Here is a 144,179-nt window from a genome sequence, read left to right on the forward strand (position 1 = left end):
ATATGCATGGGGGCTACTTTGAGCTGCATGATGTCTGCGTGATGTCTGTCTCCGCCATGTGGATAGCTTAGTATTAAGCATGTGAATGCATCAGCTCTCTCTTCCTCTTTCCCAGCAGGAAGTGCCAGCAAAACCCCAAGCAGCCGCTGCCTGTGGATATAATCTCTTATTTGTTAATAGGTGATTTCCTCCAAACAATAAAACATAACAAGGGGATAAAATTACACAAAATGAGTGTATTAAATGAAATTGTTTATAAAAATATAAAATGACATCAATTAACAAACAGGAATTAATCAATGCTGCTAGAAGATTTGCACCACACTCTCATCGTGACTTCTTCCCAGCTGGTCTTCTGCCAACGTGAAGTTTTTGAAGCTCCACCCAGGACTGCCATAGTAAGAGAGCGGGAACCACCACCCATATGCCATTGAAGAAGACTAAATAAACCCACATATACAGAAAGTTGGAGGTGTTAAGGTTCGGGCTTCCAATTAACCAGTCTGGACAAAATGTCATCCACCCTCCGTATAACTCACATACACAGAGTGTGATCTGGATGAAATGTCTGGAAGACAAGAATAAGGTAAGTAGTTAAAATCTATGTCCCTCCTATAAAAGAAACACTACATATTGTAATTTTTGGGTAGAAATGGATTGTCCATCATCAGCATATGCCATCAATGTCTAAGCACCATGACTTCTTCTTCCGTAAACATTAAGCAAAAAACATTTGTGAAGTGATCAATGGAATAAGAGCTGAACCAGTTCTCTTTATGTATCGTGCCTGATGTAGAGATTGAACGTAGAAGGAGAGGTACTCACCTTATAGATGTCACCGCCAAAGAAGCCCCCATGCCTCCCGACCAGCAGTGAAAATATGACCTTGTGGTTTGTTTGCTGCTATTGGCAGCAATGAAGAAGGCAGAGGTGCTTGGTTCTGAGCTTCAATACATGACAACAGAGCTGTAAGCCAAACCACTGACTCCCACTTCTCAATTTACCTAACTCCGATTCCAACTCCACTAAAATGGTCACTGACTCAGACTCTCATGGTCACTCCAACAGTTCCTCTGATCTGTAACAAATGAGCTTCACTACTGAGCATGTACATAAAGTGCAGCAATATTCATCTTAACTAAAAGCCTGAAAGAGGATGCACAACTTCCGCTGTCAGGCAACATGCAGTGCTTGGAGGAAAGAAGAAGCTGCAGTGTGGTGCAGAGAGGAGAAGAGGAGCCAGAAGGGTAATTTTCTGGTCTGCTTTCGGTGTCTCCAGTATGAGTCTGTTTTGGAGGTCTTCATTATTATTATTGTCTACTCTGGTGTCTCCACTATTATCAGTTCTGAGTTGTTCACTATTATTGTCTGCTCTGAATTCAGTATTTGGTTTCTGGGTGATATTTATTGGTGTACTGTGCTATTTATAACTTCTGGGGTGGCATTTTGTGCTGCACTCTGGTTGTTGGTGCATTCAGGGTATTGGATACCGATGTGGCCCCTTTAAGTCGAGCAGTATGACAATGTGGCACTCATATCAATTAAGGCTGTTCACCCCTGGCCTAAATTCTTAGATCAGTAAATAGAACAGACATGTCATAATGTTCCCCAAATTCCTACTTAAAAATATTGTGCCCATAATGCATTGATCAAACTGTACCAATGTATTATATGTGTCAGTCCATTTTATCATGACTCTTACTCCACAGCCCCGGACAACAAAAATAAAAATCCAATTTCTATCTCCTGCATTGCTCTAATTTTACAGTCTCCAAATTGTACAGTACTTTTGAGTCCATGTCTTTTATCCGAAGTAGAAACTTTTGGGCAGTGATCAGATCCAAATGAACAGTGATTGTTCTTTTCTGCCATGAGAATCTACAGATCCCTGGAGATCACCGGGTTCTATTCCATGGTTGTTGCTGAATTCCTGGTTAATGGGGCACTCGCTGGCTCTAGCAGTATGGTGGTAAAAAATTGCCTTTTATTTAAAAAAACCTAGCTCATTATTTTGATATTCCCCTAATTTAGGACTGCACCGGTGGCGGGTTCTTACCTGTAGTACTTGTCCTTTATGATGGCATATGCCAACACCACAGCCAGGAGCCCATCTACAACAACCGTCAGGATCTCCAGTGATACAATGGTGGGGTCTGAATGGAGCCAGCGTTCATCTGCTTTTCCATATTCCTTCCCTGTCACACAAGAAAAGCATTACACGATAAAAGAATAATAAGATGTGCACTGTTCTGTCCGGACCTGTCAATGTTTGTCACATTCAGATGACTGTCATCTTGTCACTTAAGCTATCCATACATATACATTGGCTACAGCTAAAAGGATGCCAATATGGCTGCGTTCACACTACAGAATGGATTTCTACTGTGGGTGTATGATCAGCACAATTAAAGGGGTTTTTCCATTAAGCAAAGATATGATTGGGTCTAACTTGCTGATCAGTGGGGGTCTCAGTGCTGAGACCCCCGCAGATCGTGAGAACGAGGGGTCCATCAGATTAATAGAGCAGATGGCCGCACATGACCATTCTGCTCCATTAATGTCTATGGAGCTGACAAATTGCCGAGCGCTGCGCTCACCGATCTCCGTCAGCTCCATAGAGATTAATGAGGGAGAACGGTCATGCACGGTCATCTGCTCCATTACTCTGAGGAGCAGTGAGGGGTCTGACAGACCCCTCGTTCTCGCGATCTGCGGAGGTCTCAGTACTTAGACCCCCACTGATCAGCAGGTTAGGCCATATTCTGTGTATAGGGTCTTACTTTGCTTTGTGGAAAACCCCTTTAAGGTCATCACAAGGAAAAGCCCCACTATCATTCAAATGTATTATATAGTATTCCCCCAGTTCCACGCCAGATATATACTATGCATGGTAATGGGGCTGTGGAATTCTAACTCACATACAAGGGATGTGGATTTCACCGAGAATCAGGTGGATTTGTTTGTAACTTTTATTTGGAAGCAAAATAAAGAGTGAATTTGCCTGAAACCCCCTGCATCGAGATGCGTTACATATGGATTTTGTGGCAAATTTTCTCTATAGCGTAAATTTTTTTTCTGCATATGTTGGAGACTCTCCTATGTAAATGGATTGTCTAAAGCAGATTCAGATAAGACAGAAAAGTCTATAGATAAATAATAATCTTTATTTATATAGCGCCGACATATTCTGTAGCGCTTTACAAATCATGGGGGACATATATTAATAAAATAAGACAATACAGAGTAATAACATTGTCATATGGAACAATAGGAGTGAGGATCTTGCTCGCAAGTGCTTACAGTCTAGGAGGAGATATTAATCTTTGAACGTTCTGCAGTCTTAGAACCCTGATTTCTGTCTACCATCGGACTAGAAAGGATCATGTCCTATGGGTTGTCACATGCCCACTTTAGTCAGATCACTGCAGGTCATAGTGACTGGGATTATGGATATGTAATAATGACATGAATGAGGAATACTTACAGAGGGAAGCCAAAGCACCTTCAGACGTGGCAACTGTCCCGACTAGAGAAAGGTAGACAAAGGGCCCCTCCTGGAAGACAAGGGATATGCTCATTATGGATGAACATGTACAGCACTAGCAAAGCTTTGCCATGGGATATTAGTGGTAATAGAGAATTGTAACCTGTAGCTACTGACCAATGTAATATGTGTACCAGGTCCCTTCATTAAACAGTACCATGTCTATAGTACCGGGGTTTTTCTACGGTAAAGAGAGACCTACGGTAATTGTTAAACTAAGTCTCCAGGACCTGGGTGAGGCTGCACCCTCTCAATGTACAAGCTTATCAGGGGTGATATCAGCCGATATGTAGGTCAGGGCAAAGTTCATACTATCCAACAAATTAATAGTAACCAGCTGCTGGTCGCCTGGCCAAAGATCGCGGTGTAGTAATGGCTACGGAATATATAAAAAAAAGATTATTATGACCGCACCACGATGGATGCAAAATATCCAAACACTTTATTTTATTAAATCCTTGCAACTATGTGTCTCACACCACCCAACGTGTCATGACCCTAGTCCAGTGATGGCTAACCTATGGCACTGGTGCCAGAGGTGGCACTCAGAGCCCTTTCTGCGGGCACTCAGGCCATCACCAGAGATGACTCCAGGTACCTTCCAGCAGTCCCAGACAGACCAGGACTTGCTGTGCAAAGAGGTATTTTAAAGTGACAACTCTACCTGTGACTATTTTCTGCTTTATTGGTGTCCTCAGGTGCTGGTATCAATGAAAACTGTGACAGAGAAGGGAGTATAAATCACAAATTAAATTTTTGTGTTGGCACTTTGCGATAAATAAGGGGGTCTTTGTTGTAGTTTGGGCACTCGGTCTCTAAAAGATTTGCCATCACTGCCCTAGTCCAATGATAAGAGAACATTCACACTACAGAATGGTGCTTCCATGGCACAAGGACTAACGTCACTGTCATTCAGACATTAATCTTCCAAATTTTGTCCAAAATAAATGACATTTTATGGTGGAAAAAGGGAACATTTTAGTGTGGACTTGGCACCACAATCAATGGTAAGTTCCATAAGAGTTTACATTGCAGAAACCTGAAGCTATTTAATCGTTTGGGGTATTATGTCTGAATACAGATTTTCTTCATGATATAAAAATTCACCAAATTGTATGTTTGTTTTTTTTATTTGAGGATTCCCTTCAGAAAAAGCAGCAGATTTTTCCTTAGCAAAATATATGTAATGTATGTATAGATGGCTCCTGTACTCACCAGCGTGAAGTGCACGATGGCATCATAGAAGAGCCAGACCAGCAGCCACCTGTCAGTGCCCGAGCACCTCTTCCCCAGGCGCTGTGCCAGCACATAGCCCAGTGCCAGCTGCGCGGCGCAGGCTGCCAGGGAGTAGACAGTGACAGCGCTCACCAGGGGCGCCACATCCTCCTGCTGGGCAGCGGCCATGTCTGCGGCTCCCAGGGATTCCCTCCTCCTCCTCCTCCTCTGTAGTGGGTGCTGGGAGGGCTCCCTCCTCCTCTGTAGTGGGTGCTGCTCCGGCACCCGGCTCACAGCTCACTGGCTACACGCAGGATCTCCCCATGTCCTGGCCACTCCCCGCCTGATAGATAGGGGGCAAAGACCAGAGCCTGCGGAGGATGGGAGTAGTCATCCATGTATAGGAGGAGATAGTACAACTACTACAGGAGACCATGAAGACCTGGGCATAGGATTTATATTCATCACTGCACGTTATAATGCTGAATGCAGTGCAGTCAGGGTGCCCACACGACACAACAGTGCCCACATAACACAGCAGTGCCCACATAACACAGAAGTGCCCACATAACACAGAAGTGCCCACATAACACAGACAAACAGTGCCCACATAACACAGCAGTGCCCATATAACACAGTGCCTACATGACAGAGACCAACAGTGCCCACATAACACAGCAGTGCCCACATAACACAGAAGTGCCCACATAACACAGAAGTGCCCACATAACACAGACCAACAGTGCCCACATAACACAGCAGTGCCCACATAACACAGTGCCTACATGACAGAGACCAACAGTGCCCACATAACACAGCAGTGCCCACATAACACAGAAGTGCCCACATAACACAGAAGTGCCCACATAACACAGACCAACAGTGCCCACATAACACAGCAGTGCCCACATAACACAGTGCCTACATGACAGAGACCAACAGTGCCCACATAACACAGCAGTGCCCACATAACACAGTGCCTACATGACAGACCAACAGTGCCCACATAACACAGCAGTGCCCACATAACACAGTGCCTACATGACAGAGACCAACAGTGCCCACATAACACAGCAGTGCCCACATAACACAGTGCCTACATGACAGAGACCAACAGTGCCCACATAACACAGCAGTGCCCACATAACACAGTGCCTACATGACAGAGACCAACAGTTCCCACATAACACAGCAGTGCCCACATAACACAGCAGTGCCCACATAACACAGTGCCTACATGACAGAGACCAACAGTTCCCACATAACACAGCAGTGCCCACATAACACAGAAGTGCCCACATAACACAGTGCCTACATGACAGAGACCAACAGTGCCCACATAACACAGCAGTGCCCACATAACACAGCAGTGCCCACATAACACAGAAGTGCCCACATAACACAGTGCCTACATGACAGAGACCAATAGTGCCCACATAACACAGCAGTGCCCACAGAACACAGTGCCTACATGACAGAGACCAACAGTTCCCACATAACACAGCAGTGCCCACATAACACAGTGCCTACATGACAGAGACCAACAGTTCCCATAAAACACAGCAGTGCCCACATAACACAGAAGTGCCCACATAACACAGTGCCTACATGACAGAGACCAACAGTGCCCACATAACACAGCAGTGCCCACATAACACAGCAGTGCCCACATAACACAGTGCCTACATGACAGAGACCAACAGTTCCCACATAACACAGCAGTGCCCACATAACACAGTGCCTACATGACAGAGACCAATAGTGCCCACATAACACAGCAGTGCCCACATAACACAGTGCCTACATGACAGAGACCAACAGTGCCCACATAACACAGCAGTGTCTACATGACAGAGACCAATAGTGCCCACATAACACAGCAGTGCCCACATAACACAGTGCCTACATGACAGAGACCAACAGTTCCCACATAACACAGCAGTGCCCACATAACACAGAAGTGCCCACATAACACAGTGCCTACATGACAGAGACCAACAGTGCCCACATAACACAGCAGTGCCCACATAACACAGTGCCTACATGACAGAGACCAACAGTTCCCACATAACACAGCAGTGCCCACATAACACAGAAGTGCCCACATAACACAGTGCCTACATGACAGAGACCAACAGTGCCCACATAACACAGCAGTGCCCACATAACACAGTGCCTACATGACAGAGACCAACAGTTCCCACATAACACAGTAGTGCCCACATAACACAGTGCCTACATGACAGAGACCAACAGTGCCCACATAACACAGCAGTGTCTACATGACAGAGACCAATAGTGCCCACATAACATAGCAGTGCCCACATAACACAGCAGTGCCCACATAACACAGTGCCTACATGACAGAGACCAATAGTGTCCACATAACACAACAGTGCCCACATAACACAGCGCCCACATAACACAGCAGTGCCCACATGACAGACCAACAGTGCCCACATAACACAGCGCCCACATAACACAGCAGTGCCCACATGACAGACCAACAGTGCCCACATAACACAGCAGTGCCCATATAACCCAGTGCCTACATGACAGAGACCAATAGTGTCCACATAACACATCAGTGCCCACATAACACAGAAGTGCCCACATAACACAGCAGTGCCCACAGAACACAGCAATGCCCACATAACACAGCAATGCCCACATGACAGAGACCAATAGTGCCCACATAACACAGCAGTGCCCACATAACACAGTGCCTACATGACAGAGACCAACAGTTCCCACATAACACAGCAGCGCCCACATAACACAGCAGCGCCCACATAACACAGCAGTGCCCACATAACACAGTGCCTACATGACAGAGACCAACAGTTCCCACATAACACAGTGCCTACATGACAGAGACCAATAGTGCCCACATAACACAGCAGTGCCCACATAACACAGTGCCTACATGACAGAGACCAATAGTGCCCACATAACACAGCAGTGCCCACATAACACAGTGCCTACATGACAGACCAACAGTGCCCACATAACACAGCAGTGCCCACATAACACAGTGCCTACATGACAGACCAACAGTGCCCACATAACACAGCAGTGCCCATATAACCCAGTGCCTACATGACAGAGACCAATAGTGTCCACATAACACAGCAGTGCCCACATAACACATTGCCCACATAACAGTGCCCACATAACACAGCAATGCCCACATGACAGAGACCGATAGTGTCCACATAACACAACAGTGCCCACATAACACAGCAGTGCCCACATAACCCATTGCCTACATGACAGAGACCAATAGTGTCCACATAACACAGCAGTGCCCACATAACCCTGTGCCTACATGACAGAAACCAACAGTGCCCACATAACACAGCAGTGCCCACATAACACAGTGCCTACATGACAGAGACCAACAGTTCCCACATAACACAGCAGTGCCCACATAACACAGAAGTGCCCACATAACACAGTGCCTACATGACAGAGACCAACAGTGCCCACATAACACAGCAGTGCCCACATAACACAGTGCCTACATGACAGAGACCAACAGTTCCCACATAACACAGCAGTGCCCACATAACACAGTGCCTACATGACAGAGACCAACAGTGCCCACATAACACAGCAGTGTCTACATGACAGAGACCAATAGTGCCCACATAACATAGCAGTGCCCACATAACACAGCAGTGCCCACATAACACAGTGCCTACATGACAGAGACCAATAGTGTCCACATAACACAACAGTGCCCACATAACACAGCGCCCACATAACACAGCAGTGCCCACATGACAGACCAACAGTGCCCACATAACACAGCGCCCACATAACACAGCAGTGCCCACATAACACAGTGCCTACATGACAGACCAACAGTGCCCACATAACACAGCAGTGCCCATATAACCCAGTGCCTACATGACAGAGACCAATAGTGTCCACATAACACAGAAGTGCCCACATAACACAGAAGTGCCCACATAACACAGAAGTGCCCACATAACACAGCAGTGCCCACAGAACACAGCAATGCCCACATAACACAGCAATGCCCACATGACAGAGACCAATAGTGCCCACATAACACAGCAGTGCCCACATAACACAGTGCCTACATGACAGAGACCAACAGTTCCCACATAACACAGCAGCGCCCACATAACACAGCAGCGCCCACATAACACAGCAGTGCCCACATAACACAGTGCCTACATGACAGAGACCAACAGTTCCCACATAACACAGTGCCTACATGACAGAGACCAATAGTGCCCACATAACACAGCAGTGCCCACATAACACAGTGCCTACATGACAGAGACCAATAGTGCCCACATAACACAGCAGTGCCCACATAACACAGTGCCTACATGACAGACCAACAGTGCCCACATAACACAGCAGTGCCCACATAACACAGTGCCTACATGACAGACCAACAGTGCCCACATAACACAGCAGTGCCCATATAACCCAGTGCCTACATGACAGAGACCAATAGTGTCCACATAACACAGCAGTGCCCACATAACACATTGCCCACATAACAGTGCCCACATAACACAGCAATGCCCACATGACAGAGACCGATAGTGTCCACATAACACAACAGTGCCCACATAACACAGCAGTGCCCACATAACCCAGTGCCTACATGACAGAGACCAATAGTGTCCACATAACACAGCAGTGCCCACATAACCCTGTGCCTACATGACAGAGACCAACAGTGCCCACATAACACAGCAGTGCCCACATAACACAGTGCCTACATGACAGAGACCAACAGTGCCCACATAACACAGCAGTGCCCACATAACACAGTGCTTACATGAGAGACCAATAGTGCCCACATAACACAATAGTGCCCACATAACACAGTAGTGCCCACATGACAGAGAGCAATAGTGTCTGCATAACTGAGACCACTACAGTGCCCACATGACACAGTAGTGCCCACATTAGGCTACAGTCACACGTGGCCGTGGCGTTTACATTGCTTTTTGAAACACAACACAACAGCGGAGGAGAGGAAATTTTGCCTAATGACATTGCTGTTGACATTTGCATTTACAAAACACAATGTTTAACACATGTCAAATCTCCGCTCCTCAGCTTTTGTGTTGCGTTTCATAAAGCAATGTAAACACCACGTGTGAACAAGGCCTTACATAGACTGGCAGAGTATACATAACTGGGACACTACAGTGCCCACTTTATACAGTAGTGCCCACATATCATGGACCACAGCCAGGCCCAAATAACTGATAAAGGCAGTTCCCACAAAATAGAAGCAAGGGTTCTCTCACACCAGCGTTGTTTTTCTCATCAGTGATTTTCACGGATACCTCACCGCCCCATTGTTTTCACATTTCAGTTACTTTCCACTGATCTGTTGTCCATTTAAAAAAAAAAAAATTCAAAGCTTTCCTACCTTTATCACGGAAGGCAATGGAAGCCTCTGGGTTTTCTAACCAATGTTAAACCTTCAGTTTATATGCAATGGATGCAAGGCTATTAGGCAAATCTTCTCTCCTCCCCTGTTGTGATGTGTTTGAACCCCAAGTGTGAATGGACTTTCATAGTTCCCATTTCTTTTACACTGGGAGTTTTATGAATCAAAAAGGTCATTATTGTTGGTGTGATACACATCTTAGGGTGATGTCACACATAGCGTTTTTAGTTTTGAAAAAGCATGCCTTATTTTTGAACGGTCTCATCAATTATCTTAATTAAAACGGGTCAAAAACGGATGCTTTTTCACAAAACGCATGCGTTTGTCAAAAACACATGCATTTTTTAACGGACTGCTTAAAAACGTCCCAAAAACAAGTTCAAAACGCCACGTGTGTCGCCGGCCTAAGAATGAGTTGACTGGGTATACTGTAGTGTCTGTTTGGCGTCCTGTGGTCACATAGCTGCCACTCCACCAGTCTCCACATGCCTTTTCTAGGCTATATAATACGGCACAGGCAAAGGAGAAATTTTAAGACTTAATTTAAAGATGCAGCCCCATGCTTTTATAATAAGCATATGGAAAAAAAGACCAGCCTACTCTGTATTTCAAGGTAACCACCATAAAGGGGTTTACAGGGGTAGCAGCCATAGTAGCTGATATGGGGCCCACAGTGTCAGGGGGCCCCGGCATCCAACTTGCCACAGTAACGAATGGAGGATGTACACCATTATATACATATTATACTGCACATGTCCAGCATAATATGTATATAACTGTGCACATCTTCCATATTACACACATGAGCCGGGTGCTCAGATGAGAAACGCCAGGGGAGGGGACATCAGGGACGCCCCTGACGCTATCCACGAATGCGGGGCCACAAGTTTTAGCCTTCTCTAAAATCTAGTCCTCAGGATTGGAAGGGAGTGTCCGAAGAAGGAAAAAAACACATCAATAAGTCATAAGAAAGTAAGAAAATTCTTTCTATGAAAAAGCTTTTGTGTGGATCAATAATTGACTAGAACGGATCCAGAGGTCATGGACTATGAAGCAGATTTGCACTTTGTCGAGTTTAGCGTCAAAAGCGTGAAGAAAACCTTCAAATGTCATGTCTCCAAGAAAAATAACATGACACATTGGACTGGATTATACCTGAAGACAAAATCAATGTAGAAATCCTGACCCAATAGTCACCAAAATGTTGTTAGATAGTAATTTATAGACTTCAGATGTTTTATAACACTAGATGGCAGTGGTGTACATCAATGATGTTCAGGGGCTGGGAATAAAATATAGGCAGTCCCTGAGTTACCTACAAGGTTTGTACTTAAGTTGAACTGCATGTTGAAACAGGTATACGTAAGAACTAACTCCAAAATTATTTTTTGTCCCAGTGACAATTGTATTTTCAAAGTTTTTTTGCTGTAATGGGACCAAGGATTATCCATAAAGCTTCATTACAGACACTTTACAGCTGATTATTGCAGCCTAGGAATAGAGTAAAGAAGTGCTTCACCAGAGGTCAGAGAGGTCAGTCTCTAACTAGGGGTCGTCTGTAAGGGTGAAGACACGTGGCGTTTTTAGTTTTTGACAGGTTTGACCAATTATCTTAATTCAAACTGGTCAAAAGCGCATGCGTTTTTTTCCGATCTGAAAACACTCTACTAAAAACGGCCTAAAACGCCACATGTGTCTTCACCCTTAGGGTGATGCCACACATGGCATTTGAAACCGTTTTTAAGCAGTCCGATAAAAAACACATCTGTTTTTGACAGGTTTTCCGAATTTGCGCAATAGAAAACAGTAAAAAAACTGACTGCTTAAAAACAGACCAAAAACTGTTTCAAAACGCCATGTGTGGCATCACCCTAAGGCTGCATTCACACACATGTAAGGGGGAAATATATACGGGCGATATACGTCCCCCATACACTTCTATGGGCTCACGGCGCCCTACGTGAGCGGTACGGTGTCCTATCTTTGGTGCCGTGCGCCATTTATCCCTATGGAGAGGGGTGGAGACGAGCAGCGCTCTCTCCCCGTGCTGCCGAGTGCCCTATTTTCCATTGTAGTGAACGTGGCCTTGTGCTACCTGTATGATAACACTACGGTACGGGGTTAGGGGTAGCACATGGCCGTTTTAGTACGTCTCTGTGAAAGCGGCCACTGTCTGGCTCCATCTTTTGGTTCTGGTCCTGTATCTATGTACCAGTATGAAACACAGCAAGCCCACTGCATGCACCACTATGTCAATCCTGTCTTACATCCTTAGGCCTACAAGTGATTTTGTTCCCGTGTTCTTGCGGGATTTAATCGGACTGAACATAGAACTGCCGAAATCAAATCAGAACGTCAGTTCAGCAGTTCTGGATTTGGTCCAGTAAACACCACATGGTCAAAACAAACTCACGGTCAAAGTACCTAAAAAAAAAAAAAAAAATCGCACATCATATTGTGCTTTATCAGGGTCAGCTCCAGGTCTCAGTAGGCCCCTGGATGACAGACCCTTAATAGGCCCCTTTGCAGTAAACTCATGTGAACTCCTTATGCACAGCCTTGTGGACCTACCAGCAGCACTGGACCTGCCTGGATATGCCCTCAGTGCTGGCCCCGGCCCTATATATGGAAGATCTAAGGATGCTGGTTAGGAAATAAAAAGCACACACAAAGTAATACGATATAGTATTTGATAGCAGCTTTTTATTGGTTACAAAACCTAAGCCCATATACAAAATTAGGAACACATTTTGATGCCTCTTTTGAAAGAACATTTTAGTCTAAACAGTTAATAAAAAAAAAGGAAAAAAAAAAAGAAAAAATATGCATTTTTCCAAACACTGTTCTGAAAACAAACAAAAAAAAAGTGCAGCAATATTCTTTATTTCTGTAACTATCACATTATGCAATCCCTATCAAAACTTAATAAGGTCACAAATAAAGCTACCCAAGGTTTGCTAGGGCTTAAAAGGGAACTTGTCATCTAGGACCTTCTGACCTACATGGGGTCATGGATGAGACCTTAAATGACAACCCCACTTTTTTTAAATTTATATATATACACACACCAAAAGTTTTTCCCTCCTGACGGAGGCCTAGAAATCATTTCCGCCAATTAAAGTACAAAGTAAAACCCGTGGCAACCCTAGGAAGAAACAATGCGGCCAAATGCAGCTCATATATATATACTTATGTACACGTATATTTATGTCATGTAACATTTGTACAAATTAATAAGAGAAAAAAAAAGTTAAAAAAAAAAATTGTCAAAAAAACCCCAAAAACAGATGGAGGATTTCTTTTTTTGGGGGGGAATATTGTGACCATATCAAGTTCTGCTATAAGTCGGTCTACCTTAAGTAAAACACCACACGTTATAGACTACTACTGTGTGAATGGGATGCAGCTATGATATGAAGCCAGCTCTCGGGATGATAGGGCAGGGGGGGAAGGGAGGAAGAAAAAAAGGCACAATGAACTTCAACTCAGTTTTTTTTTTTCCTTTTTATGTGCACAAGAGTTGAAAAAAAAAAAAAAAAGTTTTGAGCCACCTTAAAGAGAAATTGAATCTAAAATTTATAAAACCTATAAATAATCAGAGGCCAGACTGCTATATTAAAACAGATTTCTTTAGCAAGTAAAAATCTTGCAGTTTAAACATACAACTTGTATCCACCTCGCGATACAAGACAAACCCCACCCCCCCCCCCTCTTTAAAGTGGCTCCACCTTGGCAGATATATATATATATATCTCTATATATTTATTGTAATGAATGCACACCTGCTGTGTTATAGTCATAGATCTGACTAGTTAAAAGGAAAGCGGATCCACAAAAAACTTTTGGATGGCATTTCATTGCGTTATCACAGTAAACACAACCCAAGTCTGCTACCTAATGAAAAAAAAACAAAAAAAAACAGTATTCATTTAACTTATCCCTTCACATCAGATCACAAGGAAACCGGCCGCGCTATAAACCGCGCCTCCTGTCTTCCCGTTACAAAATGTCCCTAGTTTCTCAGGCTTTAGTAGCTCCCACCGAACTAGAAAAAAAAAAATTTGAATTCAATTTTTTTTTCACATATATTTGTAGCACAAATTCTAACAGGATCCCGGATTGTTGGAGGCCCAGATTCGGAACATTACTATTGGCATGAACCGGGTTTATCAAATATTATTTTCACTTGCCCGTTTTGTAGGGTTACTAAAAGAAGACTTTAGAGGGTAGGTATAGAAGGGGGTGCCAGTACCCCACGGAAACCTAGAACAATACTTCTAAACAATGCAGTCTTCTCCTACAGGAGCCTATGCAGATTTTTACCAACCTATTGTATTATGAAAAGAAAAGAGTCCTATAGATTTTCCTATGGGCCACGTGTCCTCCGTTTTATGTAGCCTATATTATGGGGAAGACCTTCCCAAAAGACATCCCAGTGAACTTGACTATTGATTTCTGAAACGTCCAACAAACAGAGAATAGACGCACAACATATGGCACCCACTGACTTCAATGGGTGCCATATTAAAAGCTCCATACATGTGGGTGGGTGAGAGGTCTTAAAGGGGTCACTCTGCACCAGACTTCTTCACCTGATGGAATGTAGGTGTCAACATCTCACCTCACTCCACAACCATAGTGAGGGAAGAGAGCGAGTAGAGTCATGGTCAAGCTTAGGCCACTCCATTTAGGGATTCAGAAGATAGCTGTGACCCCATAGTCATTTAATGGTGTGCAAAGATTGACATCTGCTCCATTTCTTCACAATGTGGTCATGCGATAAGGAGCACTGGTAATCCCATAAGGCAGACATTTAGGACCTATTCTGGGAATAGCTGATTAACAATAACATTGGGAAACCCCTTTAGGGCAGACGTCTCTGCAAGTGTATTTGTGGGCAGATTCCAGCCATGAATCTGCTGTGAACTTACACACTAAAAGCTGTTTCACTGACTAAAGAGAATTTTTCTTCCAGACGAAAAATCTGCATTGGGTCCGCAACAGAAAACAGACATGACACAAATTGTTAAATCCACAATTTGTGGTGCCAGCGCACATCACGTTACCGAATGACACAACAGATTTTCAGCTGGTAATCCGGAACCATATGCTAGTCTCTTCCATTACATCGAAGTGTCAACGTATCTTCTAATAAACTAAGGCAAGTCAGACGCACCCTCGTCCACTCCTTCACCTATAGAATACAATTTCCTAAATAAGCCAAACCAAAACCTTTTCTCTAGGCTCTCCTCTAAAGAATATTTGACCAGTTGATGAACTACAACTCCCAGCCAGTCTGTAATTCGAGTGAAATCTCTCCTAGCTCCACTTTCCAGATATTCACCATTCTCAACCACATCGTGTAAAGCACTGGATACGACGTCGAAAAATCGATTTCAGACAATTTACAGTAAACATGAAAAGCCCCGATTATTTAAAAACCAACCACCTTGACAAAATGTAACACACCATGTCTACTGAAGTTGAAAGCAAGGTTACTATTCCCCGCCCACAATTTAGAGATCTGTTACCGCAATTATTATTTTTTGTTTGGGACGCTTGCTTTCAGCTTCGGATCAAGTCTGACATGTTCTATAGCTTGGGGGGGACTCCATGCACCGCTTTTGGTTACTTGAAAACAGCAGGAAAAAAAACAGGTTGAAGTGGTTGGCAGGGCTGGGATGTTCGGTAAAATACAACGCGGTTCCCGTTGCGGTCAGTTCCGTTTTTTTTTTTTCTTTTCTGATCCTGACTTGGGAGGCAGTTTGGGGAAATACTAATAAGAGACATAATTACAGTTCTCTCTTAAAACTTATTATTTTTTTTCCTTAATAATTCAACCAAGTTATATTTTTATTCAGTTTCGTGAATGAAATTCTTTTGGCTTGCAATGTTTTGTATCCATTAAATTCATAGTTCCTCAATATATATGAAAATGTCTATGGAGGAAGATGGAGGCTCAGAGTAGACTGTACTCCTGCAGAGTCTTCCACAATGTATGCATTATAGCAAAGTCTTGATGTACAGTGCACCAGATTCAAGAAAAGCTACTTTTGTTTTTCCACAGGAAGCCGATATGCCATCACTATGAAATCATCTTAAACAACAACAACAAAAAAATTATAATAAAAAGGCTGAATGTTGTGGCAGTCAGCACACAGTGCCAAATGGAGAAGGTAAAAAATACAGCTGGGTCTGGTAGAATCTCAAAGTAAACCGAGCTCATGCATATGCAATTACAGTCCGTGTGAGTGACATTTGGCAACTGCAAGTGAAAGATACATGGTTCGCTTTAGAAGCATCAAAATGAAGAGGCGTTTGAGTCTTGAAGCTTTTTTTTTTTTTATATAGGGGTCGTCGTCAATCGGTGGACGTCTGGTGGTGCTAGAAGTCGAGGGACAGAGAAAAGCTGCACTGCAACACACTTAGAAGTTAAATTCCTTTGTCTGAATGTTGGATGACGGCTCAAAGTTGTAGGTACCTCCCTGGGTCGCTTCAGGAATGAGGCTTTGATCTTCATCAATCTGTCCCCAACACAAAAAAAAAATGTAATTAAAATCTATTAAGACTTTGCTAAAGATTACAGAACGTGCCCAAAGTTTGATGTGGAATGATAAAATCAGGCCGAGTGTAATGATACTTGTCATTCTGCTTAGGCTGAATTATTGATTGACTCTTTATTTTATTATTATATTTATTGTATACATCTAAGTCCTCATGCACACGGATGTATGCTTACTTGGGCGAGAATACAGCCAGGTGCAGGAGAGAGGAGGGGTGATCGCTCCTCATTCAAAGCAGAGTGGCCACCTCCATAAGACGGCATAATATCGAACAGCTCACCAAACCATGCCATAGTCCTCTATGGGAGCCCTGATCTGGCTGCAAACATCTGGCTGGATCACGTGTCCCATACACTTGTGTGAATGAAGCATTACATTGTACTAGGGTCCAGTCTCTCGGTCGGTGCTTATGGGGGGCTGTGCCTTGTATAATTTTATTGAACCATATCATAAGAACAGATTATACATTTTTATTAATCCTAGTTAACTAGCGTCTACCCTATTTTTCTTTTGGTTGTATTTGTCCTTAAAGGGTAACTAGATATTGTCCTGATTGCCCCTTTTTTCTATCTTGCGACCTTATTATGATATTGGATTGTTCTATAATGGGCCAGACAGTAACATACAGGATGTAATGGTTTGTAGAGAAGAGATTCTGATACACAAGACAGGTCAGGTCTGTCAGATCTAGGTTTTGGCTCTATTGGGAAGATGTAATATGAGTTTTTGCCAGGTGATACTTACACCCTTCAGATCAGCTCTCTATTCTGTGACATAGAGGGTGTATATGTGTTTTTGTTATATCTCCAGCCAATTTTATTGCAGATTTGCATAAAAGATTTCGTAGCAGAAATACCAAACTGGTTGGTACCCACCACCTGTGAGCTGTATTTAGGGCACTGATGTACATCATAGCTATGATTTTAGTTTTTGGTCAAGGTATACACATTTTTGCAAGATTATTAAAACCAGTTACTAAAAGGGACTTACGTCATCACCAGAGAAATACTGATCTATGATTTCAAAGGCAAGTTTATAAATTTCTTCATTCTCGTGCTGCTGCAGCGCTTCTATTTTCTCCAGGCCTGAAAGAGAAGAAAACTGTCAATAAGACTGACATGGGGATGGTGAAATGTTCTAAAAACTTTATGTAACATGTTGTGCGAGGTCTGGAAGGAAATTCAAATGATAATTACGTATTACTCTTGTGCTCTAATAATTGTGATGCTACTAGTAAAGGGTGTGCATCCACTGCAGGTGATATTATGCAAAATAAGGTGTGGCTCCCAAAGGGCAACAACCTATTAAAGGTATAAATTCTCCCGGATTAAGCTCTGTTCTGAGGATGTTCTGCACGACGATCTATAAAAGTCCCGATCCCCTACTACTGCTAGTATTCAGTAATATTGCACCAAGGTGCTGGCATGGCTATGACCCCAAAACACAACTTTCACAAGTCAATTCCTCACCTCCACACTCTTCGATGATCTCAGCAATTGTGCTCGCTTCTTCTCCCGCCATGATAAGAATGTTTTTCAAGCCGTCCAAAACCACCTGGACAACTTGCGAGTCCTTCACAGCCAGTAAGTTGCAAAAAGGTTGGATGACGTTCTGCTGTACCAAGTACTCCACCTGTACAGAACAAGCAGACATTTTATTATCACAATCTTGCATTGCAATGCTGCTTTTTGGATGGGTTTTTACCAAGTATGTGATAAAGGGAGAACTCATAGCATGAAGAGGAACATGTCCATATCATAACTATATGCAAGTCAGGCCATTTCCAATATAGACTGACATAACTTAAAATATTTTAAAAGTTTTGTGTCTCAATTCTACCTCATAGACTAGCATCTCTCCATGGCGACAGACTACAAACCAAAAGCTGTAGTCTGATCATATATTAATACTGCTTTCACCTTCTATCTAGGCATCTGTAGGTTACATTATTTGCCATGCATCTTTATGAAATATTCCAGGACTACAAGAAAGAAATTATTCTGTCACACCTGACTTACCTGGTCTTTCCTGCCACTTATTGTTAAGTTGCTGATTGCCCATGCAGCTTCTTTTTGAGTTCCAAAGTCTCCCTGAAGGAAATGGTAAAAAAAAAATATGTTAGATACTGATTTTAACTGGAGATTAAACTCTCTACAAACATCATGACAGCAGCTGAGACAACAAATCCACCAAAAATATATGATGCATTGACCCAGATCTAGTGGTTACATATGGCTTTTACATATCCACTTCCAGTACATAGGGGAAACTGCTCCTTTAAGGCATAATATTTACATGTCCTCTAGGTTACAAGATTTGGACTCACCTTGGCTAGCTGGTGTATTATCATAGGGATTAGTCCAGCATCAATAACAGCTTGAACCTGTTGCTGATTTCCAGCTGTGATATTGGAAAGGAACCAAACTGCTTCCTAAAACAAAGAACATTCAGAATGTAAAATGGCAAAGGTAACGCTGTGCAAATAACCGCTCCTACCTCTGCAATAATGAAAGTATGTTAAGATCCTACAACAAAGCTCCGTCCACATAACCTGGTCTGTAAGTTGCTTGTATTTTCCAGACCAATCACTGTGCAGAATGTACAGGGAAGTAGCCCCACAGGAAGACTGACCCACGGCACCATAAATACACAGTGCTCAGTCCAGAAACTGCGGCCAGTACACGGTGTTCAGCCTGCAGGATTATAATATAAGATGTTTGGGTGGTAGCTCATGGCCACCCAAAGCACCCACCAAATTTTATTTTTTCACTTGGAAGTTCCGTCACCTTTAAATACTAGTACATCTGTTCCTCAATACAAGAGCTGTTTAGGGACTTTTGTAGGTCCTCAAACCGCAGATTGAAAGCAGGCAGAAAGGAAACTTCCTCCATTCCCCAAGAGGATTGATTATAGGGCCGTATGTAGGAAAAAAAACTTCAAAATTGTATATTCATACAGCCCAGGACTCATGGTAGTCTTTATCCGCCCCTGTCTAAGGCCACACATTTCCATAGCAAATACAGGCGGTCCCCTACTTAAGGACACCCGACTTACAGACAACCCATAGTTACAGACGGACCCCTCTGCCCATTGTGACCTCTGGTGAAGCTCTCTGGATGCTTTACTATAGTCCCAGACTGCAATGATCAGCTGTAAGATGTCTGTAATGAAGCTTTATTGATAATTCTTGGTCCAATTACACCAAAAATTTTGAAACTCCAATTGTCACTGGGGCAAAAGAAAAAAAAATTGTCTAGAACTTCCATTATAAAATATACAGTTTCGACTTACATACAAATTCAACTTAAGAACAAACCTCCAGACCCTATCTTGTATGTAACCCGGGGACTGCCTGTAGCAGCGCATGGCTGTACACAGGGAGGATAGAGATATCTTTCCCCCCGTGTATGATGCTGTACAGTGCCCCACGTGTGGCACCGTACAGCCGCCGGAAGCCTACGGCCGTCTATGGGGACGTATATATGGCTGCAAACTTGCGACTGTATATATGTACAAACAACGGCAGTGTGAATGAGGCCCAAGATTGCCTTCACATGGTCCCCTGTGGTGCAATTGAGCCAAAGTTAGCTCACCACTGAACCCAAACATGAGGCCCGGGGGTTATACCTTTAATGTGGAGGGTAAATTGTAGTTGACATAATAGTAACACCTCACTTCACTATTAAGAAAAGGCTAATTTAGTAATTTGCTTCCCAAATAACCTATCAGATCATCAGGTTACAAACTGTACTTTGCATTGAGTCTTTGGTAATCATCAATATATTGAAAAGATGAGCTAGCACATACCTTATTAATTTTCTCTTTAGGATGGGATAGTAGATTTTGAAAGTGAGAGAGAACGTCGCAGTTTAACACCACTTGAGTCTGTTCATCTGTGCCAGTCACTATATTACCCACAGCTCTTAACGCTGCCGTCTACAGGAGGGTATGAAAAAGAAAAAGCTCAGAAAAATGAGGATTTGTCACTTCAGTCATTAAACATAACTTCACTAAACAAGAAGCCAATAACAAGGAACAAAGTGGATTTTTATAAAATTTGCCAAAGCAAGGCAGAAAGAACAGTAGAGTTTTCCCGCAGTCAGAGAGATGCAGCTCTCACAGCTGGCCCCGGGGTATGAGCATTAAGGCCACATTCACACAATGCTTTGGGAATGCTTTAAAGGAAACCTACCACCACAAATCTACCTATAAAGGTAGATTGGGTGGTAGGTGCATCAATGGGACGTGAGGATAGCCCTTTTAAGGGCTAATCCTCACGTCCCCTCACTTTTTTGGTAACTTTTATTCCACATATATTTAAATTTACTTATGCGGCTACTGGGGCGTGGAGTAGCCGCATCTGAGGTTACACGAGGCGGCTACTCCACGCCCCGGTAGCCACTTTACCCCTCCTACTCACCCATCTTCTACCCACCCTCGTCCGGCGATCCTGCCGTCTGCGCATGCGCAGAAGAGCGGGCCCGCGCCTGCGCGGTCACTGCTCCGAAACAGGCGCGGGCCTGCTCTTCTGCGCATGCGCAGACGGCAGGGTCGCCGGACGAGGGCGCGCAGCTACGCGGAGCTGCGCGCCGAAGATGGGTGAGTAGGAGGGGTAAAGTGGCTACCGGGGCGTGGAGTAGCCGCCTCGTGTAACCTCAGATGCGGCTACTCCACGCCCCAGTAGCCGCATAAGTAAATTTAAATATATGTGGAATAAAAGTTACCAAAAAAGTGAGGGGACGTGAGGATTAGCCCTTAAAAGGGCTATCCTCACGTCCCATTGATGCACCTACCACCCAATCTACCTTTATAGGTAGATTTGTGGTGGTAGGTGCCCTTTAAGTAACCCCCAGCCCAAGGCTATTCTCATGCAACGCTTATCAATGGCATGCTAACCAAAACCACAATGGTAGTCCCGATCATTTCCCAGTGTGGGCACAGCAATAGTCATCAGCACATTGCTCTTGGATGATGTGCATTTACCTGCAATGTAAGTGTATAGGAAGGGTTTTGAAATAATTATTGTTTCACCAACAGTGCAAAACTATTCTCCAGATAGAAACTGGATGGGAGCCACAGTATGCAGCCCTGTAAGCTCTGGAAGACAACTAGCGGGATCTTCAAAATTTAATTCTTTATATAGGTGAATTAACCCCTTCATTGATGCCTGCATGTCAAGGTCAATTTTTTGACGTTCTGGTATGCGTTTCTCTAAATGACAATATCTATGGAAACGCTTTACAGATCAAAATAATTTGGAGTAGCTGTTTGAAGTTGGCTACTGTCATGGCCTTTATAAATGGGGCACGTGCAAATAGGACGTATATGAAGATTCTGAATGGGTCCAGATAGATGGCACTAAATCTCTTCTGTGGTCCCCTGTATTCTCATGATTGTTCCAAGTGATAGGCTGTCATTATATGAGATATAAATCAACCTGCACTGGAGTATAAAAAACAAACCAAAAAAAAAAACCACACAATTCTCACCTGCACTTTTACTTCCTGATGACTCAAAAGCGGCACCAGGTATGGCACAACTCCAGAATCTATCACCATCTGTATTTGTTCATTACCACCGTCAGTTAGGTAAGACAAGGCCCATACTGTATCCACTAGGATCTAACAAAGGGGGTAAAGGAACAAAGTTAGATAAACCATCTGTAAAGCCTGAAATCCTTTATAACATGTTGTCGGAAAAGCCAATTACATAGTACAGGCAGTCCCCGGGTTACCTACCTTACCTACCATAGATTCTTTGGGGGATTTATCATCAATTTTCTGAGGTGAAACTATTGTAGCCCATGGAAACCAATAAGAGCTCAACTGTAATTTTATAAACTGCTGTGGGAAAATGAAAGCTGAGCTCTGATTGGTTGCTAAGAGCAACTAGAACAGTTCTGCTCTGAGAGACTTATGATAAATCTCTCCCTTTGGGTTTGTTTTTAAGTTAAATTTGTATGCAATTTGGAACAAGTGTATTTTATAATCAACTCCAAAAAAACAAAAAACTGATATACAGTCATTACAGACATCTTACAGCGGATCGTTGCAGTCTGGGGCTATAGTAATAGCATCCAGAGAGCTTCACCAGAGGTCACAGTGGGCAGAGAGGTCCGTCTGTCACTTGGGGATTTGTCTGTCAATCGGGTGCCCTTAAGTCAGGGACCACCTGTATATGTAATATGAGCCGCCTAAACAGAAGCTAAATGGGTTTGACAATATACTTACATTAATATCTGTATGGTATATTAGGACGCAAAGTGCAGGCAAAATCTAGAAGTGGAAATGGGAAACACCTAGATTAGGTACAGACCATGGAATTGGATATACAGTCATGTACATCAAAGGACATTACAAAATAATAAAAAGACAACATACACCCCTCACCAATCCCCTGCCAAGCTTTGTATACCCTGGGCCGACAGTGTCAACCTATAATGGCCAAGTGACCACAGCGCTGACCACAGTCACTGGCTTTGTTGGTCACACATAAGGACTTCCAACACAAGTTCAGGAAGTACAGAGCACAACAGCAACACAGGACAGAGGTCCTTGTGCCATCCCCTTTCATTTTCTTGATTTTGCAAATAAACATCTGGGCGAAGTGCGATGTTTTTTTAAACTAGCCATTTCCAGGTCAGTTCATTTTTATATTGCAAAACACTTATGTCTTTTTTTTTTTTTAGCAATGTACGACAATTTTATAGTATTCCTGCCAATACTGCGCGGAAACCAAACTGCAGAAACCCATCAACAAGTGCGAGGGCGTACACTTTTTAAATCATTCATAGGTAGTTTATGGACAGATCTATGTGAATGTACTAGTGTTGATCCACATCCATCAACAGTGAGGCTTAAAAGAATGAAAGTCATGTTCTCTATTCATTCCTTGAAGACTCACAACAAGGGTGTTCTAGGAATTAATAGGAAAACTTATTTATCCACTAGACGATGGGTCAGTTTCACAAAGAGGGCAGAGGATCAGAAAATAGGGGAGGAAAATTACATATGCTACTGAGGGGCTACTAAGGGGATTGCACTGGAGAGCAAAGCATCCACGTTTCCCTTTGAGGTAGCGTTGTGTACAGCATAGTCGTGCCTAAAACCACAGCTCAGTCCCATTAACTGGAACAGACAATACTTGAACAAAATGTAGGGGGTAAATCTGGTAAATCGTATAAGAATCCAGACTTTGTCGCTGTCCTCTGACTGGGAAGAATGTCCTTAATCAAATCTCCCCTGGTCTGATCTACATAATATGATGTGTATGATACCAAACCTTAGACGTACAATAAGAAAACAATCAGCGCTGGACATTCTCATTACCTCCTGCACAGTCTCCATTGGTGGTGGAGGATCCTTATTCCTGCACAGATTGACAATGACCCATGTGACGTTCCGGAGGAAGGTGATGGGGATGGAAGGGTTGATGAAGGACAAGAGCGGTTTGACAACTCCGAGTGAGATGACATAATCTCTACACTGAGGACCATCACCTACGGAAATGAGAAGGGGGTCAAAAAAATATTGCGTTAAAAATGTTATTGGAGAAAAATTAAAAAGGCGTGATCGTGAGGAGCATTTCCAATTCACACGTTTCTCCGAGTGCAAGGAGTGTGGGGGAGTATGTGGAAATTTATAAATGATACAAATATATTTTCTGTTAACTAGTCCATGCACATCACCACAATAAGAGATTCCTACCAATGATATTTCCAAGTGCCCAAACTGCTTGTTCACAGACATTTTGATGCACGGAATGAAGTAGCCTCAAAAACAGGGGGACAGCATCTGTGGAGGGGAAAGAAAAGCAATGTAAGTGAATTGCATCCACAGGAGTGAAAAAAAACGTTGCTTGAATATTTATCCCAACAATTAGCAAAAAGTTCTACATAGGAGTCAGTTCTACCCCCCTCCCCGAACAGCAGCTCTGCAATCGTGTTGTCAGTATGGTGCTGCTGTTTTGTGGGCTAAGCAGGGGACTTCTTGTATCAGGAGTCCAATCCTCTGCATTGTGAAACCAGGCCCCGGCAGGTCAGTAAACCAAGCACACTGACATACTGGTGGGTGCCCAGTCTGGCAGGATCTGCTCTTCTTTAAGCTTCCTATCGCCTTGTTTTTAAGGAAAAAAAAGGCTTTAAAAATGATGCAATTAAGCCAGAGGGGCCTCCAGGCTTTACTAACACCTCTAGAGCCAAGAGCCCCTCCTCAGGATCATTTGCATAATTCTAATAGCATTTTTTAAAGGAAAAATAAACAGGACATGAGAGGCTAAAGGAAAAGCAGATCCTGACATAGGGGGCACACACAAATATGTAGGTGTGATTCGTTTACAATCCTTGATCCTAGTGGTAGATTTCATTTAAAGTATCCAGTGACATGTATTTTCCTGAAAGTACTTACTAGATTGGACTACTGCTTGAGTTTGCGCAGATGTTCCCGATGCAATATTGGTTAATGCCCAGGCAGCCTCAAACTGTAACGAAGGGCTGAAAGAAAATAATCTCTTTATAAAATACAGAATTTGTAATTTAATGTTTAATACCTTTATACTTGTATGGATGACTGGTTACCCAGGATCACCTGACCACGACAGGTCTAGTACTGGCACCCATGGTAAACAACTGAATTTGGAGGATTCTGCCTGACTAGAAAATTCTTCTCTAGAGCTCCAAAATTGGGAATTGACAATGGTGGCCCCAATAATTAGAGACCCCTCTATGGAGTCAATATGCCTGAATAAGGATAGTTGCAGAATTTGGAAAAAAAATGTACACACAGGGATAAAAATACTTACTTATCATCTGCCTCTAAACATTTCACCAATATTGGTAATATTCCAGATTTTATGAGGTCATCAATAGGGGGGTTTCTGTCACTTGAAAGCAACTTTCTGAAAATAAAAGGAGGACATGATTTTCTGTTACTTTATCATTTTCATCAAAAATAGTCAGTCCTGGATACACACAAAACCTCCAAGGTCACATTTCATGACTTTACCTCGCAGCCTGTACAGCACTTAATTGAGTTGTTGGGTTATCACTGGTAGCATTCTGCAATCAATCGAGAGAGAAAAGGGTTAAAACAGCGGAGCAATACACAAAGGTTACATCTGGAGTAACAGGGAGTCTATCACAGGCTGCCAGAAATTACCAGCGGTTACACAAAAATAAAAGAATGCTGCTGCGGATCACAAATCTGCAGCAGAAATCCCATACACTACTCTGATACTGTATTACACTGCAGACTTTATGCATAGGGCAGATTGGTGCAGTATTTGCAAAAATCTGTAGTCTGTCCATCTGATAAACAGACCAATTCCCCCCATGTATGAATGTACCCTTAAAGAGATTGTCCAATAGTTTTTAAGCCCTTTTTAGTTTTTACTGGGTAGCAGGAAAAAAAATTCCAAATGCAGTGAAATTGGTGGAAAAACGCATTTGCGCCATTTTCTTGTGGGCTTGGATTTTACGGCTTTCACTGAGTGCCCCAAATGACATGTCTACTTTATTCATTAGATTGGTGCAATCATGGGGATACCAAATTTATATAGGTTTTATAAGGTTTTCATACATTTACAAAAATGAAAACCTCCTCTACAAAAAATAAAATTCTTTATTTTGCCATCTTCTGGCGCTAATAACTTTTTCATACTTCAGTGTACGGAGCTGTGGGAGGTGTCTTTTTTTTGCGAGATGAGATGACGTTTTCAATGCTACCCATTTTGAGGACTGTACTGCCTTTTGATCACTTTTCACAGCTTTTTTGCAAAAAAAAAAAAAAAAAAGGTGCCATTCACGACTTTGGGCACTATTTTCTCTTACGGAGTTAAGCAGTGGGAAAAATCATTATTATATTTTGAAAGACAGTACAAATTGTGAACAAATTAGTTATCGCTGCGTCCCAAAATGTCCAGTTTATTTATATCAGTTCTAGGGAAAAGGGGGTGATTTGAATTAGTTTTTTTTTTTAATACTATTTTTTCAGACCCCCTAGGGCAGCGATGGCAAACCTTTTAGATGCAGGGTGCCCAAACTACATCCTAAACCCACATATTTTTCACAAAGTGCCGATGGGACAATTTAAACAGTAACTTATTACTCCCTGCTCTGTCACATGTTTACATTGTATAGGCACCTGAGGACACCAATACAGTAGAAAGAAAGAGAAGAATTTTTGATTATCATTGTAGCTTCCTACTAAGGTCCTGGGCTGCCTGGGACTGCAAGAGGCCTTGAGTCCTGTCTGGCGAACTCTGCGCTGGGATGATGGCGTGGGTGCCCATAGAGATAGCTCTGAGTGCCACCTCTGGCACCCGTGCCATAGGTTCGCCACCACTGCCCTAGGGTACTATAACCCTAGGTTGTCTGATTGATCCTACCATATACTGCCATACTAGAGTATGGCAGTATATAGGGATTTTACACACATCATCTATTACAATGTGCAAATCGCACATTGCAATACATTGGTTAAATTGAAAAAGTCTTGGCTCTTCGCATGACCCGAGGCTGTCATAGCAACAAACACAGCTTTACGGGGGCACGATAGCTGCGCTGAGGTAGGTTTCCAGCCGGCCACACCCACCCAGGCTTCAGTGCAGCCCAGCGAGACGGCGGTGTGGGACACCAAGAGCGACGGAGGTGGAGAGCACAGGTTTTTTTTTTTTAAATCCCTCTCAAGCCACGATTCAGAATTGTAAACACAAAATTGGACAACCCCTTTAAACACGTGTAAGCAAGCTGATGGATGGGCACAGAAAACCCAAGGCTGTAACACACACAAAATAACATTGGGATACATACCTGTAGTATTGCTTCTAGTGTTACATTTTGCTGCAATAGAAAAAGTTACATTAGCATTCCGACATTCTAGTACATAGTTCCATACTATTATAGAGAAATACATACACCACTTACAAGCTACCAGGTTTATGGAAACAAGTATATGTACCTGAAGGTAGTCATTGCAATGAGGAATCATTAGAGCTATGCTTCACCGTACTAACGACAGCAAATACATATAGGATGAGATACCTATGGCATCTCTTAGCTTTAGATTGATAGAGTTCCCACCTATTATTGGAATTTACCCCCTGACGGCCACCGTCCATTTAATTCAGTTAGAGACTAAATGGAGATATGGATGAATACGTCCAGCAACAAATCAATGGGAGTTCCAGAAAACAGAAAAGGCTTCTGTATTACACGGTTTGTATTGTGGCTGTAGTTCTAATGATCTGGACAAGCAGCATCACAGGGACCTAGATGTGGCTGTAAAGGATACCGCACATAATGGAGAACACTCACAGATTTGAAGTCTCCATCTACATCAGAATCTTCTAAACTTTCTTCTTGGGGAACGTTTCTCTTTTTCAGAAGGTGCTCGTCTCTTTTGTTCTGGAAGTAAAAAGTTAATCAGAAAATTCAGCGGTGATCATGCAGAACCAGGTGAGATGGACACAAGACAACGTATATCAGACCCACAAAAAAGGACTAAAATAGTGCAGCAGGGAAAGTCAACACTTGTTGCTACTTTGTTATACATAATTTCAACTGGCTGCAAGGGTTCAGCTTATTTTAGGACATTTCCAACATTAAAAGGAAACCTGTCACCACATGTGCACATATTCAGCCAGTGACAGGTTCCTATAGAGCAGTGATGGCGAACCTTTTAGCAACTGAGTGCCCAAACTGAAACCAAAACCCCGCTTATTTATCGTGAGGTGCCAACCAAAAATTAAAGCAGTAAGTTATTGCTTCCTGTTCTTCAACAACTTTCAATCAGATTGCCCTCTTGAGGACAGCAACACAGTAGAAAGATGGAAAATTTTCATCATTTTAACTTCTTTCCAGTGTCTATCTGTAAACCAAGAATCATGGGGCCAGCAGGAGGTCCTCCATAGATAATTCGGCCCTGTCTACTCATTCTCCCTCTTCCTACAGTTCTAAATAGTGAAACAAGTATCAAAATATGACTGAAAGCAGCATCTTTTAAGTGGCTTGCAACTGCAGGAAGAATATTTGAGTTCTGTTGGTGTGCTGGGGTCATGGCCCAAGTGCCCACAGAAAGGGCTTGGAGTGCCGCCTCTGGCACCCGTGCCATAGGTTTGCCACCACTGCTATAGAGCTACAATAACTGACCCCCTTTTAACTAAAAATTGTTTCACGAACATGCACATAAATCACCTCTTATCTATTATTACGTGGCATCAGAGGGGGACGTGGCATGTCTTATGCCTCATTACTGGTCACAGTTCATATCATGTGATCAGACTGACATCATCTAAGATCTTTTAACCTCTTAACAATAGATACATGCATGGGGCACAGTTTGCTGACTACATGGAATCACAGCAGCCTCCAAGGACTTCTACTCCTCTCCATCCTCCATGGAGGCTGCTGTGATTTCATGTAATCACACACGTGGTGTACAGTTTGCTATTCTTAGAAGGCTGAGAGACCTGCGATGGCCTTACTGCTCATATGTCATGAATGTAACACAAGGCACCTTGTAAAACAATTGACACAATATTTCCCATCAGTACATAGAGCTTTATATGTATGTAGTCGAATATTAGCAGACAGTCCATAAGTACAAGGCGGCAGGGCAGTGATTTGAAGAGACACAGAGCTGTCAGTCAGAATAATGGGGCGTGAATACCATTACTGAATACCCATAGGTGAGTGGGAGATGACCACTACTGTATCCCTCTACAGTACTAACTGATCATAGTTTTGGAATTCCTACAGAAGTTAGTGGAGCAGTGGCCTAGCATTTGCAGCACTTTGACTACTGGGGAGCCCCATCAAATAGACCTCCAGCTACAGACATTAGCCACCCTCCATCCTGTGTAGTGGGGTGTTATTATAGGGAATAGCATATACAATACCTTTCTTAGCTCTATAGTGACTTCATTTCTGTGTCTTCTCATAGTCTGAAGAGGAGAAAAAAAAAATATTACATTAGCTTAACCGGAAAAAATGCAGCACCCACTAGTAACCAACACATTTTGTAAAATAAAAAGCACAAACAGGATGTAACTCGCATTAACAACTCCTATGCTTTATAACATTGTCTTCCAAAAGTAAGGACCACTTTGTACAGAATTAGAAAAGTATCTAAATTTAGCATGGCGCCAGATCAGTCCATGGTGGTGGCTTGTATAGCAGCTCATATTAATGCATGTGAATGGAGCTGAGCTGCAATGCCAGGCACAACTCATCAGCAGATGTGGTATTGTATCTGAAGAATCACAACCATCATCATCCACAGAAATGATTGAGCCCTTTTACATTGATATATTCAATAGTTAAGAGCAATCACACAGAGAACATAAATCTGCTGTAGGCGTAATGCCCGTCACAAGCAGAAGGTGCCAGGGCCAAACCCTGGGAGCACACAACTCAGGATTCTGACTCATTCACTATGTGACTCATGGATCCAATCAAAAAAATGTTACAAAAGCCAAAATATTCCACAATTCAGTGTCACACGTCACTGCTGGCAGCGGAGCCTCTTTAAGGTGACTGTGCATACCAGGAGGATTTCCTCGCAGATACGCCTGACATTTAAAGGGACAAGAATAGCAGCGCTTCACAAGACGATCATATGCCGGGTCATATACGTGCTCCTGAAACAAAATGACACGGCCATGTGACCCAGGATTTAAAATGGATATTAACACCTTATTGACCTCCTATGTACTTAATATTGAGAGGTATTTACTATGGTCAGAAGACAGAAAGTTTAGGAGAGTTGACAATAAACATAACTAGGACTTGACTTAAAGGGGCGGTTTAAATTGCTCACACTTTCTGAACACGGATTTCAGAGTTGGTCGCAGTTTAATTAAAAAGGTCAAAGAGTAAGGACTTCGCAACTTCACCCCTAAGACTAGTAACACCACCTTAAAAGCTGCTGATTTATGTAACCACCTCTGCATTACAGGCATACAGGAACTCTAAGGTCCCTGTGAGAAGCCAGAAGTATGGTTGGAATGTATGAAGCATTTGTTCATTCTGGAGGCTGACAGACTGACATTCATGCTCCTGCACCGTCACAGAATAATCCAAGATGTTTGTGAAAGGAACATTCCAGTGTGGATTGTGGATGGTGACGCATTGGGAGATGGAAGCCGCCTGCCCAAGATACCCTCAGGGTTTGCAGATTTGATTCTTCAAGGTGGAATATATTGGAATACTATCAAAGCAACACCTCAAATACAGACCTCCATGTAAATATCAGGAGGGTGCCACTATGAGTGAAAAATTCCATCTTAAACGCCCCTTAAACGCACGAGAGAGACACCAATTTCTATGAGAAGCGCTGATTCTTGCCTACTCTGATCACACACACACACACACCACATGGTTGTTTCAGTTTAATTTCCCTTTGTCGTATTTGCGATTATTCCCATGATGTCTCAGCACAGCATCTCACAGTACACTACAGAAACCACCATCTCTGCCTACTGGAAGGACAGTGAATGTATCTTTCTAATTTCAACTAAAAATAGGTGGCAATCTACAGTAACCTCCTACATTATACCTGTATGATAGCAATACTTTCTGTCCTTCTCTTGAGAAACTTGTGTGTAGTACAGTCAATATCAGGCTGGAGGGATTCCTTGGGCCTAGACTCCAGAATTTTTTTTCTAGGTTTCCAAAGTGAACAACTACTGTCATTAGATTGAAGTTTGATCCCTAAACCAACCAAAAAAAAATGGTTCGAAATACACAGTACACCAAAAAAAATCCAAATAAACTTCTCTCCAGAGAACACATATGGACGAGAAGTACAGCTGAAGAGAGGAAGCATTTGGTCATGTTCACACTTTGCAATAATAGTAGGCATTCCAAAATTAGGGAGGCACGGCTCACCGTCTAGTCTCAAAATAGATATCCATATCAATTTCCCTCTGTAAACCAACATCATAAATGTGAGAAGCCACTAATGACTTGCACAGACATTGGCCGGGTGCAGTGAGATCAGGGCTAAATAATAATTTCCTCTACGGTGCAATACACACAGCTCCGATTTTGTCCCTACTGATAAACCGGAAGCACGTCAATGCCCGAACTAGAGCACATGGACTGAAATGTGGCTCCATCCATATGTACTTGTTTTATGTGTATAAAATATATGTATAAAATATAAATATATTATATATAATTAGTGAAATCTAAGTGGAACGTCCAATTGTGCACACAAGAAAAAAGATGCAATTTGTATCACAAAAATGCAATTTATAAGGGTTGTCTGCTCATATGTGGCAGATTTCATAAAGAAATAAATTTGGAGAATTTAGGGATCTTCTCAAAGGGGAGGTCTTCTGGAGAGGTTTCAATGCATATAAAACTAAAGCCAGGAGGAATCATATATGGAGTGCTACCGCCTACTCAACAAAAGCCTGAGCTCAAGGGGAAGTAATGGGATTGAAACTTTACTACTGTCCTGCTGAGACCTTACAATTTACCTTTAGCATGCAGTGTTAGAGGTATTCTGATATAACGTATGTGCATAGACAGGTGCCCACATTACCTTTTATATTCTCCACTCCTGTATAGGATCCATCACATCCAATTCCTATTTGTATTTAGGGCAGGTAGGTTGTTAAAAATCAGAGTTGAATGAAAGTTCACTCGCGTTCACATGGTTAAATGATTTCTAATACTAAAAATAAGGTTGACCACTTACTGAAAACGTGAAGTAACTTCACAGTGACTCATATGTGATGCCAGGGGTGCAGTCATGATGACTCTGTCCTGACCTTAGTATACCATTTTTTTAATATGCTGGTATCAAATTAATCTTCGTGAAACATACTGACTCGATTCACATTAGCAAATGGAAACTCTTAGCGAACAGAGGATAATTAGATTTCCCTCTTCAAGGAAAGCATTGTAATCCATGACATAAGATAATTGCCTATGTAAATGTGAAATTTGCTTGTGTCAGCAGAGTCCGGTGGTGGAAGTGGAGTAGATTCCTGTAGTGTTGTCATGTTCAATATTGTCACTAACAGGTTAAAAAAGTACCTTTAAAAGGGAATCTACCACATGGATGCAGGATTTTACAGCAAACACATGCTGCTGTGTGGCACTTGAAACAGGATCCATACTTTATCTTCTAATTATCTTTCAAAATTATGTGAATGAGCCTAAGGGGCTCTTTTCTATGTCAAAGAAGTCCCTTCTGGTTCCTTCTGCTATTTAAGCAAGCCACAGCCCCTCCACCCACCCCATAAATAGACCGAAGCCCCCGAGGCTCGTTAGCATAATATTAAAAGACAGGTTTGAAAATTATTTTAGTAAATAAAGGAAGAATTGATTCGGTCTCAGGGGAGACACACTAGTGTGTATGTGTGCTTAGTGTACAATAATGCATCCATGTGGTAGCTTTACTTTAAATATTGAAAACCGTAATTAGAAATTGTGATGACCCAATGTCATCCTTGTCAATATTCTAGACAACGTATGGATGAGTTCAGTTCTGCGAGCCTGACAAAAAAAAAAAAAAAAAAAAAAAAAAAAAGAGACCTACGTCCTATAAACTCCATGTCTAATTTTGCCTATATATGCACCCTATAATTTGTATTATGTTGGCCCTATATTCCCATTATTTTTATGCCAATGAGGCAAATGGAAAGACTTGTAGACAACCACTTTAAGGCCTTAATGGACCTAGAGATCAATCAACAAAAGGCGTCTTGAAGGACCACGACACCAGGAAGGGAACATATTGGACTAGATTTCCCTCAAGCTGAAATCAGGATGTTATTGTGAGTATTCACAAAGAACAAACCTGCAGAAATGACTGTAGTAGCCTGAAATAAACTATGACTAACTTGGAATGAATACATAGCCACAGGACAAACACCCGGTGACAGAACATGTCCATCTAACCATTGATCCCAGACAGAAAGCTGTTCTACATGTCGATATCATCTATTTATGGTCGCCATCTGTAAACTCATGGGTTCTTCTGCTTGGTGGGCTTCACCTCATACTCTTCACGGAAGACATTATTTCCCGATTTATATAGAGTAATGCTGAACACAATTAATATAGTTCTCACCACAAGGGAGACAGACCGGGAAACAAGGGGTTTACAGAAAGACCCTCATTATCAATTTCTAGATAGTCAGGACCCCCTCAATGGCCTCAGGCTTCGCAGAGATAGATAATCACATATGTGAATTGCCTCAACACCAGACAAATAGGAAGCATTTCCTGTCAGTGCAGAAGTACTATAAAAAACAAAAAAAACAATGTAATCCCCCTTTCACACGACCGCATGACTTTTATAGTCCTGTATTTCTGTGCTCTATTAATTCGTATATACACCCCGTTTTTCATTCGTATGTGCACCTATGTCACCGTATCCGTATAAAATACAGTGGGCTGGTAAATGATGACTGGGCGAGAGAGCGCACCTCCTATTGGTTCTGGCACGTGTATACGCCGCAACTGTATGCAGCACGTACGCAACATGTATTTTAAATGTTCCCATAGACTTCTGTGGGCCATAGGGAATGGAAATACCAGGGAAAATACGACAGTCAGAATATATTTGTTTACATCTCCCTCATGGTACGTTAGACAATATGGCCGTTTAAATGGATGACGGAAGTGCCCATTGATATGAATGTGGTCGTATGCTACCTGTATGAAAATGGTACAGACTGCTAGCATACGCCAGTTTCATGCATTTGTGTGAAAGAGGCAAATATTTACACATCTATGTGTACAGAGAAATATGTACCCACATACATAATAACGTACACTGTCATACACCAGCTAAGGTCTTGTGCACATGAATGTGCACACTTTGCAGGCCGCAGACATGACATTGTGATGCATTTTTTGTCCCTGTCTGTCACTAGCAGGTGAACACTGCTTAGGCCACCCATGACAATAGAAAATGACTGCCCGGGCAAGAATAGGATAATGCTCTATAATTTGCAGCACAGGCAGTTGTCCTGTCCACGGCGTGGCACAGACAATGACCGTGGACATTAGCTAATAGGGGACTGCAGGATATGCTCAGTCATTCACATAGCGTTTTATTAAAAACAGCCGTAGTGTACACATACATACACAAATCTATACATCTACTACCCTGTTTCCCCGAAAATAAGACAGTGTCTTATATTAATTTTTGCTCCTGAAGAGGCACTAGGTCTTATTTTCAGGGGATGTCTTATTTTTCCATGAACAAGAATTTACATTTATCATTGAACAAAAAATTTCTCTAACATCCTTATGACTCTCCAAACTCTGAATTTCATGCTGTATTTCTTGTGACTCCATTTCTATTAGAATCATTGGCCACAATCTCTCATGTTTAGTAAAAGAACTTTCCATAAATGACCCCTCCTTATCCTGGTAACTGCTGGTATCACATTTGCAGCACAACAATCAGTGATTTACTTCCATGAATTCTTCCCCATGTCACAACCTCCTGCAGCATCTAAAAGATTTCCTAGTACTAATGTATGGTGTGGGAGAAGCTGCTGCAGTGACTGCCGCTAGGTCTTATTTTCAGGGAAGGCCTTATATTTCTTAACCTGAACAAAATTGTACTAGGTCTTATTTTCGGGGGATGTCTTATTTTAGGGGAAACAGGGTAAATCTATACAGTAATAATACTTACAAGGGTAGGTTCATATATATATATTATTCATACACCTACTCATAACCATACACACACATTCATACACCTACCGTTAGGAATGACCTATTGTTGTATACTCTATAATGTCTTGTTTTTATTTGTGCATGTACCCCATGTTCTGTACAGCGCTGGGGATATGATGGCGCTATAAAAATAAAGCTTTATTATGAAAGAGGCCAAAAGCTAATGTAAAAATCCTACAGCGCTACAGTGTACATGAAACGACTCAGACTTTTAAGGTATGACAGAGCTAATGTTCTCTGTGATCGTCATCAGATATCAATGTGATACTACGCTAGTGAACGCTCAGCAACAAACATTGTAATTTGCTTCTCTGAGGTAAAATCTGAGGTAAATTTAAAACAGACAAATATGGAATAAACGTGCACTCATCATCCAAAACATAGCGTTTGGCACACCTCAATACAGGTCTGATAAGACGGCACGTGGTAAATGCAAACAATAAAGTGTATATGGCCCAGTTGTGGTGAGGTGTATGCCACACGTTATTACCCAACATAAAACCTCAAGTGTGAATTTTGTGGGCCGCAAGCAGCAGGCAATGTGGCTCTGCATGTGACCATGTGACATTGGCAGCCAGCGCAGATCAGACCTGCTGGTGTCCATAGAAAATGACTGCCTGAGCTGAAAAAAATGGAGCAGGAATAGGACTTGCCCCATCTTTTGCGGTGCGGTCTTCAGTGAGCTTGTCATATAGAAGGCAATGAAGTCGTGAGTTAGACGCAGTCTGCGTGGCTAGTTCATGACTAAAGCAAAAGGTCAGGTGCATGAGGCCTAAATGAGGCTTTCTACATGAATCCATTCCTTTTAGGGGGGTGATTGGAGTTTCTAATCAGTGAAAAAAATATAAAGGATTAAATTGATTTAATTGCTCTCCAAGTTAACATGGCCATGAATTGCGGGAATATTAGATTGCCTCAGCACGATCCCACTTAAAATGACCATGAGCGTGCCCTAACAGTGCACATGTACATTAGAGAAAAATAACGTACATTGATTATAGGTGATCAGTATAAGATTGTGGGGTCTGACCAATGGTAGCGCCACTTACTAGTTGTGTAAAGCTTACACTACATATTCAGTGACATCGTGCATGACCTGTGTATTACTATTACTATGTGAATGGGGCAGAGCAGTGTGACAAGGCCCAGGTGCTATATATGGTGAATAGAGCACAACATTCATCTGAATACAGATGTCTTTTCAAGGAGGTGATCCTGGTCAAACGTTTTTTTTTTTCTCTCATACAGAGCTCCAAACGCTTTGCACCTCTGGCTCCGATATACTATATACCCCGACAGGTTGTTGGTTGCCACAAACATCAAGGCCATGTATCCTCAGAGTTATTTTGGATGGATACATGAAGCAGTATGTGTAACAAGATTCTCAGGCCTCCTATGTATGTGGCCCTGTAAACTAAGGGAAAGATGGATCACCCAGGCTAATCCAGACCCTGAACGTGGGATAGAGGATAAGCTGCTAGAGACTCATCTCCCAGAGAAATTCATTATCTGGCATATTCAATAGTCCTCCTTCCACCACCAAACAAAAGAGGGTCTTTGAGTGACAAAAAGATTTTCCTAATGTTAATGTTCATATTAAAAGTTTGACATTCTCTGAACCAGTACACGGGGTGAAAGTATTTGTGTATTTTTAGAGGTATGCAACAAAAAAAAAAAAAAAAAAAGGTTCTATTCTACAAATTTACAAAAATTAGAACAGCGTTCTCCAATAGAACTTATTAGAACATGTAAAATAACATTTTAACACTACACTGTGGACCTCCTCAGCATTTAAAAGGTTTTTCCAGCATTTAAGGGTTGATGTCCTAGTCTCCTTGATTGGTTACTTATGTTGGTTTTTGAGTCACTCAGGACACAGCGATCAAGCAGAATCCATTGATCAGACTCTGAGGTCTAAATCATAGAAAAGTGATCCAGAAGCACAGCTCCATATTCCGTATAGATGCCATCTGCGTTACCAAAGCTGAGCTTCAGTGCCCTTCAATGGGTGATCATCTCCCAAAGTCTCTTTACAGAGATAGGGGCTTTCCAGATGGGTCGTGTCGGTCCGGTGACATGGTTCTGCATGAGGCCTCCTGCGCATGCACAATTCTGGTTAAGCAAAAGGCAGTACTACTTGCTTGCCTTCGCATGTTCCAGATAATGGAAACTGCACAGTGAAGACAAATTGTACTGCCCTTGGGTTTAGTAACTGTACTACGCATGCACAATAGGTTCATGAAGAAACATTTTGCTTGATGGTAACCCATTTTTCTCTGTGACACAGCAATAGACAGGGTTGAGCTTTATATGTTTGGGACCCTAAACTGCAGCTGTATTAAGTCATGGTGGCATGCTGCTGGAAAAAAATCCATTAAAAGTAGGCTTCTGAGGGGCATCAATTTGGCTGATTGGCTGTTAAGTTGCCAATTTGTTACTATGTCCTGGTCGCCTGCTGAACCCTGAATGCGAACATGATGTCTGCTGACACTGCCCAATCCAGCACTATGTTGTTTAATAGTCATTTTACTATAGGTCCCAGGGGGTCTGAGAGTATCGAACCATGTATACTCACCTTACTATGGTACCCTGTCACTGCCAGTAACTGTACACAGAGGCTCAGTGGTGGTATCAGCATTGCATGCCCACCAGAGCCTCTGGCTGCAGCCTGTAAGCTATAACGAGCAAGCACCATGTCAACGACCTGTCAACGATGAGCCTCTGTATACAGAAAGAGGCTGGATGTGACAGGTGGAACTGCAAAGTGAGGAGAGTTTACATTTTTTGTAGTTTATAAAAAAAAAAAAAAAAAAAACCTGGACAGCCCATCAAGTATTTACAGATGTGCTCTTTGTTCTGGCTTCCTGCTGCCGCCACTAGATGGAGCACAACTGCACAGTGTTTTATCATAGAACACAATAATAACAGTATGCAGTAACTGTAGGCAGCAAAGAAAGAACCATAACCTGATAGTAAAGATTACTTTCAACAGTACAACATGAATACAACACAATAAGGAAAAATTGTAGATTGTTAGGGGGATTTGAATATACCGGAATACAGCGGTTTCTGCTACTAGTCAAGATATGGTCCGGCATCAGCGCACCCTGAGCTATTGCAAGGTATTTGTGGGTTATAAGTCTAATTTTAAAGTGGTAGGTTTCCCTATAACTTTTATATGCAAACACACAAACTCAATAGAAGCCATTATTAGGTCCTGACCACTGCTGTCCCACAATGTTTGTCACAGGGGCCCACAAATAATATCTGCCAGCAGATACATCTGTGTACAAATAAGTATATGTGAGGTTTACAAGATTTTAGGGATTTTCTATATAGATGGATATTCCTGCGACAATATGCCACTTGCATGTCCGTATTGGGACATGTGGTTCATTGATATTCTGTGCCAACGGCCACATGACTTAGGTCACATTTCCAAAGATACCCTCTCCGTGATGTCACATCATCATGTGTCCACAATGTCGCCTGGCTCCTCTCGGACAGGTTGTGTGCCCATCATGTTGGGCAGTGAATTACAAGGCCTATTTCTATCACAGAGATTGAGCGTATAGTCACCTGACTGGAGGAATGGCGCATCTGGTGACTGGAGAATCCATGGATATCTCACATCTTCTATATTACATCTACAGGTTCACCAGACTTAGCCACAATAATTGGACTATGACAGTGTAGTGAGAGTGCCCCCAACTGGTACCAACAGAGAGTCACAAGAACAAATGATGCTGAGTAGATACATCATGGGGAGTATCTAATCCATCCCCTGTCACAAGAGGCATTGGATAGATTTTTTTGTAGAGCTCTGTCTGCCATGCATGATTGTGGCCACTTGTATGCACCCAGCTCATGTACACTGGCACACTGTAGCAGAACCTCAGCAGTACAGGTGCTGGTGTGGTGGCACTGATGATGAGCCGGGTGACAGAGAGAACCGCTGCCATGTAAGGGAAGATGGATTCCTGGCCACTTCCGGATCCATCCCCTGTGCGGGGCCTGCAATGCAGAGCGGAGGACACGGCACTGGGCGCACGGAGCCGGTACCGCGCTGCAGCCGGACACACCCCGGGCCCGAGACATGTCCGGTACCGCACAGCAGCGATCCCCGCCCGCGGCCTGCTCCGCACTAATCCGCCGCTGCACATAATCCCTGCTCCCAGCTAATCCGCCTGCTGGGCCGGTGGTGGCCGGTGTCACACACCGATCACCGCTCTCCCTCCCTCCCAAGCCTGAGCCCCGCACATCACTCCTCACACCGGGGCCGGCCTCTACGTCCATCCCCCGGCAGATCACTGGGATCCCCCGGTAAAGGCAGTCGGATGGCGGAGACCACCATGTTGGAGCCTGGCACCGCTCTGCCACTGACCTCTACATCTCTGCCCTTGTTCTTGAAGCTTTTGATCCGGTGATTCTCCAGGCCGGCGCTCTCCGCCATGGCGGCTCTTTCTGTTTCTTTCCCGTTACCGGCTGCGACACCACAACGACCGCGCAAGCCGCACTCCCCCGCCCTGCGCGCACTCGCTTCGAGGAGGAGGAGGAGGGGATGGGGGGGGGGGGGGGGTGGAGCGCGCACGTCATGACGGGGGGAGGTGGAGGGCGGGGATCTGACTGCTATGGAAGGTGAGAGGCGGGGCGACAGTTACTAGTCTTCTTCTTCATGCATTCTCAATAAAGCTTCACTTAATAATTCCATTCCTTCCTATACGGTCTATTATGTGCTGTGTAATGCTCACTGTAACATTTTAATAAAGCTTTTCGGAAAGAGATTTAAAAAAACCGGGTTGGTTCTGGAAGCCGGTGGCGTTTCTTTGTGACGTAGTCTGTCACGTGGTGCTAGAGAGCGCGCCAGAGCCCGGCTAGTGGGCGTGGTAATAGAGCACGCCCCGTTCTCAAGATATTGGTTGGGCTCCGCCCACTTGGGTAACCCCATTTTTTTTTCCCCTTTAAGCAGAGGCGGCGGAGTGTGACTGCAGGTGAGGAGAGAGGGGGCGCTGTAGCTCCGGGAAAACTGAGAGAATAGCGGCACACGCCAGCACAGGTTGCCATTGGGGTGTATTGTACTATGGATCTGGATGCATAAGAATTAAAGGGGTGTTCTAGTTATCTGCAGATCTGACTGCTGGAAAGTGAGGTCTGTGGACCACCATATGAATGGAGCTGGCTGCTGCATGTGCCTAGGTCCACCATTGATTTTAAAAGGGCTAATGGAGATCCTGCCGTTCCCATACAGAATAAATGGAGTAGCTCTGCAATGGAGGACAGACCCTGAGCAATCAGTACATATCCTCTGCCATGTACAGAGGGTACAGAAAGTCTTCAAACCCTTTTTAGATTTTTTTAACTCTGTTTCATTGCAGCCAATTGGTAAGATCAAAAAAGGTTTTTTTTTCTGCCCATTAATGTACATTTGTTAATTTTTCGCTCCCCACCTTCTAAATTCTATAACTTTTGAGGGCCCATGCAGCTCACTGAGGCGGACGCAGGTGACTAAGCCTATCTCAGCGCTGCTTACAGCTCCACAGCACTGAACCAGCTACCATGACTTGGAGGAAGATGCCGCCAAAGGCCGTCCCTGTCGCAAACAATCCTGAAGATATTTCATACCATGCAGCAATCTAACATGGATTCAGTTCCCACGTCGACAGAACCTCGGTCTCCATCTGCAGAGAACTTTGCAGCATCACCCCCGCTCACCTCTCAGCTTACTCTGGATCACTTTTTCCACTCGCCCAGCCGCTATCTGATGTTGCCAAACAGGTACATGAGCTGGGACAGCAAGTGGTGGAGCTATTGTCTAAGACTGATGAGCTTGCAGAAAGGAGAGGCATAGTCCACCATGCTTTTTAAAGTCATTGCTCTTTCAGGCACCGCTGCCCACTACAGACAGTGAGAGGTTCTGCATGGACCGCATCTATAGGGCCCTGGTGAGACCAAGAAATGCAGACATGCCAAGGGATGTCATCTTGAGGTTGCACTACCCTGAGGTGCGCGACTCGCTCTTGCTGGCAGCCTGTAACATACACCTTGCCAGATTCCCCCCCCCCCCCCCCCATCGGTCCACCAGTTTGCGGACTTAGCCCTCACCACCACAGAAAGGAGAAGAGCCAGGAGACCAATGACCCTGGCCCTGCAACGGGAACAGATCAAATACAAGTGGGGCTTTCCATTCAGCCTTCTCTTTAAGGTTAAGACCACCACCTACATGGTACGCTCTTTGTCCAAGGCAGAGGAAGTGCTACACCATGAAAATATACAGTGGGATCAGCAGGGTCCTCTACCTCAACGACGGTGAGTCCACCTCCAGCCAAGGGGATGCCGGCGACTCATTGTGAAGAACAATCCACTGCATTGGCCTAAACTTTTTTAGCTAGTGATCAGCATTGAGGGAAGCTACTGAATGTTTCTGTGGGACTTAACCCTGGATGTGGTACAGTTATCATTGGGCCTAGGCCCCTAATGTTTAACACATGACTGTTTCTTTTCACAGCTAGGCATGCCATGTGCTGGACTACCATGACCCCACTACATCCAATAAAGCTTGCTTGGTGGGTGTCTGTGATATGAGACGCCATCTTTCTGAATATGTTTTAAATTATGGTCTGACAGGTTGGGCCATTTTGTTTTGTTTAATTCCACTGCTGCTATGTTTTATTGGGAGTATTCCCTATCCACTCAAGGTTCTTGCAAGTCGCTGTATATAACTTTCCACCATGTGTGAGTGATTTCTCCTAGCTGAAATGTAAAAAGCATTCCTTCATCACACTAAATTATGTCCTGATATATTATGTCTTCAGGAATCCCATTTTACTCCGAATTCATACCCGAAATTCCTTCATAGTAAATATCCTGTGACATATATATGCCTTCTTTTATATCAAAATCTGGGGGAGTTGTGACATTAAGTTCTGTCTCTTTAATTAAACTAGGGTAATAAAGACTATGAGGGTCCCAAACCAAACAAGGGCCCGCTGTAGCCTTCCAATTACCATCCCATTTCTCTTATTAATTTGGACACAAAATTGACCTGTTAGCCCTTCACCAAGATGTTTTTTGGTTTATATGGGAGGCAAGGGGCGGAGAATAGCTAAAAATATAATGTATGTCCACAAGTCTCGTGGGTGGCTGTCGGTGCCTAACTTCATTAAATATTATAGGGCATCTAGGATTGCACAGCTGTTGTCCATACATGTATCTACCGACCAACCATTATGTGTTGCGCTAGAGTCGACCCAGGTAGCACATTACTCTTTGAAATTGTTGATGTGGGCTACTACCCCCGTTATTGCCTTACTCCCCAAATCGGCATTATTTACTCTATATGTAATACAACTATGGCGGACTTTACATTTCAAGTACAAATTTCAATCTATCTCTCCAGCCCTACATATATGGGCCAACCCTATGTTCGCCCAGGACTTTTGGAAACATCTTTGAAATGGTGGATAGACAACAAGCTCTTGTGGTTACATGACTTTGTGGTAGAAAGAAGTTTCCATACTAAACTTCAACCTCCACCGGCCAAGTTATTAAAAATTCGGCTGGTGTTTAACTTTTTAAAGTCATTTATCCCCACGGGTACAGAATTATCATACACGACTGTCAATAGCAATTTACTCTTCCTGTAGATTGGCATCTCTTTCTCAACAATATGGACTGATAAATGAACCCCAAAGGATATGAAGTTACCTTTTATGTTAGGCAGCAAACCCCACTTTTGTATGATGAGAACTCACCCCGTGAGCCCGCAGAGCATTAAGAGGTTAAACAAGAAAAACTGAAATATCACATGGTCATAAGTATTCAGAACCTTTGCTCAGTGTTGAGTAGAAGCAGCTTTGGAGCTAGTACAGCCAGGAGTCTTCTTGGGAATGATGCTTCAAGTTTCTCACACCTGGATTTGGGGATCATCTGCCTCTTCCTTGTAGATCCCCCTCCAGTTCCCTCAGTTTCGATGGTGAATGTTGGTAGAAGCCATTTTCAAGTCTCCAGAGATACTCATGGTCAGGGCTCTGGCTGGGTCAGTCAAGAATGGTCACAGAGTTGTTCTGAAGCCTCTGCTTTGTTATTTTAGCTGTGTGCTTAGGGTCATTGTCCTGTTGGAGGGTGAACCTTCAGCCCAGTTTGAGGTCCAGAGCTCTAGAAGAGGTTTTCATCCAGGATATCTCTGTATTTGGCCACACTCATCTTTCCTTCAATTATAACCAGACGTCCTGTCCCCCATAGCATGATTCTGCCACCACCATGTGTCACTGTTGGGATTGTATTTGGCAGGTGATGAGACACGCCTGGTTTTCTCCACACATAGCACTTAGAATTAACACCAAAATCTTCAATCTTTGTCTCATCAGACCAGAGAATCTAATTTCTCATAGTCTGGGTCCTTCATGTGCTTTTTGCACACTGTATGCGGCTCTCATATGTGTTGCATTGAGGAGAAGCTTCAATCAGCACACTCTGCCATAAAGCCCCAACTGGTGGTGGGCTGCAGTGATAGGTGACTTTGTGGAACTTTCTCCCTTCTCCTTAAGCGTGCGCTCACATGTTCAGTTTTTCAGATTACGTTTTCCATGTCCAAACCAGGAGTGGAGTGAAAAAAAAGAGGCGTAGCAACTCTCAGTGGTGTGTTATCACCAATTATTATTCACACCTGTTTTTGGTTTCATAAACTGCATCTGAAAAACGTAACATTTGAACACACCCTCATGCATATCTCGAGCTCAGCCACAGTGATCTAGGGGTTCTTGTTTTTTACCTCTCTCACCAAGGCTCTTCTCCCACGATTGCTTAGTTTGGCTGGACGGCCAGGTCAACCCAAATGTCTTCCATTTAAGGATTACAGAGGTCACTGTGTTCTTAGGAACCTTAACGCTGCAGAAATTCTTTTGTAACCTTGGCCAGATCTGTGCCTTGCCACAATCCTGTCTTTGAGCTCCTTGGGCAGTCACTTAGACCTCATGATTCTCATGTGCTCTGACATGCACTGTGAGCTGTAAGGGCTTATATAGACTGGTGTGTGTCTTTCCTAATCAAGTCCAATCAGTTTAATTAAACACAGCTGGACTCCATTGAAGGAGTGGAGCATCTCAAGGAGGATCAGAAGGAATGGGTAGTATGTGAGTTTTAGTTTTTCTTGTTTTGTTTTAGCAAAAATATCTTTTTTATTCATAGGGGTACAAGACCTGCCAATCTTCTGCTTGACACTACAGACAAATCAGGCAGAGATGCAGACATCTCAGATCTCTGACGGTCTGCGATTCCATTAAAGTGAGCCCAGAAGAACACTAATATAGGGATGGAGGATTCTGCCAGTGTCACACAGCTCATCCACAGGGGTGCTTGTTGTCATACAATAATCAATCAATATTCATGACATCCAATGGATAGCTTATTTATTAGATGTAGAAGGAAAACCCCTTTAACATATAAGACCAGGTTAGGGCCAGCATCCTGCTGCCTGGCAAACCAATGAGCACTTCCACCGCTGATGGCTCCTCTCCTGCCACTCTGTGTCCTGACACTGATCGTATGCACCAGTGTCAGAACCCAGAGCAGAGTGGTGCATACTGAAGTTGGCGCACATGGTAACGATGTGGCTGCCACCATCTTGCCTGATAGACCCAATTGACAAGGACCTAATATATTGATATCATGAAGAGACTGAGAGCCCTACAAGTTCCCCCTATGCTCTATACCAGGGGTAGGAAACCTATTGCTCGGGAGCCACATGTGGCTCTTTTGTTGGCTGCATCTGGCTCTCAGACAGATCTTTAATAAATAGTGATGGCTGCTGTGTGTGTGTCATAGACTGATCACTGGACACAGGCAGTGATGTTACCGCTGCCTACGTCCTTTGTGCGACCCAGCCGCCATTGTCTAAGCCAGGGCCAAAGAGAAGAGTGTGGGAGCGATGGGGAGCGCAGGTGAATATTCATTTTTATTTTTTTTTTGCTGTAACTACCTATCTTCTGGGAAGCATGTGCTGTGGCTACCTATACACTGGGGGTATGTGCTGTGGCTACCTATATACTGGGGTGCATGTGCTGTGGCTAGCTATCTACTTGGGGGCATGCGCTGTGGCTACCTATCTACTGGGGGTATGTACTGGAGCTACCTATCTACTGGGAGGCACCTGCTGTGGTTACCTATCTACTGGAGGTATGTGGTGGGGATACCTATCTACTGGGAAACATGTGCTGGGGCTACCTATCTACTGGGAGGCATGTGCATATTGTAGGGCTCTTATGGAACAATTTAAAATATGTGGCGCTCATGGCTCTCTCAGCCAAAAAGGTTCCTGACCCCTGCTCTATACAGTACGCTTGAGGGTGGTCGCATTTGACCTCCCATGCATTTGATGCTCCAACGGATGCGATGAGAACAGACTAAGACACCCCGCTCCTGAATAGGATTCTACTGCCACCTGCTGGCCGGCTTGGTTATCACCACCATTGTGATTAAGAATGGAGTCCATGCTGTGCTAACATGCTGTTAAGATGTGCGATTGCTACGGGCCTAGTTGAATGCCTGAGGACTTCTGTATTTGGGAGATGGGACTAATTGCTGATGTGTCATCTGACGATTCTGTAAGAACACAAATTTATGACTTGCTTCTCTGTTTTTGGGAAATTGCCACCTCATTCCCTTTTACAGGGGGAAATAAGGGGCTTTATAAGTTCCGTATAACATGTACAGTTTTTGGCTATTGGCTAATGTTATTAACGTGCTTTTCTGCTATGTGAGGAGCTTGGGAGACGCCATGCTTTCCGCACTGCAACCTGACATTTTATGCTTAGCTGAGACCCATTTAGTGAAGAACAATGGGGCTCATTCACTTACCCGGTCCTGTCGCGTTTCCGCGGCGCATTGTCCAACGTGGATTCGGGTTCTGCCGGGATTCACTAAGGTCGTGCGCCTGATATCCATTAGGTGTCGCTGCTGCGCCAAGGTCCGCCGGAGTTCACCTGCTTCTTCCTGGTGCATGTGAGTGCTTTATTCTTGCAACCCATTTAGTTTTTTAAATTCCGCGTTTTTTCCGAATCCGTCGGGTTGTCCGACAGCCACGCCCCCGGTTTCTGTCGCATGAAAGCCACCAAAATCAGATTGCGTGCGCCAAACGGAAAAATTCGGGAAACCTGATGAAAGTGTGGCCGCGGAGCCCTTAGTAAATGAGCCCCAATGTGTCTGTTATCATGTCCCATGAATTTCATTCTACTTACTCTTCTCACCCTCAGGGGGTCAGTGTGTTGATTCATTGGTCTATTCCATTAACCTGTAATGAAAATTTGATTGACCCTGATGGCATGTTTGTGTGCCTCTAATATAACATATATGAAACAGTCTTCCTATTACTAGCAGTATATGTCCCCCCTCCATTCTCCAGTGCTATCCTTAAAAAGGTGTTGTGGCTGCGACTCCTGATCACCCAGAGCTAACGATGGGGGAACTTTATCAATTATTTGATTCCCCATTTGGATAAATATCATACAGGCTCGATACCCACAGATGCTTCCCCGCGGTCTTAGCTGGGTTGCTGCAAGAGTGCGAATTCTGTGAAATTTGTTGGGTCCACAATCCTTCAACTAAGCAGCACTCCTGTTATTATAGGTCTCTGTCCCGCATTGATCTAGCCATAGGCTCTGAGCACCTGTTTAATTTCTTGGGGACTGTTGAATATCTCCCACAAAGTGTGTCTGGAGTTATAGAGGAATTTCTCAGTTTTAATATGCATACGGCGTCCTGGGGAGCAGTGTGGGAGTGCTTGAAGGGGACCCTGCATGATGATTATTTTTATAACATTTACGCACATAAAGCGGACAACTATGCGTTAACTAGATCCTTATCACAGGCGGTAAATGTAGCAGAATCCTCCTATATAGCCGGTCCCTCTGATGAATGAAAACAGTTCCGCTTATACATTCCTAACGAACGGGTCCCTCTTATATTGCGGGTATAGCAGATATACCAGTCACCATTCTCACGTCAGACCATTTTTAGATAGATTTTACACTTATTATTATAAAGAACTCTACTAGTCTCAGTTGACTCAACAGAAGCGGCGACAGAATATGTTTCTAATATCTCTTTACCGATACTCCGGAGGTTAGTAACCAATTAGAGGGACAGGTCACTAATTGGACGATGCACTGGTGGAACTTGTCAATGACATAGCACCAGGATGCGATGGTTTGCTGGTGGAACTCTATAAACTACACAGGGATCTCCTGCTGCTGATAGTGTTACAGGGTGTTTGCCTAGATTGAGGAGGGAGGCCATAATGGTGGTGTTATTAAACCCAGGCTCCTACAGGCCTATATCCTTATTGCCAGTAGATGTTACTGGTGAAGGTGCTAGCTAGACACCTATATTGCCAGTGATTTCAGCCCAGTCCAGCTTCAAGTCAGAGAGATCTACCACAATTGATATTAGGCGCCTGCATCTGAACAAAGAACTGGCCAGGGTATCCCGCCTGTCGTCTTGCTCGACGCTGCCAAGGCATTTGATAGTGTCGAGTACGAGTTTTTGTGAGCGCTGGTGCAGGGGATTGGTTTTGGCCACAATTTATGACATGGGTGCGACTTTTGTACTCACAACCATTTGCAAATAATGCTGAGATAAGAAATGTCGGGGAGAGGAAGGGGACAGCAGAACGGCAGGACTAGGGATCTCTCCTCTCTAATTCCTGCCATGTACTTCCCCCATGTGGTCAGCAGCTACTGGAACAGATCTGTATAAGTGTATAAATGTATATATCACTGCATAAATGTGTGTGCATGAGTGTATACATATGTGAGTATACAAATATATATTTGCAGCTGGGGGGGTAAGAATTAGGTGTGTGTGGGGGGATGAGGGGGGGGGGGCATTAAGTCTATGGGGCCGTGCCTCTTCAGTTACCCTACAATACATACTTGCATAAAACTGATCTACAAAGAGTGTATATGGACACATCATACATAGGAGATATGTGTATACTATATCCTTTACCATTATACCTCCAATATATGTCTATTATTTGTAATTCTAAATATTAAATAGGAATAACAAGACTTCAATCTGTCGAAAGTTTATTTAAACAATCTTACAAATACAGTTTCAGACAGGAAAACACCTTGAAACAATGGAAAACGGATCAGTGACAAAAAGGACAACAAGCAAACAAAGAGCCAACAAGACATTATCTGCTTATATCACATGTGCGTGGACAGTATGTATAGGAGGCAGTGATTCCATGTAACCTGCTGCAACGGATGAGAATAAAACGCCATGAAAACAAAGGAGGATATGTGCATTATTTATATCAGGTTTTTTCTTCAATGCACCAATACATCTGATAAAACCTATAATAATTTTTATTAGAAGAAATGGTGTTTGTAGCTCTTACACCGTCCTTGCCAAAAACAAACCTGATCCGGGTCATTATATTACCCTTCTATCCACCCCCTGCTTCCGTCTGCGAAACTCGCTCCGAGCACTTGTGGGATTTCCCAGACCGAACCTCAAATCACTCAACGGAACAGCTCAGCGATTTCAGGTTCGGTCTGGGGATTCACGCAAGTGAACGGATTGAGTTTCTTGTACCGAACTTGGGAGTGGGATTTAAACAGTAGGTAACATGACAGTGTTCAGTACTAAAAAGTGGTGGATGCATTTCCTGGATGGACCACAGCCTTAACGGAGAATATGTACTGGTCTGGCCATACAGGGATGCACTGCCTTCTATCTCACTATGATGCTAATAGTTATAGTCACCTGGCCATAATCACTCACATTGCACTGGATGGACCAAGGTTGTGTTACATGTTATACACTTGTCGCTCAGATGCATTGCTGTACTGAAAAAAAATATATAGCTGCTGTACTGGACATTGCATCCAAGGGCTGGATTATGTTTTTAGACTCCTCTTTAATTATTTTTAGAAAACTGGTGTACAAGTCCGGATAAATCTCCTCCTTTTTTTGTCTCGACTTGACAGATGGGACAACAAATAGTAGTACAAGAAACCAGTGATATACCCCCAGTACGTTCAAACAATCTGTAAAGAGTCATAGGGACGGAGCCGCTCTACTTTAAGTGTGACACTGACCGGTCTCAACTCCAAGCATTAATGCCCCACATGGATTTTATCACAATCCCACCCCCCCCTTTCCTGGGAGACAGGAGGAGTATCCCTCACTTTACTACAAATTGTGATCCAGCGTAAAGGTAAAGCAGTCAGGTACGCCATAAACCTATGAGTCGCTATCAATCATTAGAATATGGCACATTTTTTTTAAAATGTACTCTTCCTATGTAATGCTGCATTGTGCAGAACATAAAAGGACATCATTATCAACCCAATTCCAACAATAAATATATATGTGTGTATATCTGTCAAAAGGAAAAAAAAAACCTGTTTGATACAATTTTTATAACATTTCCATCTGCTCCCTATTATTGGTGCACACAAAAAGTGGATGTATTAGGCTGCATTTACACAAATGTATGCCTGCACGGAAATGCATTGTGTATGGGCCGTGACACTGGGAAAGAAAGGACATGTTCTATCTTTTCCCCATGTACGGAGCGGTGGCACTGTATGACTCCATGCTGCTATTGCCGTCTATGGGGGATGTATGTACATGTAGTGTGAATGCAGCCTTACCCTAAGCAACCAATCTTTCTTACCTATTGCACAAAATATTGGAGCTGGATTCTGATTGGTCACCACTGGGTTGCAGCTCCACTATGTCAGAACTTTTGGGCCTCCTCTACAAAGCCAACGTTCATACATGAGCTTATTTGTCTCTTCAGACAAGGATTCAGAATAATTTAGAATCATTTTAAAACTTTATATCCTATTTTCATAAAACCTGACAACATCCAGTTGAGCTTCCAATGGATTGATTCTTTGGTAGTATTTCTTTCTTTTTAAATTAACCTATGAAGTACAATATCCACAAATATACAGTATCCAGAATATATTCACAGTGCATTTAGTCACAACATCAAAAGGTGCAAGCAAACCTCAGAAATAAAACTTAGAAAAATAAATATATTCAATTGAACGTTTATCGAAATCACTTGTAGTTTCACTATTAACCCTTTCCACAAGGTTAAAGGGTCTTACTGATCCAAAAGTTACTTGTATGTACATATCACACTTGTAATACTTCACGTGAACACTCCAGCTTCATACCGCACCTGCAGACGGGTGTACTATGTGCTTAACATTTTTCATCAACTATTCGAATAAGATCCAAGTCAAACCACCTTATGGTTTGGGGTATAAAGTTATGCCGCTAGCAATGCATCTGCGTGGTTAAAGTAGCCTGATCCTGCATTTATTTGAATATGCGAAGCGATCCGACTACAAACAGGGCTTGCTTGTAGTCTGTTACCGCTGACTGCATAAAATTGTTTGTGAAGGTAGGCATAGCATAGCAACCTTCTAGTCATGTGCTGTGTGATTCTACAGCTCAGGTCATCTTTAAAGGGGTTTTCCCATGAAATAATGTTTTCAAATTTTAATCCCCTAGTCATGTTTACATAATAAATATAATTTTTGACCCCTTGATTTGCAATTTCACTATTTTTTTTTTGCTGTTTTAGCTCCTATCACTCAGTGATGCTCAATGTGAAATTCTAACGTGTGGGTGGGGACTCTCTAAGCAGACACATTATGATCCCTATAGGGCTTTGAGATGATGTGTGCTGACATTGTGCTTAGATTATCAGGGTACAGGGTTTATCTACATTTTTATTTAGCTTCTGAACAGTCTACTAGTACTGACAAATAGTATCTTGCACTGCAAGATAAGTTAGAGGGAATTGTCTGACCATAGCCAGAAGATTTATGGAATTATATCATTGAAATGCTGTATTTTTGTTAATAACATTGAATTGGAGAATGTGTTATTTTGTTATCCTGAGTATATTTAAGAATCTTGTCTTCAATGGAATAATTGGTGGGTGTCCAATAATCTAGTCGCAAGAGCCAGATTAAACTAAGAAAACCGAGAATACAGTAGTTGAGCCAAAATACAGCAGCTTAGCTTCTATAAGCTTGAATGAGAAATGAGATCACCACTCAGCAAAGAAAAGATTTGTGTTTCTGGCTGCTGCAGACTAATTGAATATTGGTGAGGTATCCTGAGACTAGGTCATCAAAATAAAATGGAAAATGCCTTTAAGGTTTATGGGACCACATGCTGGCGGATAAGAGGTGTATGCTTCATCTGTAGGGCTGAACATATAGGCAAAACTTTGCCTTGATTGGGTCGTCTCCTGACTTAGGCTGAGAGCAGAGGGCTTGTATAAGAATGCATGTAGCTGGTTTTGGGGAGCTTTGGGCTCAGCTGGGTGTCTACTTACATCATCCCAATATTTGTTTTTTTTTGTTTTTTTTCCTCCAGTCAGCTCTGTACATGTGATCAGTAGGTATAACGGGCTTTGGATCCCATCCAATTATTAAAAAAAAAAAAACCCTTTGAGAATTTCCTGAATTAGGCTATATTCACACTGCCGTTGCCCGCCCGTACCGTACCGTACCGTAGCGGGCAACGGCAGTGTACGGGGAGAGGAGGAGGAGGTGAGCGCAGCTCACCCCCGCCCCTCTCCATAGCAACCTATGGCGCACGGCCCCGTATTACGGGAAAAGATAGAACAGGTCCTATCTTTTTCCCGGGTACGGAACGGTACGGTGCCGCACGTGTGCTGCACCGTACCGCTCCCGTAGGGTGCCGTGCGCCCATAGGAGTGTATGGGGGACGTATATCGGCCGTATATACGTCAGCCGTATATACGTCCCCCATACGTTCGTGTGAATATAGCCTTAGTCTTCCCTCTTAGCCAGACATCTCAATATGCCATATAAACTTTATTAGTGTCTAAATAAACCAGTAAAAGAAATCTGCAAACGGTGTCAATCCCAGGGTGCCTCATGTTATAATACCCGGTGGCCAATATTGCGGCAGAACATAGACAAACAAATCGCTAATCTGGTTGAAAACTGTGTGCGCTTCAGTATCTATGATGCAGGCACATGTGATGTGAAAGTTATGAATCATAAGGTGGCTGGATATAGGTTAGCTACTTTATGCAATGGGCGGAGAGCTTCTGAGACACAAGCACAAAGTCATAAGGCACTCTGGGACTGAAGATGTAGAAAGCAGCAAATAGTGTCCCCAAGTATAACTCCAGTTCTATTAGAGCTGCCACAAAAAAACTAAAATTATTCTGAGAAGAACAGTGCATGGTAGAGAATGCCCTACATAATACTGGACCAGTGTAAAGAGTTCCACTAAGTTACTGGCGAACAGGATCAATGTACAATGACATCACAAACATATCAGGTCAGGATCTGAAGAGCGTGGTCCTTGTGGGTGGGCGACAAGTTAGAAAATACTTACATACACACACACACAAGATCCAAAAGAGGTCTGCACCCAGTGATAGAAATACAAAGCACATTTTCGGTAGGCCTCGTGCAGCTCTGAATAGGAGACAGATGCTTTGGAGAAGCTGTGGGGAGACAGTCTTTAGAAAATCTGCTGCTCAAATAAGATCTTCTCAAACCCGGGAGGAGGAGTGTGGTAGAACTCGCTGAACTGACAATCCAGGATCGCGCTGTCATCCACTAGAGGAGAAAACACAGGGGCGCTCAGCCAGAGGTTTCATTTATTTTATGGCAAATATCAATGTGCCCTCATGACATTATCTGAGATATGATAGAGAGGAGATGCTGTGGTCTGTGTATGACTTGCCCAAAGCCTCATGCACAAGACACTGTGCGTCAGCCGTGACCTGGCAGCACAAACAGCGGCTTTAGTTTCTATTAGGAACGTGCACCACCGCGCTGTGAGCGCAGCAACTGCGCACACCGCAAAGAAAGGACATGTCCTATTCCTGCCCATGTTTGCGGCACCAGAAACCATTTCCTATGGACAATGCTGGCGAGTGGTACTCACTGGGAGATATACGTTGCCGGAAATGTACAGCGAACATCACTACTGGAGGCCCGCAAAATGCACACCTTTGGGTGCACAAGGCCTGAAACGGCAACTCCTGACAGGATCCCAACTTGTTCACAGTAGATTTTAGCACAGATTTTTCCATCAAGAAAATCTGAGCTAAAAAGTAATACGTTGCACATTCTGAGCAAAATCCACCCAGATTTCACAAATATAGCACGTGTTGATCAAAATCCACAAGCCCAATGATTTTGTAAAATTTGCTGTGTAAACATCCCCTTAATCCACACAGATTGACCGATACATCCCTCAGTGATATCCAACAAACAGTAATCAAAGATCAAAAATGTATTTTTTGGAAATTTCCCTTCACAGAAGAAACATGACCTACCATACACAACAGGAAACACGGTCCCTCGGATACCAGATGCAGGACAATGCATATTCTTCCCATTTAGGTAAACGTTTAATTCTACGTGATCATAGGTAATACCCTAAGGAAACACACACAAGTAATATATTTTAAACTCACTCGATACAAATGACAAATTCTGTATATCGTATTTTTACCATATCATCGACATAAGAAGACACAGGTGTGCACCGAAGGTTCATTTGAATATGTAGTTAAATCGATTTTTTTAGCTAAACTAAAGGTGGATGTCCCTAACTAAAGTATATGCCAGCATCAGTATTAAATAGCCTACAGGGTGGTGTTCTTGCATGATTTCATCATGCGAGCAGTGGTAGGTTTCCTTAAAGGAGGCTTCAGTCTCTCCTAGGATAGTAAGAGTTCTTCAGATCTCCACAGGGGGGAGCAACTACCTTATTTTTACTTTCACTGCAAGCGAAAGTACGGTAAACTTTCAAACTCTTATCTAAGGTTAATAGAAAGGGACAGAAATTCATAGAATATTAAAGACAGGATCGTGCGTGTTATTTTCTAGCTCAGCCATCTCATATACTAAAAATGGCTAAAAATCAAATATTTTTTGATACTCCACTATCTTGTATTGGTTTATACAGCCTATTACATACAATTCCCCTCTTTTTCTTCTTGAATTACATAAAAATCAAAGATCACTCCTTTTTTAATTTTCTTTTTAAACATACAAACCCTCACAATAATAATGGAACAGCTAAAGGAAACATACATCATTCCATCAGTAGGATACCCCATCTGGCTTACCACTACATCTCCCTCCTGTGGAAGGCTATTTGCTGGCAGCCTGTTCTTCTCTTCATTGTTGTAATAGATGGCGCCATCATTTCTGATCACGAGGCTGTGCCCATCTCGGCCCAATGGGATCAGATTTAAATTTGCTTTTTGAGTGGCAACTCCGATGCCCCATATACCTGTAAGAGAACGAATAAACAAGCTGAAATCTAGTCTCTCCATTCTTAGTATAAACTTAAAGAGAACCTGTCAGCCCCAAAAAGCCCCATCCAAACATGCCCCCCATTATCCTCTCCACTGATTGCCCACCGATGAGGTAACTTTCTGCCACTATTTTATGGCCACCAATGAAGTAAAATTTTCATGTCTACATATGGGATATAAATTACCCACATGACTTAGTGCAATTACTAGTATTATATAGATTTGTGTATATATAAAAATATACTATAGTATATATACACACACTACCACAGTCACATGATCTGTAGTGACATGTGACATCACAGCTGATGGGATTTGGAATGAGATTTGGAGAAGAGGAGGAGGTGGTTTCCAGAGTCTAGGGGATGGATTATTGGCTGCATAACAATCACATCCTGCATTTGAATATTACTACAGGAAAATGATATGCAAGTTATACAATGATGGCACAACCCAGGAAAATATAAATTAGCAGATAGGAACCCTGATTAATAGCACGTGGTGTGCTCTGAAGGATGGGAAATTCTGGGGTGACAGGTCCTCTTTAATGTATGATTGTACTGCATCAACTAGAAGAGACATGGAAATCATGTGAATCATCAAAAGTGAAACAAACCAACATCCAATGCTTACACACAAGCGTGTTATTTTACAAGTGTGACACATATAGCAAGACTCTGAAGTAGAAAACATTCTCCCAAACATAGGTCCAACCCATTACAGAAAACTGGCGTAGAAGCAGCGATAAATCTCCCTCATAGTATTTTACGTTTCTTTATTATCAGAACTCAATTTTTTTTAAGACTGAAAAGTCCCATAATCCCCTTCCTTCCTTAGTAGCAAGGGATGGAATGGGAATCATGTGCACCTAACAAGTATTCCTAATTTATAATATTATGGCGTATCATTATAAAATTATGAATGAGGAGTTCAAACTAATGCATTTAAAAGGGTTGGCTCAAGTTGAAAAATTATCCCAATCTAAAGGATAGGGAACAATTTGCTGAGAACTGGGCCCCACCACAATTCACTAGTATAGGGGAAACGTTTCTCCAAATGAATGGAACAGTAAGTTGAGCATAAATCCTGTGGAACAGCCAAAGATGGTACAGCACCCATCTCTTAAATTAAATCTTCCATGAAAATTAAGTTTGATAAACCAGGGACACTCATAGATCCAGGCTGTGGTAATATTCTTATATTTGTGATCCAAGGTCTCCTTTCTTTTAAAGTCAACTTGTAAAATTATGCTAATAAAGAAGACGTACTCTGGGGGGGGGGTATTATCAAAACCCCTCTGTACTGCAGTTTCATGTACTGTTACACTGTCTCTCCAACACCCCTGCATGGAAGATCTCTGGTAATGCTCCCTCAGAGCCGTTGTTCTCATTAGCAGAATTCTAAATTCTTGATTTTAGAAGGAAGGAGGCCATGAATAACAAATATAAGATGATTACTAAAGTCACAGTGCCAGGATCTTTGAGTAGGTGCCCCTGGTTTATCATGCTGGATTATGATGGTAGACTTCCTTGAAGTGAAATTGGGCTGTGTTGTAGTCCCTTGCACAGAACGTGGCAAATAATAATTGGCTAACTGCTTGGTGGCAAGTAAAGGTTGTCCTGCCGACATTTACCTGTAGATTGCACTTTAAATTCGAAGTAGCTCTTGTTTTGATGCAGAGGTGCATTGGCGAGACAAGCCCCAGTGCCACAGATTCTTCTGCCATTCTTAACAATTACAACATCGGTTCCTGCAAAGAGAATGAGAAACACATTAAGATACAAAGCTAAAGCTGATCCAGATTTCCTTTCAGTTTCCTACTTCACCGGTTGACCACACTGCTGAGGACCAAACTCTGTGCATCACAGTGATCCCCCATGTCATCTCCAGTGCTTCCCCATGGAACAGCAACAAACGGCAATTTCATATGTAATGACATATTAATCACTATGATGCAAGGAGTCCCGTCCCCTGCATTGTATCCGGTTTGTGAATCAGAACACTGCATGGTAGTAGTCTGTCTGAGCTGTTGAAATCCCGACTGACTTTTTCATGGGATGCGGACTGAACAAAGATTTCATAAAAGCACATGCTCCAAATTATATTAGCAGCTTTGTATCGTGGGAACAGATCCATTCCTAATCAAATGCATCCGTATCATCTATTTTAATTCTAAGCACAGCAAAGTATGCTGATCTAAGCCAACCCAGAATGCACTTCCACAGGAAACTTCCAACAGTTTGTCACCAATCGCCAGCCTTAAAGAGCATCTACCACCAGGATGAAGGACTGTATGCTATAGGTTCTATAGGTATAAATGGAGCCTGAAGCCCCTCAAACTCATTAGCATACAACCCTTCACCCTGGTGGTAGATGTCCTTTAAAGGGGATATATCAACTATTTAAGCAAGATATGCGATAACAAGCTGATTAGTAGGGTCCAACTGCTGAGACCCCCAAATTGCATTCTGCTGCTCCATTCAATACTTAAATTATAGGGCACATTAATTAATTAAAATTGGACCGTTGATCTCCAGATCATGATCAGCTTGTTATCCCCTGTCCTATAAATAGGGGATAACTTAACCCTTTAACGCTCCATGATGTACCTTTACGAATGGGGCAGTTAGGGATGTGTGAAGAGGGCCCATGGCCTGGAGTCAGGACTACTGGGCGTTTACTGCATTATGCAACACGGTACTGGCACTGATCACAAGTGTTAACCATTTAAATGCTGCTGGTAAAGCCATGATCCATCGCCGTTACAGTCTATACAAGACCCAAATGACATTGGTCATTTCAGTAGATCTGTTACAATTTGCAGGCGGCACATTGTAACAGATTGTAAACAAATCCACCATATACTACAATAAAGCGGTAGGATTTCGTAGGAACAATCAGACCTCCTATGGTTAACGTACCCTAAGGGGTCTGCAAATACAGTAAAATAAAAGTTCTAATCTGCCCCCCGTTGGTATTAAAAGTGATGGAAAGATCATACAGTCCAAAAATTGTAGCAATGAAAAAGTAATCTGGCCCTGCAAAAAAAAAAAAAAAAAAAAATGACACCTTACACGGGTCTGTACACTGAAGTATGAAAAAGTGTCGGAAAATTGTGACTATTTTTGTAATAAAACCTATATAACTTTGGCATCCATGTGATCGCACCGACTAAAAGAATAAAGAGTGGAAGTGTCATTTGGAGCGCACAGTAAAAGTTGTGAAAAAGAAAAAAGAAAATCGCAAAAACAAATGCATATTTTCATCGCATTTGAATTTTTTTCCCCAGCTTACACAGCATGGAGTATTAAATACTGTCACTTATTTGTTGCGCAGAAAACGAGCTCTTTACAAAGAAAAAAAAACCCCAAAAGTTATGGATTTTAAAGGAGGAGAATGAGAAAATAGAAACTGAAAAAAAAAAAGTCTGCGCTCTTCAAGGGGTTCTCCAGCGACCTACAAGTTAGCCCCAATCCACTGGATACAAGGGACTCCTGTTTTCGTCATCCCTGGCGTTCCCAACACAGGGACCCCCCGCCGATCAGCAAGCTATTTAAGGATAAGGTTAAATAGTACAATCCCATCTATTTGCCCGTCTATGAATGGGAGCCCCTGGCTCTCCACTGAGAGGGTATTTGAGTAGAAGATAGGATATTTTTGTAATCAGCCCAATTCTTTCCCCCCCCTCAGTTGATTAGATGTCTCCAGAGGTGTGTGGCAGTGTCCCCCCCCCCTCTCTGTAAACATATACAGTCCTGTCCTGTAACACTAGAGCCGGGTGAGTCAGGCCATAATTATCTCATGTATAGGAGGCTATGGCCTATGCTGGAGACATATCTATCAGCCATAGAACATATGTGCAGCAGACGTGAGGAAGTACACGTAGTGCAGGACTGGGTGTCCATAGAGGCGATATTAACCCTGCAGTCTCTGGTCAGTGTCCCCTCCAGCCGGAGCCGCCTGATACATGAGCCATGGATACAGGAAGTGCTGAGGACACTGGATATGTGGAGGAGGGGGCGCTGCCTATACACATACACACGGGGCCCCGCACTCACCCATGTGATGAGTGTCCAGCTGCACGGCCGGCATCTCCTTCAGCGGAATATGTCCGGAGCCGCCATCCCCGCAACACCTAAAGCAGCAGGAGAGGAGCGACATAGCGACCACAGTGAGGAGCGCAAGCAACTGCCGGCTATCTGCTGCTACTACTGTGTACAGGGCGGCTCTGAGCGACGCCTGGAGAAGACACAGCGACACCTTCTGGACTGGAGCATCATGTCATGAACCGTAATCTCTTTTTGCCCACGTTGACCAATCACCGATTAGCTTTCATTTCTTCTCCCGTTACTGAAGAACTTAAGCGGCGCTGTGATTGGTTATTTAAGGTTGTTAAATGTTGTTTGCCTAATGTATAATGTAATCTGCTCTCAGTATTGGCTTCATTTATCAGCCTTTAAGGGGTGTCCAGTCAGTCACAACAGCTTAGCCCCTATCCACAGGATCTAATTGATAAGACCCACACAGATCACAAGAATGGGGCTCCAATGTACCCTCATAGAACCCTAGATGAAATAAGGAGCCAGGCGGGCGTGTGCCCTGCTGCCCTATTCATCTTTTTGGTGCTAATGGAGATAGCCGATACTAGGCTATATCTGTGAGTTCCATTATTTGGGGTGCAACAGGGGTACAACAGACCCCCGATCTTGTGATCTGTGGTGGTCCCATTAATGAGACACCCATTAATTAGCAACAGTGTCGTACTGGCATGTGTTGGGCCTACCAGAGGTGGTGATCTTGAGGGCCCAACCTTCAACCATAAAATACCATCAAAAAATCATATCATGTAGGATGTATCATCGAAAAGATCTAATAATCTGGAATATCGGAATCATCCTATATGAAATAGATCATAATATCCAGTGATTACTCCATTCACTTCAAAATGAGAATCTTTGGGGACCATTATGAAGTGTTAGAACCTGGGGCCCACCGGAGGATTCTCTGATGCTCTGGTGGGCCAGTCCAACACTGATTAGCAATCCTGTGGATAGGGGCTAACGTTTTGTGACTGGACAACCCCTTTAAAGAAGTTGTTCGGAGGTTGAAAAACATGATTGCTTTCTTCATAATACAACGCCACATCTGATCATGGTTAGTGTCTAGTATTGCAACTATGCTCCATTCAACTCTGTATAATGAGCTGCAATACTGGCACTAACCATGGTCAGGGGTGGCGCTGTTTTTGGAAGAAAGCAGCTATGTTTTTTACGTGACGTTTTCCTTGTGTTTTCATAAGCATCCAAAGCACAAGTAGGAGGGGGTTTGGCCAAAACATATGGAAAATGCATATGCGTTTTTGCCAAACCCTCTCCCACTTGCATTTTAAATGCATTTAAAAATGTGATAAATACGCCACATGGAAATCCACCCTCTGGATAATTCTTGAAGATGAGTCCTGTATTCTATTTGTCTTCATACATTTGCAACCATTATTTTATATCTATGTTGCAAATATTATATTACACTTCCTGTACATTGCAAAAATCGGTTGTGAAAAACAATTTTATATCAGTCTGGCATCTGTTATTCATGGATCCTCCAAAATCTATAGTCTTGAATGATCTGTGAAAAACGGTTCTTATTCAGACATGTGCAACATCCCCCACCGGGGCCTAGCCCTTGAGGTGAGGCCTGGAGTCAGCCGGGGCCCGCGGTACCGGAGTGGCTGGCGGTTGCGGCCTAAGCACGCTATTGTCACGGTGCTTGGTACGGGGGAACCGGAGGGCTGTCCTACAGCCTGGCAGGTCTCCAGCAGGGTGGTGTTGGCAAGAAAAGATGAGGGAGAGGCTGCTATAGCGGATCTCCCTGGGGCAACCCCTTAATGTCCCGAGTGTGAGTCTCTGGGCGATGGACAGGGTGCCGGTGATGATGGGAGTAGTAGTAGCAGGGACCAGACGGAGGCAGAGGTTGAAGAAAACAACTTACAGTTCTTTATTGGAACCGCAGGAACTTCAGCAAACGTGCCTTTAACAGGTAGATGGAGTACTGGAGAGGTATTTGGAGGGAGCCGCAGGATGTAGGTCACCAGCCTGGATGTAGAGGGCAGGCTGGGAGGCAGCTGTGTCCTTAGAGGAGGCTTCAGCTCGGTCCTGGATCTCTTCAGGTATCACCCTTGAAGGTAGGATGATACCCCTTTCCTCACTACACTAACTCTAGTCTAATCTTCCACTTCAGGCAGGGGCTAGGCTCTTCCTGCACTGGTCTGGTATGCTAGAGTCTCTGAGCTGCTGCTCAGCTAACTACTCTCTGCTTGCGTCCTGCAGACCCAGAGGGCCTGACTAGGACCGGTCTATTCTCCCTTCTGGGAGAGACTGCTCTCTTCTCTCTCTTGGGAGAGACTCCTCTAGAACATTCTGGGCTAGGGGTTTTATTACCTTCCCTTGGTCAGGTGGTGGCTGCTCCTCCAATTACCTCTCAGTGCACAGAGACAGGATGTAACACAGACATTGGTCAATAGCATCTTGCATTATACAAAATACTTAACCTCTGCCTTGCCAGGCAGGATCCACCACTGCAATATCCCTATGTCCTGTCAGGACCATGTTGTGTAATGGGATTACATGCAGGTGGGACGTATTCGCAAGCACTACCTCGCCATTGCATCGGCGAGGGTGTTGCATACCCCGGGGGCAATTGAAAGAGCCGCCCTCGGCTCGACTACAGATGGTTTGGGGCACAGAGGGGGCTAAAGGCACTTCTGGGAAGTGCAGGCTATGTGAGGTGTAGGGACAAACCGCCCATGGTCCTGGAGACAGGCACCTGGGTTGGTGTCGGACTAAGACAAAAATATGTAGCTGTATGACAGTTGGTCGCTGACGCCATTAAACCGAACTGTACAGTAGGAAAGGTGTGGTGTCATGTCCTGTAATCCACTCCTTGCACCAAGGCCTGTATATTTGTTTGATCAACGCTTCTTCCCTGGCGGCAATTATATAGTGTGTATATCTGCATTGCATGAGCATATGCGACACGAGTACCTCCTGACTGACAACCTTACCCATGTATGAGTGGCATCCAGGTGCTAGCTGTGTAACACCCCCGGTCCCCTAAAGACCCGCAGTTTACGGACTACCCCCATGTGCAAACCTCAGTTTGTGGGATCAGGTAGCGGTCAGTGTTTTACACAAAAAGACGGTCCGACACAGCCACACTACAACCTGAAAAGCCTATGAAAGGGTTAATGCAGACTACTGGCATATCTTCTGACAGTGTGCAACAGGTTAGCAAAATCACATTGGCTTAGCAGCCCAATGGGTACACATCTTATAACATAACGTTACAGAGGTGGATAGGCTACTCAGGGTAGCACGGTAGCAAATGTCTCTTTCCTGCAAAGAAAAGGCATAAAAAGTGCAAGCAGAATGTCCATACCTAAAAAGGAAGGCATTAAGTGCAAAATGATAATAAATTACATTGCAACTTTTCCTGGAGGTTGGCAAAAGTCTCTCAGAAGGTCTCTACTGACAAAGTCCATCTTCTGGGTACAGCCCTTGATGTGGGGAAAAGTGCAATGAAAGAAGCAAAGGGTCTCCTCTATTTGGAGAGGGACAGAGTCCTTTGAAGAAATCTCTGCTGTGGCAGAGGAAGGGTGCTATCATAGCACATAATCTCTCGACTGAGATAAATAAGGGTAAGAGTCTCAGGAAAGTCTCTGGCTCTTTGGGGAAAATGGAGATATACACAATATGTACAATGGACAAAGTACCTGGAGAGGGCGACAGCCCTTCAGGGATTAGTCAGTATCACTGGGTTCAGCAAAGACAGGATCCAGCTCCTGCAGGGAATCCTGTGCATCCTCAGCGGGAGTAGGTGCCGGCTGGGGACACCCGGTGGCAGCAGTGGGTACTGCAGGTGCAGCGACATCCTCCGGACCTTCAGGGGGAGGAGCGCTGTCGCCCGGGGTGTCGGCTGTTCCAGCCGGGGGCTCAACTGAGCCAGGGACCACAGAGGGGTCCAGGAAAAAGTAAACGGAGTCCAGCGGCCGCGCCGCGGCTCCTTCCAGCTCCGGTTCTTCCGGGGCCGGGTCATCACCCCATTGGTAACCGGCAAGGGGAGATGCGGGCCTAGATGGAACCTCCGGACAAGGTCCACTAGCCGGGATGTCCTCTCCCACAGAGGAGCCGCGGGACCTGACAATGCTCCCAGCAGGGGAGCCGGTGGGGGTGGCGCCCTGTATCATGCCCGGCCCATGGATGGCAATGGGGCCCGTACTCACGATTACCGTGGATGGGGCATTCACATGGGTCACCGCCCGGGGACTCGCAGCCGAGGAAGAGGAGGTGTTCGGGGACTCCGGCCACTCGTCGTCCTCATACCAGTCATCCTGCGGGTAGTAGCGGTCCTCATCGGAGTCGGGGATCCGGATCACGCCAGCCGCCCAGGGTCCTCGAGGTCCTTCCTGCAGGGAGAACTCGATACACTCTCCCGGCTTCAGGTTGTGCAGGCTCTCCGGCAGATCAGGCCTCTTGACGGACCGGCGGGGTATAAATACTTCCCGTCCGGTGTAGTCCTGGGTGGCGAAGCCATAGCCCTTCCGTTTGTCGAAGAACCGGACCATGCCGGTGGTGCGATTCTTCTCGACCCAAGCTCCAGCTGTAGATCGACCGGCCATATACCGCTGGGCCTCCTTTTCTCGGCGTCGCTGGTCCGAGACAGCGTCTCGGAGTCGCCGGCGGGCGGCCTCACCTCGGCCTTGAGGCTGCGGAGGTTTCGGTGCTGGGGCTCGTGGCTCCGGTTCGGGTTCGGATCTCCTCGGACGACAGGTAGGTGCCGGAACAGGAGCAGGAACCACCGGAGGGTCAGGAACCACTACAGCGGGGCTAGCAGGCCGCGCAGCAGGAGGAGCAGGCCTCGGAGCAGGTGGAGCGGCAACACTAGGCCCAGGCGTTGGCTCCGCAGGAGTCGGGGTCTCCCCACGTGGCGCCTCCACGTGGACCCGCGGTACCGGGATGGTAGCCGGGATAGGGACGAGGAACCGCCCGGGTGGAATTTGATACTGCGTCACCGTTTGGTAGCATGTCCTGGTGACGAAGGCCCGAGTCAATCCTCGGTGCAGCCGATGTCCAGCGGAGGGTCTTCGGACAGGCTGCGCAGAGACCACCACCATAGTCTCCAATACCTCATAAAACTCTGGACGCTCCACAGGAGGGAAAGGCGGAGGACCCCACATGGCGTTGTCCTCGCTGCTCAACATCCACTTGAGATCTGGCGCTTCTCTGAGGCAGGGCAGGAAGTCCGCCTCGAGCCAGTGGGAGGAGTCCAGGTCCTTCCCGCCAAGAGCTGTGGCGGGCTCTAATTTTTCCTGCGCCACAGGAGGCGGGGTTCGCGCGCTTCGCGCGTGGGTGGAGCTTGATGCGTCATCTGGGTTTCCCGCCAGTGAAGGTTTTGGCGGGCTGGAATTATTTGCTGCGCCACAGTTTCTGAGGTAAAAATCTTCGGGCGCGGCAGCGTCGGATGTAGCAGAGCTGGTACAGTTCTTGCCAGGATTAACCTCTGGAGTGCGGGAGCGGCGCTCGACCGCACGTGGCAGCAGTATAACACAGTTCATTCCAGAAACACACAAGTCCTTGGGCCTAAACCCGGATGGCAGCAGGGTTAGGCAGCACAGTCTTTTTCCAGTAAAGGAAAGTCTTTAATGCCGTAATAAGGCACAGAAGTCTATATCCTGTTCGTGACGCCACTTGCAACATCCCCCACCGGGGCCTAGCCCTTGAGGTGAGGCCTGGAGTCAGCCGGGGCCCGCGGTACCGGAGTGGCTGGCGGTTGCGGCCTAAGCACGCTATTGTCACGGTGCTTGGTACGGGGGAACCGGAGGGCTGTCCTACAGCCTGGCAGGTCTCCAGCAGGGTGGTGTTGGCAAGAAAAGATGAGGGAGAGGCTGCTATAGCGGATCTCCCTGGGGCAACCCCTTAATGTCCCGAGTGTGAGTCTCTGGGCGATGGACAGGGTGCCGGTGATGATGGGAGTAGTAGTAGCAGGGACCAGACGGAGGCAGAGGTTGAAGAAAACAACTTACAGTTCTTTATTGGAACCGCAGGAACTTCAGCAAACGTGCCTTTAACAGGTAGATGGAGTACTGGAGAGGTATTTGGAGGGAGCCGCAGGATGTAGGTCACCAGCCTGGATGTAGAGGGCAGGCTGGGAGGCAGCTGTGTCCTTAGAGGAGGCTTCAGCTCGGTCCTGGATCTCTTCAGGTATCACCCTTGAAGGTAGGATGATACCCCTTTCCTCACTACACTAACTCTAGTCTAATCTTCCACTTCAGGCAGGGGCTAGGCTCTTCCTGCACTGGTCTGGTATGCTAGAGTCTCTGAGCTGCTGCTCAGCTAACTACTCTCTGCTTGCGTCCTGCAGACCCAGAGGGCCTGACTAGGACCGGTCTATTCTCCCTTCTGGGAGAGACTGCTCTCTTCTCTCTCTTGGGAGAGACTCCTCTAGAACATTCTGGGCTAGGGGTTTTATTACCTTCCCTTGGTCAGGTGGTGGCTGCTCCTCCAATTACCTCTCAGTGCACAGAGACAGGATGTAACACAGACATTGGTCAATAGCATCTTGCATTATACAAAATACTTAACCTCTGCCTTGCCAGGCAGGATCCACCACTGCAATATCCCTATGTCCTGTCAGGACCATGTTGTGTAATGGGATTACATGCAGGTGGGACGTATTCGCAAGCACTACCTCGCCATTGCATCGGCGAGGGTGTTGCATACCCCGGGGGCAATTGAAAGAGCCGCCCTCGGCTCGACTACAGATGGTTTGGGGCACAGAGGGGGCTAAAGGCACTTCTGGGAAGTGCAGGCTATGTGAGGTGTAGGGACAAACCGCCCATGGTCCTGGAGACAGGCACCTGGGTTGGTGTCGGACTAAGACAAAAATATGTAGCTGTATGACAGTTGGTCGCTGACGCCATTAAACCGAACTGTACAGTAGGAAAGGTGTGGTGTCATGTCCTGTAATCCACTCCTTGCACCAAGGCCTGTATATTTGTTTGATCAACGCTTCTTCCCTGGCGGCAATTATATAGTGTGTATATCTGCATTGCATGAGCATATGCGACACGAGTACCTCCTGACTGACAACCTTACCCATGTATGAGTGGCATCCAGGTGCTAGCTGTGTAACACCCCCGGTCCCCTAAAGACCCGCAGTTTACGGACTACCCCCATGTGCAAACCTCAGTTTGTGGGATCAGGTAGCGGTCAGTGTTTTACACAAAAAGACGGTCCGACACAGCCACACTACAACCTGAAAAGCCTATGAAAGGGTTAATGCAGACTACTGGCATATCTTCTGACAGTGTGCAACAGGTTAGCAAAATCACATTGGCTTAGCAGCCCAATGGGTACACATCTTATAACATAACGTTACAGAGGTGGATAGGCTACTCAGGGTAGCACGGTAGCAAATGTCTCTTTCCTGCAAAGAAAAGGCATAAAAAGTGCAAGCAGAATGTCCATACCTAAAAAGGAAGGCATTAAGTGCAAAATGATAATAAATTACATTGCAACTTTTCCTGGAGGTTGGCAAAAGTCTCTCAGAAGGTCTCTACTGACAAAGTCCATCTTCTGGGTACAGCCCTTGATGTGGGGAAAAGTGCAATGAAAGAAGCAAAGGGTCTCCTCTATTTGGAGAGGGACAGAGTCCTTTGAAGAAATCTCTGCTGTGGCAGAGGAAGGGTGCTATCATAGCACATAATCTCTCGACTGAGATAAATAAGGGTAAGAGTCTCAGGAAAGTCTCTGGCTCTTTGGGGAAAATGGAGATATACACAATATGTACAATGGACAAAGTACCTGGAGAGGGCGACAGCCCTTCAGGGATTAGTCAGTATCACTGGGTTCAGCAAAGACAGGATCCAGCTCCTGCAGGGAATCCTGTGCATCCTCAGCGGGAGTAGGTGCCGGCTGGGGACACCCGGTGGCAGCAGTGGGTACTGCAGGTGCAGCGACATCCTCCGGACCTTCAGGGGGAGGAGCGCTGTCGCCCGGGGTGTCGGCTGTTCCAGCCGGGGGCTCAACTGAGCCAGGGACCACAGAGGGGTCCAGGAAAAAGTAAACGGAGTCCAGCGGCCGCGCCGCGGCTCCTTCCAGCTCCGGTTCTTCCGGGGCCGGGTCATCACCCCATTGGTAACCGGCAAGGGGAGATGCGGGCCTAGATGGAACCTCCGGACAAGGTCCACTAGCCGGGATGTCCTCTCCCACAGAGGAGCCGCGGGACCTGACAATGCTCCCAGCAGGGGAGCCGGTGGGGGTGGCGCCCTGTATCATGCCCGGCCCATGGATGGCAATGGGGCCCGTACTCACGATTACCGTGGATGGGGCATTCACATGGGTCACCGCCCGGGGACTCGCAGCCGAGGAAGAGGAGGTGTTCGGGGACTCCGGCCACTCGTCGTCCTCATACCAGTCATCCTGCGGGTAGTAGCGGTCCTCATCGGAGTCGGGGATCCGGATCACGCCAGCCGCCCAGGGTCCTCGAGGTCCTTCCTGCAGGGAGAACTCGATACACTCTCCCGGCTTCAGGTTGTGCAGGCTCTCCGGCAGATCAGGCCTCTTGACGGACCGGCGGGGTATAAATACTTCCCGTCCGGTGTAGTCCTGGGTGGCGAAGCCATAGCCCTTCCGTTTGTCGAAGAACCGGACCATGCCGGTGGTGCGATTCTTCTCGACCCAAGCTCCAGCTGTAGATCGACCGGCCATATACCGCTGGGCCTCCTTTTCTCGGCGTCGCTGGTCCGAGACAGCGTCTCGGAGTCGCCGGCGGGCGGCCTCACCTCGGCCTTGAGGCTGCGGAGGTTTCGGTGCTGGGGCTCGTGGCTCCGGTTCGGGTTCGGATCTCCTCGGACGACAGGTAGGTGCCGGAACAGGAGCAGGAACCACCGGAGGGTCAGGAACCACTACAGCGGGGCTAGCAGGCCGCGCAGCAGGAGGAGCAGGCCTCGGAGCAGGTGGAGCGGCAACACTAGGCCCAGGCGTTGGCTCCGCAGGAGTCGGGGTCTCCCCACGTGGCGCCTCCACGTGGACCCGCGGTACCGGGATGGTAGCCGGGATAGGGACGAGGAACCGCCCGGGTGGAATTTGATACTGCGTCACCGTTTGGTAGCATGTCCTGGTGACGAAGGCCCGAGTCAATCCTCGGTGCAGCCGATGTCCAGCGGAGGGTCTTCGGACAGGCTGCGCAGAGACCACCACCATAGTCTCCAATACCTCATAAAACTCTGGACGCTCCACAGGAGGGAAAGGCGGAGGACCCCACATGGCGTTGTCCTCGCTGCTCAACATCCACTTGAGATCTGGCGCTTCTCTGAGGCAGGGCAGGAAGTCCGCCTCGAGCCAGTGGGAGGAGTCCAGGTCCTTCCCGCCAAGAGCTGTGGCGGGCTCTAATTTTTCCTGCGCCACAGGAGGCGGGGTTCGCGCGCTTCGCGCGTGGGTGGAGCTTGATGCGTCATCTGGGTTTCCCGCCAGTGAAGGTTTTGGCGGGCTGGAATTATTTGCTGCGCCACAGTTTCTGAGGTAAAAATCTTCGGGCGCGGCAGCGTCGGATGTAGCAGAGCTGGTACAGTTCTTGCCAGGATTAACCTCTGGAGTGCGGGAGCGGCGCTCGACCGCACGTGGCAGCAGTATAACACAGTTCATTCCAGAAACACACAAGTCCTTGGGCCTAAACCCGGATGGCAGCAGGGTTAGGCAGCACAGTCTTTTTCCAGTAAAGGAAAGTCTTTAATGCCGTAATAAGGCACAGAAGTCTATATCCTGTTCGTGACGCCACTTGCAACATCCCCCACCGGGGCCTAGCCCTTGAGGTGAGGCCTGGAGTCAGCCGGGGCCCGCGGTACCGGAGTGGCTGGCGGTTGCGGCCTAAGCACGCTATTGTCACGGTGCTTGGTACGGGGGAACCGGAGGGCTGTCCTACAGCCTGGCAGGTCTCCAGCAGGGTGGTGTTGGCAAGAAAAGATGAGGGAGAGGCTGCTATAGCGGATCTCCCTGGGGCAACCCCTTAATGTCCCGAGTGTGAGTCTCTGGGCGATGGACAGGGTGCCGGTGATGATGGGAGTAGTAGTAGCAGGGACCAGACGGAGGCAGAGGTTGAAGAAAACAACTTACAGTTCTTTATTGGAACCGCAGGAACTTCAGCAAACGTGCCTTTAACAGGTAGATGGAGTACTGGAGAGGTATTTGGAGGGAGCCGCAGGATGTAGGTCACCAGCCTGGATGTAGAGGGCAGGCTGGGAGGCAGCTGTGTCCTTAGAGGAGGCTTCAGCTCGGTCCTGGATCTCTTCAGGTATCACCCTTGAAGGTAGGATGATACCCCTTTCCTCACTACACTAACTCTAGTCTAATCTTCCACTTCAGGCAGGGGCTAGGCTCTTCCTGCACTGGTCTGGTATGCTAGAGTCTCTGAGCTGCTGCTCAGCTAACTACTCTCTGCTTGCGTCCTGCAGACCCAGAGGGCCTGACTAGGACCGGTCTATTCTCCCTTCTGGGAGAGACTGCTCTCTTCTCTCTCTTGGGAGAGACTCCTCTAGAACATTCTGGGCTAGGGGTTTTATTACCTTCCCTTGGTCAGGTGGTGGCTGCTCCTCCAATTACCTCTCAGTGCACAGAGACAGGATGTAACACAGACATTGGTCAATAGCATCTTGCATTATACAAAATACTTAACCTCTGCCTTGCCAGGCAGGATCCACCACTGCAATATCCCTATGTCCTGTCAGGACCATGTTGTGTAATGGGATTACATGCAGGTGGGACGTATTCGCAAGCACTACCTCGCCATTGCATCGGCGAGGGTGTTGCACATGCTCTGGTTTTTAATGAATGGGTCAAACAATCTGTTATAATAACAGCTTTGGGAATTGTTTAAATGAATCAATACAGTAAATGAATGTCTGTGATACGATACTATAAAGCAGTGATGGCGAACCTTTTAAAGACTGAGTGCCCAAACTACAACCAAAATCCACTTATTTACAGTGAAGTGCCAACATGGCATTTTAAGCAGTAACTTATTGCAACGTGTTCTTCCACATCTTTCAATTGTATCGGCCTCCTAATGCCACTAATACAGTTGAAAGAAAGAGGGCAAATAGCTTCTCTCCATGGTCTCTCTGTACAGGAAGAATGGTGGGTCCAGCAGGATGAGCTCCAAAGATATTGCAGTTCTGTCAACACCTTCTTACTTTTCCTGCAGATCCAAACAGCCAATGAAGTGTTGCATTAAAATAGCGCTGAGAGCAGCATCTCTTAAAGGAAACCTACCACTTGTAGTGGCAGGTTTCTGATGGAAATACCATGCACCAGCTCAGGGTGAGCTGGTGCCGGAGCTTATTTTCGTTAGTGTTTTAAACCGTGGTATCGCGGTTTAAAACACTTTTTAAACTTTATAGCCGGCGCAGGCAGGTACGCGCTCGGCGCTTACTGTGCGCGCGGCTACATAGGAAGTGAATGAGAGCCGCGCGCATGGTAAGCGCCGAGCGCGTACCTGCCTGCGCCGGCTATAAAGTTTAAAAAGTGTTTTAAACCGCGATACCGCGGTTTAAAACACTAACGAAAATAAGCTCCGGCACCAGCTCACCCTGAGCTGGTGCCCGGTATTTCCATCAGAAACCTGCCACTACAAGTGGTAGGTTTCCTTTAAGTTGCCTGCGACTGCAGAAAGATTTGGTGAATTTGGTCCTATTTGGTGAACTCTGTCCTGCAGTGATGGCCTGAGTGCCCACAGAAAGGGCTCTGAGTGCCACTTCTGGCACCCGTGCCATAGGTTCGCCACCACTGCTATAAAGAATTCACTCATTTATTTCTCACATAATAGATTTAGATCAGAATATTTGCAGTTTCTAGGCCTCAATATGAAATGTTGATGTTTTTGTAATCTATACACTTGTAATGGAAAGTATGGGTAAGGCTGAATTCACACCTTATATGGACAATGACACTGTGGATCCTCCCTGAGTGTACCCTCAGCGGAGACCAGGGGGATGCAGTACTGCTGCATTCCATAGGATTCATGGCCTCCATGGAACATATTCGCACTCAGCAGGATGGAAAGACATAACTTGCTGTGTTTTTCCATCCTGTGTTTTGTAGGGTATACAGTGTATACTGTGTAGGCGTAGGCAAAAACTATGCCTCCATCTGCCAGTATAAGTCTATGGGTACACTGAGCTTTGCCGGAGTATATGCTTAGTTATCAAAAAAAATGAGTTGTAGTTACACTTGAAGTCCCAAATCACATCTTTATTTTAGTAAATATTTTGTGTATTCACGGGTTTTGTATTAATTTCATTTTTCAAAAGCACTAACACCATTCATATAATAAGGGAAAAATAAGAACTACATTTTCATGTCACATAGGAATAAAATCCTGCTTCATCAAGTTGCCAAAATATTTAATATATGACAAAGAAAATAAATCTCCAATTTTTCTTTCCATTATTCCCTTACTTACTGGTTTTCTGCAGCTTCTGCTAATTTACAAATATTTAAAATCAATGAAAATAGGTCTAATAATGAGATTTATAAATGTGTCATTTAATAAATTTATTAGTGAACTGTAAACACATCCATGCAGTTTCTCTTCTCCTCTCTTATTTCTTCAGCAGCAGCCATCTCCGTGCTCTCCTCACGCACCGTTTCATAGTGTCCGTACAGGCAGAGTGCACGGAGCTGGATCGCACTACTGCTAAGGATAGAAAAGGGGAGAACATTGGCTGTGTGGAGCACCGGAAGATAAGCACTTAGTTTATTTTTTATATGTTACGGACAATGTGCTGGGGCTAACTATATGCTGGAGGGGGAGGGCTGCACTGTGCTGGCTACCTATATACTGTGGTGGGGAGGGGAGCTGCAATGTGCTGGCTACCTATGTGCTGGTTGGGAGGGGGGCTGCAGTGTGCTGGCTACCTATATACTGTGGGGCGAAAGGGGTTGCAGTGTGCTGGCTACCTATATACTGCGGTGGGGGGCTGCAGTGTTCTGGCTACCTATATACTGTGGGGGGGGGAAGCTGCAGTGTGCTGGCTACCTATATACTGAGTGGGATTGCATTGTGCTGGCTACCTATACACTGGGGGGGGGGGCAGGTTCATTGTGCAGGCTACCTATATACTGGAGGGGGGCTGCAATGTGCAGTATAAAGCTAATAGAAGGGACACAGTAACTATATTATTACAGGGTGCACAGTATGGGGGGGGACTGCATGTATAGGGGTACTGTATACATGGAAATTAGAGGGCTCTGGACATATGTTAAATGATTTGGGATAGTGTATACATGTATATAGGGACCGGGAATTGGTACTGGTGTTTTCTGTGAACTCCATACAGTTATTGTATTTATGTACTAAGCTTTGTTCTGGTGATGTATATATATATTATAATTTGAAAGACACTGTACATTTTAATTAAAGGGGTGACACTGTATAACTTAGAATTAATTTTGGGGAGCAATGTCTAAGGTAACTAAGTGGGATACTTAGTGCTGCATACACTATAATCTATACATATCCAAACTATCACCTCCACTGTTAAAGAGGACCTGTCACCCTTAAAAACCCCACTAAAAGCTGCTTACTAAAGTAAGCAACTCCTAGTGCTACCACAGTCCCAGCAGTGTTACACCTCCGATAACGCTAGCAGAAACTGCCGCGCTGTACACTAGAAGCTCTCTCAAAGCGGTCCAGCATATTCACGAGGGGGCTGGATTAGGGGTAGTGACTGCTGCAAGACACTCAGCAGTCTCCACCGGCCTATGGAGTGGGCGAGGCGGTCCGGGGAAGAGGCAGGGCCTCGGACTGCCCCCCTCATGAATAGTGGTCTGGCGTTTCTAGTGTACAGCGCGGCAGTGTCTGCTAGCGTTTTCAGAGGTTTCCGATAACGCTAGCAATGTATCACTCCTGGGACTGTAGTAGCACCAGGGCCGGCGCTATGGGTAGGCAAAGGTGGCAATTGCCCAGGGCCCCCAGGGAGAAAGGGGAGAATCTCTTCTTTCAAATGAATCTTGAATTTTGTTTCTAGGTGCCAGGGATCCAGAGATATTCAGGTTTAAAGTGAGAATATCAGGTGATATAAATATCACTTCCGATGGCAGTTTAACAGTTAATATCTCAGTTTTTCTGCATTTTAGAAACACAAATGTAGATTCATATAAAAGAGGAGACTTTCTTCTTTCATAGGAAAAAAGAAGTGAGGCTCTATGAGTCACAGAACCAGAGATACAGCCCCCTGAAGTGTCTCCCCCTCTTCAGATTCTTAGCCATCAGGCTGCAGGGAGCATTTGCTGTACACAGGAGCTGCTGCACCTCACAGATAATAGAAATAATCACTTTATATGTTACTAGTACTACATTTTGAGAAGGGATAATATCAACTAATATTCATGTTTTTAACCCTTCTCTATGCAAATCTAAGAACACACTTTGGGCCACATGTATCAATCGTTTTTTTTCTGTTGTTTTTGCGCCTTTTCATTCAGGCGCACCATTTTTTTGTGCCATTTTTGCGACTAAATGCAAAATTAGCTGCACAGCAAAAATACCCAGCTTTCCCTCATTTATCCTAGCAATCCAGATGTTTTGATGCGCCTAATGATATTCATCACTTGCGACTTTTCATTTAGGCGCAAAAACGGGTGCAAAAACACTCCAGCCCGGAGCTGGCGTTAACTGAGAAGAAAGCACTGAGCCCCTTTGCAGAACAGCTCATTTCTAGCAGAAAAGCTCATCCAGACACTGCAGACACTTGAACAGATCATACAGACATGAGATACTCTGCAGACACTAGTACAGATAATACAGTCATTAGATACTCTGCAGACAGGAGCTGCAGACTCTATTTACACTTCATCACCTTCTATTTACAAAACATTCTGCAGAATCCTGAGCTCAAAGCAAGAGAGAAGAGAACGTTACAGAATGTTGCACATAGTACTGACAAGTGTCCCCCATGTCATTCTGCACAGTATCACCAGTGTGTCTGAGGGGGATACTGTGCAGAATTACAGGGGTGCAGCAGAAGATCGGCACTGGGGGATCCCCTCCAGGTGAAGCCCCTGCTGAGGAGGTCACTGGGTGCTGGGTGTCACACACCTGGGTGCTGCTGTGAGTGTTATCTTCATTCTGGGATGTGGGAGAAGCAGAGAGGAGCTTGTAGCAGGAGCACATGTAAGTGCCCGAATCTAACATTGCGCCTAAACTGCGCCAAAATTGCGCCTAAACTGTGTTAAAGTAAAGTGATTAATAAGAGGCAGGAAATTAACTTATCACAGATGGTTGTAGCTTGTGATAATTCTGGAAAACAGTGCCCAAGAATTTAGGCGCAACTACTACACCTAGGCGCACAAAAGTGATAAATGCGGCCCATTCTCTCTTATTCCCTTTTATTTTGTGATAGTTATTTTTTGTTGGGAAAATTGACTGATACGATGAACATTCAATCCTCTTCGCCTAATGTGACTACACCGTGACCAGAACATGTCCATAAAGTTATATGTAACACCAAAAACACACACATGTCCTGGTATAAAGTTTTTATTTCCCACCATCCTCCATTATTTACACCTATGTTATGACATTCTCACTTTCATTCTTATGAAGCGCGGAGGGTTCTGTTATTGTGATAATACAATGGCGCACATCTAAACTTGACTTTTATTATCTCATTAGAGAGGTTTATGGATATATAGTTATTTATTTGGGTTACCATTGTGTAAGGAACAGACAATGATACATCTGTGTGAATTTTCTGCAGTTCCTTTTGCTGCATATTTTGGTGAATATACACATGTGGGGTATGTATGCTCTCCTCACATCTGTTTTAGGAAAGTAGATTTTCTTTATATAAGTATTCTGGATTTGTACATATTTTAGAGGAAATTTTGAATGTTAATTGCCAAATGCATCGCCTGGTTGTCTGCTTTCAAAATTCTATAGGTTTTATGGCGCCTTTACTTTTTATTCTGTTTTATTGATATATTTTGCAGGTTGTGACTGTCTAAAAATGTCTAGCTGAAAAGCAGATATCTAGTTATTACAGTTTTAGTGATATTATGTGGATTTATTTATGTGAACATATCAATAGGGCCAGTGTCGGACTGGTGTACCTTGGGCCCACCAGAGAAAATTTGGGGAGGGGGCCCACCGCAGTGTGAATGCACACTAACTGTGTCCAATCATCGCTGGGAAAACATCTTATTAAATTACAGTGTACTGTGGCTGTAGCTCCATGTATGGCTGTATACTGCGGCTGTAGCTCCATGTATGGCTGTGTACTGCGGCTGTAGCTCCATGTATGGCTGTATACTGCGGCTGTAGCTCCATGTATGGCTGTATACTGCGGCTGTAGCTCCATGTATGGCTGTGTACTGCGGCTGTAGCTCCATGTATGGCTGTGTACTGTGGCTGTAGCTCCATGTATGGCTGTGTACTGCGGCTGTAGCTCCATGTATGGCTGTGTACTGTGGCTGTAGCTCCATGTATGGCAGTGTACTGCGGCTGTAGCTCCATGTATGGCTGTGTACTGCGGCTGTAGCTCCATGTATGACTGTGTACTGCGGCTGTAGCTCCATGTATGGCTGTGTACTGCGGCTGTAGCTCCATGTATGGCTGTGTACTGCTCCTGTAGCTCCATGTATGGCTGTGTACTGCTCCTGTAGCTCCATGTATGTCTGTGTACTGCGGCTGTAGCTCCATGTATGGCTGTGTACTGCGGCTGTAGCTCCATGTATGGCTGTGTACTGCGGCTGTAGCTCCATGTATGGCTGTGTACTGGGGCTGTAGCTCCATGTATGGCTGTGTACTGTGGCTGTATCTCCATGTATGGCTGTGTACTGTGGCTGTAGCTCCATGTATGTATGTATGTGTACTGCGGCTGTAGCTCCATGTATGTCTGTGTACTGCGGCTGTAGCTCCATGTATGGCTGTGTACTGTGGCTGTAGCTCCATGCATGGCTGTGTACTGCGGCTGTAGCTCCATGTATGGCTGTGTACTGTGGTTGTAGCTCCATGTATGGCTGTGTACTGCGGCTGTAGCTCCATGTATGGCTGTGTACTGTGGTTGTAGCTCCATGTATGGCTGTATACTGCGGCTGTAGCTCCATGTATGGCTGTGTACTGTGGCTGTAGCTCCATGCATGGCTGTGTACTGCGGCTGTAGCTCCATGTATGGCTGTGTACTGTGGTTGTAGCTCCATGTATGGCTGTGTACTGCGGCTGTAGCTCCATGTATGACTGTGTAATGCGCCGCTGTAGCTCCATGTATGGCTGTGTACTGCGGCTGTAGCTCCATGTATGGCTGTGTACTGCGGCTGTAGCTCCATGTATGGCTGTGTACTGCGGCTGTAGGTCCATGTATGGCTGTGTACTGCGGCTGTAGCTCCATGTATGGCTGTGTACTGGGGCTGTAGCTCCATGTATGGCTGTGTACTGTGGCTGTAGCTCCATGTATGGCTGTGTACTGTGGCTGTAGCTCCATGTATGTATGTATGTGTACTGCGGCTGTAGCTCCATGTATGTCTGTGTACTGTGGCTGTAGCTCCATGTATGGCTGTGTACTGTGGCTGTAGCTCCATGTATGGCTGTGTACTGCAGCTGTAGCTCCATGTATGTCTGTGTACTGCGGCTGTAGCTCCATGTATGGCTGTGTACTGTGGCTGTAGCTCCATGCATGGCTGTGTACTGCGGCTGTAGCTCCATGTATGGCTGTGTACTGTGGTTGTAGCTCCATGTATGGCTGTGTACTGCGGCTGTAGCTCCATGTATGGCTGTGTACTGTGGTTGTAGCTCCATGTATGGCTGTATACTGCGGCTGTAGCTCCATGTATGGCTGTGTACTGTGGCTGTAGCTCCATGCATGGCTGTGTACTGCGGCTGTAGCTCCACGTATGGCTGTGTACTGTGGTTGTAGCTCCATGTATGGCTGTGTACTCAGGCTGTAGCTCCATGTATGACTGTGTACTGCGCCGCTGTAGCTCTATGTATGGCTGTGTACTGCGGCTGTAGCTCCATGTATGGCTGTGTACTGCGGCTGTAGCTCCATGTATGGCTGTGTACTGTGGCTGTAGCTCCATGTATGGCTGTGTACTGTGGCTGTAGCTCCATGTATGGCTGTGTACTGCGGCTGTAGCTCCATGTATGGCTGTGTACTGTGGTTGTAGCTCCATGTATGGCTGTATACTGCGGCTGTAGCTCCATGTATGGCTGTGTACTGTGGCTGTAGCTCCATGCATGGCTGTGTACTGCGGCTGTAGCTCCACGTATGGCTGTGTACTGTGGTTGTAGCTCCATGTATGGCTGTGTACTCAGGCTGTAGCTCCATGTATGACTGTGTACTGCGCCGCTGTAGCTCTATGTATGGCTGTGTACTGCGGCTGTAGCTCCATGTATGGCTGTGTACTGCGGCTGTAGCTCCATGTATGGCTGTGTACTGTGGCTGTAGCTCCATGTATGGCTGTGTACTGTGGCTGTAGCTCCATGTATGTATGTATGTGTACTGCGGCTGTAGCTCTTTAAGTAAAAGTTTTATTTTCTCTTCAGGACAGTCACAGCACAGGAGAAATGCTGCAGCATTGTGAGTTTAGGGGTAATACCCAGTCCCTCCAGTAGCCAGTATAGAGACAGGGCCTCCCCCCATCCCAGGATAGAAATAGGGCCTCACCCCCCCACCCCAGGATAGAAATAGGGCCTCACCCCCCCACCCCAGGATAGAAATAGGGCCTCACCCCCCACCCCAGGATAGAAATAGGGCCTCACCCCCCACCCCAGGATACAAATAGGGCCTCACCCCACCCCAGCATACAAATAGGGCCTCACCCCCCACCCCAGGATACAAATAGGGCCAAACCCCCACCCCAGGATAGAAATAGGGCCAAACCCCCCACCCCAGGATAGAAATAGGGCCTCACCCCCCACCCCAGGATAGAAATAGGGCCTCAACCCCCACCTCAGGATAGAAATAGGGCCTCACCCCCCACCCCAGGATAGAAATAGGGCCTCTCTCCCACCCCAGGATAGAAATAGGGCCTCACCCATCACGCCAGGATAGAAATAGGGCCTCATCCCTCGCCCCAGGATAGAAATAGGGCCTCACCCCCCGCCCCAGGATAGGAATAGGGCCTCATCCCCCGCCCCAGGATAGAAATAGGGCCTCACCCCCCGCCCCAGGATAGAAATAGGGCCTCACCCCCCGCCCCAGGATAGAAATAGGGCCTCACCCCCCGCCCCAGGATAGAAATAGGGCCTCACCCCCCGCCCCATGATAGAAATAGGGCCTCACCCCCCACCCCAGGATAGAAATAGGGCCTTCCCCCCCACCCCAGGATAGACAGACACACACAGAGGGCCTTACCATGCAGCAGCTGCGGGAACTCGCCTTCTCAATGAGACACAGGCCGCACAGAGTGTCGGCGCGGATGCGGTGACGTCACCGCCGGAACACAGGATGCCGGGACCCACCAGACCAGCAGCAGACATCGGGCCCGCGGGGCCGCGCTGTCATCGGAGCGCCGGGGCCGCGCTGTCATCGGAGCGCCGGGGCCGCGCTGTCATCGGAGCGCCGGGGCCGCGCTGTCATCGGAGCGTCGGGACCCACAGGCATCGGAGCGTCGGGGCCTACCGGAGGATTCTCCGGTACTCCGGTGGGCCAGTCCGACGCTGAATAGGGCACATTTGTGAACTCTACAAATGTCCATGTATTACATTTAGGAGATGTGAAGGTAAACATTTTCTGTTTGGATCAAATTTTTTGCCATCAAGGTCAAATTTTAAGTATTTTTAATAAAATGTTTCAATTTGAATCAAAATTGCATGAAGGCGCCTATGTCTATAAAATCTTTGATGCAATTTTGAAAATGGGGCAAGTGTCTGCTTTCAGAAAATATCGGTCCCCCTCCCCAATGGGCCTCACAGTCTAATCAACCTACCAGTAATTTTTTGGAGTGTAGGAGGAAACCGGAGGACCCGGAGGAAACCCACGCAGACACAGAGAGAACATACAAAATCTTTGCAGATGTTGACCAGCGCTGCAAGGCTGTAGTGCTAATCACGGAGCCACCATGCTGCCCATAAATCTCCCTATCATCTATCTATCTCCTATAAAATTCTCCCATATTACAGTTTGTTTTACCATACTAAAGGAGCCTCTTACTGACTGTGACTGGTCATAAAATAGTTTTATTTTGGGGCCCCACTTTTAGTTTTGCCCAGGGCCCCACTTTGTCTAGAACCGGCCCTGAGTAGCACTAGGAGCTGCTTACTAAAGTAATTAGTGCCGTTTTTAAGGGTGACAGGTCCTCTTTAACTCCCTTTAAATGCTGTCGGCAAAGTTGTTGGCGGCATGTAGGCTTTAAGGAAATTTCCAGAGAAACGTCACTCCCTGTGACATTATTGGGAAGCATCAATCCATGGAACACCCTGCCAGTGGCTTCGCCCGCAGCATTTAAAGAGTTAACATTAACGATCAGTAACAGCATCAATTCGTAGTGTTACCAGCGGGGACGAACCTGAACTTGTGGCTGAAGTTCACTCATCACTAGTTTACTATTTAGCCAATATATGGTACTGGTATTTGGCACTGTAATGGGTGACATGTTATCAAATTGGTGATCCTGGCCCATTTATATTAATAGATTTTTATTGTTTTATCTTAAAAGTTACATTTACAAATTCTTTTAATAATACTTCTGGATTTGGTCAGTTAAAGGGTATTTTAGATATTGGTATCACTGATATCTGTAATAAATGGGCTCAAGCTCTCCACAAAAGGACTGACGTCACTAAGAACTTCTCCGATTTAAGAGATATAATGTAAATAGTCAAATACGGAAAACCTTATATTTAAGCATATTTAGTACAGTACATTAGTGCACAGCTATAGACCACCTCACATCTTGTTTCATTTTTTTTTTCACAAGTTATTGTCAACCAATATCGGAGTGATTGTTCACATAGAACAGGTAAGGTCCTTGCTTTATACCTTGATGACACTACTGAGGTGTGAACTGGCCCTTATACATTTATAATATGTAACTGTGGCATCACAATCTTACCCATGAGTATGAGCAGCTTGAGTAATGTGTTGGTTGTAGTGAATGTATCTCTCCACTAGGTGCCACTGTGGTGTTTTCTTCACCTGTTTTAAATGTTTCCTAGTAAATCAAAACTTAATTAAAGACTTTACTTTCTCAGAAATAGTCACATTTTAAAATATCAAATTTATCAGTATTTTTTTTTGTTGAACATCTATGGAATATGTAAAACGTTTTCTAAAATATTTTATTAGTGGGTTTTGGGAGTTTTTATTGAAAATTTCCCTTCGAAAACTTCCCCTGCTCTGTTCTGTAAATGTCCATTTCTAGGCAAAATCCATCCTGTGCTATACGTGTGCTATACAGTATGACGACGGCTCACTGTTATAGTCTATGTACAGAGTCTGCACTATTCCTGCTGCCTACATATATACACCTTATGAGGCTGAGGGGCTCTGGTGGGTGTTTGCAGAACATGTCTCACCCTCCCACTGTTCCCTCCCTCCTCGCTGTGTCTGTGTAATCTAGGAAATGCAGGGGGAGGGAAAATCCAGTCAACAGACATCAATGAGGGTCTCTGGAAACACCCCCCAGAGACTCTAAGGCTCATTACCATAATAATTATTAGGTATATTTTAGAAGGCCATGGATAACAAATATAAGAAGACACACCACAATCACAGTGCCTTTATCTATTAGTAAGCCTCCCTGGTTTATTATGCTTGGATGTGATGGTAAATATTCTTTAACTCTTTACACTACCAAAAACTCTTGCTATAACTCTGCAGGGTATTTCTTTACAGTAGTCACCTCATTTACATCACAGATAAAACAGAAAGGATCTCAATAAATTTAAAACCTCCATTGAAAACACCATTATTGTCAGGATCAGTGGCCGTGGGTTCTCTGGACCACCGCGGATGATGATGTAAGCCGACACCCGGTACCGGAGTCTGAGTGGCACCCGGTTCTCACCAGAGCCCACTGCAAAGCGGGTTGAACTTGCTTCGGCGTGGTACCACCAGATCGTTCCACAGGTGCGACTTTGTCCTCTGTGGCGGCCAAGGCGAAGTACAGAATCGTGAGACAGTATCGTGGTCCGGGATGGGCAGGAGGTCGAGACAGCAGCTCAGAGTCAGGGACATAGTGGAAGGTCAGGTAGGGCAGCACAGGAGCGAGGTCAGGAACGGAATCAAGGTCACAATAGGAAATCAGGATAATCACACAGGGCATCAGGAAAGGCTATGAGGCACAAAGGCTATGAGGCACAAAAATCCGGCAGGGAAGACTGGAAGAGGCTGACTTTATTAGAATAGGCAGCTAGCCAGTGCGCTGGCCCTTTAAATCTAGATAACACTGACCCATCATTACATCACTACTGACAATAGATGATATCACAGCTTATCTCCTCCTCCTCCCTGTACAATGACCTCTATATAGATAACACTGACCCATCATTACATCACTACTGACAATAGACGATGTCACAGCTTATCTCCTCCCCCTCCTGTACAATGACCTCTATATAGATAACACTGACCCATCATTACATCACTACTGACAATAGACGATGTCACAGCTTATCTCCTCCCCCTCCCTGCACAATGACCTCTATATAGATAACACTGACACATCATTACATCACTACTGACAATAGATGATGTCACAGCTTATCTCCTCACCCTCTCTGTACAATGACATCTATATAGATAACACTGACCCATCATTACATCACTACTGGCAATAGATGATGTCACAGCTTATCTCCTCCCCCTCTCTGTACAATGACCTCTATATAGATAACACTGACCCATCATTACATCACTACTGACAATAGATGTCACAGCTTATCTCCTCACCCTCTCTGTACAATGACATCTATATAGATAACACTGACACATCATTACATCACTACTGACAACAGATGATGTCACAGCTTATCTCTTCCCCCTCCCCGTACAATGACCTCTATATAGATAACACTGACCCATCATTACATCACTACTGACAATAGATGATGTCACAGCTTATCTCCTCCCCATCCCTGTACAATGACCTCTATATAGATAACACTGACCCATCATTACATCACTACTGACAATACATGATGTCACAGCTTATCTCCTCCCCCTCCCTGTACAATGACCTCTATATAGATAACACTGACCCATTATTACATCACTACTGACAATACATGATGTCACAGCTTATCTCCTCCCCCTCCCTGTACAATGACCTCTATATAGATAACACTGACCCATCATTACATCACTACTGACAATAGATGATGTCACAGCTTATCTCCTCCCCCTCCCTGTACAATGACCTCTATACAGATAACACTGACCCATCATTACATCACTACTGACAATAGATTATATCCTCCCCCTCCCTGTACAATGACTTCTATATAGACCTCAGTGAGTTGGGTACCTGTTCCTGTATATGGCTATAAGTCTCTTTTACCGGCATTAACAGAGCTTGGTTGAAGCTTTACTCTTTATATTACAACACACACTTTATAATGCTGGATATGATTTTTTTCGTTACTATGTTCTCTTGAGTTTTTAAATAATGACTTACATGATTATTTGAAAAATATTTTTTCAATTGAACATGTGCTTTAAATAAACTGTAATTAAACAGTTTCCTCAAGAACTCCCAGATGTTTAATTTGATATTTTTATGTAAAGTGGAGAAATATTGGTCAAAGCTGCTACAAACCGACCTACAGGGTGACAGTTTCAGGACCTGAACCAGAACTGACTTCTTTTCCTGCCTATACTTACCACCAAAGTTTTATGTGATCCGCTCATGAAACCAGTCTTCTTCCATGGTGGTCTACTGGTTCTGAAGCCAGATTGACATATTTAGTGTCTTTTCTTGGTAGTCGACTGGTTTTATTATTTCTGTCTTGGCCCGTCATTCCTTGATGGTCTCCACTATGTGGTCTTCACTATTCCATTGATAAAGGTAATGGCCAAATATGTTTTTCCAGAAAATCTACTTGACAGGACAAAAAATGTTAGTTACTAAAAAGGGTATGGAGTCTGAGTTACCATAGTATGAATATGTTTCAATTGGAGACTGTTCAGGCTTTTTGCGAACGGTATGATAGTTGTCATTGTTCATAGTTTAATTTTGCAAATTAGATATGCAAATCCACAATGTACAGTATGTATTCTGCTGCTCTTTAGTTTGGAACTCCTAGAGCAGTGGTGGCGAACCTATGGCACGGGTGCCAGAGGTGGCACTCAGAGCCCTTTCTGTGGGCACTCAGGACATCACCCCAGGACAGAGTTCACCAAACAGGACCAAATATATCAAGTCTTCCTGTGTCCTAGGCAACTTAAGAGATGCTGCTCCTAGCATTATTTTACATTGACACTCCATTGACTGTTTGGAACTGCTTGAAAAGTGAGAAGGTGTTAATCGAACTGCATTATCTTTGGAGGTCATCCTGCTACAGCCACCATTCTTCCTGTACAGTGAGACCCTGGAGAGAAGCTACAATAATAGTCTGAATTTGCCCACCTTCTTTCAACTGTATTGGTGGCCTTGGGCGGCCGATACAATTGAAAGAAGTGGAAGAACAGGTAACAGTAAGTTACTGCTTAACATGCCACGTTGGCGCTTCACAGTAAATAAGTGGATTTTGGTTGTAGTTTGGGCACTCGGTCTCTAAAAGGTTCCCCATCACTGTCCTAGAGCAATGTTTGGCTTAATTAATATTATATTAATACTCCTGTCTGTGAATATATTCACATACTTCCCAATATTTGAAATTACAAAAGGAAGACAAAATCAAATGCATGTACTTTACATTGGGAGTGATTTCATGTATATTATGTTGAGTATAAGCCGACCCGAGTATAAGCCGAGACCCCTAATTTTACCACCAAAAACTGGGAAAAACTACTGGCTCGAGTATAAGCCGAGGGTGGGAAATGCATTGGTGGTCAACCCCCCCCCCCAGTAGTATAAAGCCTACCAGCCCCCAGTAGTATACGGCCTGCCAGCCCCCATGTAGTATGCAGCAGCCCCCAGTAGTATACAGCCAGCCAGCCTCCATGTAGTATACAGCAGCCCCTGTAGTATACAGCCTGCCAGCCCCCATGTAGTATACAGCAGTCCCTAGTAGTATACAGCCTGCCAGCCCCCATGTAGTATACAGCAGCCTCTAGTAGTATACAGCCTGCCAGCCCCCATGTTGTATACAGCAGCCCCTAGTAGTATACAGCAAGCCCCTAGTAGTATACAGCAGCCCCTAGTAGTATACAGCAGCCCCTAGTAGTATACAGCCAGCCTGCCCCCACAGCCCTTAAAAATATAAACTTATATACTCACCCTCCGATGTTGGCGCGCCCCCTCTTCTTTCTTCTTGCTTCTGTCATGGACACAAAGAAAACATGGCCGTGCATACTATGACGTCAGCAGCGGCCGCGTCATAGTATGCGCCTGCTAGAAGAAAACATGGCCGCGTCCATGCCGGAAGAAAGAAGAGGAGCCGTGGAGAAGAAAGAAGACGGGGCACGCTGACATCGGGGACATCGGTAAGCCGCGCTGACATCGGGGAGCCGCACTGACATCGGAGGGTGAGTATATAAGTTCATTTTTTTTAAGTGGGTAATTCATTTTTTTAATAGACTCGTGTATAAGCCGAGGGGACGTTTTTCAGCACATTTTTTGTGCTGAAAAACTCGGCTTATACACGAGTATATACGGTAGATCCATTTTGGCATTCGTGATGAAAGCCTACATTACGTTGACATTACTTATCCATTTATTCTGTAACTTACACAGGACTACTGCCTTAAAGGGATTTTCCCACAAATCAAGTTAGGCCATATCCACAGGATAGTGCATAACTTGCTAATCAGTGGGGGTCTCAGTGATGAGACCCCCACAGATCACAAAAACGAGGGGTCCATTCATCTCTATGGAGCTGACGGTGATCGTCGAGCGCAGCAGCTTCATTGAGTTCTATGGAGCCGATCGGTCATGCGTGGCCGTCTGCTCCATTACTTTCCCGTAGCGACCGGGGGTCCGACTGAGGTAACTGGGACCCCATCGGACCCCTTGTTTTCGTGAGCTGTAGGGATCTCATCACTGAGACCCCCATGAAACAGCAAGTTAGGCTCTATCCTGTGGCTAGGGCCTAACTGATTTGTGGGAAAACACCTTTAATATATGAGGCACTCCTGTATAAAGTATGACACTGGATTGTCTGCTTTACACAGAGGGAACAGCAGCAGTGCTATCTGCTGATAGAATGTGTGTGGGGGCGGCAGTTTACAGCAAATAATTGATATTGTATGTGTAATAAAACGTTATACAATTTTTCAGTATACTTTTTGTATAAATTCTTCATGGTTTTGCTTGCACCAGGTGCATGCAATAACCATCCTAGCGAGTTCCTTTAAAAACTGTGTGCAAGTGAAACTAAAAGTTGTGGTTGCACCAAATATTGATTTCATTTAGATTTCTGGTTTGTTGATTAGAAATAAAAGAACACTTTTAACATGCTTCCGGCCAGGGCTAGCGCAGGCACTGGGCATACCTGGGCAAGTGCTGGGGCCGAAAGCTCCTGGGGGGCCCACATAAGACTGTACAAAAGGAATCCATGGGATCGAGGGGGGCTATATCTAATGAATCTATAGGATGTGATGGGGGTCTTATATAAATAACCATGAGGGGGCTGTTTGATATGATAAATTAGGGATAAGGAGACCGTTTTAGTTTCTGAATTTTGAATGCTGTGACTTCACTGCAAAGGGGCCTACTGAGGCTCTGTCACCCAGGTGCCTACTGAAACCTGGAGCCGACCCTGCATCCGGCATCATTGCAAGGTCCTTAAACTCTTACATGCTGCCATAAGATGGAGCCAGAGAGGAGGTTGGGACTGGGTACAATAAAGAGCTGTGTGTGTGAGTGAATGGATATAGCAGTGCGGTGTGTGTTCATGTTATTAGTTGTATATAGCAGACCTGAGCGAGAGAGTAACAAGAGATGTGTGAGTTAATGGTTGTATCAGGGCTGTTTGTAAGGGAATTTTTGGAGCAGAACTGTTTGAGTGAATGGATGTAGCAGAGCTGTGTGTGAGTGAATGGATATAGCAAAGCTGTGTGTGAGTGAATGGATGTAGCAAAGCTGTCTATGAATGAATGCATGCAGCAGAGCTTTCTGTGAATGAATTGATGTAGCTGAGCTGTCTGTGAATGAATGGATGTAGCAGAGCTGTCTGTGAGTGTATGGATCTAGCAGAGCTGTGTGTGAATGAAAGGCTGTAGCAGAGCTGTGTGTGCTTGTGCATGGGCTTATGTGGGACCAACAGGAAATTCTTAATTGGTGTCAAATATATTGTTCCTATTTTGGATGCCTAAATCTGGGGAGCAACTTACAGAAAAAATATGGTATATATGTTTACATACAAAATATGGTATATATATTATACAGTAAATATAATTATATAACAAAAACTGGACTGTACAAATATATGACACATGTTTATGTCTATATAATGTATTATCAGATGTACATTACCAAGGGTCACATACTGTAGGTGTAAGCAGTGACCTCTGTATGGGGGCCCTAAAGCAAGCTTGTCTGTAAAACAATTCCCACACAAAAAGCTCCTGAATTTTGTCTCTGGGGACTAAATACAAGAGATTTTGTGGTAAAACAGTCTGGAAAAGCATTTACGTCTGTGAATTGTAGATAAAATGATGGGACCAGATGTGTCTCTTGGGCCACTGACTGGTTGTGAACCTTATTTGGAAAAACATGAAAGGAGCTTAAGGGAAATACATAACAAAACAGTCCAGGGGCTTTTGTGCTTTGAAGATTTCTATATAAATAATCTTGCAGCTATTTTATTTTTATTGTTTGGGGACATTTCTGCGGATTTTACCATTTTTTTTCACTTCATTTAAGTAAGTTATGAATTATTTTTAAAGCGTGTTATTCAATTTATTGACTTGTACACTGTCAGTAGTTAAAGCCGCCATGCAGCGAGTGTTGTGTATTTAAAGCAACCAAGGACGGAAAGTCATTTAGTTTATAATGTACTGGTGTTTTATATGCTAGATTGCTATGTAGAAAAAATGCAATTGCCTGTTGGTTAAAAACCACAAAACAATAAAATATTCATAAGGGAATTATGAAGGTAGAGGAATGGAGGGATCTCTTAAAAGCAATGTGGATGAAATATATTTAGTGGAAGGAAGACCCCAGAGGAAAAGAAAATGAAAGAAATTTAAAGGGAACCTGTCACTAGAACACTGTTTTTAGGTTCTCCCAAGTCCCCACAGTCAATACAAGTATGTCTGAAAAAGTTTTTATCCGATTCCTGGCTTTTTTTCTTTCAAACAATAACTTTTATAATACTTTACCTGGCTCCAAGCCTGGTTATCCCCTGGGTGTGGGCATCCTTGCTCTCAAAGTAAGTGCCCCCCACAAAAACAGCTCGTCCAACTCGAATAAAAATCCTCCCATGCGGTTGTAGTGCTTGTCCTGTTCGCATCAGATTTCAGACATGCGCAGATAGGAGTGGAGAAGCGTTGGTGGTCGCCACTCTATCTGCGCATGCGCCGGGTCCAGCACAGGGTTTGTAGTGAGGCGCATGCAGGTATGCAAACTCTCTAGCGAGTTGCATAGCTGCCACATTGTCTCAACTAGTTATATGAAGAGGTCCGCGGGGGGATGCAGGGAGGCAGGGGAAGGAGCAATGTAGCGGAGGAAGGTGGGAGGGGTTTTTGAAAATAAAATCGAGGAGGACAAGTTGTTTGTGGAGGGGGGAACTTACTTTGAGCAAGGATGACAACGACCAGGCAGAGACGCAGATAAAGTTTTATAAAAGTTATTGTTTGAAAAAAAAAAGCCAGAAATCGGATAAAAACTGTTTTTGTATATGCTTGGTATTGACTGTGGGTGTCAGGCTTGCAGGTGTGGATCCTCTGGACCACTGCAGACGATGACACAAGCCACTACCTGGGACCCGGTTCTCACCAGAGCCCTCCGCAAGGCGCGTTAGACAAGCGGCGGCGTGGTACCACCAGGTCGTTCCTCAGGCATGACTTGTCTGCAGTGGCGGCCAAGGTAGAAGTACAGAGACAGGAGACAATCTCATGCTCGCGCCATAGGAGACCGGGACGCTGCGGGACCGGGGAAGGTGAGAGATGCTGGCCACCGGACCCCGGGGAGACAGGGATCGCGGGAGCACCCGTGACAGTGGGGACTTGGGAGAACCTAAAAACAGTGTTCTAGTGACAAGTTCCCTGTAATGGAAGACTATGAAAAATCCGCAGGACCCACAAGTAGCACTGAGCGGACCCGAACTTTCCCCCTTACTAATCACAACCACCAATCCGCCAATATGTGTGGGTGACATGGGCCGAAGGATCCGCTTATCTCTACCCACAGTCATTGTACCTTACTTGGGAAGCCATTCTTCGTTTGACTCTATGAGAGACCATGTCAGACAATTCCTATGTGGCACACTTTCTTATAATCGGTGGGAGTCTCATCTTGGTAATCTGTGACAGTTTCACAGGAATGAGCAAGGGCATCAATTCATTTGATTGGCCAGAGCCTTACCTTGACACCTCAATCAGTCCTAAAGCAATGAACAAGAACCTGAGTAATCAGTTGTAATCCATGCAGGCAGACCAACTATTGTCTGATGTTCTTTCATCATAGGAAAAACTTTGGTCCACCACACACATGATGTCAGGAGAGAGTGAACCCTATTCTCACCCACGGCTTCTTTCCCTGGCTAACTTGCTGGCCTTTCTGAAACTACAAGAGACAACTGGTCAACAGTCCCTGAACAAGGGCAAAGTAAGAGTAGGAAAAAGAGTAGGAGGAGTCTAGTCCAGGAGGATTGCAAAAGTCGAAAATAACACATCAAAGAGGTTTTTTTAGACTAAAGGCACTTACTGGTGGGCTCTGCGTTGCTGATCCTGGAACATATTGTGGTTAGGTACAAAAGCTGTTGCTTTTGTAAAAAAATCTACTTTAGATGATATTCAAATGAAGCTCAGGTGCTACCTCCACTTCATGGCTTACATTCGGCGGTCCTCCAAATTATAATCATGCATACCTCCTCATTCGCTGGCCTCTCCCTGCCTTCGAGAACCGGAGACGTATGTGCATTATATACTATACTTGTGCGGCCAGCTATTTTGTGTTCTCACGCAGTCGCTGTAATAAGTGTAGAATTTAATGCGCATGCTCAAGAAGTGCCGAGAGCAGGGTGACCTCATCGGCTCTCGGAGGCAGGGGGAGGAGGCCAGTGAAAAAGGAGGTGTGCATAATTATAATTTGGCCGACCAAAGACGTGGAGGTAGCCCATGAGGTTCACTTGAATAACATCTAAAGTTAATTTTTTTACAAAAGCAAAGTTTTTGTGCCTTACCACGATATATTCCATGATCAGTAGCACAGAGCCCACCAGTAAGTGACTCTAATTAAAAACCCTCATATACCGGTGGTAGGTTTCCTTTAACCTCGCTAGGTGTTGCTTTGTTGAACGCCTATAAAAATATCAAGATAATATTTACATTAGGATTTTAATGCATTTGAGTTTTATCTTCAAAGCTGCTTCAACTTTGTTTCTTAGCAAATAAGCTTTTACTGCACCATTTCGTATTGAAGTGTAAATGATCTTAAATAGAAACAGTTCCTGAAAGTGAAGTAAAACCTTATCATGATTCTTTACAAAGTAAGACTCAATCAGCCGAGCGCAAATCGTACAAATTTTAATGAAAAAGATACACACATTTTGCCTCTCACATAATTATGGGACTCTTGAAATTGTCTCAAGGGGATGTTCGAACATGAGAAGGAAAATTCAGCTTTCGGAGCCCATGGTTTCAATTTGCTGCCACATGGTTTAAATTAGACATATATTTATTAAGGTTGTTAAATGTTCAGATTAACCAAGGGAAGAAGGTCATTCAAGTTAAGAGAAATCATGTTCTCTACTTTACAGAGATGCAAATAAATTATACCATAAAATGCTAAGGAAATAATACACACACAGCACTTTACAGAGCGAAGTCTTAGAGTATTAGAGTGGACAATGGAGAATGGACCATGGTCTTCCTCCTGGGTATAGCATCTCAATGAATTTGGCGTTTTCGGTTCAATGCTTGGCATAGCTTTGAAATGGAATTAATGAAAGATCACATGACAGTGCCAATCAAGTTTCTGGTCAACATAGACTCCCAAGTACTTGTATGCCGAGACTTGCTCCACAGCAGAATCATCTATACAAATCGGAGAACATTCAACACCCTTCTTCCACCTAAAATCAATAAGAAGCGCTTTTGTTTTTACAATATTAACCAGTAGCCTGTTTGCCTCACGCCTTTTGGCATAACGATTTACTGTAATACGATACACCACCTCATCATTGTTTCTAATACAACCCACCACCACAGTGTCATCACTAAATTTCTGTAAGTTATGTGCATTTATAGTGATGAGATGAAAGTATTCCATATTTATTATTTTTTTGCATATTTTACAACATAAAAATGAGAGAAGAAAAGCAGTAAAAGCAGAATACAATTTTAAATATTTTATTAAAAAATGATCCTCCCTCTTTAAATATATTTGATGTAATTTTCCTATAACCTGAAGCCTCCTGTCCTTTACCTCATCAGCCAAACATTCCTGTCCATAAAATGGTCACAGATTGAGGGTCATGTGATCTCTATCTGTCCATGAACAATTGCACTGCTAGGACCTTATGACATTATTCAATACTATCATAAGGTCCAGTTAGAGATCACATAACCATCCATATGCAGCCATATTATGGACAGGAATGTCTGACTGATGACATAAAGGACAGGAGGCTTCACTTCACATATCAAGAAAGCAGTGTAGAACTTTTGCTAGATGTATATTGGTAAATTACCTATTATATATCTATTTTATATCCTGCCCCCTACACTTACACACATTACAAAAACATGAGCTAAGGTGGTCAACACCCTTAATGATGTTTTTCCAAGACTTAAAGCATAACTAAACTTTTGCCAAAATTGCATAAATGAGTAGTGCAGATGATAATAGTATAATTTCTAACATACTTTGTACACTATGTTACTGTGTCCTTCATTTCCTTCTGCCTTTCGCCCTTATTTAAGCAGCTTGTGGCAACTGAGAGATAAAGAAACCTTATAAAGTGTCTAATGACTTATCTCTGTACAGACCATTCCTGGATATTCTCATCTCCCCAGGGAGCTGAATCATCAAGGGAAATATTATCTATTTTTTGAAAGAGTTAATCATTAGCCTCCTTATCTGTCCGAAGTGGGTGGACCACAGAAGGCTTTCACATACACTGCTCACTACAGGAGAAAGAAGCTGAAGAAAAGCTACATCAACTTTGCTTGATCAAGTATATTACAAAGTTTACTATTATTACCTGCTCTATTAATTTTTGAAATTTTGAAATACAAAAAATATTTTAGATTTAGTTATGCTTTGAAGCACAACTGTGACATTTTTTTTCACAAATCAATAGCTCTCAACTTTGCTTATTATCTTATTTACCTATATTCAGCAGTTTCTTTTGCTATCTTCCTGAGTTTAGCCCAGTCCTGAAGTAGCTGATTCTCCTGCTGACAAGCCCTCTGAATCCATCCTGTAAACAAATCTACAAAATCTATGGACTCAAAGGTGGGGAGGGGCTGCTTCTCACAGAGGAGGAAGCAGGGGGAGGTCATGTGACAGAGCTTTCTGTGATTGTATAGCAGAGCAGAGTGTGTTCAGGACTGTGGATACAGATGTCTCCTATACAGAATAGTGAGGTACAGGATAACCCCTGTTCCCTAACAGTCCCTCCATCCCAGTCTGTGGTTCTACAGAACTTTCTCTGTCTCTCTCTTCACCTCATTATACACCCCACCTAGCATTGTGCAGAGAAGCTATTAACCCTTAGTTCTGAAACAGCACAGCACTTTATGTTACTGTTTTACTTTTTATTCTATCACTTATTACATGTTGTATGCTCCTCCATATGATGAAAGCTGCCAGGCTAGTCGCTATAAACATCCTGTATGTACATTATGCACTGTTCAATGGATTTACTTGTAGGAATCTCACTGAATCTGCTGTTAAATCACTGAATCAGAGAACGCAAGGCATCATGGGATCTGTAGGCAGAGTGGAATGGACTCCGCCCAGAGGTAAGTCTCCACTCACTTCGCCACTGGCGAAACACTTTCAGAACAAAAAATGCCATAACTTTTGCGTATATGACAATATGGGCATAGTTCTGTTTTTATGGTTCAATAAAAGTTTATTGAAAAACTGCATGACAGGGTGTGGTAACAATAATAGTAACAGTAGGAACAGTAATACAGGTACCAAGTGACCTACAGAGTGGGAAAGGGGTGGCCCCCTTGGCTCCGCGCAGTCTTTGTGGAGGTAGTTCTAGATCAAAGGGGAAGGGAAGAGTGTAATGGGTGTTAGGAGTTGCTAGAGAGCCAGATATTGAACGAGTCTGAGTTCCTCCATTGGGTTCATTTAGACCAAGTGGAGAAATAAGCTTCCATCTGGTTGTCGTCAGACGCCCGGAGCTCTTCCATACGACGGATGCGGTCAACTTCTTCAACCCACATGAATCAGGTCGGGGAGACCATTGACTTCCAGAGTCTGGGGATCACCAACCTGAGGGCCACCAAGTAGTGTCTCAGGATGCCCCTCTTGATGTCGCGAAGGCGACCTGGAAGCATTGAAAGCATGGAAAGTAGTCCCCAGTGGCTCCACATATCTAGGTCCATAGTTTTTTTTTTTAAAGGGGAGATCACATATGAAAATTCGGTAAAATCATTATAACTTCAGAGTTATGCTTTAAATATATCACTATCCTCTGGATATGTTTCTGGACAGTTGGGGTTTGACTACTGGGACCTTCGACAAATATGACAACATAAGTCATGTGAATTAACATGGCCTATTCAGTCTTTTGCAGTTGCTTTCTCTCATGCCAAGGCAAGCATGTGCAGTGGGGAGTCGGGAAGTGTTCAGCTTTAGATCACTGGTTGACAATTTTTACTCTTTTATGTACTGTCCAAATGGAGTAAGTCATTTTCTCTTAGTTGTTGAAGTTCAGAGCTTTAAATGACAAACTCTGTCTAGGCTGATATATTTCAGTAACTTTGTTTCTCACCTCTTCATTTTTTTTTTAAGATACTTGATATTGTTGAAAAAGTTCTAGTGAATTTATGTTTTAGGCCTTGTACAGCATTTTTATTTAGTGATTCTTTTTTATAGTAAATATTAATGTATATATTCATAAAATGGTGTCAGGGAGCTGCGGCCAATGCAAATAAATCCATAGGATGTACCAACTGTAACAATGATGCTCTTGGCATAGTTAAACCTCTTTAGAAAATTAAGTAAACGGACATTTTTCTATGGGGGATTTCTTCACTCTTCATCCATCCATTGAAAGATCTCTTACACAATATTTAACACACCATAAGGTTTGTGAGATGGAGGCTCTATATGTGACATTAGATCTCATCCCATTTGGTCAGAGGAATCCTTGACCACTTGGTCAATAACCCCCAAGTACCAATATTAAAAACTTTGAGCCATATACTTAACAACGTAATAACTAATGTCTAAAAACTAATCCTATGACTCTAGCTGATATCCTGATTTATTCACTCTTCTGTATTATGATCCAGTAGAGACACTTTAAGTGGATAAGGCCTAAATTGTTTATCGGTGGGCGGTCTCAGTGATGAGACCCCCACGGATCGCGAGAACGAGGGGTCCCAGGTACCTCCGTCGGCTTGGAAATCTCCATCGGCTCCTTAGAGATGAATGGAGCAGAACAGTCATGCACGGCGGTCTACTCCATTTATCTCGGGGAGTGACAAGGGGACTGAAGGAGATACCTGGGACCCCATTGAACCCTTTGATCTTGTGGGGGTCTTATCACTAAGACCCCCACGATCAGAAAGATAGGCCCTTTCCACAGGATAGAGCCTAACTTTAGTGGGAAAACCTCTTTAATATTCCGTCTGTGTGTTGTATATAATGTTGCCCCTTGTAAACAAGCTAATATGTATTTAACCATTGACAAATGTTATCTCCACAAGTAATAGGAACAACATATTTAGAGTGGATAAAGTTTTGGGATTATTGATATCTCTATATGCAGGGGCTGTACACGCTCAAGCCTTTTAATAAACAGAATTGCCCATAGGACATAACTGCTGTTCTAATAAATTTAACCTGTATAGTAGTGATGGGAATTCCGGCTCTTCTGAGTGAACTGGCTCATTATGCTCAGCTCAATAAGAAGAGCCAGCTCTTCTGGCTCCTGAACGGTTCCCTATTAAATATATAATAGGGAGCCGCAGGCCAATCAGTCCCCCACATCACACCACACCACTTTTAACCTGATTGTATCAGATTAAAGGAGGCGTGGTAAGACGATTTGGGGCGGGTTTAATTGAGCCATGGCCTCACTAAGGTGAGCCGGCTCCCGTTGTTCACAAACAAGAACCGGCTTGTTTGCGAACGACACATCACCACTGTATAGGACTGAATAGATTTTAATCTGTTTTTAAAAAAACATAAAACATAACTGATAACATAAGCATGAAAATAAAACTAAAGAGAAAAAAATGGCTTTTGAATGTCTGTACTTAGATTGGATTGACATTGGCTTTGAGGTCTGATGACTAAGGCTGTTTTCACACGACCATATGAATGCGGCCGTGTGCTACCCGTACCGTGCCGTTTATTTACGGGTTACATACGGCCACATTCATTTCAATGGACAATACATCCGACCATTTATATTGCCGTTGTTAACACCCCACAGTACAGTACCGTATACTAGCCGTATCAAAATATGGAGCATGTCCTATTGTCTCCCGTATTTCAGTTCTGTATGCCCTAGAAATCTATGGGGACGTATAAAATACGGGTTACATACATGCTGCATACGGATGAAAAATGTCACATATATGGGCTCATTATACGGCACGGAAATGCAGGACTATGTGAATGCAGCCTAAAGCTGGCCATACCCGTTCATTAGCTGTCAACAGTTTTTTTACATTTTGAGGAATTTTTAACTTTTGTTGTAGGTCAAACTCCTTGCGAGCATATTTTACTTTAACCCCTTGCCTCTGATCGCTTTTTTGTTTTTGCTCCCCACCTTTAACCCCATTACAACTTGGCCCTTCTTTTTTTAATTATTTTTATTTTTCACTATTCACCTTCAAAAATCTTTGTTATCAGCTAATTTTCAGTGTACAGAGCTGTGTGAGGGCTTGATTTCTGTGCAACAAACTGTACTTTAAATGTGGTGAAATTGTGAAAAACCGCATAAGCACCATTTCCTTGCAGGCTCTATTTTTAAGCTTTCACTATGTTGGTACCTATGATAGTACCTTTGGATCGGTACAATTGTGGGAATACCAAATTTATTCAAGTTTTATTTTGTTTTAATACATTTAAAAAATGCAAACCTTCTGTATAAAAAAAATTATTTGTTTTGCCATCTTCTGATGCTAATAACGTTTTAAACGTTTAAACATTTGGGTGCTATTTCCCATTACGGAATAACCTATTTTACATGTTGATTGATCGGGATGTGGCGATAGCATGTTTATGACCCATAAACCCACCCATAAGCCACTGGCCGTTTACTGGTGCTGCAGGCTTTGCTGTGTTTCCTGCAATATACACCCACTTTGACTTTGTAGAGGAAGAATCACAAATATGCCATGCCCAGGGTACATTGAATTGCTCATTAGCTTTTTTTTTAAATAAAAAGTTTTCTGCTTTTAGTCCAAAATTTTTTTTTCTACAAAAAATGATGCAGGTTATGACATTTACAATACCATTGTCACAAACCTGTCCAGCAAACAGCACAATCACAACCAGAGCAAGCTGTCAGTTTGGGTAACTGGCTAAGATAAGACTGCCCTGAAAAGGCCCTATTGTCTGGGACCTAACTAACGGACCCTCAGGTGACAGGGAAGACTTACTTCCTCTGGCAGCTGATGGATAGTGGAGCGGACAAGTAACAGTAAGTCATAGACAGACAAGTGTTCACACAACAAGAAAGTGTCAAGCCTATGACAAACAAGTCTGAGACAGTAATAGCTGGGTCACACCAGAAGATACACAACACTAAGGTACAGCTAGACAAGCAGAGTGGGACATAACCGGGTCATAACCAAGATGGCGGCAAAGGTACAGATTCAAAAAGCAATAGAATGGTTGACTAAACATAGCAGAAGACAGATACACAGAATAGCAAAGATAGCAATAGCAAAAGTAAGGAGAAGGGCAGCCTCTGAAGGCTTAAAAAACTGAATGTCACATCTGTCGGCCCAACCTACACCTTGACCCTGCCAAGCCTCCTGCAAAAATGTCAGGGCAATGAAAAACAATTTGCACAATTTTCTTTTTTTTTGCAAAAACTGCTGTGGGAAAATGAAAGCTTAACCCTGATTGTTTGCCAAGAACAGTTTTGCTCAGACCCTTTTGATCAATCTCCCCTGGAGTTTAAAAGGTTTTTACATTTTTATTATGCCAGAAAACTGTTGTAACTTTCAAACTATCTAACACAATGGGGCAGATTTATCAAGTGACTGAAAGTCAGAATATTTCCAGTTGCCCATGGCAACCAATCACAGCTCCCCTTTAAAATATTCATGAGCACTGGTAAAATGAAAGCTAAGCTGTGGTTGGTTGCCATGGGCAACTGGAAATATTCTGACTTTCAGACGCTTGATAAATTTGCCCCAATATCATTTTTGTTTTTGGTCTTTTTAGAGTCAAATGATTTTTTCTGGTGCTATTCCTATATGCTTAATAAAGTATCTAAAAAACACAGAAACATCAATGGTGTTAGAATGATGTAAAAAAAGTCACTATTTTGACAGAAAGTTACAAAACATTAAAGGGGTATTCCCATCAGGGCATTTACATTTAATTGAATTCATTTGTCATATATAAACATTTCTTCAATTGGATGTTATTAAAAAAAATGTTCCTGTGTGAAGATAATTTCTCATAAATGTGGCCATGTTGCCTCTTAGAAACGAGATAGCTTCCTCGGATACGACCACATCTCATTTTGGCAGCGGTGGCCAGACATGCGCATCCTGTCTGACCACCTGGATACAGCGTTCATTACCACAGGGCGGCTGTGGGAAATGCAGTAACTCCCGGACATTTCATATACAAAAACTTTTTGTTTCTTTGTGCAATCCCTCCAGCAGAGGTGGTTGTATCTGAGGACACAGTCTTGTTTCTAAGGGACCATATGACTACACTTATGAGAAATTATCTTCACACAGGAACATTTTTTTTAATAACATCTAATTGAAGAAATGTTTATATAAGGCTGATTAATGGAACAGAATGTGAATGCCCAGACGGGAATACCCCTTTAAGGGCAGAAAACACCACATGATCCATGTAGCCTGGGCGTATATACACTCACCGGCCACTTTATTAGGTACACCATGCTAGTAACGGGTTGGACCCCCTTTTGCCTTCAGAAGTGCCTCAATTCTTCGTGGCATAGATTCAACAAGGTGCTGGAAGCTCCTCAGAGATTTTGGTCCATATTGACATGATGGCATCACACAGTTGCCGCAGATTTGTCAGCTGCACATCCATGATGTGAATCTCCCGTTCCACCACATCTCAAAGATGCTCTATTGGATTGAGATCTGGGGACTGTGGAGGCCATTTGAGTACAGTGAACTCATTGTCATGTTCAAGAAACCAGTCTGAGATGATTCCAGCTTTATGACATGGCGCATTATCCTGCTGAAAGTAGCCATCAGATGTTGGGTACATTGTGGTCATTGTGGGATGGACATGGTCAGCAACAATACTCAGGTAGGCTGTGGCTTTGCAACGGTGCTCAATTGGTACCAAGGGGCCCAAAGAGTGCCAAGAAAATATTCCCCACACCATGACACCACCACCACCAGCCTGAACCGTTGATACAAGGCAGGATGGATCCATGCTTTCATGTTGTTGACGCCAAATTCTGACCCTACCATCCGAATGTCGCAGCAGAAATCGAGACTCATCAGACCAGGCAACGTTTTTCCAATCTTCTACTATCCAATTTCGATGAGCTTGTGCAAATTGTAGCCTCAGTTTCCTGTTCTTAGCTGAAAGGAGTGTCACCCGGTGTGGTCTTCTGCTGCTGTAGCCCATCTTCCTCAAAGTTCGACGTACTGTGCGTTCAGAGATGCTCTTCTGCCTACCTTGGTTGTAACGGGTGGCGATTTGAGTCACTGTTGCCTTTCTATCAGCTCGAACCAGTCTATCCATTCTCCTCTGACCTCTGGCATCAACAAGGCATTTCCGCCCACAGAACTGCCGCTCACTGGATGTTTTTTCTTTTTCAGACCATTCTCTGTAAACCCTAGAGATGGTTGTGCGTGAAAATCCCAGTAGATCAGCAGTTTCTGAAATACTCAGACCAGCCCTTCTGGCACCAACAACCATGCCACGTTCAAAGGCACTCAAATCACCTTTCTTCCCCATACTGATGCTCGGTTTGAACTGCAGGAGATTGTCTTGACCATGTCTACATGCCTAAATGCACTGAGTTGCCGCCATGTGATTGGCTGATTAGAAATTAAGTGTTAACGAGCAGTTCGACAGGTGTACCTAATAAAGTGGCCGGTGAGTGTATTTTGCCTTAGTTGTATTTGAGGCTAGATAAAAGGCTCTCAGACAGCCAGTGATTGGTAGAGCCGGCATCTCAAAGCAATTCCCGGAATGGAGTGCACAGGAAAGGATTGTCAAAAGATTGGCAAGGATTGAGGTTAATGACTTCTTTATGTTGATTCCCCCGTTGGAGCCTTTTAGATATGTGGGAAAACCCCTTAGGAACAGCCGTAGGAACGTGGAATGGATCACTTGTTTTGGGCATTCCTAGGAAAAAGTTGATTCTGATATATAGCTATATATGACAGGGAATACCCTCCCCAAGGTGCCTCTTTCGGGCCTTGTTACCCATTTACTCAGTTAATGTCAACAAAGATATCCTTGTCCTTTAACACTGGAATCCAAAAAGACGACATTATTCAAAATGTTAGTGTGACTGAAAATGGTGAGAGGACTTACAAATCACTTGCAAAGTGTCTTTTGAGCTGGAACAAGCAGCCTATTCTAATGTATTCATTTAGAACAATGTTGCCTTAGTTCTATGTGCTATCCCAGCAAACAGCGTGATGTGAATAGCCTATAGTGATAGTACGTGGATGCCAATGTACAGCACACAGTAGATGCAGTGTCCTGGAGAGATGCACACAGACTCAATCAATTTGATGAACTAAGCTGTCATTGACATGCTTCATATAGCTATCTGCCCTTAATGAAACAATTGGAATCACAGAAAAGTTATATATCAAACTATGGATGGATTGGAATGTAAGTTGTCTAGGAGCATCCTAGGAAAGTTATATAAGTAATCTTATGTAAAAACTGCAGATTATGGTATTAGATTGGATGAATAAAACAAATATTTTATTGTTAAATATCAATTCCACTAATACAGATGTTATTCAACCATTTCTGCAGTACTACCTGATTGCATTTCTAGGTAAAATTCCCTTTCCAGCATTACAAAGTACAATACCCCCTGGATAATTTACCAGCTGAGATTATAATACACCTTCAGCACTAACTGCAGGGATCTGAGGAAACTCTCATCCTGGCTGTGCTACTCTTTAGCATAGTGATCAATGTAAATCACAGTGTAGACATAAGGAGTGATCCGCTTTCTCTTGTCCCAGTCAGCAACAAGATAGGTAGGGCATCTGGGATACTGGAATATTGGGGCACATTTACTTACCCGTTGTGTTGACAGCATCGATCCGGAATGTCCGATGAGGATTCGCAGCCGCAGCGATTCACTAAGATCGTGCGTCCAATTTCCATCATGTGTCGCTTCCCCTCTCAGGTCCGCCGGAGTTCACCTTCTTCTTCCCGGTGCATGTGAGTGCTGATCTTGCGACACCATTTGATTTGTAAATTACGCGGTTCGTCCGAATCAGTTGGGTTGTCCAACGGCCACGCCCCCCGATTTGTGTCGCATGAAAGCCAGCGCTGATGCGCCACAATCTGATCGCATACGACAGAGACCCGGGGGAAATTCAGCGCAAAACGGAAACATTCGGGAAACCCGATGGAAATGCGTCCGACGGACTCTTAGTAAATGTGTCCCATTGTGTAATAGTGGCTGATAAGGAGTGTCCGGGGATGCCACTTTCAGATAAATGCTATTGTTTGTACAATGATAAATTATATAATTTCCCAATATACTTCCTGTATCAATTCCTCTCTGTTTTCTAGATCTCAGCTTGCTGTCATTCAGCAGGAAGCTTCTATGTTTACATCCTGTGGATAAAAATGGTCACTGGTCATGTGATGTCATGTGGACGGTGCATGGCTCATTAGTATCACAGAGAGTAATCAGAGCTGTATGTTATAACGAGCTGTGCACCTGTGTGACATCACATGACCATGGACTGGTTTATATCCACTGAAAGTAAACAATGTAACTTCCTATAGGGTGTCAGCAAGCAGAGATCTAGAAAGTCTGGGGTCCTGACTTTCAGCTAATCATATTATTTATGTTTCTGTATCAATTACTCAAGCAGTGGCGTAACTTGAAGCTGATGGGCCCCAGTGTAAAGTCTGTGCCTAGCCTCCGACTATAGGAATGGTACATAGAACTAGTTTTTTCACCAATCCGGCAACACATACTTGTTGGGAGGCCAAACCTGGACATAAAGTCCTCTCATTTCTATCTATAATCTATCTGTCTATCTATTCAGTATTACAAAGTACCTTACCATACTACTGTCAGGAAACTGCTATACTGTCAGGAAAGTGTTATTATTTTGCAGGCCTAAGTGAAATGGATGCGGCTTCAAGGCATGGTGAAGTACTTATCATGGGGGACTTCAATTACCCAGATATTGACTGGGGGGCAGAAACCTGCAGGTCCTTCAAAGGTAGCAGGTTCTTATCAACAACAAAAGACAATTACCTGTCGCAACTAGTCCTGGAGCCAACAAGAGGGGGGGCACTGCTGGACCTTATCCTTACCAACAGACCTGATAGGATATCAAAACTACAGGTTGGGGGGAACCTGGGGAATAGTGATCATAATATCATTGATTTTGTATTACGCTTTACTAAGAGCGTTAGTGAAGGGGCAACCAACACTCTAAACTTCAGGAGGGCAAATTTTCAGCAATTAAGGGAAGACCTTAAAGGCATAGACTGGGATAATGCTCTCAAGGACAAAAGCCCCCCCCAAAAATGGGACTTTTTCTCATATATTCTGAAAAAGTCCTGTGAGAAACACATACCTTATGGGAAAAAGCATAAAAGGAACAAGAAAAACCCTATGTGGCTAACTAGTCTTGTAAGGAAAGCAATAAGCGAGAAAGATAAGGCGTTTAAGGTGCTAAAACGTGAAGGTAGCGATGAGGCATTACAGGATTATAGAGAGAAAAATAAATCCTGTAAAAAGCAGATAAAGGCTGCAAAAATAGAGACTGAGAGAAATATTGCCAGGGAGAGCAAAAATAATCCCAAATTATTTTTCAAGTATATAAATGATAAGAAACTAAAAACAGAGAGTGTGGGTCCCCTTAGAAATAACATGGGGGTCATGGTGGAAGGAGACGAGGAAAGGGCCAATCTACTGAATGTCGCCTTCTCAACTGTCTTTACCCAGGAAAATCCCCTGGTGGAAGACACAATGAGGAATAATGTTAATTCTTTTTATAATGTCAACAGTTTAACCCAGGAAGAGGTACGGCGCCGCCTCGCAACCACTAAGATAGATAAATCACCGGGGCCAGATGGCATACACCCCCGGGTTCTGCATGAATTATGTACGGTGATAGACAGACCGTTATTTTTAATATTTGAAGATTCACTGAGGACTGGTTATGTTCCACAGGAATGGCGCATAGCAAATGTGGTACCAATATACAAAAAAGGATCAAATAGCGATCCTGGAAACTACAGACCCGTAAGTCTAACTGCTGTGGTGGGGAAAATATTTGAGGGGTTTATTAGAGATGCTATCCTGGAGTATCTCACTGTGCACAACCTTATAACCCAGCGTCAGCATGGGTTTATGAGAGATCGGTCCTGTCAGACTAATCTGATTGGTTTCTACGAGGAGGTAAGTTCAAGACTGGATCTGGGGGACGCTGTGGATGTTGTATATCTGGACTTCTCAAAGGCATTTGACACCGTGCCACATAAAAGGTTGGTATATAAAATGAGACTGCTGGGAATAGGAGAAAATCTGTGTATCTGGGTAAGTAATTGGCTTAGTGATAGAAAACAGAGGGTGGTCATTAATGGCACATTCTCAGATTGGGTTGATGTTACCAGTGGAGTGCCACAGGGGTCAGTATTGGGGCCACTTCTTTTTAATATTTTTATTAATGACCTTGTAGTGGGTTTACACAGTCAAGTTTCAATATTTGCAGATGATACTAAGCTGTGTAAAGTAATAAATACTGAGGTCGATAGTTTAGCATTACAGAGGGATTTGTGGAAGCTTGAGGGATGGGCAGAGAAATGGTTGATGAGGTTTAATGTAGATAAATGTAAAGTTATGCACTTGGGCCATGGAAACAAAAAGTATAATTATGTTCTAAACGGTCAATTACTTAGTAAAACTGAAGCTGAAAAGGACTTGGGGGTATTGGTGGATGGTAAACTTAATTTTAGTGACCAGAGCCAGGCGGCTGCTGCTAAAGCAAATAAAATAATGGGATGTATCAAGAGAGGAATAGATTCTCATGATAAAGACATAGTTTTGCCCTTATACAAATCCCTGGTCAGACCACACATGGAATATTGTGTACAGTTTTGGGCACCAGTGTATAAAAAGGATATAATAGAGCTGGAACGGGTGCAGAGGAGAGCAACCAGGATTATTAGGGGAATGGGGGGATTAGAATGCACTGACAGATTACAAAATTTGGGATTATTCAGTTTAGAAAAAAGACGACTGAGGGGAGACCTCATTACAATGTACAAATACCTGAACGGACAGTACAAGGATCTCTCCAAAGATCTTTTTATACCTAGGCCTGTGACCAGGACAAGGGGGCATCCTCTGCGCCTACAGGAGAGGCGATTTTACCATCACCATAGACAAAGGTTCTTTACTGTAAGAGCAGTGAGACTATGGAACTCTCTGCCGCAGGAGGTTGTTATGGCCGACTCTATGTACATGTTCAAGAGAGGCCTGGATGACTTTCTGGAGAGAAAAAATATCACGGGTTATGGGGATAAAACATTTATTTAATTCTTGAAGGTTGGACTTGATGGACTTGCGTCTCCTTCCAGCCTTATATACTATGAAAGCCTCTTATGAAATGTGACTGTTCATAAAATAGTTTTATTTTGGGGCCTCACATTTAGCTTTGCCCAGTTGTCTAAAACCACCTCTGGTTCCAGTAATGAGAGATGTGTGTTATAAGGAGACGTGCACCTGTGGGACATCACATGACCACTGGAAATAGGAATAGAAAGACAGCAAGCAGGGATCTATAAAACCACGAGGAACTGAAGCAGATAAAAGGAAATAACTTTTGACCATACATAGAATTTATGAAACTTGAACACACATTTTAGATATGTTAACAACCCCATCAACACACATAATTCCTCAGAATTCCTCATAAACAGAATAGGGCCCACATCCCTCACATCCATTGGGTACACTGATCACATGTTACAGCCCCCATTTCCTCTATTTTTGGATCTGGTCTGAACAGTATTGGTTGCCTAATCAAGAACAATGATGTCCACCAGCAGTGATGTCCCTGTTCATGCTCATCACCCTGTCACAGGATAGTCACCATTCTCACTAGTCCCAGTCTGGCCAGGGGACAAAAGCAGACAAAATGGGACTTCTTAGCTATGTGTTCCTTTGATTATGGTTATAACTCTTACTTTATTATACCAAACACTGAAACCTCAACAAAACAGTGACACTTCAGACCAGTTTGGATTTTGGGGGCAATAACCGGATTTTGGGTTATCCTCAGTTGGTCTCCTAAGAAAAATTTCCCAAGAAGTTCAAAATATAGGGAGGGAAATAGTGTGGCCGATATATTTTTATGGCTAAATAACATACAAAAATAAATCATTTAAAAAAAAAAATAATTTGCATGTGACAGCCTAACACCCACAGGATCACTGATGTTAATTCCTCATCCAGCCGCTTGTCCTGCTTCCAGATATAGAAATGCACAGAAATATTGACGCACAGAACACTGTATTACACGTCCAGGGTACGAAAATAGATGAGTGTAGGTTGCATATAAAATGCTAAGGATTTAATCCATACAAAATAATAAAAAGGTAACTTTATTGCATTACTTTATGGAAAATCAACTTATAATGATAGGAAATACATACGGTACATCATAAACATTATTATATGGACATAAAATGCTACGCTCCAAATTTTACAGTATATATTCAGTTTCATTAGGCTTGAGACATCTCATTAGCCTCTCTAGGACGCAGCCAGTTTGTACGTTGAGGCTCAATTTCATTTTTTGTAATCTAACATGTGTCGCTTTATACGGTTATAACTTTTGAACACTTTAACATATCAAAGTGATATTGAGAGTGTTTTTTACGTCACATGTTGTCAGTGGTAAAGTTTGGCTGATAAGTTTTGCATTTATTTCAAAAAATTTTTTTTAAAAACTGTTAATTTTGTAAAAAATTTGCCATTTCCAAAATTCTAATTTTTTCTTGTATTCAGACAGATAGTTACTACATTTCCTATGTGTCTGCTTTATTTTTTCATAATTTTTAAAATGTTAGGATATTTTATTTTGATGTCACGAGGCGTACAAATCGATCATTGGTTTTTTGTATTTTCAAGGAGATTCCAGAATTGACTTTTTTGGGGATCATCATTGTTTTTAATGAAATTTGTAATATATAATATCAGAACCCCCCCTAGATATCACTCCATTTTGAAATCTGCATGCCCAAACTAACTAACTAACAGCTTTTAGGAAGATTGGGAATCCTTCAAAGTAATTAAAACAAAATGAAGGCAAAATTTAGACTGGTCCGATTTTGTTGGTAATAAGTTAATTTAGCCCTAAAATTTACACAAAAGATAAAAAGAGAAAACCCATCTTAAAATGTGTTATGCAATTTCTCCCCAGTACAGAGACAGCCTACATGTGGACATTACTTGGGTATTAGAACTGTCAGCCTATGTTGATGCATAGGCTGACACACTGCCTGTAAGGTCCCATCTGTGACAGGACTTTACAGGCATTTACTATGGACAGCCTATCAGGCTCCAGGGGTAGTGGACCCACTGGACCACCACGGCCGATGACGTAAACCAACACCTCGGACCTGAATCTAAGTGGCACCTGGTTTTCACCAGAGCCCGCTGCAAAGTGGGTTTGACTTGTTGTGGCATGGTACCACCAGGTCATTCCACAGGTGCGACTTTGTCCGCGGTGGCAGCCAAGGCCAAGGTACAAAGACGTTAGGCAGAATCGTAGCCTGGGACATGCAGGAGGTCAGGCCGGACAGTACAGGATTGTAGTCGGGGACGTAGCAATAGGTCAAGGCAGGCGGCAGGGGACCGTAGTCAGGAACGGATCCGGGGTCACATTGGGAAATCACAATAACAGTGCAGGGCATGAGACAACGCTTTCTCTAAGGCACAAGGCACAAAGATCCGGCAGGGGACACAGGAAGGGGCTGGAATTTATCAGGGCAGGTGGCTGGCCAGCACCAATTATCGGCTTCCCAATGACTGTTCGACTCCAATGCAGAGGTTAACCAGCATCGGCTACACACCATACTATTACGGAGTGGAGTCAATCTCCGTGCCGTAATAGTATGGTGTGGAGTCGAGTTCTACAACTCCCTAATGTTCAGCGAACATGTGATATATAGCTGATACTGATTACTTATACTCAAGGGTGATACTTAGGAACTATCACTAGACGTGGTCGTTGCCCATATTTTTTTTGGATAATTTTTTTTTTTGGTTTACACATTTTTACACATTAAAAATGATAGTATGATTTTTTATGTTACCTTTTATCTGTTGCCACCAGAGGGAGCTTTAGCTTTGTACTGTGTGGATGCAATAGGAGTGTAAGATTGGAAGAGGAATCTGACCCCTGTGATAATATTATGAAGTGGGAGGAGCCAATGTCCTTCTCTACCATAAGCTGTGTCTCATACACACTGTATTTAACCCATTTGACCAGTCAACCGAAAATTAGGTTGACCGGTCACCATGAGCGGCAATTTTTTTAGATCAGACAACTGCTTCAAACTATTGTGATTAATGACAACAAACCTACACACAGCACCCAACAACAGCACAGGACCCCTTGACACCGCAATATTGGCAGTGATCATCTCTCACTGTGATATCATGGGAAACTGTAAGGGGCTTTCTTAGCTATCATTTCCAAGTTTTTGTTGCAGGTCTCATATACTGAGTCCAAGTACCCTGGGGGGACCTGAAATAAGTGCTTTTCATTTTCTAAAAAGTGATTAAATACGATGCACGTCTAGAATTGTTGTAAATGTGACAACCCATATACTAACTCAAAAATCACAAAAATGTAGTGAATAAATTACGTATGCTCTAAAATGGATCTTAACTAAAGCTTACCTTAACAAAAATCAAGGTTTTTTTAGCTTTTACATTACAAAAAAACTTGTGGAAAATGTTTCTGTGTCTTTAATGCTCAAATAGGCCAGGCGAAAAATGGGTTAAATAACTTTGAAATATGTACAGTACTTTTGTTAGTTATCCTTGCAAACTGAAGGTGGTGCTGTTGCTTCTACAATGCAAACAGTTTTAGAATATCAAAGTAAAAAAATCCTTTCGCAGGGAATTCTCACTTCTTAACTTTTTTGCTAAAATTATTTAAATCTAAGTTTAAATGTAATGGGAGGTCACAGAATATCCACAAGATCTCGTCATCGTATTGTAGCTTACAAACTTATAATCTTCACAGATGTCAATAGGATGAATTCATGCTCTAATATAGTGAGTACACAAACCACATAAAACCATAAAAAATAATATATTACATGGAGATTGGCAAGAACGTGGCAGCTGCACCTCTGTCAAAATATGAAGCGGTCCAGCTTTTCCGCAAATGCTCTACTATGGTGACCAGTTATAATATTATTCCAGGACAAGTCTTCCATTTGCATATATGAATAAGTTACTTTGTTAATTTTTTTCAATTTCTTTTTACTTCTGCATTCTGTGGCTGGTATAGCTTGGCATAATGATCTTTCCTTGATGTAATGTGCTTGGCACTACTTATTGCAATATAACATTTTTAATACATGATGTCATCTTCTACCCCATTAGCCATATCATTACTGCTTAACAGAAAATAATAAAGTTTCCTCAGCAGCGAGGTAATCCTGAAGGGTGTGGCTTTAAGGGACGGGGTGTAACATTTTATACCATCTATTGGTGACTTCATCCTACACACTTTGAATGACAAATGATCTGTCTCTTAGGCATCATGCATCTATTAGTAGATGTGTGGATCACAAAGATATCAAGAATCCTAAACAAGCGAGAAGAGAATAACCTAAAGGTAAATCATTGATTAAAATTTCTTTTAACCCCTTATGCCTTGATCCATAAGAGAGACCCAGTGTTCTACAAAAGTTTGTACACTCCTTACATTTTTGTAAATATTTTATTATAACTTTTCACGGGACAAGACTGAAGATATTACACTTTGATACAATGGGGGGACTGACGTGAACACTAGTTTTAAAGTTCCCCCCGCTGGCACTCTGGCACTCAGCAAGGGACTCCAACCTCCCTGTAAATACGGGCACAAACTTTGCCAGTTTGAACCTGTAGACCGATGTGAACTGGAGGAGTTTTCCGGCACAGACTATAGATCTATAAATCTGGTGGTCTGGACCACCAGAATTATTATTATATCCTTCCTACTAAAATCAACTTTTAAAATTATGTGTAGCGGGCAGGGGCATTAATGTTTTAAAGTTTCCCCCGCTGGCACTCTGGCACTCAGCAAGGGACTCCAAGACCTCGGACACAGGTCTTTGGCAGGCATATAGTATTGTCAGACAATGGGTTATATATACAGAAAAAAACCCATAGGAAACGAAATTGGGGTTGTGGTTAAGTCAAATGCCCTGCAGTAACCTGATCCCATATCTAAACTACATATTGCATTAACAAAAAGAGGATAATATAGCACATGGTCATAACAACTTTAGTTCTAAAAGCAGTTATTTAATTTAGAAAAAAAGGGTATAAAGAGTCTATAAAAATGCTCAATCTTACGGCATCAATAAATTGAACAAAAGTGTTATTAATATAAATGCTTGATTAGTGTAGATTATAGATATTAATATTCAAAACTGTTTTTTTGGATTAGAAAGTATCTTTGGTGTATTAGATTAAAAGATGGCACTGGTTGCTAAACTACTGCTGAGACTACGGAAAGCGGGGAACGACAATTTAAAAAAAATGGCAACTTTTCCTGTAGGCCTGCTGCCTTCTATCACCTAAAATTAAACAATGAAATGTCAGCGAATTGATGGGTGGGGCCAGACGCCATATACACGAACGGTGTGTGCATATATTTATAGGAGGCGGAGCCGAGAAGCGCTTGGATGACGTAGCCCTGAGCACCTCCGGTCCATTTAAAAATAAAGTCTTTTATAGAACAATGCCGATGTCCCGGGACTTCATAAAAGCGAGATCATCTCCTTACAGATGAGATGACCAAGTAAGTTTGGGACATCTAGCATCAGTAAATCTGATAGTAGATGTCCTTTAATCTCTGAATTTGATGTGGAAGAACCTAAACATTCCTTGCCACTTCCATATCAGGAATTTAGATGCTGTGGATTTTAAAAGTATGTACAGGTGGTCCCCTACTTAAGGACACCTGACTTACAGATGACCCCTAGTTAAAGACTGACCCCTCTGCCCCTAGTGACCTCTGGTGAAGCTCGCTGGATGTTACTATAGTCCCAGACTGCAATCCTTGGTCCCATTACAGCAAAAAATTTTGAAACTCCGCTTGTCAAAGAGGCGAAAAAATAAAAATTGTCTAGAGCTAAAATTATAAAATATACAGTTTCGATTTACATACAAATTCAACTTAAGAAGAAACCTATGGACCCTTTCTTGTACGTAACCCGGGGACTGCCTGTACTGCATGGAAAAACCTCCACAGCACGTGGGTAAAATTTTTTTAAATCCTCTATGGCAGTGGTGGCGAACCTATGGCACGGGTGGCACTCAGAGGCCTCTCTATGGGCACCCGTGCCATCACCCCACCGCAGACTTCGGCAGACAGGACTCAAAGCCTCTTGCAGTTCCAGACAGCCCAGGACCCTAGAAGGAAGCTACAATGATAACCAAAGCTTTTTCTCCTTCTTTATACTGTATTGGTGTCCTCAGATGCCTATACAATTTAAACGTGACAGAGCAGGGAGTCATAAGTTGCTGTTTAAATTGTCGCATTGGCACCTTGTGAAAAATATGTGGGTTTTGGATTAAGTTTGGGCACTTGGCGTCTAAAAGGTTTGCCATCACTGCTCTATGGAGTCACATTTAGCAATGCGTCCATGAATGTTAGATTTTATACTTGGACATCTTTCAACAAAGAAAATATCGGAGCACATTGTTAAAGAGCAGGATTTGCAATCATGTAACATCCTGATTTTCTCATCTACTATAATATGTGTCTGTGAAACCCCTGCACATACATCACAATATTCCATTTAAGTGAATCAGATTGGTTTAGGCTCCGATAAATGTACCAAAAATTGATATTTCTTGAGAGCGACATTCATTGGAAAGTGTTTAACCTATGTAAGATGCGTTCTGCTGTATTAGACCAGACAAAATGAGTCACTTCACTTTAGCAAGCGACGTCGTTCCCACAGCATAATCAGGACTGTATTGCATGAAGTCATCTCTATTTCTGAAATCACTACTTAATTCCGATATAAAACGTATGGCCAGCTATGCGCTGCCTCTCATAAAACATGATTGCTTTTACTATGAAATATTGGCATGCTTTTTTTCTATCGCTAATTTATTGCTGTAAATCCTTTCGATACAGAGTAACGATTTGGACTTAATGTATAATACATGTATTTAAGTAATGCAGCGATTGGGAAATCTCTCTTCTTACAATGGGTTACAGTTAGAGTCACATTTTGACCTTTAGAGCGTAGAATACAAGTGTTTGTGTAGTCAGCTCCACAGAAAGTATTGATTCCCATACTGTATTTAGAGAAGAGCAAGTTGCTTCTTGTTTTTGATACCTTATGGTTACAACAGAAGTTTTGTTCTCAGATAAAGGGTTTCTATTGTTCCAAGTGACACTGAAGAGTGACAGAATAGGAGCCGTGCGTTATACACCAAATATACAGAAACAGAACCAATGCATGAGAAGCAAATGTGTATAATAAGCTTAAAGATATAGGGAGGGATTTATCATTTGGCACCATTTTTAGATCCTTGGAGCTCTTTTGGATGTCAGATTTATAATAGTGGCTGCTTGATAAGGTGCTAATGTCTGCACGGGATTTGCAGCTTTTTTTTATTAATTTTTCCATACACCAATAGTACGAGTGACTACAAGACAATTTGTAGAATATCTTTATTGGAGCAAAGTGTCTTTCTACTATTACTTTGGCTTGAAATATTTTCAATACTTCCCTTTAAAGGTGCATTCACGCTACTTATGCAAGGCCTGGGGCAAACATACAGCGAACAAACAGCCACAGGCACCAGAAATCCTGAATGTGGCGCACCCTGCACTATACCCAGTTAGACTGCTTGCCCTTAGGGGCACATTTACTTAGAAAGACGGAAACGTCACTAAAAGTGCTTTTTCTTTTATAATGAGTTTGCGCCAGAAAGAACAGATATTTCCGACTATCTCAACACCTCCGGGTTTTTTTTTTGTGCAAGTGGGCGTGGCCTAACTTTTCCACATTATCCTCCACATTTATGTGTATTTTTTCAGCATTTTTAGACGCAATTTTTGGCGCACGTTAGACCAGTAAAAAAATGGTCTGAGAGAAAAATTAAGAGGCAGTCCATGAAAGATTTTCATTACTGTCGGCATTTTTCAGGCGCACGACTGATTAATTCCGTCTGCCCAGTAATCACTAACAGCCGTGCACCACTTTAATAGATCGGGCTGTGCTTTGCGGAGACTGATCTCCGATACCGACAGTCGTCATTGCGGCACAATTAGTAAATTCCCGACAGTGTGTGCGACACAATTTGCAAGTAAAATATGGCGCTAGCGCAGCTGCGCCACAAGAGTGTCACATGTGACACAATAGTGGCACGGACACTTCTTAAATACTTGTGCAAGCCATTTAATCCTAGAAGAACGTGCAAAGTCCAACAAAAGTGCGATGCAAAGCCCTTAGTAAATGTGCTCCATAGTGTCCTATCTGCATGTTTTAAAGCAGGAGCAGCAGAGCAGATTGTACATACAGTAGTGCCCTATTTCCAGGCAGCATGTTATATAGCAGGAGTAGCTGAGTAGATTGTGCATAATGTCCTATCTGCAGCCAGCATGTTACAGAGCAGGAGGAACTGAGTAGATATCTTGTATAAATGTACCCCATGATTTGTTAAACGCTGCGAAATATCATGGTGCTGAATACATAAATATGTATGTATTGTCAACATGCAATGAGGGAGATTTATCATAAACTGGCGCTTGTGCACCCCCCCCCCGTGTCCTGCCGGATATGTCAAGAGGTGTAAGTCGACTAAATCAGATCTGACCTGGCATAGTTTTAGGTAAAAACCTGCAAACGAAAGTTCAAAATTACACAAGGCACGGGTTGGGAAGTTCACGTGCCCGCCCCGCTGTCAGCCATGCATCTCTACACCTCCTCCACACCCACATGGCGTGGATGTGGCGTAGTCGCTGTTAAAATCTGTGCAAGAATTTGCGGTTATTTCATTGCTTTTATGCCAAAAAACTGGCGTAGAAGCAGTGATAAATCTTCCCCAATATACTAAATTGATGCTTTGTTGTGTGTGTGTGTGATAAGTCGAGCATTGTATCTGCTTGAGCTGAGTGTTCTTGCCAAAAGAACGATCTATATCACCCGCCATGTGTCACCACCATCCTTAAATGAAGAAACATATTCTACCTTCTCCTAAAATAATTAACTGTAGGTTATATGGATTGACAACTCAAAATTCTAAATAAATCATTGATTTTTCTGTCTGTCATAGGGCAGGATTTTTAGTTTTTTTTAATCAAAACTATAGTCTTAGCGTTGACTATGACATATGAGGTAATGCAGTCTCGCATGCCGCTGTGTTTTTAGGTTGTTAGGTCAGTTCAGTCATCAGAATCAAATTACGAGTTAATAGCGAATCTCATTCATCTCATGTGCGAGTCCAAAAATTGTCACACAACTCAGGATGATGTCATGCAGTAGATGATCTGTTAGGAAAGTCACCTTCAGAATCCTTGATATGAAATAGGGAATGAATGAAAAAAACTGAAAAATACAATCTTGGTTTATTTTGCCTCACTTCTGAGAAGGTAATATAGTAGATGGCGAGACTGTTAAAGCTTACATTTGGAAAAGTACTAACATGGCGACAGAATATTGTGAAAATTATTAAAGGGCTAATATCTAAACCTTAGTGCATCACTAATAGTTAATGGGGTTGGCCCAGAATTATTATTGCTAAATATACTAATTGGGTTCTGTTCATGTCTGGATTAGAAGAACTTCTGTTACTGAATGAAACAATAAAAAAAAAGGTCCTATTCAACAAGACACTAGGTTGATAACACTCCTTTAAAATAATGGATACTTTGCCAGTGTGTAAAGCACAGCAAGTAACATCCTGCCATCATGGTTTTTCAGCTCAGGTCTCCCTACACCTCCCATGCTTGGGTAACCCAGCTTTCCAAGCTGTTAAATCTCACCCAATATTTCTCAGCTGGGCTCAATAATCCCTGACTGACATGACCTTGATGGTGGCCATGTCCTTCTCTATAGTCTCCGCTAAGTCTACTGCTACTTCCTTCACCCACATCTCTTTCATGACAGATTTTTTTTTTAACAGTTCCTTGCGGAGTGCCTGAAATATATCCAGAGATGTACTGGGAAATGTTAGTTAAAATGGCACACAGGGGGCTACATATTCTCCTTCCATAACTGCCACAGGGGAAACCTCCAATCCCCAGCTTGTTCCAGGTGTGGGCCGGGTATGGCTAACATATATTATTGCCTTTAGTCCTGTCATATTTTACAATGCTTTTGGAACAGGATTCGTCTCCTTGCACAAACCTACACATAGCTACAGATACCCGAACTTCTCTTCAGGCCCATTTTGGACAAACTTAAGTAACCACCATTATCTTTTTCCGTTGGTACTTGAAGAAAGGCGTTTACTATTTTGGAATATTAAATTGTTTTAAGAAGACTTGGCACTCCTATTAGTTGCGTTTGAAAATTAGTGAGTTTTATTTCACAAGTGTATAAGCGTGGCAGTCCAAAAACTTTTTTTATACAACGTTTCGGTCTACATTCAGACCTTCGTCAGGTACGGATTGCATGGTATACGTTAGGAAGAAAGTAGATAGACTGGCTAGCGGCACTGTGGCTGCTGCAGCGCTGGAGAGGAGGTAGCGGAAGGTCCGCTATGGAGCAGCCACAGTGCCGCTAGCCAGTCTATCTACTTTCTTCCTAAAGTATACCATGCAATCCGTACCTGACGAAGGTCTGAATGTAGACCGAAACGTTGTATAAAAAAAGTTTTTGGATTGCCACGCTTATACACTTGTGAAATAAAACTCACTAATTTTCAAACGCAACTAATAGGAGTGCCAAGTCTTCTTAAATATCTATTGATGGTTTTGTAACCTATTTGAGCACCCTGACAAAACGACAAAGCAAAAAGAGTGACGTGTATCAACCACAAATATGAAATTGTTTTAAACTTCACCTGAGGACCCACTTCCTAACAGCGCCGTGCTAGCTTATTTCTCATTTCTTTTACCCCACCTTGTGCATTTGACTACTGGTTCTAGCCTCTATCAAGGGATACTTTCAGCAAGCTGAAGGGCAGCTTGGATTGATATACCCTTCCCTCCATACGAATCCTCTTGATATCTTGTCCTTTCCCCTACTTATCCCACGATAATACACAAGGCGCTGTCCTCTTTTTCGCCTTTTTTGTTCTTTTGTTATAGTGCCTAATACTTAAAACCTAGCTGGGTCCTAATACCCCAACCCACCATTTATTTCTGTAGAATCTGTTGCCGCCATTGCGCTTTCCAAGCACTATACCACAAGCCTAAACCGCTACTCTTGTGCTTGGTCAGATGGAATCTCCTCTGAACATTATTGAATGTCCCTGTCCTACCCCCCCCCCCCCCTAACTTTTACCTTTAATCATTTATGACTTGACTTAAGCTTACATGCACATGGCACATCTTATACACATAAAACATACAAATCTTCAATCTATGTACATGTTCAAGAGAGGCCTGGATGACTTTCTGGAGAGAAAAAATATCACGGGTTATGGGGATAAAACATTTATTTAATTCTTGAAGGTTGGACTTGATGGACTTGCGTCTCCTTCCAGCCTTATATACTATGAATCATGGAGCTCACAGTCCTGGGCCAAATCCACACCCATTCATAAAGTCCAAATAAAAAGGAAAATAAAATCACTTCCTGCTGGAACTCCCCTTTAAGAAAATAGAAAGAGAGACACAGGCGGCGCCCCTAGTGCAATATGATACTTGAAGAGATGTGATTAAAGTTTGGAAAATCTGCTCACCTTGTGACACCTTGTGTCTAGTGCAATTGAGCAGAGGTTGGAGGTATGGTAGGGTGGGTATGCAGCATCTACTGGGTGGTGCCGGATAGAACAGTATTGGAAGTAAGGTAGTTAAAGTGCCGGTTTGCTGTAGGACGCGCTTCCCGAATTAAAAAGGATCTCCCCTTGCGCGCACTCACGCCAGGCATACTCCGGACTAAATAGCCAGCAAACTCCGGACCAACATACCCCTGTTGGATCACCTATCATCCCATCAGCTCCTCCTAACAACTTTACCCTAAAGTTAACCTTACGGACCTGATGAAGGGGGTGGACCACCCCCGAAACGCGTAGTCCAATTTTATAACCAGAATAAAAAACCTCATCAAAACCAAGCAGTTTGATCCTTTTTAATTCGGGAAGCGCGTCCTACAGCAAACCGGCACTTTAACTACCTTACTTCCAATACTTTAAGGAAAAAGTCCTTCAAAATTAGCAAATCCATGATTCGGGCTAGAAATCTCCTAATATCAGATCGCCATCTAGAGAATAAGTCATTGTTCAGGATTCCACACGACGTTCCTCCCATCCAATGTTTGAGACATACTCTAATTTCTGTACTCTATAGAGCAGTGATGGCAAATCCTTTAGAGGTCGAGTGCCCAAACTGCAACCCAAAACTGCATATTTTTTTGGAAAGCGCCAACACAGCAATTCAAGCAGTTACTTATTGCAATCTATTTGCTCTGTGCTATACCACAGCTTTCAATAGGCCTAAGGGCACCAGAAGGAGAGGAAATTTGGATTGTCATTGGAGCATCCCTTGACATCCACCTGAACAGGAAGATTCAGGGGTCACACAGAAGGAGCTCCAATGATAACCTGACCCTGTCCACCCCTCCTCTCTCTTCCCGCAGTCTCAGGTCGACCAGGGACTGCAGGAGGATCCCTGTCTGGCGAACTCTGCCATGGGGCAACAACCTGAGTGCCCACTAAGAGGGCTCTGAGTGCCACCTCTGGCACTCGTGCCATAGGTTTGCCACCACTGCTATAGAGGATTCTACATATAGATCAAATTCTTTATTGTAGTCTGCTCGCACTTTTAAAGCCTTTAAAATGAGCATATCAAATAAAAACTTCATCAGCCAAAAGGCCCAACCCTGGTTTTTACTTCTTCCAGGGCATCTATTTATACTTATATCATTCACAGACATTATCCTCTCAAATGCGTAACAAGATTAATACAATAACCAATCAGGAACAGCAAAAAGACCTTTAGCTACAAACTCAAAATGATATCATTCTGTTATATTAAATTATTTTATTTCTTTTTACTTCAGCTCTTATGTTCAAATACCACATGTTGCCCAAATAACCACTTAGCCTTCACAGAATCTACAACCTATTACTCAAATTAACCAATGCTTCGGCTTCGGCTTCCAGAACACGACCTAGACTATAAATGACGACGACCAATAAGAAAAAACTTTGAGAAAGCTATTTTACAAGTAAACAGTCATGTGACCTCCTATAGCCAATCCTATTACCTTCTTACCCCAACCAATAGTAATAGGGTCAATTAATTCAATATATCCAATCCCGTCAGTACTATCTCACACAGCTCCACAAAATTTATATATGACTGGAGGAGGCTAAAAATAGCAATAAACCACTTACCTTTTCCAGTGCCATCCAGACTACAGCCAAGCACCTGGAGATCAGTCATATCTATTCAAATATACAACACGAAAGGAATCTAGGTACTGAGAAGGAGCTACAGTCAAAGTGAAAGTCCAGATACACCAAAAGTTAATAACAGTAGAAAAATTGCCAAGCTGCTACATCGAATAAGAAACCACAGATGAGTAAAAGTGTCAGATAATGGCTAGCTGATCCATATCCTTCTTTGTATGCAATCATAGGGGAGAGGATCCATGATGCAAGTTAACCAAATACCATAATCCTTTAAAAGTATTTGTATTTGTACCTCAGTTTTCTTGCCACCCTCAAGTCACTCTTTTGAAAAATTGGTCAGATAATGTTGGGCCGCTAAATTTTCTATAGCTTGTACCAGGATTCTGGCATAGATTTCATTCAGGCACGCTTATTACTAACAGGCTGGAGTCTCTTATTAATTCAGGTGCATTAAAGAGGAGTAACATGTACACTATGCACCTGTCTTAAAATCCCCCCCCCCACACACATTAAAACCAGATTTATTCTATTATGTAAGTATAGGCTAAACACAATGCCAGGTTAAAATCTGAAGCCTTTACCATTTTACCAATATATTCACATTGCAGAGAAGTTTTATGAATATGTCATTTGGCTCAAAATAACGTAAAAAACACTAACGCCATGTACAAGACTTTAGGCACACTGCACAGATGTGCATTCTGGTTTGCTGATATCACTATTCATGTTTGATATTGATATATAACCCCCTCCGATTACAAAATTAATATACAGCCCCCTAATGATTTTATAAATAATGTAATTTTAATAAATTAATATTCTGTATATAACACCATCCTAATGTATTTAATAGAATACTTTATTGTCCCCACACGGGAAATTGAATGTGTCACAACAACACCTCCATCTGCATAATCACAAATACAGATACAAACAATAAAAACTTGATGGCATACATACAAAAACATAGACATAAAAACTAAAAATAAATAAAAATTTACATACAGCCCCCAATTAAATTATATATGGCTTGCTTATACAGCCCCCCAGTTCAATTATATGCAGAACCCCATAAACAGTCCACCCCGTGTAATTAAAATCTGGCCTTTAGACAGAACCCTGATTTTCATTATGAACAGTGCCCTATAACAACCCCCAGTTTTATTATATACACCATAACAGCTTTCTAGCCTTATAGTTTAGCCATATCGCACTCTAGTAAGACACCATTCAGACTACAATATTGGGGGTCATTTACTAAGGGCCCGATTCGCGTTTTCCCGACGTGTTACCCGAATATTTCCGTTTTGCGGCGATTGTACCTGAATTGCCCCGGGATTTTGGCGCACGTGATCGGATTGTGGCGCCGACATGCGCGCGACGGAAATCGGGGGATGTGGCCGAACGAAAACCCGACGTATTCGGAAAAACCGCCGCATTTAAAAACGGAAAATGTGTCGCTCGGGACGCGCTTACCTGCACTCAGCCGGCCTCGGTAAATTCCGGCACGTTCAGATGCTTTTCAGCACAGCAGCTCCACCTGGTGGACAGCGGAGGAACTACCTTATTAAATCCCGGCCGGACCCGAATCCAGCGCAGAGAACGCGCCACTGGATCGCAAATGGACCGGGTAAGTAAATCTGCCCCAATGTCTCTTGAGCCATGAGGAACCAGTGTGAATAGTTATTCAAATTCATGGACTATTGCTGCTATCGTTGCAATGAATGGTGATGTAAAATGTTTACCTTTCTGTATTAAAACATTAATGAGGATTATATATAAAGTAAAAAGTGATGGAAGAGACGATATTGTGGTCTGAATGGTGTCTAGTGTGTGACTTGAGTAATGGAGATTGAGGGGTCTTCAGTTTATTTGACCAGTATCCACACTAAGAAATATTAAGAGCCATTTTCCATTATCATATATGTTCTAGTCTAGTCATATACAGTTCAGTTAAGAACCGTCCCCAAATATTCACATCTACCTCACCTATTTTTATTATATACAACACCCAAAGATTTTATTATTAGGAATTTGGATAGTTTAAAAATAATAAAACAGTCACACACCTCCTCCCAAGCTGCTGTCATCTCCTACTTGCCCTGGCTCTTATGCTGGGCCGCTGCTCTGTACATGGACGCCGGCATCATCACATGCCACTTGTGTCCTCCAGAGCAACAGAGCCCATACAAACGGGTCTGTACTGCTCTGCGCTGCTCTACCACTTGCATCTGTGTCTTAAAGACAAAAATTCAAGTGATAGTACTTGGACAGTACGGACTTGCTAACATCTTATGGTGGCTATTATGCTGCCCCCTTTAGGGCTCTACATCTGCCGCATGAGGCGATATTTTCTTCCCACCTCATGGCAGATCCGGCCCTGATTATCGGCAGCAGTAAAAAAAACAGTGGGGCTTTTTAACTAAGGGTCCGCGGACGCACCTTCATCAGACCTTCCATCGTTTTCGGGTTTTGCAGGGCTGTGACAGATATTTGACAGGGGATTATGTGACACACGATTGTGGCGCAGCTGTGCTGGCTTTCATGCAAAGGAAATTGCGGGGCATGCCGTCAGACGATCCAATGGATTCGAACTGAGTGCAGGATTTAACTTTCAAATTGTGTTGGAAGATCAAGCACTTACATACACCGGGAAGAAGAAGGTGAACTCTGTTGGACCTGAGTGGGAAAGCGACACATGCAGGATATCGGGCGCAAAATCTTAGTGAATTGCGTCAGAGTGCATTATTGTCGGACAATGCACTTTCAGTGAACTCCTCCGGACGGGTAAGTACATGTGCCCCAGTATGTTTTATCCTGAATAGAGCTGAGTTGCATATGTTTTCCCTGAGTACATTACTTGTAAAAATCACTACAATGAGAAAGACAAGGAGAAGAAGTAGTCCATGAGAACTTTCCCAAATAGGGACATAAAAGTTGCATCAGCACTGACCCAAACAGGACGTTTCTATATCGGTGTAGTATAAGATGGAATGATTAAGAGCTAAAGTGCAAAGTATAAACTAACACCCTTGTAAAATACGGCTCCACCTCTTAGAGAGACCTGCAGTGCTGACCCTCGATTTTAGAGGTTACATAGAAAAACAATAAAACAAGAGCCCGGTGATTTTTTTTTTTACCAGAGTTATGTATCAATATACTGTGGAAGTGTCTTTCCTTGACCTTTCTGATGGACTTAATGGGGGTCATTTACTAAGGGCCCGATTAGCGTTTTCCCGACGTGTTACCCGAATATTTCCAATTTGCGCCGATTTTCCCTGAATTGCCCCGGGATTTTGGCGCATGCGATCGGATTGTGGCGCATCGGCGCCGGCATGCGCGCAATGGAAATCGGGGGGCGTGGCCGAACGAAAACCCGACGTATTCGGAAAAAAACGCAGCATTTAAGAACGGAAAATGTGTCGCTCGGGGCGCGCTTACCTGCACTAAGCCGGCCTCTGTGAATTCCGGCGCGTTCAGATGCTTTTCAGCGCAGCAGCGCCACCTGGTGGACGGCGGAGGAACTGCCTTATTAAATCCCGGCCGGACCCGAATCCAGCGCAGAGAAAGCGCCGCTGGATCGCGAATGGACCGGGTAAGTAAATCTGTCCCAATATTTTCACAGATGATCAAACAAAAAACATGATTTTACTACTCTCAAATGTGATGTCTATTCCGTGTAAGCTTTACGCAATTTTGCATAGGGTTTTTTTTCAAGTCTTGATAGGGTTTGCCCCACTAAAAACACTTATGCCGTATTCCCAGAAGACCTGCTTGGACAAGGCCCCCAGTGTGAATGGAGAAGAAGGTTAGAACCACTATCAGTCCACTTTGTCAGCAGTATTTTTATATCAGAAATATTTTGAGATGTCACATGGAGAATAGGAATGATTTCTAAAGATTTCTAAGATGACTAAAGTGGATCATTTCGATGATAGTAGGAGAGGCTGAATGTTACTTTTCAGTTCGTCATATTTCTTGGAAAATCATAAACACCATCATAAGACACGATCTTCTAATAACCTCTGAATGGAGCTTTGTGATGATGTTACACAAAGAGACCTTGTATGGAAATGCTGCTTTTTCAGAGAAAAAAATACCATATTATAAGTTTATGCAGTTCAATTGACAATGTACAGACTAGTAGTAAACACAAACCATGGTTGATAACAAGCCAATGCTGTGTGTTACATCTTACTAGTCACAAAACAGCAACAAACTGCATAATCATATTGGTGAACCTACACAAACTATTAGGGAAAATTCCTAAAGAAAATCTACCATGAAAATCCATCATGATAAACCCGAGACACTTACTCATACATCCAGGCATTGTGATGGTGGGTATCTTCTTATATGTGTTATCCATTGCATCCTTCCTTCTAAAATAAATTTTTACAATTATACTAATGAACCTGAAGGGCTCCTGGGGGTGTTACCAGAGTCCCTCTTTGCTGAAGATTTAAAGGTTGTTACAATAAGCAGAACATGTCTCACCCATTCCCTGCTCTCTCCCTCCTCCCTCTCCCTATGTAATTGAGGAGCAACAGCAAGTGCAGGGGGAGGGGGACTGCTCTGCTCATTGTAACAGCCTGTGATCTGGAAACACCCACCAGAGCTCATTAGAATAATTATAACAGTTGATTTTAGAAGGAAGGGAAATAACAAATTTAAGACGATAAAGACCACAGTCACAGTGCCTAGATCTCTAATTAAGTGGTTTATCATGCTTGATTTTAATGGTAGATTTGCTTTAAATAGCGATCCCTAGTTTTCCATTGCTACAGCAACATTAACATTCAGCTATAAATTGACAATAAAAATTTTATCTATAAACCCCACAAAAAACATAGCCCCACACCCTTCAAAAAGGATAATAACTCTAATAACAGTGAGAGACACAGATCCCCAGTAACAGAGAGAACCATAGACTATGCCTTGGAACCCCCAATACCATTTACAGGGAAATACCCCCAATTCCTCTGGCAGTCCAGTGTTTATGGATAGATTGACAATTCAGTGTTACCTGTTTGATCTTTGCCTCAACACAGTGTAACGTCATTAATTCAGTGCTGACATTGGCAGATTGTGTAGGGGCACAACTTTCTGACAAGGGTAATGGTGAAGCTCTTCTCTCACTTTCTTTCTGAGGAAATAACAGAGGTGCAACAGATCATAGAGGAATGATAAAAGATATCATAGAATTGTTATTTCATGGCTGACGCATTCATGTAAAATAGGAGGTTTACTGCAGTACACTAGTCTGACCACTACAGAAAGAAGGGGGCTATCAGATTCTTTTCATTCTCTATTGAGATTAGTCGATCTTTGGGGGGGCTGGGCGTTTGACTACCCAAATCTGATATTAAGAACCTATGCTATGGATCAATATCAATATTTTAGTCCACAAAACCCCTTAAATGTTTGAAAATGTGATCATTGTACATAACAAGTTATTATAAGCGTCTGGATGCTTGTGGCAAGTAATCGCTCCAACATCTGCTCCAAATTGTTTTGCTTTCTGCTTATGGATGATTGTCCCCCTAGCCAATCATGGTAATGGCGAGTAGCCTGGGGGTGTCAATTTGCCAGATTAGCTGTTTGTATACCCCTGGCCAGTTGCTAAGGGGCGTCAATTTGTCACATGGGCTGTTTAGACACCCCTGGCCTATCATAGCCATGGCTAGTTGCTAAGGGGAGTCAATTTGTCACAAGGGCTTTTTGAACACCCCTGGCAAATCATAGCCATGGCTTGTGGCTAGCTGTGTCAATTTGCTGGACTGGCTTTTCGGACACCCCTGGCCATGACTAGTTGCCAGCTGCAATAGAGAATGACAGCAATCATAGTATTACTATTTGTAGTATTACTATTTGCTCGGTCCCAAAACAATCCACAAAAAAGGAAAAGTAGCAGCACTCTTTATGAATCCGTTAAAATTAAGAGGTGTATGTTATTCATTTTAAACTTTATTTCCGTGAATGAAATAAACCTCTTTATTTCAACGGATACATAAAGAGTGCTGCTGCTTTTACTTTTTTGTAGTTTTTAGCTGCATCAATTTGTCGGATTGGCCGTGCAGTGTGGCCAATCATAGTCACGGCTAGTTACTAGGGGCGTCAATATGTCCGGGTTGCGTAGCCAAACCCAAGCACCGGGTCCGCTCCTCTCCATTCAAAATATAAGTGTAACAAAATACACATAAAGGGAAAAAGAAAAACAACATATTTTAAGAAAAGAAAAAAAACCTCAACTCATCACTTTTGCTTTCCAGGTGACAGTATTTGCACAGCTGGATGTATACACAAAGGTTCAGAGGGCAGAGTGCAGGAAGTTCAGCAAGTGAGTTATTTCTATTCAGTCAGTCAAAGCGAGCTCTAAAATATTACTTGTCACTGCAGAGAAAAGTGATGAAAAGTTCAGGAGGTCGTACGTGTATGACATTCTACAACATTATTGTCACCGCTGACTAGTTCTTGGCCTGTCTACTAGTTCTACGACTAGTGTAACAATCTCAGGAGGAGCCAAAGTGCCTGTGGGGGAACTGTAATGGACGGAGCTAATATTCATGTGAAAAAATGCAAATTCTGGCCTTTGTCTGTAATTAAGCGGAACATATTGCCTCGTGAGCATGATGAAGCTCATATTCTGGAAATAGATCCCACTGTTTCAGGCAAGTTCACCATTCATCCATTTAGATTTCGGCCCCCAGAGGTCAGACAGAACTATAGTTTTAATGCTCCAAGTTTTTTTTTGCCAAATAAGGACAATCCATCCAATGTTTATGTAAATGATTTCTTCTTATTTATAGAACTTGAGTGCTTGCAGGTGGACAATTCTTCTATCAAGAAGACAGTTTCATTATTGGAGTCTCACTCATTTGTCAGCAGTTTCCAGAAATGAAGTTTAAGTCGTATTCTTAATGTTCAAAAAAAATTTGAGAAGGTGTTGTATTGGAGTGAAGCTTCACGCTCCATATATTGGTTTTTGCTATGGTTACGGCTGACCATACACAATAATCAGAGTTATAACTTGAAGAAATGCAGAGGGTCATTCATAATAGACCTATGGGGCCCATAATGCATCGTTAAAAGACAAGTACTGTAACAATAGGTTATAAATAGGGGCCCAATAGAGATTTATCATTGGGGCCCAGCATCTGTAAGTATTTTCACTGATGGTAGCTGCTATCCCTTCCAATGTTAACTATGCAGGCGTATTTGATCAAGAGTCCAAGTGTTCTCATTAGGGACACAAGCTTAACAGCCTTTAATTTCCCCCCCTAAGTATTGGACTTGGCCAAAAATTTGCTATCCCAAAAGGGGTATGCCCACGAAGACATGATTGTTAAATGTACTTAGGATAACAAAATAACAAATTCTCTAATTCACTGTTATTAACAAAAATACAGCATTTCACAGATATAATTCCAACCTGTCTTTATCAGTCCTGGTGTACACAATTTCGGTTGCTCCAGGATCCGACCCTGAATCAGAAGTCTAAGGTCGGGCAGGGCATTTTGTTGTCCTGTCTGACGCTGCACTGAGCTCATCTCTGTACTCCAGCCCCCAGCCTTGCATTCTACACACACACAGACATCCTGCCAGAAAGCAGCAACAGTAGAGTAAATCTACAAGTTACAGACAGATAAGGTCTTTATCCAGGGGAGAGGGCGGGAGGCACAGCAGATCTGAAAGTCTATTTTATAGTTGAGATATAGCAAATCTGAGAATGTCATGTGTTATATGCATCTCATTGATCTCAACATACCTCATCTCTGATCTCTCTTTCTATTTGTCAGATAATAGTGAATGTTCAGAAGCTAAATGAAAGTGTATATAAACCTGGATCCTAATAATCAAACCACATTGTCAGCATACAGCATCTCACAGCACTAGAGGAATCATGAAGTATCTGCTGGAATTTTACACTGAGCAGCCTAGGGTGTGATAGGAGCTAAAACAGCAATAAAACTAAGTAGCAGAGTCAAATTTTAAAGTAAGGGGTTAAAATTATCTTTATTGTGTAAATATCACTAAATTACTTAAACTGTACCTGCCATCAGAAATGTAATTTTTAACCGGTCACCGGTTCCAGTAGTCTCTGCAGGGTAAGATGTGCTACTGTACAGTGTAAAAACCTGTGAAGCTACGGCTCCCCAGAGCCCTTCTGAGTCATTAGAATAACATTAAAAGTTGAATTTCTAAGGAAGGAGGATATGGATAACAAATATAGGTGTCACGGGGGTCACGGGTCCGCTGCCAGCACTGACCTCTTGCTTCGTCTCTGACCTTGAACCTCTGCCGCTTGCATTGACCTACTGTCTGTCCCCGACCACGAGATTGCCTGCCGTTTGTGTACTTTGACCTTGGCTGCCACCGCGGACAAGTCGTGCCTGTGGATCGACCTGGTGGTACCACGTCGCAGCAAGACCAACCTGCTTTGCGGCGGGCTCTGGTGAATATCGAGTGCCACTTAGATTCCAGTCCCACGTGCCGGCTTGTGTCATCGTCCGCGGTGGTCCAGGGGGTTCACTGACCCCGAGCCTTGACAATAGGAAGATTACCACAGTTGCAGTACCTTAATCTATGAGTATGTGTTCATGATATATTATTGCTTGAATTTGATTGTAGTCTTCCTTTAAATTACTGGAGCCAAGGTAATTATATGGATTTAGTATAGGAATCAAGCTTATAACTTAGATAGATGACCAGAACCACGCTTATTACATCGAATCAAGCTTACAATATATATATATATATATATATATATATATATATATATATATATATACAACCAGAGCCAAGCTTACCACATTGATACATTATCAGAATAAAGCTTACTACATAAATGTCATATACTAAAATTATAATAAAGATATGTTACCAAAATATCAATGTGTATCCATGTTTTTTATTTCTAGACACAAATGTTTGATTATTCATACTTGATCTCAAGGGAGCTGCCTTACAAGGTAGGTAAAAGAGTCGTGGTTTTCCTTATCCCATCCAGGAAAAGGTATTTGCATATTTTCCCAGAATCCCCTAGCAGAGCATCGATTGCTATAAGCTTCCACACGGCCTTAATTGCCAGTTTCCATAAGGGGAACTTTTACTTTCTGATCCTAGTCAAAAACCTTTCGTTCAGCCAAACCAGTTCCCTATGCTACACTGAAGACACCCAACCAGGTCAAAACTGTTCTGTCTACAGTTGGGATTCTCTGTTCCTTCTGGAATAGATAAACTGGTTTGGTTTTAATCCCACTTCATGTCATAAGGCTTCCTGAAGGTCATGCTTGATGTCAAGGGAGCTGCCTTACAAGGTAGCTAAAAGAGGTGTGGTTTTCCTTATCTCTTCCTGGAAAACTTGTTTGCATATTTTCCCCGAATTTTCTAGTAAATGATTACTTTTTTTTTATAAACGGAAGTCTGTGTAAAATGGATAAAATTGTGTTGCCATCTATTTATATAGATAGCGTTTCACTTCTGCTTATAGGCCTTTGATGTCACATCTTTTGGTCACATGGCCTATATGCTGCTCAATCCAATTCCAGTCACTTCTAGTTCTAGTCAGTACCAAGCATAGCAACTAAATAGCTGAATATTGCGAATCCCGAATGTCTGATCAATTTCTTAGGTTGCGGTCACAAATCTGTGTTATTTCCATTGTCCTGGATGGTTAAGAAACAGAACAACAAAAATAAAGGAATGAAGGAACGAGAAAACATGATGAACACCACCTAAGACCATTTTTACTGGTCTAAAAAGTACTTCCAGCATTAGTGATTTGTCTCCCTGTGCAAAGTCCAGCACAAAGGTAGTAGGCAGCAGCTTAGACTGAATTAAACATCAAAGGGAACCTGTCATCAGAAATTGACCTAATAAACCACTACCAGTATGTTGTCAAACATCTAAATACCTTCTAGATCAAGTTTCTTTCATGACACAGTGTGGTGGCATCATCCAGAAAATCAACTTTGAAGTGAGTATAAATTGGTTGTATAAAGTCAAGGAGGTGGAGATTTTAACACTGAAGCTCTCTCTTTCTCATTGTAATTGATGTTACTGCACTCAGAGTGCAGTAGATCTCCAGAAGTCTTGTGCATGATTTCAATCACAGTGGAGGGGGCGTTCTTGACTTCCATGTTAAACTCTCCACCTGCTTGAATTTATACAATCAGTTTCAATCTCCCTTCAAAGTTGATTTTGGAACAGGTAGGCCATTAAAGAAACATGATCTGGAAGGTATAACGCTGCTAGGCAACATACTGGTAATCATTTATTAGGCCAATTTATGATGACAGGTTCCCTTTAAGCAACGTCTATGTCTGCCTCATGGCACTCCGGTTGGGCAGTACATTTATTGCCGTTATGTAGTTACTGTATATGGTTGGTATAGTCCCTGCTGGTATATATTTGTGTTATATATTTAGTTTTAATATTTTTGCAGTACTGAAAAGGTGTATTGTATATAGAGTGTGAGTTTAAATATTTCTGTGCATCATTATACAGTTGAAACCATAAGTTTACATACACTAAATAAAAAGACACATATGCACATTTTTCTCACTATCTGACATGAAATTAGAATAAACCTTTCCCGTTTAGGTGAATTAGGATTACCAAAATCATTTATATTTGCCAAATGCCAGAATAAGGAGACAGAGAGAATTTTTAAGGCATTTTCATTATATACATACTTTATGCAAATTTATTAGTATATGTCTCTTATGATTTGTAAAGCGCTGCGGAATATGATGGTGCTATATAAATACAGATTATTATTATTATTATTATTATTTAATGGGGTCAAATCTGGTAACACGGTCCATTTAAACATAAGATGGAGGGGCATAACAGAAAACTCAAACACAGATGTGTTAAAAGTTACAATGTATTCTGTAATTGGAACATACAGAAACAAAATCCAGAAATTGGTGTTAATTAGATAACAAATAAATAACTATTGGTACATAGTTATGTGTATTTTTGATATAGACAATATATTTGTTTATAATATGTGTGATAAGTATTTTGTATTGTATATATTATATATATGTGTTATTTTTTTCTCTTTCTCTAGCATATAAGACCATGGTATACTTTCTTTGATTTATAGCCCTTTTTCCTTGCATGTGCTGTGTTTTACCACTATGGTGCCAGCATGAAACATACATTTGTTCTTCTTGCTCGCACAAAGTGCTGAATCTGCATTTGACTGGTCTAAAAAAGAGCTAAAAGCTCACCACAAAGCCCAACCAAAGCCAGCTCAGCGTTTCCACAGGTATAGAGCGCTTCACAGCAATGACCAGCTGATTGCTGATAAAACCAAAGCTTTAAACAGTCCTACACTTTCATGAGATGGCAACTATCTAGATACTGCATGCATGAAGCAAGGGAGGTCGTGAGAGATCCATGCACAAGTCTTTAAGGACATTTCATATGGATATAAATCTGTGTGTCTTAGTGTGATCCACCTCCACCCATGACTTAGTATTATTAAAGAACATCTACCACCAGGATCAAGGATTGTAAACCAAGCACATGAGCATATTGATACAAATGAGCCTAAGGGACTCTGGGCTCCATAGGTGTTAATGGGGCCTGGAGCCCTTATGGCTTATTTGCATAAATTGTAAAGCCTTTTTTTTTCTTAAAAACAAGTGTATAAGAAGCTTAAAGAATAGTAGATCCTGCCAGTGGGGCCACACCAGTATGTCTGTGTTCTTGGTTCAGATCCTTGATCCTAGTGGTAGATGTCCTTTAAGGAACCTGAGTGTGTGTGTGTTGGTGCTTCTTCAGAAATTGGGACAATATAAGCTAAGCTCACAGGGAGTTATAGTGGGGCATGCAAACATACATTTTTGCCTATGAAACTATGACATCAGACTGCAATCCCGCACCTACTGGTCCCTGGAGAAAATTTATGTTTACAGCCAGACCACTCGGGGATGGAAGGACTTTATTAACAAAGTACTAACTTTGCAAAAGTGTTGGAGGTGCTCAGGCTGACAGTGCTCGAGCGCCTCTTGGCATCCCCAGATTTTCATTTATGCATGTCCCCGCTGCAAGCCTCCCCCTGCTCCCGGCCGGGGAACTAGGAGAGAGCACATGTCACTTTTACAAAGTTAATATTTTGTTAATAAAGTTCCATTAAAACGTTTTAAAAACAGACCCCCCCCATCCCTCAAACTAAACGAGCAGTCTAATTAGAAAATTCTATCACAAGATTAATTTAAAGAGGACGTCTCACCCCCTAATTCGGCACTAGAAGCTGCTTACTAAAGTAAGCAGCCCCTAGTGCTAATACAAATGCAGCGGTATTACAATGATAGCGTTATCGGAAACTTCGTATTCATGAGGGGGTGGGATTGTGGGCAGTATTAGGGTCGTGTCTGCCAAATGAGGTGTGTGGAGTGGTCTGTGAAGCGAGTGGGGCGGTCTGTGAAAGAGGCAGCTCCTTGGACCGCCCCCTCATGAATATTCCGGACCACTTTGAGAGCGGTCCGGCGTTTCTATTGTTAGATAGCGTTTTTAAAGGTTTCCGATAACACTTTCATTGTAACACTGCTGCATTTGTTTTTGCACTAGGAGCTGCTTACTTTAGTAAGCACTTCCTAGTGCCGAATTACTGGGTGACAGGTTTTAAGGACTGTGTTTTGTATTAGGTATACCTGTTGAGGCAAAGAGGCCGCATCCCCACTCACTGAGTGCTGCCCCCAAATGTCCACTTTTTAAAACAGTTCCATGCACGACACAGCAAAATAGTAAAATTTCATGCAGCAACTGCTCCACTTTAAATGGTTATGCGTTTTCTGCTGAATTAGATTTTGGGACATGGATAGTTTATAAGGTGATAACATTGTTCTATATTTGGTTAGAAAATCTGTATTAAAACATTTCATTAAAAAAATGTTTAGAATTGCAATACGGGAACCATTATTTCCCCCTGTCCTCTAATGTCTTATTAATACTACATCTATCTATCTATCTATCTATCTATCTATCTATCTATCTATCTACCTATCTTTCCTTCTTTCTATGTAATTTAATGAAATAAAATTCTAAATAAATTTAGGGCCTCTTCTGACCTGGACCTGAATTTTCTGGCATTGATCACATAAATTCAACTCACTTGAGAAGAATGAACAATGTTCCATAATTTAGGCAGGAAATTACATTTTTGTTGCCTGGGGTCATTGACTCATACACCACTTCCTGACTGCCTCAGCCACCGGTGATCCCAAGCCTGCTCTCACATAAGCAATGATCCTCTTAACTGATTTCTATGGCTCCAGGTAGAAAATACACACCCACAGAGCACCGAACAGCTGATTAGCATATAGAATAGGATTTTCTCAATATTGTAACCAACAATTTCCAAACCAATGTCGTGGGCTATAAAAATTTAATGAACACCCTTATATGCCATTTGCACATTTTACACTGTTGATTTGCTGATAGATTCCCTTTAAGTTTACACTTTACCATCACCTAATGCATTACACTATAAAACTTTCCATGTCTAAGCCATTTCCAATATGATAAATCCATGTGCCCAGCGTATGTCGTTAAAAGACCCTCTATAACAGAGTATTAGTCTATGGCTTCAATTTTACTTATTGGGGCAGATTTATCAAGTGTCTGAATGTCAGAATATTTCCAGTTGCCCATTCTGACTTTCAGACACTTGATAAATCTACCCCATTATGTGTTTATTCTAAAACTTCTCATTTCTCATTGTTGGCTTCCCCTGAAACCAGAAGCCTCAGAAGGAGAGTACAAATGTTTAACTTTTTCTGCAGTTTTTATATTTAGCATATCCTTAACTCCAAAAGGGGGACCAATATATTTTTCCTTAAAGGGGCTGGCGGGGCTCTCATGTTTTTTGTAATATGTTTGTTAGTGTAGGGGTTGGGATATTGGGTAATTTACCAATATACATCTATTAAAAGTTGTGCTCCGTTTTCTTGATATGTAAAGTAAAACCTTAAAGTGTACCTGTTGTCTGGGATGCCTTTTAGAACAAGAGGTATAATGATATTTTTGACAATAATATAACTTGTATCCTATACAGGCAGTCCCCGGGTTACGTACAAGATAAGTTCTGTAAATTTGTTCTTAAGTTGAATTTGTATGTAAGTTGGATCTGTATATTTTATAATTGTAACCCCAGCCAAATTTTTTTTGGTCTCTGTGACAATTGGATTTTAAAAATGTTGGGTTGTCATAGGAATCAGGATGAACAATAAATCTTAATTGTAGACACCTGTGATAACTGTTATGGCTGTTTATTGTAGCCTAGGCAAAAGTACAGTAAATTACCAATTACCTGAGGTCCGGTTGTAACTAGGAGTGGTCTGTAAGTCGGGTGTTCTTAAGTAGGGGACTGCCTGTATTTATTGGGCTCCATTTCTAATAGTCATTTGTCCCTGATCTCAACTGCAGAGTAAATAGAACACCTACTAAAAGTCACAGCATAATCCCTCTATTTGTAGCTGATCCCTACTCTTTCTCCTCCCCATACCGGCATCGATGGGTAGACTAATCTCTCTGAAAATCAGAAATACTTTCCAATTTATTAAGATAATTTTTTTCAAGAATGACCAGAGCAGGAGGCAGAAAAGTGAAGAATTTGCAGTGCTTGGGTAAAAGCTGTAGACTGAATAAACAAATAACTTCGGCTCATCTCATGTGTTTTGTACTGTAAGTGAGGGGGCAAATTATTAGGTAATTTACCAATATACATCTAATAAAAGTTGTTTTTTCGCTTTCTTGATATGTAAAGTGAAGCCAGGAGGGATTATGCTGCGGCTTTTAGTAGGTGTTCTATTTACTCTGCAGTCGAGGTCAGGGACAAATTACTATTAGAAATGGAGCCTAATAAATATAGGATACAAGTTATATTATGGTCAAAAATATCATTATATCTTTTGTTCTAAAATACATCCAAGACAACAGGTACTCTTTAATTTTTTTTATATCACTGGCTTCTTGCTATGCTTAGAAATTGTCCAAATTGTCAGCTTTTTTCCCAGAAACCGTGCCACTCTTGCAGCTGATTCCTATTAACTGTCATACAAGGCATTGCCTTTGGACAAGAACAGTAAATGTGTTTTGTGGGAGTCTCTATACATATACCATAGCTCTGGTCATGCAGAGGTTAAGCGGTAATAATAGACATATTCATTGTTATGGAACACATTACACACGTTTAAACAAAATCTCCTTATTGAGTCACAAGGGAGCACTGTGAACGAGTAGTATCTGCTGACTCTGCTCTTTCTAGGACATCTGTTTAGATGTAACTACTGTGCGGCTGGAGGTAAAAGAGAAAAATCAGTATAAAATACTGTGTGGAAATAAAACCACACCGAAATATATTTTTGTTTTAACCGCATTACTTTTATTATCACTGTTACTCATAGGAGATTTACTTTAAAATAAATGATCCAACCTGCTTTTAATGGAAGATTTAAGGACAGTGGTTAGAACTTGTAGCCCTTAAAACAAACTTTCTCTTGATATTATTCTCCAGTATAATTGAAATCTGTCAGTAACAGTTGTTTAAGCGCTGACTCTTGTATGTGGGTTGGACCTTTACTCCCAACAAACAGTAGAATCTACAGAAGGTGAATATGCAGAGCTGCAGAGCTTCCAGGCCAAATTAGGAATTTTTAAGAGGACCCCCTCGTATGAAGCAGAACATGTCAACATCCACTCCTAAATTCATCGTAAACTTTGTTTTTATTGGTGTACTCAAATAATGGATCATAAGTTCCAAAGGTAAAAAATAAGGACGGTAGGCTGTAAAATTCTCTCTATAAACATGAGTTTTTATATATGGGTCTTTGACCAAGATGCCTTCTTTTGTAATGAAGCTCAGCAGTTACTCCAATGAAAACGTAATGAAAAGACAGCGCCCCATAGCAGACTTCTGAATGGGACCCCCCTTCCCACTTTAAAATATGCATATTACATACAGTTCTTTACTCAAACACACATTTATACACTCTTACAACATATAGAGCATATACACCCACATATAGTGTCATGTACAGACATAAAGCATGTATACACACCATACACAGCATATATATATCACATATATGTTATATACATATCATGATGTACAATGTGCAGCAAAATATGTATACAGTGGTGCATATCCTCTTTTATTTATTGTTAGGTTGGATGATGGAGCCCCATAGCAGCTGCTACGGCTGCTACCACTGTAGTTACGCCCTGTATAGAGAGCAGAGGCTGCGGAAGGAGCTATCAAGGAGTAGAGAAGCATGTGGTGCAGTCTGAGGTACAGAGAGAGACACAGGAAGTTGTGCAAAATCACAGACTGGGCAGGATCAGGAACGACATTCTCGACCAGGTGGGCTTTATGCCGAGAAAGCAAACTAGGGATGCTACACGTAGAACAATTAATTTAGTACAATTGTCGAGACTCCAGGGATCCCCATGTGCAGTCCTGTCAATAGATGCCGAGAAAACATTTGACAGGGTGCACTGGGGGTTCCTGGAAGCTGTCCTAACCCAGTTTGGTTTTTCTTCCACTTTTTTGGGATTGATGATGTCTTTATATTCAAATCCAAAAGCTTACATTTCGGGGATGGGGCATATTTCAAAGAAGTTTCCAATAACGAACGGGGTTAGACAGGGGTGCCCCCTATCCCCATGAATTTTTAATTTAGTAATGGAACCTCTAGCTCAGGTCATAAGACAAAACCCAGACATCCATGGTATTAAAAGCAAGGAGTCAGAGCACAGAATAGGCCTATAGGCATAGGCATACTATTGAAAGATACTCCTGTTTATCATACTACAAAATAAATGAAACCAAAAGTAGTATCTTTTCAGTAAATGAAATGAGGGACCTCAAACTTAATATCAGCTTGAAATTTGCCTTTGCCTGGGCCAAAGTGTCTTGAAATATTTGGGAATTATGCTAGGCCCCACAATGGAATATGAATAGTACAATAAAAATTTTGGTTAAAAAAACTACCTAATTCCCTAACATGGTTGGAAAGAATATGTGTCATTAAAAGTAATTTACTTCCAAAGATATTCTATCATTTTTGTTGTATTCTCTTATCATTCCCTAAATATCTGTTAAAAAAATTCAAAATATTCTGATTCTCTTTGTGTGGAACAATAATCCTTCAAGAGGCGGACTATGCGGCTTATGAGCAACTAAAAGATCTGCTCATACTTACCAACCTAGATCTAATAAAGGGAAACATCCAACTCCTTGATACCACTAGGGTGATGATCAGTGTTTGGATTAGACTGTAAAAAACCCCAGGGGTGTGGAAAACAACTAAGACTAGAACCATCAGATTTAAGATTGTCCCTGTTGAACAAATGCATAACTAACCTAAGCCTAAACAGCTGGAAAAGATAAGGGGGTCTCCTCATTAGCTGACATTTGGTCTGAAGGGGGGATAGGCTCATTTGAACTTATAAGGAAGAAGTTTCATGTCCCCGCATCAGAATTCCTTGCTTATGCAAGATTGAAATTTTTCCTAAGGACCATCAGAAGTTCTATCTGTATAAATAGTAAAGCGTCAAACCTTTTTCAGATTTGTAACTTCGAAAGCTAAATTTAAAAGTGGAATTTCGATAGCCTATTCAGAGTTCATGGATTCCCCTAGTGAAACTCGGCTATATGATCAAGTAGAAGCAGGATCTAGGAAGAAAGCTCATTATATGAGACAAGCACGGATATGCCGAATTTGGGTTCAAATGTGTAAGATCCCGTAAGGGATCTAGGGCAGATCCCTTCCTACTAATTCCTTTGCCATTTTTGCCATTGACGGATATTTATATATATAAGTATTGTGCCGCAATACGATCCTCGACTTACCGTTTTGAATCTTGCAACCTGTCGCATGGACTATACATTGATGAATGAATTGTCCACTACAATGGGCTGTAAACTTCAATGTATGATCCCATAGCATGACATCATGTATTGGATCCAGGTTTACTCGCGATGTCTAGCGGACTGCTATAGTGTCGCTCGAGTCGCGATGTCCCCGGCTTGTCTAATTGGATGGACGAGCCCTCTTCTGGAGAAATGCTCTTTATTGATTTAGTGATTGGCTCTTATATTGGGACGGTCTTACTCCTCCTCTTGGGGGTGTGGTGTTCTCTTTATACTTCGCGCGCCCACGGCCTCACTAGTGCTGGATAACGTCAGCAAATGCGCATAAAAACATAATTTAATATTGTGCATTTGCAATGTATCCTATAGGTTTCCGTCTATATGCCTCTGATGACACACTACCCCTTTGGGGAGTCTAGAAACGTGTCAGGTGGAGGAGAAATATAGGATCAATACAGTACATATCTTACCAATGTGAAAATCACTCGATCAGTGTCTGTGTTAATAGGCATTGTGCAGTGTCCTGAAAGTTTTAAACTAGACTGCACCTTTGCTACATAAACTTTTTCAGTAGTGTGCAAGGGGGAATGTAAGATTGGGATTACTAGAGTGACAGATTCCTGATCCCCATACATACACTGAATTGCCTGATTCATGAATGTTGTGGCTGAAGAGTGGCCCCTTTTTAATATATTTAATAAATATTGAAATGTTAAGTGTTCTAATTTTTCAGGAAGGATCTAGGTTGATTGGCTTAACTCCGCCAGGACGGCCAATAAAAATATATTTTGTTCTAACTATAATGAGATCTTATTTAAGATACATACTAGATGGTATAACTCTCCCGCACGTCTTGCAAATATGTTCATTGATCATTCAGACTTCAGGCTGTTGAACCAACAAGGCCTAAACGGAAATAGCCTGACCAGTCCCTGCTCACCACCTAACCAGTCCCTGCAGGTCCCAGGGACTGAATATCAAACTGCAAGTCATTGCTTGTCTTCTTTTTTGTCTTTTTTATTATTCTTTTTCTTTTTGTTCATTTATCTCTAATATTGTTGTTCTGTCCTTGTTTGTACTCTCTGTACTCTCTCTGCTGCTGTAATGCTGTAAATTTCCCACTGTGGGACTAATAAAGGATTATCTTATCTTTTTCACTCTGCAGTTGAGTTTAGGGACAACTGTATTATTAGAAATGGAGCCCAGGGATGGGAAAACTGCAGATTTATTCAGGATTATATTAGCTATATCAGGGTCAAAAATATTTTGATACCTCCTATTCTGATTCATTGGAAGAAGTGACAGCAGCATGAAGGCCACTATTCATGTTTTTTGCAGGGTGAAGGGTTTCCATTTGTTAGTTACTCATGAAAAGTATTAACTGAACTTCTTCAAAGCATAAAATAAATAGCAAAAATTGTATATAATTAACATACTGCAATACTGTTTGTGCTGTAGAAATTCAATAACTTAGAGTCGGAATTGAAATGTGTGCTGTTTATATATTAATATTTTCTTTCATCTCTCCATTATTAATGTTGGTCATGTACATCGTCTACAGTGGGGATAAAACAAGGCTGGAATGTTGGATTATCATTGACTAAATACTGCATGAATCACAGAAAAAAAAACAATGATCCCTATGCTAAAATTGCAGTTTCAGCTTTAATCTAACTAAAAAGACGGCAAAATGGATGGTTGATGCAAGACGAGAAGCAGGCAGATACGTTTCCAAGCCTGGTGAACTCATCATGCTTCTAGATCTATAAAGTTAATTATAGTTCAAAAGAATATTGAGAACATTAAAGGGATAGTTGTGTTCACTGCATTCTTGTGGGTTGAGATCTTTCGACTCTTTCGAGCTGTAGAAGAAGTTACAGTATGTCTTGTCCGCTAAAAGCAACTAAAGATAAAAATATCTGTGTTAATGAACCCCTTGTGCCACTGCGGCCCACACATACGCTACTCTCCACAGGGAGCCCTGTCTTTCTAGACAACAGTCTGAATCTGGTAGATCTCAGTGATACATAGGCACTGCATGTCCTCAGCACCGCCCAATGTACTTCTCAGCACTACAAAATAGGAAACCACTAGAAGATATAATTGAGTTCATTTGTTCATAGCTAATGTATACTAATGTAATGATATATTGGAAACATGTACTTGTTTCACTTGTTTTATGCTACATATACACCGAAATGGCCACTGCTTACAGTGAAATTACCTATTTTGTAATGTCAGTAGTCAATCACTTGGCGGAATGTACTGTGCGTATAGAGGACACTGAAGTGAATTATCATATGATATCAAATTAATGTCAAACTCCTTTCATCCTCCTAACAACTCCTTAAACTCTTATACTGTAGTATAGGTTTTTAGAAACAGTAGGGACAGCTTTGAAGAAACATTGCGAAGGAAGACCAAAGGTTGTGAGGACATTCTCCTTGTTTGAAGACATTTTCTTACCCGGTCCCTGAGCGATCCCCGATCTGGAATGTCCGACGAGGATGAACTCTGCCGCGATTCACTAAGATCGTGCGCCCGATATCCTGCATGTGTCACTTCCCCGATCAGGTCCACCGTAGTTCACCTTCTTCTTCCCGGTGCATGTAAGTTTATCAAGAGTTGGAACATTGGGTCCCACTGCCTCTCCCCACCAACGTGGTGTTCAGATGGTGTAGGGGAGAGGGAAAAGTTTCAATTCAATAACATTTTCATGGCTTGTATGTCCCAAACTGGCATACAAGCCGTGATAAATGCCCCCAATATTTGTGTGGCTATAGACTCCAATAATGTGAATCATGCCCAATCACAGAGAAAACGTAGACTTGTAAAGCAAAGTTGGTGGTAGACATCACGACATGACATGTGGATCCTTTATTTGTTTTTTGCTTAATGGATACTCAAAAACAGAGAAATAAAGGACGGTGCCCCAGGTGGTATTGTCAGAAAGGAACATACTATAATCATGGATATGCCCAATGTCTAACTGCTCACCTTCAAACCACGTGGATCGGTGCACTTGGACTGTCAGGCCAAAAGACTGGGAGATGTCTGCAGTTTATGCCATCAACCACCATACATAAAGTGAGATGTACAAAAAAGTTTCAAAATAAGAAAAACTGGATGTTTTCTAACATTTGGAAACTTTTGTTTCTGCATAGACCACTTTATAAGAACGGTTTTCAATCTGGCACTCGCTGGACAGGTAATAAAATAATGCAGGAACTGTGCTCCAGACTTACAGGTGGCCATTTTTATTTTTCATGTATTTTTCCAAGTTGGTTAAACAACAAAGACAGTGATGTGTGCTTTCCGTTGCCCACCAAAGCATTTATTTATCCAGAGCGCTCATTGAAAGTATTTCCTAGAGAATTATTCCTCAATACATTAATTATTCCTCTGTCTAAATGGAAAATGTATTTATACCCTCATAAAAAATGTTATTGAGTGCACAGGAACAGGTATTTTGGAAACAATGTATTTTTATATTGTGATGTAAAGTCGCAACGGCCAGAATTCATTTTAACTAGCTGCTTGGGGACAGTTTGCCAAGACCAACACCTAATCATACCAACTTCAGCAACCTATCACATCACAAAATTAACTAAAAGGAGAACGTTTTTGTGGCCCCTTTGGGTTCTACAAGCATTATGACAGGGACAAGGGAGCTGTGATTCAATATAATGACTGTATTGTCACATAGCATGGTCAGAAATACAGAGGGCAGCAAAATCAATTCATGTGAAATCCAGATAATCGAAATAAATTTCCAGTGTCACCTCCAGCCCTCCCTGATGCCGGAGCTATATTTACCAGCTGAGACACTGGAATGAACTATATAAAGTTAACGTGTAATAGCATTTAAAGCTGAATTATGTTTAAAGAGTTAGGTAATTATCCCAGGATGTTTTTTACATTTTCATGAAGGCCAAAGAAAGAGGATACGTAGTTTTTAGTAAGATGCATAAATATGGTAATGTAGATTGCCACCCGAGAAACACGAGTCATAGTAGAATGTAGAGTGTTGAATATGGAAATTCCTCTCCTAGATGGAGGTCTAGAAAATTCTTCAAGCCCCGTTAATTCTTGATTTTTAAAAAAATATAATGTAAAGAAGAACTCAGACTCAACAATTTTATTTTCCCCTTGAGTTTGGGGGACTACAGGTACATTATTTGTTTTAATCAATGCATTTCAAGAGCTACAACAGTTTTTAATCGTCCATAGATGTATGTAACTATTTGTAGGGTGTGTCATTCATATGAATAATTGAAAATATTTTATGAATTACTTTTTGGAGCTACCTGAAAATAAGGCTCTTGTAATTGTTTTACTTTGGCTGAGGAAAAATCCTAAAAACATATTTGCACTTTTTGAGACGAATACATTTTTTTCAATTTTACTATTTTTTTTATTTAATCTTTTTCCAAGCATACAACATTAGAAAACACCTCTCCCCTGCATTGCCTCCCATATTTTTTTTTGTTTTAGAATCAATCCACCTACGTGGGTTAGGTTTTTCTTTAGTTTAGAATTTTCCCTTGCACCATATTAGTGAATAATAATGTGTTGTTTATTTTTTTTTAGTAGGGAGATGGGGAAAAACAATAATTCTGCTGCTTCAATGTTATCACATGTTCAATGAAGTTTAAATAATTGTTGCCCATATTGTAATAATACCATTTGATTATTTGTTAAAAATTTGAGAGTAGAAAAAAAAATTGTTTACGGTAAGTACCGTAGTTTTGAATTTGATTTGAATTCATTTTAGTTTCCATAGGGGACTCTAATTCCTTAAACTTAATATTTTGACAAATTACAGGGTAAAACAATTAATTGTATGTACTTTGGGGTCCCAGCACCACCTTCTCTGGATAAAGAAATGTATACCTTTTTTAGATCCAAAAGTGACACTGGGGCACATTTACTTACCCGGTCCAGTCGCGAACCCGCGGTGCGTTGTCTGACGAGGATTCAGGTCTGCCGGAATTCACTAAGGTCCGTGCGCCTGATATCCAGTATGTGTCAATGCTGTGCCGAGGTCCACCAGAGTTCACCTTCTTCTTCCTGGTGCATGTGAGTGCTTGATCTTGGGACACAATGGGGGTCATTTACTAAGGGCCCGATTCGCGTTTTCCCGACGTGTTACCCGAATATTTCCGATTTGCGCCGCTTGTACATGAATTGCCCCGGGTTTTTGGCGCACGCGATCGGATTGTGGCGCATCGGGGCCGGCATGCGCGCGACAGAAATCGGGGGGGCGTGGCCGAACGAAAACCCGACGTATTCGGAAAAACCGCCGCATTTAAAAACCGAAAATGTGTCGCTTGGGGAGCGCTCACCTTCACCTTCTATGGGATGGTGCATTCTGGGGCGTTAAGATTATTTTCGGCGCTGCAGCGCCACCTGGTGGACGGCGGAGGAACTACCATCTTAAATCCCAGCCGGACCCGAATCCTGTGCAGAGAACGCGCCGCTGGATCGCGAATGGGCCGGGTAAGTAAATGTGCCCCAATTTGTTTTTTAAATTCTGCGGTTTTTCCGAATCCGTCGGGTTGTCCAACTGCCACGCCCCCCGATTTCTGTCGCGTCAAAGCCGTCGCGATGCGCCACAAACTGATCGTGTGCGCCAACATCCCGGGGCAATTCGGTGCAAAAACTGAAATATTGCAGGAGTTCGGACCCTTAGTAAATGAGCCCACTGTGTTGGAAAACTTGCATATGAATGTGATATCATTCATTAACCAGAATGTTTCAGGATTCTTAAAACTGTCAGTTGTAGACAAGTTTTTAACTTTTCCTGTCTGCTGAAAACAATCAAATAATGCAATGAAATGAAAACCTTAAAAAACTTAGTTTTGAAAGTCACAAAAATGAACCGAAATAGCCTGAATGATGACGCTGGTACTTTGAATGTGCTAGGCTCGACTTCAAGATCAAAACCTTCCTCAGGAAACTGTAGAATTTCAAGACTAGAAAGACTGGAAGGATAAATTGAATTAACGTTACACCAGGAGAGAAACATCTGCCAAACTCAAGAGTAAATTCTGTTTGCAGAAGTTTTTTTGGCGAGCGTCGATGTGTTAATTACTTCAGTAGAGAGACCTTGAGGGTGAGACAGTAGGCTTAACCTGTCAGATTCTAGGCTGTCAAGTATAGTTTTTTGAGATCTGGAAGAACTATCTTATGTAAATAATAGGTGTTGTCTGAGGACTACTGTTGATCATTTGTTTTTTAAAGATCCCACAAGTCTGTGAACCCAGTCTGTGATGCTCTGTTTCTCTTTCATTGCATTTATTCCTTTAATTTTATAAACAGAGACATTTAGTTGCACATTACTTTTTACTGGCAGTTTAAAGAGAACCAGCCTTATGCCACTTCTTTGTCATTTGTACTATAAATGTAAGGATGTCAGATTTTCTTAACCCACACCTTCTACAGCCCCCAACAACAACCCCCAATGTTGTTATCTGCCCCAACCAAACACTGAGGAGAGAAATTGTAATTCAACCTTCTAGAGTACTTCTAGAGCAGTGATGGCGAACCTTTTCGCAAGGTGCCAACCAAAAATGAAAGCAGTAACTTATTGCTCCCTGCTCTTCAACAACGTTCGATCATATTGGCCCCCTGAGGACAAGATGTAAAATCTGCATCATCTGCAACATTCCCAAGTAGCAAAGTAAGTATCACTTTAATATATGACTGAAAGCAGCATCTTTTAATTTACTTGGAACTGCAGGAAGATTATTTGAATCCTGTCTGGTGTGCTGGAGCGATGGCCCGGGTGCCCACAAAAATGGCTCTGAGTGCCGCCTCTGGCACCCGTGTCATAGGTTTGCCACCGCTGTTCTAGAGAATACATTCAAAACAGTCAAAGAGGTTTTGATGAACTGCCAAAGGACGTGAAAACCTGTTTGGTTAGTTGGTCCTTCTGAGGGACAGTGTAGAATACATTTGTGATTGTATTGTAACATTGTTATCCTACAAGAGAATTATTGTTACTTATTCTAGGTTATTATAAAACAATTCCCTTCCTATACCGCATGGCTTATGCACTGGGTATCAGAACTTGCTGATTTGTTCTGCAGTGTTCTGAATGGGATCAGACACAAATATACCATTTGTCAATTTTAACCTTTTTGTGTCACTAAAATATCACTTTAAATAGATATTTTCTAAAATTTACAAGTGAACAGTGCTCAATTGTTAGGGAGGGCATCAGACTATTTATCAATTGGTAGTCTTTTTCATGCGGGAGACTCAGTGGTTGTATTGCATTTTTTATTGGTTAACTGTAATTAGAGCACTACCCAATTATCGACAAAGGGTAAGACACTGAATGACAGAAGTCTATCCCCCTTGACACTCTTTTTCCTCCTTTTTATAACCAATCTGGTTTCTGTTATCTAATATCTCTATCATAGGGAATCACTATATGATTTCATAGAGATACATACACATGTCCATAGTCTCTCTAAGTATCTGCATTGCCCATTTTTTTTCGATGAACCTCTCTACCTGAATTTAAAACCCTATCATCAACATGTGTTGCCACTTAACATGAAATCCTTAGGGGGTATCAGGGCAAAGATTGGGATGGAATCAGGATCTTTTCCTTGGGCAAAGCTGGGCGTGAGTTTGAGTTCAGTTTGTGTGCAGCTGCGACTTCAGTGATGGATGGTTGAACCATTCAGCTGCTAGGGACGGCATCCATAATTCCCTTTATATTTTACCCAGTTTCATCAGAGGGTATTGATTAATTCTCAGTCTTCTGACACTTGTGTTTTTGCTATTCTGTGTGTCCGACACCTGCTTGTTTATGTGACTATTGTCTTGCCTCCCATTTCTGTGCCGCCATCTTAGTTTTGATCTAGTTTTGCCTGACATTGCTCGTTCTGTCTTATATGTTCCTCCGTGTTTGTCATCTTTGCGTTTGTCATGTGCAACCACCAGTGAGTCCAAGGACTGTTGACCAGAAGTCCCTAAACACTAGGGTTTGTGAGGCTTGATAGGTAGGTGAGGAGTTGCAGGTGAGTTTAGGGCCTCCAAATCTTCTCTACTGTTATACTGGGCCATAGTATTACACTGTACAGTTCCCCATTTACATCAGTCTGTGGTCCAAGGAGGCCTACAATCTAATTTCCCTTTCTAAAATACAAGTAAATTTCATCAGAAGCTAATAAACCCATCATTATGTTTTCTGAAGTGTCAGTGTAACCCAGAGTTTACAAAGAAAACCCACGGAAACAAGGAAATCATCCAAACAGTTGTTTCTCTTGTTAGTGTTTTTTGTGGATCTAATTATTTCTTTTTGTGATCCATATTTCGCAATGATTTTCTGACATTTTTATTGGAGGCTTTAAAGCTATCTTTTACAATGAATTTATCCTCGGAAGAAAACGTTTTATTTGCCAGGCTGCTAAACTACTTCTCTAGGGGTTGTTTGAATATTTCTTTGAGAAAAACAGGCTCTAAAACATGTGAAAAAATACTTTCCTTTATCTTCAACAATCCCTTCCAATGTTGATGTTGGCATCTTAAATATCAAAATGAAGCACTGCTCAAAAAGGCCCCCAAGGTTTCCATGGATAGATTCCTATTAGGACTTCCCTTTAACAGATGACAATTTTTTGGTATATTGGGGCACATTTACTAATTGGTTTGTGCCTGTTTTCTGATGGACTTTGCACGTTCTTTTAGGAGAAAACGGCTTGTACAGGTATTTATGAAGTGTCTGCGCCGCTATTGTGTTGCACGGCACCCTTTTGTGGCGCCGCTGCGCTAGCCTCCATGCGACACAAATTATGGGGTGTTCCAACACTCAGTCGGAATGTGCGCCGTATTTAACATGCAAAGTCTGTCGCACTCCCTATGGTAAAGGTGCACCACAAAAAAGTTGGTGAACTCTGTCGGGCCAGTGCAGGGAAGCGAAAGATTCATGATTCCTGCCGCATGTTATTAATGAATCGGTCATACCCAGCAATTCTCACGCTTGTGCTCTAGATGCTGGATTAATTTCAATTAGATCATTTTAAACACCTATCAAAGGCATTTTTTGTAATCTTAATAAAAATTTACATTTTTTATTATGTTTTTTAGATTTTTTTAAAATATTGTTGTACATAATTATTAGGGATACTATGTCCAGTAAGGTTTAAAGTTCCCACATTTCTAAACACAGATAGGGCTTCTTATTCTTCTAAGTGGTACCATTTAAAGGGGTTGGCCACTCTTTTACATAAGTTGCCTTTACTTCAAGTAGTTATTATAGTGTTTCTTACACTGATAACAGGTTTGTATTGGCTGCAGGTAGCCCATATGTTTTTTAACTTATATCAATGAGCTTCTAGAGCTTCTACCCTACAGAGGCGGACCTCTGCTTTGATCTCAGTGAGCTATTTCATTACCAGCTTTAGGGCCGTGGTGATGATTTTCTGCAGTACCAAGATTTCCTGATGATCCAATCCAGCTGCCTCTGCGTCTGAGATACTGCCTGCATTGGACTGTTCCCCTGCATCAGACGTAGGTGAGTGTGACTACCATCCGGCCCTAGGATCATGATTTTTTTTAACATATACACAAGCAGAAATTTTCCCTGCTTAATAATTCACCTTCCGCTGCCTACTGTGGAGGAGCAGGTGAGGCATCCTCTTTTTTTTATTTTTAATTTTAATGGCACAATCGGGGTATTCAGAGGACAGAGGGTATTGTGCAATGTGGAGTTGATAAGGGGGTATTTTTATTGTGTAGGTCTGCAAGACTGCAAGAGAGG

General features: G+C 42.9%; 3 protein-coding genes and 1 long non-coding RNA gene across 4 annotated transcripts; 1 reads left to right on the forward strand and 3 right to left on the reverse strand.

Moving 5' to 3' along the window:
* Positions 1-216: 216 nt before the first annotated feature.
* EBPL (EBP like) lies at positions 217-5,102 on the reverse strand. The gene is made up of 4 exons (XM_072134500.1): positions 4,760-5,102; positions 3,485-3,554; positions 2,057-2,195; positions 217-568 (listed from the first exon to the last, which is right to left on the reverse strand). The coding sequence occupies exons 1-4, from the start codon at positions 4,946-4,948 to the stop codon at positions 328-330; spliced, it is 639 nt and encodes a 212-aa protein (XP_071990601.1). The 5' UTR covers positions 4,949-5,102; the 3' UTR covers positions 217-327.
* A 7,782-nt stretch (positions 5,103-12,884) lies between these two features.
* Positions 12,885-40,224, reverse strand: KPNA3 (karyopherin subunit alpha 3). The gene is made up of 17 exons (XM_072134501.1): positions 39,859-40,224; positions 29,666-29,710; positions 28,083-28,172; positions 27,579-27,608; positions 25,774-25,826; positions 25,571-25,666; positions 25,177-25,262; positions 24,478-24,564; positions 24,100-24,269; positions 23,002-23,046; positions 22,261-22,392; positions 20,579-20,707; positions 19,098-19,202; positions 18,790-18,861; positions 18,241-18,403; positions 17,762-17,856; positions 12,885-16,732 (listed from the first exon to the last, which is right to left on the reverse strand). The coding sequence occupies exons 1-17, from the start codon at positions 39,925-39,927 to the stop codon at positions 16,634-16,636; spliced, it is 1,566 nt and encodes a 521-aa protein (XP_071990602.1). The 5' UTR covers positions 39,928-40,224; the 3' UTR covers positions 12,885-16,633.
* A 101-nt stretch (positions 40,225-40,325) lies between these two features.
* Positions 40,326-49,319, forward strand: LOC140117611 (uncharacterized). Its single transcript, XR_011853041.1, has 2 exons — positions 40,326-40,465; positions 48,583-49,319. It is a non-coding gene; the product is annotated as an uncharacterized lncRNA (long non-coding RNA).
* Positions 49,320-52,001: 2,682 nt separating this feature from the next.
* SPRYD7 (SPRY domain containing 7) lies at positions 52,002-59,081 on the reverse strand. The gene is made up of 5 exons (XM_072134502.1): positions 58,881-59,081; positions 56,456-56,572; positions 54,631-54,797; positions 53,833-53,935; positions 52,002-53,107 (listed from the first exon to the last, which is right to left on the reverse strand). Exons 1-5 carry the CDS (start codon positions 58,981-58,983, stop codon positions 53,010-53,012), a joined length of 588 nt encoding a protein of 195 aa, XP_071990603.1. The 5' UTR covers positions 58,984-59,081; the 3' UTR covers positions 52,002-53,009.
* Between the last annotated feature and the right edge of the window lie 85,098 nt (positions 59,082-144,179).

This window comes from Engystomops pustulosus, chromosome 2 (genome assembly GCF_040894005.1).
Source record: "Engystomops pustulosus chromosome 2, aEngPut4.maternal, whole genome shotgun sequence".
Classification (NCBI taxonomy): domain Eukaryota; kingdom Metazoa; phylum Chordata; class Amphibia; order Anura; family Leptodactylidae; genus Engystomops; species Engystomops pustulosus.

Coding starts and splice junctions, on each gene's coding strand:
- KPNA3 (XM_072134501.1), bottom strand. CDS start 39,927: ATGGCGGAGAGCGCCGGCCTGGAGAATCACCGGATCAAAAGCTTCAAG. Junction 25,263..25,570: donor TGTTTAGAGGCAGATGATAA/GTAAGTATTTTT, acceptor ATTTTCTTTCAG/CCCTTCGTTACAGTTTGAGG. Junction 18,404..18,789: donor TAAGTGGCAGGAAAGACCAG/GTAAGTCAGGTG, acceptor TGTTCTGTACAG/GTGGAGTACTTGGTACAGCA.
- EBPL (XM_072134500.1), bottom strand. CDS start 4,948: ATGGCCGCTGCCCAGCAGGAGGATGTGGCGCCCCTGGTGAGCGCTGTC. Junction 3,555..4,759: donor CCATCGTGCACTTCACGCTG/GTGAGTACAGGA, acceptor CTTGTCTTCCAG/GAGGGGCCCTTTGTCTACCT. Junction 569..2,056: donor ATAAAGGACAAGTACTACAG/GTAAGAACCCGC, acceptor CTTGTCTTCCAG/ACATTTCATCCAGATCACAC.
- SPRYD7 (XM_072134502.1), bottom strand. CDS start 58,983: ATGTCGCTCCTCTCCTGCTGCTTTAGGTGTTGCGGGGATGGCGGCTCC. Junction 56,573..58,880: donor GCTGGACACTCATCACATGG/GTGAGTGCGGGG, acceptor TTCTCTTTGCAG/GAACCGATGTTGTAATTGTT. Junction 54,798..56,455: donor ATTTAAAGTGCAATCTACAG/GTAAATGTCGGC, acceptor GTTCTCTTACAG/GTATATGGGGCATCGGAGTT.